This window comes from Passer montanus, unplaced genomic scaffold, assembly GCF_014805655.1.
Source record: "Passer montanus isolate IOZ18808 unplaced genomic scaffold, ASM1480565v1 scaffold28, whole genome shotgun sequence".
Classification (NCBI taxonomy): domain Eukaryota; kingdom Metazoa; phylum Chordata; class Aves; order Passeriformes; family Passeridae; genus Passer; species Passer montanus.
In genome coordinates, this window is record NW_024367483.1 from 8924 (window position 1) to 153102 (window position 144179).

The window sequence follows — 144179 nt, forward strand, 5'->3', positions numbered from 1 at the left end:
TATCATTTTTCCCCTTACTGAGTTGTGTCAGATTTTGCCTCAGAATTGTTCCTTATTTGTCCCATACAAATTACCTCAGGTTTCTCCTTCTAAAATATTCATTTAGTCTCCTGCATGTTGCTTGAGGTTCCACCTTTAAAATTTTCTTTCTGGCCTTCAAAAATTACCTGAGGTTTTTTATCACAAAATTTTCTCTGTCTATCCTTCCCACATTACCTGAGAGTTTTCCTGCCTTTTCCCAAAACCAACTATTCCCCCTAGAGATCCCCTCACATTTTCCCACCAAAAACATCCATTATATGTCCTGCATTGATTCCCACTATCCAGTGGAAATAAAACTCCTCAACTTTATCCCCAAAATGTTGATTCCCTGTCCTACAGGTGATGCCAGGAAATCCCATTCTTCCCCTCTGAAGTTCTGGCTGTCCCCTCTGAGTTACATCAGCATTTCCTCTCACAGTCCTGTAATAGTGCAGGCCATTCCATTTTTTACCATAAATGCCCTATTCTTGGTTTTCCAATTGTCCACAACCTTTTCTCCCCAGTGTGACATTTCTTATAGTTCTTTCATTCCCACCCCCCAGGTTAACAATCCCTGTTTCACAAATCCATTTCAGCTGTGCATCACAGTTTTACTTTTCCTCCTACCACCTGTCTTCCTCATTATCCTCTCCTATTTTTTCCTCTTAGCAATCAAGTAACCTTATTCCAGCTTGCTCTGTGATTCCCTATGAACATCCCCACAGACACCCAAAGATTTACTTTCCCCTTCATGAAAATAAAGCATCCCTGGATGCTTTCTGGACAAACTCAGTTTGGGAACAGGCGAGCCCAGAACTATAACCACAGTGTTCTGCAATTCCAGGACTGAAGAAGTTAGGAAGTCAACATCTTCAGGACATTTAATGACTAAATTCATTACAAATCCACTACAAATGTGCAATTTTTTTTTGTTTGGGTTTTTTTTGTGTGTGGCTTTGGTTTTTTGGGTTTTTATTATCTACTTTGTTATTTCATAGCTTTTAGATGAGAAATTTCAAGAGATGGAAGGTATTTATGTGAGATAAGTAGATAAAACTAACACTGAATTAATTTGAATGTCCCAGAGAAATCCATAGGTTTCAAATTTCAAAGTTGATTGCAGACAATGCACTGTTCATCAGAAGCACTAGGGGCATTTATTGAAATCAGAATGTATTTTGAAATTGTTTTAATAAAACAGTGTAAAATGTGTGTGTGGTTTTGTTTTTTGGGTTTTTATTATCTACTTCGTTATTTCATAGCTTTTAGATGAGAAATTTCAAGAGATGGAAGGTATTTATGTGAGATAAGTAGATAAAACTAACACTGAATTAATTTGAATGTCCCAGAGAAATCCATAGGTTTCAAATTTCAAAGTTGATTGCAGACAATGCACTGTTCATCAGAAGCACTAGGGGCATTTATTGAAATCAGAATGTATTTTGAAATTGTTTTAATAAAACAGTGTAAAATTAAAGCCAAAGCACAAGACATCAATAGGAGTAACAGTGTGTTGTTACTCATTATTAGTATGTAGGCATGGCCACACATTTTCTATGGACAGTAAATTCATCGAAAACTTCATATTTTAATGAATTCAGGTTACACTGAGAAGCATTTTAAGTCCTATTATGGACAATATTTTTTCAAGGGAGGATTCCATTATAAAATATCAAAATACATAAGAATTGCAAAAGGAAATGTTCCTTTAGGTTTCATAGTTTTGGACTATTGTTTTACAAATTATCAACTCTTTAAGGGAGGAAAAAACAAAAAGAGAGAACCCCAAGAAATATCACGTACAATAGACTGACAAGTAGTGTTAAGACTGAAAATATGTTGGGGACTTTTTTGGCTTCTGTTTTTAGCCCTTTTAGATGAAGGACCAAAACATTATTATTCCAGTTGAACACAGAGTTTTATTTTTCAGTTCAGTAAATAGTCAGAAACATCCATTTCCCTGCTTTGTGCTTGGGAGGAATCAACACACGAGAGGAAGGTAGGGAGAAACTGAAGGTGATGCCATGGATGAAATAAGTGAAGCAGAGGGAGACAAAGAGGCTTATCAAAGGTGACAAACCAGATGACAAATGTGAATATTTTTGAACTCTCTGCTAACATCAGGATAACTCATAATCATTTCCTTTCAGACCTTTCTGATAATTTTGCTCTTTCATTAATTCCTTTTTACTCAGGTAATAGGGAATCACTTTGTTTGATGATTTTTTAAAGATCCAAGAAGGCTAAATATCCAATAAGGCAATTTTATTTCACAAATAATATTGCATTCACTAGTGTAATTGAATTGTAGTGTTTTCTGCAGTAGTCCATGTCCCCAGCAATGGGGTATGCAACATCCTAATTCAGAGGCAATTTTGGCAAAATGAATTTGTCCTTTCCCAGAGCTAAGTATCAGTCAGTGGAAAATCATCAGATGATTTATTTTGAGAGAATATTTAATAACCCAAGAGAGAAGAACCCTGATCACGGACTTCCTCTGGAGTAAAATTCCCCATGCTCGGGGTTTTGCAATAGCTGATATCCTCCTTTGATTGTAGGTGCAGCCTCAGGGAAGGAAATTATTCTCAAATTGTCTTCCTCCTTATGAAAAGCTTCCCTTCTTCATGATGAGATGCAGACTCCAAACCGAGGTGTCAAGGATGTCTTCTGCGTAAAAGGCAGAACTCTCTGATGCAGCATCAGAAAAGTCTTGCAAATAACTTAATCAGCTGTTCTTTTACCTGCATTACTTAAAACTAATTAAACATGTAACATAAAAGTGGCCTTTAATTTGCTGGCATTCAGGAGATGTTTTAGGGCAAAGCAAATTGTCTGCTTAGTCCAGTTTACAGCAGGTTACTGCAGCAGGCACTGACTCAAACCCTTACAAAGTGCACTGCCCCATAACATCCCAAAACAAGCACTGAGAGGTCCCACAAAACCCCTTCCATTTCTATTTCTGTGCATCCCAATGGTTTAGAGAGAAATTAATATGTGCTTTCCCCTCAGTGTTAGGGCCCTCTATTCATTTGCAAAATGAAAAGCTCTCTAAGCTTTTAATGTAGGTCAGACTCAGCTCTTCACGGTGTATTCAACCAAGATGCAGCTATTAGGCTTCCCTTTAAAACATTCTCATTTCCCAAGCCAAGAGCCCTGGCTCAGCATTGTAATTATAAACTGCAAGTTCCAAAATTAGCAAGTGGTAAAGGTGAAAAAGGATGGAAGCACAACACACCCATGATTCATTATTTGTTGAGTGAGGTCCAACACTGGATGGGAAAACTAACAAGCACTTTGTGCTTTGAGCTGACTCAACAAAATAAAAATTTTCATTGGATGCACAGCGAGCAGAGCTCCCACTCCAACGGCAAAGATGCTCCTCTTGCATCAGTGTGGAACTCCTGTGGCTTCAGCAGATGAGGGACTTCTGCCAGATCTCTGCAGGGAGAGAGATTGCAAGTGCAGGCATCAGGTGTTTAGGCAACTCAAGTGTCTGGCAGAGACCAAAGCAACAATTTCACAGAAACAATAAAACTTCTGTATGTTGGAAACTGAAATATTGTAGTATTTTTTCACTTAAGACAGCAGCTTTTTCATGGCAGAAGGGTTCAGGCAAAATATTACAATATATCCTGGGGAAAACTGATGGATGTGATGGAGGCCTTTTCCTAATCCACAAGTGAGATTTCCTAATCTGAAGACCTTTCTTCTCCCACAGTAAACAGGCATTGTTAAAACAACAGGGGAAATACATTAATTTCATGTTTTCCTTTCTTGCTGCTTAACTGCATTCCTTTGCTTTTATGATGAACAATAATTCCCCCTCACACACACCCCCTGCTTCAGCCAGTGAGTTTCCACATTACTATCGTAGGGCTTGAGTGTTATTTAGCATGGAAATAGCATCAGATTACCCAGCTTAAAATAATATTTTGCCAGGGTTCAGTAATTGTAGTCAAAGGATGCTTTATTTGTATTTCAGGTAGCAAAGTACTAATTTTTCCTCTTTATACTTGAGGGGAATTTTAAAACCCTGGGTTCAGAACAAGCTAAGTCTTTGTGTTCCTTGGGAGATCTGAAGTGTGTTTAAAAAAAAAACCAACAAAAAACCCACAACAACCCAACATTAAAAATCTTCAAGGGTCCAAGTCATACCTGTTCTGTCAGAGCTGGGGCTCAGCACAGAGAGCAGGAGGCAGCCCATAAAGGAGCCATTGTGTGGGGAGCAGCAGGACACAATCCTGCATTTATGGAGGACTGACTGTTCTCTCCGTTTTTTAATCAAGCTTTGTCTCAGAGCACTACGGTCAAATATCCCAGCGGCACCTTTGCCTTTCAAGTGCATCCTTCACTTGATTGTCAACATAATCCATCCTTCTGTAAAGACACTCCAGGCTTTGTTTTATTAATGAGATCACCTTCTTTCCTCTCCACTCACCACCCTCACTGCCTTGACCTGAGCTGCTTTTTCAAGCCACCAGACTGGCTTCCAGTGCCATCTATACATTTCCTTTTTCTCAGCATAAGAACAATGACTAAATAGAGCTACGTTTTTTAAAAGTTTAACTTTTGTGTCCTTCCAAATTATCAGTTTCTGGAGGCATCTCGGAGCTTAAAAAGAAAAAGGGAGGTGTAATTGCTGTTTTGCTTCTCTCTAAGCATTCTTTTTCATAAGCAAATTTGGGAGGAAAAAAACGTGATGAGAAAGACCTGCCTTCCACAGGTGCTGAGTGTTAACGTGCTCATTACCACGACTTTTTAAACTGGATTCTTTGAAGCTGATTTTCAATCTCTCTGCAGCAAATATTCTGTGATATATATTGTTTGATCATGGTACCCAGCAACTACCGGGATGCTTTTGAAACTACCAGTTTTCATAAAGAACTAACAGTCCCCGTTCAGTTAATGCAGTTCTGCTTATTCTGTCTTGAACTACAGACAGAAAAAGCAAAATTTCAGCAAAATTTTAGAGGGTTGTGCCATGGTTTGGGAATAGTATTCTCCAATTTAATTCTTCAAGTTAAACCACTCCCTCTTCCCTGTGGTAGGATGGAGAGAAGAACTGGAGGCACAAAAGGTAAAACTCTCAGCATTTTGTCTTCAGCTTTGAACTTAAATTATGTTAAACATGTTGCTTTTCGTTTCAGCATCAAGAAACCTTAATTAAAAGAACAATTTAAATTATATTGTGAAGATACAAAATAGCTATGTGTAATTTCTTAACACGGCTGGGTTTAATTGATATTTTTCATGAAGTTTGCAATGGAAGCATGAAATAATTCCAAAGAGTTCCTCTGCAGTGTGTTTATCATGGGCCAGCCTCCCTTTCTCATAAACAGGCTGTGCCTGGAAACTGGAATTACTCACTTAACACAGCTTTGTTTAAAAGCTTTCCCTTGGCACCCCCATCCCCCCTGAACCTTCCAGCAGGGAGAACGGTTCAAGGATGTTTTGGCCCCATTTCACTCAAGAATATGCCTAATTTCACCATAGTCAGCAAAATACTTAGGCACATGCTGTGCTTTATCTTTTATTTTCTTTTTAAAGTGGCCTCTTTAACTTTGTTAGCCCTTAATTCCCTTTTCAGAAAGTAGAGGGATTTGCAAGCGGTTTTATATCCCTTAGAGTTCTGTTAAAACAGTAATAAGGTTTTTATTTGTGTGAATCAGTCCTGAAAGTGGAAAAAAAAACCCAACCAAATCAAACAGCATAAATACACTTTTTTTTTTCCTGAGGAGAAAGATTTGCAGGAGATAACAACTTTTTCTAGAGCAGCTGGCATAGTGGGACTACAAAAAAACACGGACAAGCTTTCCAGCCTGCAAACACTTCTTCAGTTCCAAAACCAGAGTCCTGAAAAGCACAAGGAGTTTTTCAGTTGAGTCTTACTGAGTCAGGCATCGAGACAGATCCTGCAATATCTCAGGAGCCTCAGGGTGTTCCATGGACCTGGAGGTTTTGTGTGAAGTTCTTCTCTCCCATTACTGGAGCAGGTTCTGCAGTTCTTTTTATTTTCTTTTTTTCCCCTTTCCCCTTTCTCTTTTACTAGAACTACAGCTCTTATGCCTTCCCTTGAACATTTTATAATAATTTTACAAAGCTGTGCTTTGGGCCTCATTCCTCTTTGCTCCCCTTGAAAAAATGAGTCATAAATGGGAAATACAAGCACCTGGTTTCCCTGAGAGAACACAAATTTTAGGTAGCTGCTGCTAATTTCACATGTCCTAAAGTGCAACCCTTAACAGATTCAGCTAAAGTAAATCAAGGTGCAAACAGACAGTAGGAAATGGCCTTGTTTTGACAGGAACAGGAATGACCTGAAGTGTGTTTGTTCCTGAATAAAGCAAAGGCAGCTATTGATTGAGTCCAGCTCACTGGGATGATTCAAATTAAGCACCAGATTTAGGTCTTGCTGCTCAGATCTCAGTCACAGAAACTTTTCTGAGAGCTTGCATGCAAAGCTGCTTGTATCACTTTCAAGTGTGCACTCAGGGCAGCTTTTCTGCTGACACAGCTCAGAAATAGTTCAAAGACACAAATAAAAGATGTCAAAATTGTGTTTGAAAGACACAAATAGAAGCTGTCAATTGTTTGTTTGTTTCTTTCCAAGAGGGCAAACGGGGACAATAAAAGCCTGGGATACGGGTTGGAGAGAGGAGTTGGGAGAAAAAGGCAATGAGAGGAAAGTTCAGAAGAAAATAAATTTGTAACCCTAAAGGAGATATTCTTCAGAGAAACTTTCCTAAAAACAGGAAAGTTCAGATAAGAAATTTGTAACCCTAAAGGAGATATTCTTCAGAGCTGAAATAGATGCAGGACTCCTAAAACTCAGCAGGCCTTTACTGCCTGTATACATTTATGAAACCCAGTGAGAAATGGCACAGCTCATTTCCCTCAAGCTCTGGCCTTGCATCTCTGCTGAGCAGTAAAGAAAAAACACCAGAGATTCCTACTCCCAGTCTGGAGCTGCTAAATAATTAGAACATCCTTAGCCAGCATGCCCTCAAGAAGCTTATCAAAAGTCATAGAAAGAACCTGTCTTATATTTCTGACTGTAAAGATGTTTATTTAAATAGATACCATCATTCAGGATTTTTTTTTCCAATGGGGGTGAGAAACATAATCAAGCACACTATAAATGGCATATTCTTTTTACATACACTTGCAGTGGTTCCATGATCTGCTGTTCAAAGTTCTCCAAATTTCAAAAAGGCTACAGGCTCTAGATCTCGAAGACCAGCCTCTGTAAGAAAGTTTTGAAACATTAAATATTTTCAAATATATTATCTGCTTTTTCCACTTACATTTTTGCATTCATAGACTACAAATATCAAGGAAGTCTTGCAACTTTTCCCTGTTTCTGCCAAAGTTTCTGTGTGTGGGTCTGACACCTAAAATTAGGTGAAGGAAAGAAGATGCAATCTCTTTTCCCTCCTTGTCAGGAAGTTTCCCTTCTCAGGAAAGTAAGAGCTATTTTCGTTCTAGAAATGATTGACTTATCCCCTTCAAGTGGCAAGTATCAACTGGAAACAATTACCTTTGCAAAGAGGAAGTTTTTAATTTCAGGATGAGTGAGCACCATCTGTAATTCTGTGCCTTCAGGCAGCCTTAGCTAAAAAGTTCAGTAAGTTAAAGCCAGGAAAAGGGAAGAGGGGGGAAAAAAAACCAAACCAAGACCAAAAAAACCCAAAACTGTAATTATTTCCAGCGAAACGAGTCTTTTAGCCCTTTGTTTGCATGCCTTAGCTAAAAAGTTCAATAAGTTAAAGCCAGGAAAAGGGAAGAGGAGGAAAAAAAACCAAACCAAGACAAAAAAACCCCAAAACTGTAATTATTTCCAGCGAAACGAGTCTTTTAGCCCTTTGTTTGCACACAGATATGCTTGTGGAATGGTTGTAAGTTGTGCTCTTTTTTTTAGTGTTTGCTGAGTTTGTTTGAAGTGTCAGTGCTACAGCATTGTGAGTGAGGATGAAGTCCAGATGTCATCATCTTGAAGTCCAGGGCAGATGATGCATGATCCTCAACACTGTTTATAAACAGAGGGCAAACACAGAGCCAGCACAACAGCCTTGCATACTAGAAACATTAAAAAAATACAACAGATATTGCTTCATTCAGAAGAGAGTTCTAGAAATTCCATTTAAAAAATATCATTTTACATAATAAAAAAATCCCCAAATATTCACACAGAAATACTTGCCCCTCACACAAAGGAAATGTTTCTTTTTTGATCTTCATACAAAGCATTTCAGCAACTGGCAAACTGCAAAACCTATCACTTCAGTTAGAACAAACAACTGAAAATGGGCTCTTATCTGAATCTTATCCTAACTCCAGAATATAAACATATTGTTGGTCTGCAAAGAGGGCCTGGCAATATCACAGAGCCTCATTTTCTGAGATGGTTTTCAATCCCACTGTTTAGGAGAGGACTGGAATTACCATTTTCATACACAAAGCATGGTTTTGAAGTGTTTTAACCCTTCACATTGCCAGAGTTAAAACAATTTTTATCTTCTTTTTAAATAGATGCAAAGAAATTAGCTGAATTGTATGCACTAAGGCTAAGGGGTTTGTTAATATTTTATATTATTGTGTTATACCTTACAATTGCCAATCTTATTCAGTCCTTATTTACACCTTAGAATTGCTGATTTTATTCAGCCATCAGTTAATTTTTTCCCCATCTATTGTTTGCTTGCATTTTCTAAGAACTTTTAAAATTTCTGGATGTCTTATAAACCCCGTCCACCCTCTACTTTCTCCAAATGCAATTCTTAGCTAAGGAACAGCATAAAATTGGTTCACATCAAGATTTTGATGCTAGATCCAAGCATTCTTTATCTGATCATGCATGAAATTCAGTGGGTTTGGATTTTTTTGTTGGGTTTTTTTGGGTTTTGGGTGTTTTTAGTTTGTTGTGGTGTTGTTCCTGTTGAACTGATCATATTATCTCACTCCCAAGGGTTTTCTAGCACAGCCACAAAGTAGAGTTCCCAGCCCTCAGACATTCAAGGGTGGGGAAGGTGAAACAAGAGGCAAATACAGAAGTGATGTGACCCAAGGGCTGCACATCCACATTCTTTCCTGGGGAAGGGGAAGACCTTGATCCACAATTAGGTACAGAGACCTTGTAACTTGGCAAAGAAAACAAGGCCAGAAAAGATTAAGAGATAGGCGGGATTTGTCTGTTCCTTTTGTTTGCATGCCACAGTGGGGCATGATATATTCCATTTTCTGCCACTCTTCCCTGTTCTTTGTCTCATCCTCATCTCATTACCCTTGAACTTAATGGTGTTCATCCCATAACAGCAGTGCCTCTAAAGGAACACCTCTGCACATTAGGACACGATTTGCTCTTTTGCTGATGGTGAAAACCCCTTAAGAGAAGCAGAAGAAGCTTCCTAAAACAAATATGGAAAGATTAATGTGCCTGAATGAAAGGAAACATTCTGAAATTTTCAGAAGCTTACTTCACATTTTAATCAGCTTGGGGTGTACAGTAGCTTACTGGTCATTGAAATCATGCAAGAAAGACATAAAAATATTTTTTTTAAGTTATATCCTGCTTGTTTTCAGTGAGAGCTGCTTTCTAAACTTCCAAGTAAGCTGTGAAAGAGTATGATATTACCATCTGGATAATGCCTTGGGATTCAGCTCTTTAACTCCCTCTGTCTCCACAGCAGCTCTCCCAAAACCCCAGCCTTTGGGTCCTTCCCAAAGGCCCCTTCCCCTGTTCCCAGGAATGGCTGCGGTGGTACAGAATAAACTCCTGGTCCTGGCCATGAGCCCTTGTGCCTATTGTAAAAATTAAACCTCTCCTGGCTGGAACCAGGACTCCCTGTTTTATAATTTTGCATTGTCACACCACCCCAAGATGGGTTTGGGACAGTCCTTCCAGGCTCTCTGCCTCCCTCTGAGCCACTTTGTCACTGTGCCTTTCCTCACCCATGAAAAGGGGAGATAATAAATTGCAAAAATTTACTGGGCTGAGATTAGGACAGAGAAATTACCAGTTACCATCACAGGCAAAACTACCTGGGAAAAATTAAATTTATTGCCAAATAAAATTCATTTGGACAGAGAGAAATCAAGACAAATTGAAATAGCAGCTTCTACCCACTGCATACCCGCAGCTCCTTCAGGGATGTTCAGCTGCTCCACCAGGGTCTTCAGGCAGCTGAGGCAAAGCTTTCACTGTATGAAAGCAGTGCTTGAGCTCAGCAGTGTTTTAATGCTTTTATCAGAAGCATCTGAGAACAAACTGCAACATGAACACAACCCTGTTAACACCACTCTTCTCACCTCCCAGTCAAAGTGCAGGGAGAACAACAAAACCAGGGAACTTTCACTGGTTTAAAGACTCTCAGCATGCCTGGTTCACATGAATTCCTTTTTAAGAACCGAGTACCAGCTGAGACAGAAGATCTGACACTTCAGTCTGACCCAGCATTAAGCTCTTACGTAAGTTTTATTTCTGTTTACACTATTTTCCTCTCCTCCTCCTCTGCATCACTCATCCATATCGTCCTGCAATTCAGTTTGGTTTCAAGTTATGTAAAATGTTTTTATCACTCACTGCTATGAGCTACCATCTGAGTGTGCAATCCTGTTCCAGGCCACAGAGTCCCCGGAGAACACAAACTCTCCAGGAGAAATGGGATTTCTTTGATGTCACTGCACCGGGAGGAGGAAAGTGGCCAAGGCATCCTTTGAAACCATCCCATTCAACCAGGATGCTTCATTTCCAAGTGTCCTATTTGCAGCCAACTCACAAGGACATGAGGCACTTCTGAAGTCCTGGGTATTTTCTTTTTAAGTACACCACATTTATTCAAACCAGACAAAAGTTTTTTTCTTATTGGTAAGTGCTGAAACAATTAGAAAACTTGCTACATTTAAGGATGCAATTAACACTCAGCAGACAATCCAAATTCCATGGAAATTTTAGTAGGAATAAGGACATTAATAATCCTCTCACAGAATTCTAAAATCAGTGAATTTATTGCATGCCCTGAGTAGCTAAGATTCCAGGAAGCACAAGTTACAACACAAACATTAACTGAGAGTAAAGATGAAGACGTTAGACTGAAAGTTCAAAAATCTGTTCTCTATGTTTTTCTTTTTAAAGGATTAATTTGACAAGATCAGCTTTAACTCAACAATCTTAAAGACAGCATTACAGATCATGAACTCCAGAATCCCCTCACAGAAGTTAGTCTGGGGATTTTATTCAGGAACAGAAAACATCTATTCAACACCTCCATTTACCTGTTGCTAAAGTACAACCTCCTCCCCAGTGTGACAGCACAAAAAGCAGGAAAGGACCTGGCTCTGAGTGAGCCCTGCTCAGCAATAACAAAAACATTTCTATACCATCAACGCTGTGCTCAGCACAAATCCAAAATGCAGCCCTACACCAGCCACTGGGAAGAAAATTACCTCAGCCAAAACAAGCACACATGCAAAAAAGCTTCAGAAGATGAATAATACACGTACATAAACAGATGCATATATATACACACACACACACACACATATGTGGGATTTGTTGGCTTTTTTAAATGTTTTAACCTTAAAAAAGGCTTTTTTTTTTTTTTTTTTTTTGCATATGACAAGGGCTTGAAAAGGCTGGTCTGATTCATGCCTCCTAAGAAAGAGCTGTTGATATGATGAGGTCTGAGTGCCTCCTGGAGAGCTGGCAGAGGTGCAGAGATCCAGCCAGGGATGCAGTGAGCTGTGCTGCTCCAGCCCTGCTGTCCTGGCAGAGGATGCTTTCCTGCCCATTGTCCTGCTGGGAAGGAGCTGCTGCTCTCCCAGTTCCTGCTGGCCTCCCAGCTGGACACCAGCTCCAACCCAGCCTGGCCAAACCAAGTGAGATCCAGCCTCCCAACACGTTTTACAAAGTCAAAACTGAGGAAGAGACCAAGTTTCCGCATTTCAACCTGGGCAGTACACAGCTATTTCAGTAAAGCCTGGGCTCATTTGTGATGCAAATCCTCCACTTTGTGCTTTCAGTTGCACCCTTTAGAGTGGAGGGGAATCAGCCTTCAGCAAAGGAGAGCAGGGGCCAGAAATAACTGCAGTAGGCACAGTGAGAGCTACCTGGAGTAACAACTTCAAGAGAAATGAACTGTACAATTACAGGAGAGAAGAAATCGCTAAACTGGGAGGTGTTGACTCCCTCCAAGGCAGAGACACCTTGCAGAGAGACCCAGACAAATGAGAGGGCTGGGAATCACCAACTGTGACTTTAGGAAAAGTTTCTTCCCTGACAGGGTGGTTGAGCACTGGGACAGGCTCCCCAGGAAATGGTCACAGCACCAGTGGGACAGAGCTCAAGAAGTGTTTGGACACTGCATCCCAGGGATGCACAGGGTGGGATTGTTGGGGTGTCTGTACAGGGCCAGGAACTGGATTCAATGATCCTTATGGGTTTCTTCCCACTCAGTATATTCTATGTTTCTATAATTCCATGATTCTCAGTTTTGGGAGCAGCCTCCTTGAAACTGAACCAGGAGGATTTCTTGTTGCTGAATGGAGTTCTGCATCATGAGATTGTTGTTACTGAGTGTTTACATATTTGCCTATCCAAAATAGAGGGCACTGCCCTTGGCACTGCCCAGGGTTTGCCCTGATACTCTTTGCCTGGAGCAGGATGTACGTGCACACCTCTTGCAGAGAGCCCACGTGCCCAGGAGCAGCTCCCACCTGGCACAAAAGCAGAATGTTTAATCTGGGATCTTGCTTCACCCACCAACTTGCCATATTGACAGGAATTATCTTGTTAGAGGGCCAGGCAACAAAACCATAAATCTTGTCTTGCAGAGAGAACTCCATTCCTGAGGAAGGCTGTGTGACCTCTCTTTCTGCCATGAAGGATCCCATGTTTGGGCAAAACATCTGCTTGGAATGGCTGCCTGCATGTCAGAGTCCTTTCCCCACCCTATTTCTTGAACATTTTGACAGGCTATTATTTTTTGTCTCATCCTATAGGATTTTATGGTGGGAAGGGGTTGGCAGGGATGGGGGGAAGAGGTGGTTGTATGATTTTGTTTGAAATCTCAGAGCAGCTTTAATGCTGATGAATTTAACAAGAAAACTGTATGACAGCAAATATAACACAACATTTTTCCCCCCATGTTATATAAGTAACATAATACACATTTCTAACCTGCTAATCCATGTCTGACTGCCATTCCCAGGTCTGAACAAGCAGAACACAGAACTGTGGAATTCCAAAGTGCCTGATGTTTAAGAACAACCTGCATATGGCCTTTTGCACTCTAATTTTTCACAAGAAAAGGCATTTTCTTCTCAGCTGATAAAGATGTTTCTGCAAACACAGAACTATTTGCCCATCTTTTAATCCAGTAAAACCCAGTAGCAGGTAATTACCTTGTTGTTGTGTATGCACATCAGCTACTATAAATTATAATATTTATAAACACTCAATGTTTTGCTTTACTCTCTCAAATTGGAGTGATGAAAAACCAATGATCACTGCACACACAAGTAGATCACCTAATAAGTCTGGAAATAGCAGGAAATTTATGACTTCAGTTTCTCCTGTGCTTTTTGTGTTTTTACTCCCATTTAAAAACTCTCTGTTTTCAATAGTTACCACTCACCTCATATTTGCCATTGCAGATGAGAGGAAACTACAATTCCATCATCATCCATTAGCCAAACTGCCTTTCTCCCTTGCAATGATTCTTAACACATTGTTCAGAAAGAAAATACTACCAAAGATATTCTCTAAAGCATGGTTCAACGTTGAAAAATACCACTTTTTAAAATATTAACATTATTAAAGCATGGCTGAGCGAGGTCTGGTTTCCCAGGCAAGCTCCAATTTTGCACCACCTCATTTAAATCCACATAGGCCAAGAGATGCCAGTGGGAAAGAGACCAAGCACAAGAGTGGGACTTTATGAATTCTGATCTGTGATTGAAGCTGTTATTTCACTTAAGTTTTCAAAATACTTGGTCACAATGCATAAAACAAATCTGGCATTTAAAGTGCAGAGCCTTCCACATTGGGCAGATCTCCTGAGGCTGACATAAGAATACATTATTTCAAAGCCAGCTTCTGTTTCAAGCCTCTTTTCCTTCCCTATTTCAATTCATTATTTGTATGTATTTTAATGTAATATTTAATTTTTAATTGTGGAGACTCTACTGGTTACTGCAATATGAGTTTCATTGTCAATACTGAATTAATTCTATAAAATGTGAGGAAAAATATTGGGAAAAATGAAAAGCTGCTGGTAAAATGGATGAAGCAAGCTAAATATCCACAGAAGACAGATTTCACCTTTATCTCCACGGCTGTGATAACAATACTGGCTATAAATCTCACTTATGAGGTTATTAATAAGGGATATAATTTGTTTGAGCAAATTAATTAGGAGCAAGTGAACTGATGAGGTGAATGATGAACCTCTAAAACTAAGCTACAGATCAATGACACAATAACCACTTGAATTGCTGCTGCTCTCTGTGTGACAAAGAGCAGCTGACCCTGCCAAGGATCACAAAAATAGATTGGTATCATTTTAAACAATGCCAAATGCTGCAACTTGGAGCATGATGGATGGAAGGTGCTCCAATTGCAAAGAAGGAAGTTACAGAGCATTCTTTGCTCAAGGATGAAACACAGAATTCTGTGAGAAGACTTCCCATAAAGAAATTATAGGAGAATTATATGGGGAAGGAGAACAGAGCAGTTCTGGGCCTCTCTACCTGGAGGACCTGGGTCTGTCACTTAGGCACTAATTCAGGCTCCCCAGTGGCTCTCCAGAGCTTCTCCAAGTTATGGAATCACAGGTGGCAATGGTCAGTGTCCTACATCCCTCCATCAATAATCAGTGTCCTCTATCCCCCCATCAACTGCATCTTTTGCACACTTTGTATTTTCACCTGCACAGGTCAGGGTTTCAGGAAACAGGTAGCAGTCAGTAGGAACCTGTCTATAGAAACATCACTATTACTCCTTTAGCTCAATCTAATAAATGATTTCTTTGTAACTGCTCAGGAGGAAATGAAAAAAGTGTGTAAGACTTTGCTTTAGATAAAGGGGAGATAATTTAGATATTAAGTATATAGGGAAAATAAAACAGCAGCAAACAGCTGGAGGGAGGAAGGTGAAGGACCAGTATCAAGAGTGCCAGCTGTGGGCACCCACTGCAAAAATATTTAGACAAAAACTAGAGACTACCTCTCAATTCCTCCAACCTGGTTAAAAATTTTCCTTTTGCCACTGACACATGAGACAGTCCTACAAATTATTGCTATTTCGATTTCCACTGTGTCATTTCTATGGCTGAATATTCAGCCATATCAAATAATGAATCAGTCATGGTCATATTGACGCGATCAAGTTCAAGCACATCTCTCTTTTCAAACATGTTCTTTGTGTGGTGGCATTTTGAGACTGATAATCAATAAAAATTATACCAATATATAAATATAACAGCAAAGCTTCTTCCTTTTTCATCCACACTTCCTTCTGATAATTCAGTGCCTATTTCAGGATGAATTTCTATCATATAATGCCATTGATTTTCAATATTCTGAATTTTGACCATGTGGAAATTTTCCCTTGAGGTAGTTCAAGATATTTGTAGTCACGGGGTGGAATGCTGTTATGGATTAAAAGGTGATTAAGTTGTATGAAGAACAGAGGATAAAATGCTCTCTCCTCTGCAACACAGTTTAAAAGTATTAAAGTTCCTTATCAGGGCTTTTAAGAGTATATTTTATATACAGCATTTTGCAATACTGAAATAGCTGAGGCAAATGTAAAATTTAGTGAATTTTCATGAGTCTATGATTACTTGTAAAGAAGTAAAGGGAATTAAATATAATCAAAGAATGATGAAAACATTTTTGAAACGCCAAAATAAAACTCAAGTAAGATTTGATGTCTCCCATAATAAAAGGTAGGGGGTAATTGGATTTTGTAAGGAAAGCAACTTTCTCTGAACCTGAGAATCCTTTGGTTATAAGGATATTTCCAACAGCACTGAAGGAAAATGACAGCATAAAAATGAGCCAACAAATATATTCTAAGTATCAATTGTCAGTGCAAAAAGTATCAGGTGTCACTGTCATAACAATATCATAACAGATTACATTTATAATTGTGCTACAGGAGAAGACACAAATTCACTGGAAATATGAACTACACGTACCAAATGACAATAACCTAAAAAATTAGACTAAATTATTAGCAAGACACTGGCAGAAATCTTGAACTGTGGATAAATAGTCTCATATCTTTTTAGCCAATCCCAAATTTAGAGGTTTGGGATTTAACACCAGAACAAAAATTGCTAAAATTTCAATTATTAGTATTATGGACAGGAGATGTTCTGAATTATTGCAATTTGACAAAGCCAGGCACCTGCTTATGTCGCCAATAAATATATTTCATCACTATGGTTGCAAAAACAAATAGTGACTAGCAAAATGTGGTTAAGTGAAATGAAATGATTGAGAAATGGAATGACACAGGGTCTGAATTGCATTAGCCTGCAGAGTGCTTGAGCAAAAGTGGATTTAACTGGATGAACTGGTGGAGTTTGCTGTCTTAACTGCTATAGGATGATCTATTTTCTTCTAATTTAAATTGCAGGACCTGGGAGCAATTCCTACTTCCGTGTTCAGGTCCTTCAGTCCTTACTGCCACATCAGAGTGAGATCTGTTCTGAATCATCCCCCTCCTGTAACTTCATTTCCATTGAAAGAAAACCTGAACATGTGTGCATGAACTGAACCACAGATTTATGAAATTCATCTGTCCTTCTTTCTGCCCTTCCATTGCTCTTCATTTTCCTCCAGTAAGTCCTTTAACACTTCAAGAAAATAACTTACAGTCAACTATAAGTTATTCTATAATTAAAACTGACACACAGAAAGGCAACTTGTTTGGAAGTTGAATGTTTGGACACAGCGGAATATAATCAAATTTTTTTCTAATTTTTTTATAGATCCCCTAAATTTTTCCATTGATGGAAAGGACACTGTGCAATAAATCTGGTCTACTGACAATAGACTCCTGTTCCCTATTCACTGGTGGGCTACAGGTGGAACAAAATCTCATTTTTGCCTAGCAGGTTCCAGAGTAATTTACAATTAACTGAGGAGCACACTGGACCTCCAGTGCTTGACAGGAATTTCGCCATCGCCTGCAGTTTTATGGAGAGTCAGATGTTTTCTTTTGGGGGCAAATCACGCAGTAGGAGTGAAGGAAAGTTAAGTTTGAATAATGTGTGTGTTTTGAGTCTGATCCAAAGCACACTGATTGTCAGAGGGAGCATTTGCCCACATATTCCTCTGCTAGCAAAGATAACTTTTACAAGAAGCAATCATTTTAATGACTCAGAGTATAAATGGATAGCATGAGGTCATAAAGGTATTTCCTTTCCCTCCCCTGCAAATCTATGGCTCTTGCATGGCACAGCAGTTCGTACTGAGAGCCAGACAAGCTGCTCACTGCCATCCTCCATCACCTGCAGTGGCAGCATTCAGTTTTATGTGAGAAAAGGTCTATTTAGTATTAGTAGATGTGTAGTGAATTCAGCACTGATCCTGAGGCCAGGAAACATCTCAGCAGTGACACAACTTCACAGGAGAGGTGATGGGTTCTCTGTCTTGTAGTGACATCACACTCAGGCTGGATTTCACTGTGCACCCAGACTGATGTAAATGTGCACTTAAATTACAGGCAATGAAGTATGGTATTTTAAAAAACCAACTTCTGATTTAAGATATGATTTAGAATTTAGAAACATCTTGCTGAAAATAAACCCAGAGTCTCTGCTCTCTGCAAAATGATATATTTCAACACTGGTGTGATTAATTTTTAAAATCAAGTTAAAGAAAAAGTGGAGTATACTGAAAAAAATGTTCTTTCTGACTCTGTGCCTGTGTTAGTAGAAGATGAGAGAAGGAAAAGTTACGTAATTCCTTAGGACACGTAACTGAGCCTTTCCCAGCTCAGGGGTACCTGGATGCTGTGGATCTCAGTTTCCTCAGAGCATGTCAGTGTCCCAACCAAATTCCATCACTGTGCAGTAATGAATGGACAGGTTTTCAGCCTGTAGTATGAGATCACAGGTTTCTCCTAACTTAAAAATTGCCATAAATTACCCAGGAGCACCACGGCTGTTTGTTTTTTCAGCCGATGTGTTCATCCCTAAAGAATGTCTAAGAGCTATAAATAACCCTTAACCACCTCATGATTGAACTGGTGGAACCAGAGCCAGCAGTCAGAAGCCAAATGCTTTCACTATACACCATAAGTATTCTTCTCAGTAAAATAAACTCCACATATTTCAGGACTTAAGGCACAGAGGCTCAAAAAATCCAATGTGAGGACAGCCTGCTTTGGTAAATAATCACATTTTGGAAAAAAACAGGATAAATTTCATGATGGGCAAAAGTGTGTTAACCTTCACAGGCATTTTGTGTAAGCAGAGGAGTGACACCATTGGGTGTCAGAGGGATCTAGACTTGAATTTCCTCAGGGGATGGAGCCACTGTCATTTTTGGCCTTTGCTGTCCCACCAAAAAATGGGAGCAATCCCTGCATTCCCAGAGCTCACTGGAGTAGCAGCTTGCAGCAGCAGTTATTGAACAGGTTTAGTTGAGCTTGGAAAACCCACAAATCTCATCTGTTTGAGGTCAGAGGAGCTGATTTGGACAACAGTGACACAGAGCCCACTTTAGGAGCTCATCCAGGAGCTCCAGGCCCAACAAATGCAAATAACAAATTTCATCAAGTGCAAGGAACAAAAAGAATTCATGCTCATAAACACAGAGCTTCAGGATGATCTAGGAGTATATATTAGCAATTTAAAGAATCCAAGGCCCCAAATTAGAACTTTACTCCCATTTATCAGTGAATTACTTCACTGGGAGTTCTACAAATGCTCAAGAAAGCAGGGCCTGAACTGAAGAGTTTACAACCTGAATTAAAACCAGCAGCAGAACAGAGGCAGCCAGGAAAACCAGGGAAGGAGAGATATAAGTTATTTACATAAATCAGCTCTGGAATGAGTTAGCAAAAACCTAAAAGCAGAAATATTTTGCACTCCTTGAAAATAACAGACATAACCAGGTCCAAGTGAAAGCAGAACTGACCTTTGTTCAGCACTTTGAGATCTAACTGTGGGATCTAGATTATGGAGCTTTTTCTGCACAAGAAATGAGAATCAGCATCCACAATCAATACAAAAAACATCCCTCAGAAAAAACCCAAACACTACCAGGCTCCACCCACCCACAAGAGGTCTTTAGTTTTTTTTAAGACAGATAAAACCAGCTTGTTATTACCTTCAAAAGTTGAGTTACACTTTGTGGACAGTTCTATACAGCAGCAGACTTCTGAAGAAGGGACATCTCTCCCAGCAGAGCTGTGAAATGGGATTTGATGGTTTCTATTGGTTACTTTTTCTTGGGATAAGCGAATATAGGATGATGTTCAATTTTATTATTTCATAGCTTCTAATATAATTTTTAAGTAGAATAACTAATTGATAACTGCATATTTTTGTTATCTAATTTTCTATTTCTTTTAGGGGGGTCACGTAAATATGATTCTTTCTCTAAAAATTAAAAGAAGTCCTTTGTTAAAAGAAGTCTGGCATTGTCACAGATCCTACATTCACTCAGGAAGTATAAATATAATGGATACATTTTTAAGAAGAATTTTTAATTTTCTAGGCCAGTTTTTTTTTTTTCCTTTTGCTTAAAAAGGGGAATTACAAAAAATTTTCATAAATTTTTCTTACAGATAAAAAATTCTTCCTTGTGAGGGTCGGCAGGCCCTGGCACAGGGTGCCCAGAGTCTGCCCCTGGATCCCTGGAAGTGTCCCAGGCCAGGCTGGACAGGGCTTGGAGCCACCTGGGCTAGTGGAAGGTGTCCCTGCCCACGGCAGGGGTGGGATGGGATGATCCTTAAAGTCACTTCCAACCCAGTTCATTCTGGGAGTCTCTAAAACAACCTGAACCATGACATGATGACCACTGGGTCATAACCCAAGGGTTGCACACATCAAGTGAAGCTTTACAAACACACAGCCAAACAGAGAGCACACATATAACCCAAATTTACAGGGGCTGCACTTTTCCATAGAAATACACCATGTACCAAGATAAGCTGAGAGTTCTGTTTTCTTGTAAAAAATGTGTTGGAAACAGCTTTTTTTGGGACCAACCGTCATGGAAAAAGGATTCAACTGAGGTGTTGCAGTTTGAATTTTGTTGCATTTCTTTTTTTGGCTTTCTGGAAGGAGGGAACAGGTTTAAATAAACATTTTGATTTGGGTTGTGCAGGGTTTTAGAAAGCTGCACTGTGTGGACACTGACGTATTTGGACTTTACGTAAAGATACTTTGCCATTTTTGAAGCCAGATCTAACCTTTGTATCAACAAATCGTTCACAAAAACTTCAGTCTGAGCCTCAAGGTAAGAAAACATATACTTAAAGGGATTCTTTGTATTTGATTTTAAAAATACTCTCATTTACAAGCAGATTTTGAATGCCTGCCACCAACTTTGAAAATAATCTTTCCATTTATTTAGAATGTTCTTAAAGATGGGTCTCTTCTAGCAATCTATAATGATCATATAGTACAGAAAATAATGGACAATCACGTGCATTATAAGGTCTGAGAAAATCCACAAGAGGATTTACAGTTAAGGGTAGACTTAATCTCCTTCAGAAGGACTTCAGGGCACTAAGACTGTATTTTACGTAAAAATCAAATTTACAGCTCATGCAAACGAGCTAAACAAGTGAATAGAATGTATTCAGTCACATGAGTTTACTTCAAGCTGACTTTTTGGATGCATGTCAAGTGATTCCTATGGAAGGATTGATGAGGAAGTGACTGTCACCCACTGCTGAGGCCACAGCTCAAATCCTGTGTCGTTCTGGGCCCTGCACTACAAGAAGGACATGGAGGGGCTGGAGGGGGCCCAGGGAAGGGAAGGGGGCTGGGAAGGGGCTGGAGCCCCAGGAGAGGCTGAGGGAGCTGGGAAGGGGCTCAGCCTGGAGAAAAGGAGGCTCAGGGGGGACCTTGTGGCTCTGCACAGCTCCTGACAGGAGGGGACAGCCAGGCGGGAATAGGGACAGGAGGAGAGGGAACGCCCTCAGGCTGTGCCAGGACAGGCTCAGGTTGGACACCAGGAGGAATTTCTCCATGGAAAGGGTGGTCAGGCCTTGAAGGGTCTCCCAGGGAGGTTTGGAGTCCCCATCCCTGGAGGTGTCCAAGGAAGCCCTGGATGTGGCACTCAGTGCACTGGGCTGGGGACAAGGGATGATTGGTCAAAAGGTCTCTCGAAATATATTCTGGGAATATAAGCAATCCTCTCAAAATCAAAGTGACAGATCTGATCTATCAAAGTGTATCCTTATTATTTAGTTGTTTAATATTTTCAAATGACTCACAATCACAAAGGTTGATGACTAAAGTAGCATTAACAACACAGCATCTGTATCCTGCCCCTGTGATCAGTAGATTTTAAACAGACATCAGCAAAGGCCTGATATTCACCTGCTTTTCTCACGTGTGCTGTGCACTGCTTTACCTGGAAAACCTGGAATTGGAAAAAGCTGCCAGGAAGGCAAGAATGAAAGGACACACATCTGAAAAAATGCTCCCAAAGCTGGGAACATAAATATGTTAATATTCCCTTCGTCTAACGTCAGATGTGGTTTCACAGCTTCAATTCTGGATCCCATTTGTTTGTGGAAAAAATGGATGATTTCATTATTCCCAGATTTATGAAACTTCTATTACCCCAAGGCAGTGGCAGGCCTGCATTTGAGACTCTTGTCATCAACTATCAATTATTCTACAATTTATGAGATGCTTTTCTGTAGATACTCATCCAAAACCTAGAAAAGTCCATGGAAAAAAAATCCCATTAAATTAAAAAAACTTCTCTTGATTGGACTCTTGTCCAGGATATTCTGTAATACGAAGTGGAAATTCCCATTAAATTAAAAAAAACTTCTCTTGATTGGACTCTTGTCCAGGATATTCTGTAATACGAAGTGGTCAAAAACTCACACTTCTGTAAAACCAGAAAAATCTTCCCTGTGAGGGTGGGCAGGCCCTGGCACAGGGTGCCCAGAGCAGCTGTGGCTGCCCGTGGATCCCTGGCAGTGCCCAAGGCCAGGCTGGACAGGGCTTGGAGCCACCTGGGACAGTGGAAGGTGTCCCTGCCCATGGCAGGGGTGGCACTGGATGGCTCCAATACACAGCCCTTTCCATCAGAAAGTCTCTTCCACCACAGAAAGCCTTGACTGACCAGAATATTCCTGAGAACCCTGGGGAAAACCTGGGATCAGCACAGTTGGTCAGAGCATGGCGCTAATAAATATTCCTGAGAACCACAAACACTGGGGAAAACCTGGGATCAGCACAGTTGGTCAGAGCATGGCGCTAATAACACCAAGGTCATGGGTTCCATCCTCTGATGGCACATCTATTAAAAAGTTGCATTTGATAATCCTTGTGGATCCTTTGTCATTCAGAATATTCTGTGAAATCTGTGGAAAATGTATCAAGAGCTGGACTTTTTGAAGTAAAAGTGAATTTTCACAGGAAAACCTGAACACATTGGATTTGTCACATAGGAAATACAACTGAAGTGTCTCACAGGGAGTCCACACTGGGTTCCTGATTTCCCACTGCTTTTGGGGTTGGTATTCTGCAGCAGCAGAAGTTTGCATTCCAACAGAATCCTTAGAAAACAGTTCCTAGAAAGGCTGACCTAAAGTGCCATGCAGATTTAAAAGAATCACAAGAAACTCCGGTAGCAAACACCAACAAAACTGGAATAGTGGTGGTCATTGTAAAGTCACTGTGGACTTCTGTAATTTTATAATTTGAGGGATAAACCTGTGTAACAATTAGGTTTTTTCCTGTATTATACTAAAGAAGCAGTTGAATCTCACTCTTAGTGCTGATAGCACAGCTACTGAAGATGATGTACACTGTAATTAACTCAAGTGCATTTTGGATTAAATATGCTTTCCGGATTCCGTTTTATTTTGCCTTAATTCCCTTTTTTTACAGGGTAAACAGCCTGAAGACTGTATTTCCCAGATATTCCTAAAACCATTGGGAGCATTAATGTTTTGAGAACTAATATACTCTTTAGGTTTTAGACTGAATTTGGCAGAGATTTCTGAACTGTGTGTAAGAGCACTCTGGTCTTGTATGAGCTGAGTGTCTCTAATGAGCTGGATATTCCCTGGTTTTAGTATTTCCAATGAGCCAAATCCTCAATTTACTACAAAAATCTATTAAGGGGCAAATTTATAAATACTGGTGAAGGCGATTTTCACCTTGTTCTTCTCCCCACAGTTACAGAAAATTTGATAAATTCAGAGGTACTTGGGTGAGAGAAGAGTTTGGAGAGTGACTGAATTAAAACCATTTTATACAGGCAATCTATCCATCTATTCTGAGTGCAGGTCTAGCTTTTTTTCTCCGCAGTTTTGCACAGTGAAAGGTCACCTGCAATTACAAGTTCTCATAAAAACTACCAGGAATCTCAAGGCAATTATCTTGTCACTGGTGCAAAAAAAACCCACCCTAAAACACACCAGTCCTTTTTAGTCAATCCTCTTAACAGTGACCTCACTGCTGAAGAAAATGAGAACATAATACCCTTTTTTCCTCAAGAAACCTTGCTTTTACATGAACTTCCCTGATCAGAGGAATTCTGTTCTGTGCCACCCCTCACTTGTGCACTCCAAGGGTGATCTCCCACCTTGACTTCCCCAAGCCTTGTGGAGCTTTCCAAGTGTAAACCCAAACCCACCCTGCTCTCCCCAATTTACAGTAAATCTTTGCATGAAGTGACCTTTTCCCAGAAAGCTTGATGACAAACGGTGTTATTTACACCCTGGTCATTTTGGGCAGTGTTCCTTTAGACTGAAACCATTTTCCTCCATAAGTGAGGATGTCACTGCATGAAACCACAGTGACATCAATCATCTGCAAGGCAAAGGATGTGGACAGGCCAGAGCATTCCAAATCCTCTCCCAGAAAAAGTGGAGTTTCTTCTCATTTGTCCTTCAAGAAGTTCTATTGTATGGCAAACACCACCACAGAGGTGTGGAAACTTGTGCTTCAAACCCATAGGGGAAAAAAAAAAAGCCTAAAAAGAAACAGAAAATCACTATCAATTTACAAAATGAGACCTGAAGTTCTCTCATGTGATTATGATTTCTGCTGTTGGCAATCATCCTGTGAGTGGTTAATAAAAAGCAGTTCTTTTTTTTTTCCTTTTTTTTTTTTTTTGGCAGCCTTATTTAGTGCTCTGTTTATGCCCTGATATGACAGTTCATAGAGTACAAGTTAAGGAAATATATTTAAAATGCAGCTGTGGATTTCCTCAGTATTCCACCTTCCAGCAGAGCAGGAATCCAGACCTTTAGCAGATGTAAACAACAGCAAGTGGCTGCACACATTTCTGACAGGCTGTCACATACTCTCAAGACCTAAACATTGTCTGGGGGCTCCTTTCTGCATTTTAAAAGAATCCCTGAGCTCAGAACACAGCAACCCACAAAAAGAAGAAGAAGAAAAAAAAAAAAGGATGCATGAATTGCAGACAGGACACAGTTTTTAATGAAAAACCCCAGGCAAATTCCATCTTCTACCTCAGTTTTCAGTCAATAAACTGATGTTTAAAGGGTGAGCAAGAAGCAGTGAGGATCCATCACACACATGAGCTCATGCTTCAAGCCCAGGTAAACACCCTGCACTCAGCCTGGGACCATCTGTCAGGGCTCAGGATCTGCTGGTGGGTTTGGGTTTTAAGGCAGGGTTTGTGAGAGTGAGCAGAGCAGTGAACACCTTCAGGGGGCTCTGCTTCTTCATCTGTGGAAGAAAAATTCCTGCCATTGTCAAAGAAAACGTGCACTGAGAGGATATCAGTAAGAAATGTCCAATTTCTTGGCATCTCTTTTGATGGGTTTGCTTTGGCAGGGCAGGATGGCACTCAAGGAACTTAAATCCCTTTGAAGAAAAATGTATTTTTAGAATAAACAGAGCTGGGTGCAACACTTGCCCAGATGAGTTTGCAAGGTTAATACTGCTCCACATATGTTTAAAGTTTCATATTTCCAGACTACAAAGCAGTATGGGAGCATGACTAAGTGGTATCACCCTATTTTACTAATAAAGATAAAACTCCACAGTGATTACTGACACAAAACTAACAGAAACTCTTTAGCAATATTTTTTTTTATGAGAAAGTGTGTGATGATCAAAAGATGCTGCAATATTAGTGAAGAAGGATGAAGGAATGGACCAAGATTTTTACTCTTATTATTATTACTATTTTCACTCTGATTTAAACATGCTGATCTGTGTTTTGTCCTGAACAAATAAACTGTACTGGAGGGCACCCCTCTCTGAGCCTGCACTGGGATCAGCACCTACAATTTAGGACAGGATTTCAATGGCAGCAGGGTGAGACAACTGCTGGTATTCTAGGGGCAGGAGCCTTAAACTCTACCTACTTATTCCTAACACTGACTTTGATGAGTATCAGCCACAATGAAGTAGAAAGCAAACCTGCTTTTGGGGTGTTTATTAGTTCCACTCAGCAATTAATAATTTTCATATCTAGATGGAGAATTCTAGCACTGGTGGTTTCTCCCAGCTCCATCTTTGTGGAAAAAAGTGGGGGAGACATGGGCTAATTCATTTATGGAATTAATGGCAACGCTTCCTGAATGGGTTTTCATAAGGAAGTTGAGAGTTGAAGCTGATGAATCTCATTTTAGTTGATAGGAATAAAGAGGACTCAAGTTTACTGGCTTAAAGAGAGAGAGTCTAGTGGACTTCCAGCTATACAACAATACAGAAGTACAACAATAACTAGAGGACATTTAAAATAATACAGGCTTTTAAGCTTTTGAAAGAAGAAAGAACACATGCAATGAGCTGTTCAGGCCCCATGATATCACTGCTGTAGAATCAAGCACTATTCAAATAAATTTAATTTTAAATGCAGCAATGTAATTGCTCATCTCTGCTGAAAAAGGCACTTTGAATGAGATAATATAGATTGCTGTTAGATCTGAAAACATGCAGACATTGTTACTCAGCTTTTAAATGAGCATGAATGACTGCCCAGAGGAGTTAATGTACAAAGAAGAGGGTCAAAAATGAGAAGTGTCAGCTAAAATGTGAATTTAAGGTATTCTATGAACTCCCACACAGCTGACCAGCTCTGGATGTCATCTTGCCTTCTCCTTTTATTATTTTCCAGCCTGATGAGTTGATCCATAAGTGAACTCCAAGAAAAAAACACTTTTCAACAGGGCATCATTAATTTATTTCCTGATGGCTCCTGTGTGGCTCCCACATATGCTCTGTGACATGCTCAGTTACGCTGAGCTGAGGCCAGAGTGCTGATATTGCTCTGTGCTTTGGTTACTTGGTTGGTTTTCTCCCATAAATGACCATAAATAAATGTAACATGTTCTGAAGTCACTCTGGTGTTCAGGTACCTGAATGCCACCTGTAACACCACAAAGAACTCATTGGCTCAGCTCCCCACGAAACCAACAGGAGCAGCCTGAGGGTGGATACAATTGTTTGAGTAACAAAGCAAATAGGTGGGTTTAGCATCTTAATGCCAAGCACTGGAAAGAATGTTTCAATTGCCTGCCACTGAGAAAATTAGAGCTACAACTGACATGGTCAATGTACCTAATGTACCCAAGCTTCTTATCCAGCACTTGGAGAAATTCAGTGAAAACCTTTCCCATTGTCTCTCCACCTGCAGGACTCACAAAAGAGTCCAGCTGGGCACTGGATCCCTTCAGATCTCTCCAAAAAACCTCATCAGGGAGAAGCAGCAGCCCCATTATTGATGAGAAGGCTGTGGAAACGGTTCCAAGAGCCAAATTTCAGGTGGCATGGCAAGGCTACATTCACCAAATCAGGCTTTAAGCAGACATTACCCACATTACACATAAACTGACCTGGGCGACTTGCATGCATAACATCCTTTTTCCAGGAGCAATCATGTAACCCATAAAGAAAGGGCCATTCTGTAACTGTAAAAAAAGGCCCACTATTCTGCAAAGAAAAGAATAAGAGGATTAAAAAGGTAAAAAAAAAATAAAGATAAAAGCCCAAGAAAATAACCCTTCTGTGTGGAATACTTGCCTGGGTGTTGTGATCTGCAGCTCATTCAGAGGATTTGCCCTCAGAGGCAAGCCTGCATTACTGGCCAAATACTCCCTTAAAGAGGGTTATTTCAGCTGAAATAAATAATTGTACACATTGGCACCAAATGAGCTTCAATTAAACCCTTAAAATGCAAAATACTCCAGCAGGTAATTATTATAGATAATAATTTGCATCTCATTCTTGACACACATAATAGCAAATTTCAGTGGCCATGGCAGAGTTCAGGGCAAAGACTGCTGCTAGGAGACAGCTCTTCCTTCTTTCCTTCTCCAAGCCTACAAGATTATTTCTTTATCCTTTCTCCCTCCTCAACTGCAATTAGAGAAGCAGGAGCTTCATATCACAGTGGTTGAAGTAAACTACCACTAATCTTTTAATTGAAAGTAAATGATGGAGAGATAGCAAATAAGCAAGGGAAGCTGGAAAACACAGCTTCCCCATGTCCCTGTCACTCCACACCTCATCAGCAAGCAGAGAAGTATTAACTGCAGAGTCCCTAATCTGTTCCATGAAGGCAGCACGCTGAACCCCTGAAGAGAGCTTTACAGCTTGACCCACACCACTGCCAAAAACTTTCTTCACTGACAGGGTGGGAGAGGTTGAGGAATGTCTCAGAAAGGCCTGGAGTGCTCTGGAGTGAGAGGCAGAGCCCAGGCAGGCAGAAAGTCACTTCTCCCTGTCCCTGCCATCCTACACCAGCTCCAGCCCAAGCCTGGTGGGCATTTTCTGCCAAAAACTCTCCCAGGAGGTCACTTTGGACCAGAACCAGTGGCAGGGTGCTCTCAGGGGCAGAGCCATATTTCAAAGAGAGTTTATCTTGGAAATTATCAGATTGCTTCCTAGGAGATAGATTTTCTTTGTTCTAAAGTGATTTTTCACGTGTATATACATTTACCCATATACTTATGTTTCATTCTATTTCAAACTGCATTTAAATCATCACTTCTATTAAAGAACAAAGTGTTATTTGAAGTAATTTTATTTGGGTTGCAGTTTAGTATTCCCCAAATTGGATGGCATAATTTAAAATATTCAATTATACAGGGGGAGGCTGCAGGTGCTATTTTGTTGTTTTGTTTAACATGCACTTTTAAAACTCATGCCATTTTTGACTCTCTTGAAGCTAGCTGGCGGTATTTCTGATCTCTTAAATTACTTCTATGTTTGTTCTCATTCCTTTTTACATTCACTAATCCCTTAGATTTAATTAAATTTTTGTTTAGTCTCAAACCAGCCAAAGACAGTAGTTTTTTCTATGCTGTTTGCTTTTGGGAAACATGACATGTGCCACCAACACAAGAGTTTTAATTTTATGAAATAAAACACTGAAATTGCAAGTATTAAACATTTGAAATAAAGGCATAAATCATAAGGCCAGAAGTGACCACTGTAGGAGGCTGATCTCCTGTACAGCACATATCAAAGGTCATTCCCAAATTAATTACTGTCTATTATAAAATATTAAGACTTTGATAGAAAATTCTGATAGTGAAAACGTCACCACAACTCATATGAGGGTAGTCCAGAGATGGATTATCTTGATTGTGAAAAACCACCATTCACTGCTAACTCGTTTTTTGCTACATTTTACCTCAGTCTAAAATGGAGAATAAAAGTTATCATTCCTGGAGGTCTAGAACAGCTTGAGGTGATTCCTTCTCTGGAAACAAGGGGTTCTTCCTAAAAAAAAAAAAAAGATATAATTTAACAGGATTCTCCATTCCAGCTTGGCAGGAACTGGACCAGGTCCAGCAAATACCCTCCTGATAATCATCCTAAAGCTCCCAGGTGGGATTCCTATTCAAATTTCCCAAAAAATACAATTCTGAGATGTCTGACCCTTCCTTTATTTCACTTTCACTCCTTTCTGAAGTCATGGTGGTTAAAATGGTGAGGCAATGTACAAAAATATTGAAGTATTACATTGTTATTGAGCAACTTTGAAATTAATCATGTCTTACTTAGATGAAGAAACATTTGCCTGAAGTACCTATTTTTTACAAAAATATTAGATTTCTGGTCTGCAAATTCAATATATGTGCTGGTTCTCTGCCACTGCACAAATCTAATTTGGGATGTGATCTGTTTATGTCTAATAAAATCAAGTTTGTAAAAGCAGAGTGGCTCCAGCTTATCTGTTCTCATTAATGCTGAGAGACATCCAGTTCATAGGCTTTGATCTGAACTATTTAAGAGCATGTTACACACGGAACACTCTCAGTACTAGATACTGTTAAAACAGAGAAGTATTTCATGTTCCAACCACTACAAATGACAACAGACCAGTTAAGAGTCTTTTGTTCCATTGCTGAAATAAAAACTTCTTTAAAAAATCTTCAAGCATCACTGTTTCAAAAGAACTGAAATTCTTATAATTAAAACAAGTGGTGTGGTTCACTAGCACACTTAAGGAGGTACCCATTGAAGACTTAAGCTTTAGAGTAAAACAAAAATGCTATTTTTTATTTCATTGACAATACAATGAAAATAATGGTAATTCTTGATTTTAGCTGCCCAGAGATTTTGCCTTCGACCTCCAGAGCTGCTGTAACATGAATGACAATGGTGGGAACTTTACAGCTCTTTTCCACCAGGAGTAGGGGCAGGAGCTGGGCAGGGAAGAAATGGGAATTCAGCAGTACTCAGCTGTTATTTCCCCCTAATTTGTACACACAGGCTGGGTACACCTACAAATCACAGTATTAAGAGGTTTTTGACACAGATTCAGCTAAATAAACCTTTGCTCCTTGCTCCACACCATAACTGCGTAGCATGGTAAGTCTCAAATACTGGGAATTTTACCATCCGCTCTGGAAAGAGAAAGAACCTAGAGGGGAAATTCAGTGTTCAATTTTGTATATGCAAAAGAAAACTTCTGGCACAAATCTTGTTTTGTTTTATTTGTACTCTGAACAGGAGTTCAATGTGTATTTTATTTATATGGCCCTGGAGTCTGCTGCAGATTTTTTTTTATTCTAAGAAATGACCATCAAAATAGGTTATTTTAAAGTAAGTATTTACATGGTTTAATTTTTCAAATTTGCCTTTAAGTCTGAATAGAGTTTGAGCAAAGGCACAGTACCTCCTGAACATGGCAGCATTATGGAGCAGAAAACCACAGTCATTTGACTATTTAACTTATTTCAGTGGTCAGAGGACTCTGCAGCCTAAAGAGGTAGGCCCAAACTGACTGAAACTCTCATTTTTTTGACAGCAGTTCATTTTTGCAGTGCTATACAATTAATGTGCCTATTACATAAGCCCAAATATTTGTGATACCTGCCCAGCTCCCAGGGGCCACTTGTTTCCTGACAGATGTCCAAAACTCTTCAGGTTTCTTCCAATGCTCTTACACCTTCAACATACTGAACAAAATTCAACATAAAACAAATGTGACATGTAAATAGAGGAGCTATTATGTGCATACACAGAATTAACCATTCTATTCAATTAAATTATTTTCAGCTGTCACTAAATTTTCAGCTCATGTCTCAGGTGAGATATTCACATCTTTTGAGTTCATTCAGACAAGAATCCAGAGCAGAATTTTTCCCCACTGGTGAAAGGAGGACGAGCCTTGAAAATACAGGGTTTTTTAAATGGTGTGGAATGGTGCCCTCATACATTTGTAAGGGCGTTTTCCTACAGATGACTTTGCACGAGGACAGCACCTTTCAGGACTGGAACCTCCAGTTCACATATTGGCTAAAGCAGAAGAAATGTGAATGGAGTAAAATATAACAGCTTTGTACCTCATGATTATGTTGGGAATAGTGGTTTTGCTTGAAAAGAAAAAAAAAGATAAATTATTTTTCTTTGATTTATTTAGTTTCTTTATAGTATGAATTAATTCAAATAGAATAGTAACATGATTGAGGAAAAACTTACTTATCTGAGCTGCTTTTGTTAATTATTCTACACTCCTGGTGTGTGTGAGTTGTATTCTCAAATTTGTCTTGGCCACCTTAAGTAAGGAACACCCACAGAGCCTGAGAGCCACTCATGTATATTTAATTACAGAAAATCACTTTGCAGTCTTTTACTGACACCCAGTGGTCAGAGAGAGAGGGTCTGTGAGAAGCACGAGAAAAGACAGAGCAGCCAAACATTGCCTGGAGACATCTCAGAGGAGGGCATTCATCTCACAGGAGAAACAGCTGTTTGATTGACTGGATAAAAGCACACATGAAACTTAAACTGGGGCTTGCAAAATCACCAGGTCAAGCTCTGTGCTTAGCTCCACTTGGGAAATATCTGGTGAACTCAATAAGAAGCACATCCAAAGGAAGGATCTGGTCCTACAAGAAAATGAGGGGTTTTTCAGGCTTGCTCCTTCTTTTCCTGGCCCACAACACCAGACATGAACAACCCCTCTACTGGAAAGGACACCAGAAACACAGAAAAGAAAAACAAAACAAAGAGACAACTTCTTACAGCGTGATTGTTGCTCAGGATTTCTGAGTAAACTTTGTTTATGTATTGCAGAACCACATTTCCATTAAAATGAAAGCTTTCTCTGGCCTTTTCCTGCACAGTAAACCGAGCTAGCTGATCAGCTAAGGCTCTGTCTTGTGCAAGCACTGCAGCTGTCTTTGATATTAACCAGAGCTGGATGCTAACAGGCAAATCAGACTAACTCTGATTCCCAGCTCAATTCCAAGCCTCTGATAAACAAGGAGCTGAAAAATTCCCTCTGCAGGCTGTTCCCTCAGCCATGGCCAGGCACAGGGGGCACTGGCTCTTCCTCTCAGCAGAGGCACCTGGCAGGCAGGACTGGGAGCAGGTAACCAGCCAAATGGGGGAGGAATGGACAGGGAATAAAACAATCCTCCCTGAAATCCCTGCTGTCTGCATGAAGGTACCACCACACAAAATGCAGAGATCCTTAGGGAACTACACCATAATTATGTTTTCTGCACAGTGGTGATGGCATCAGTGAGGTCATGGCTGCCACTCACAGCTCTGCCAGACTGCAAAGAGAAAGTGTGGATGTCATTTCCATGCCAAAACACATCTGCAGTGAAACACTCTGGCAAAAGGATAACTGGGAAAGCCTCCTGGCAGCACAGAAGACTGGAATAACAGGTGTGGACAAAGCATGTTGTTGAGAAAGTACAGATAAATAATTTTTCAAAAATCAAATTGAAAACCCCCAGAAACAAACTTTATTGTAAAACCTACCTGGAAGCTGGGGACCAGCACACAGTTACAGCATCAGATGACCCACTAATGGCAAGCTGCTTTTTAATTTTATTTTTATTTTTTAATGAACCGTAGACCAGCAAAAACTGCTTTGCACTTCCCACATGATGTCCTCAGGCACAGGAACACACCAATTTTCTCTGGACAGGGAAGTAACAAAAACACTAATTTATAAAGCAAATAGTGCAAACACTTTGCTCCCTTTTTAATGCATTATATTACTTAAACTTACCTATTACTTAAACTTCATGTGTCTTTCCAGAATAAAAATCAGGAAATTAGCTTTCCTTGAACTCCAAATGGGAAATGCTGTACGTGCTGAAAACCTACTATTGCATCAGAAATGGAAATAAAAGTCCTCCCAATGACATCAAACACAATTCCCATGGAAAATCTCTGCTGAGATGTCTCTCCCTGCCATTCTTGCCAAACTACAGCATACAGATTAGTGGAAAGGCTGAGAAAATTGGGATTATTCAGCCTGGAGAAGGCTTCAGGGTGACCTCCAGCAGCCTTTCAGTACCTGAAGGGAATCTACAAAAAAGATGGAAAGGGACTATTCACAAGGGCCTGAGTGACAGGACAAGGGGGAATGGTTTTAAAATGAAAGTGGGCAGGTCTAGATTAGATATTGTGAAGAAATTCCTGCCTGTGAGGGTGGGCAGGCCCTGGCACAGGGTGCCCAGAGCAGCTGTGGCTGCCCCTGGATCCCTGGCAGTGTCCAAGGCCAGGCTGGATGAGGCTTGGAGCAGCCTGGGACAGTGGAAGGTGTCCCTGCCTGTGGCATGGATTAAATGGAGATGAGCTTTAAGCTCCTTTCCAACCCAAACCATCCTGTGACAGTGTGAGTCTATGAAAAGAATGACCAATTAACTGATATAAAATTTGATTTCCCATTTATACTTTTTCTTCAGCATTTGATGTATTTTAGGCCTCAGAACCTCTGTTACAGTTTCACAGGCTCGCAAGAAATCAGAGATGACATTTTACAGCAAACTTTCCTCCAAAGGTATTAATGAACTTAAAGAATTCTACCCATTAATTTTTTTCTTCCTTTGCTCCTGCTCATCTTACAATCAGGAATATTAAATATTTTTCTTGTGTTTCTGAAAAATTCAGGTTTTCCAATTCAGTGTCAAAACACAGAGAAACCTTTTCCACCCCCAAAATGAAGCCCTTCTTACTTCAGTCTTGCTCATTTGCTTGTCCTGCCCTTTCTAAAAGACTGAAGAAATAACTGAGTGATGCAGTTTGGCTGCTGTTCAGCTGAACTCAGGGACTCAGAGAAAGTGCAATTGTTCCCAAATGAAAGGAAGAGAAAGTACTTCTAGATTATACAAATAATCATCATTAGTTGTTGTTTCCTGTCAGCTGCTGGATGCAAAGGCTTCTTTCCTCAGGAAGATGAATGAAATTGTGGAAGAATGAGGTACTCTGACAGTCCTAACAATCCAAATTCAATAATCTAAAATTATTTTGTTCTCATCTTCAAGAAAGTGCAAGTGTTCCCAAATGAAAGGAAGAGAAAGTACTTCTAGATTATACAAATAATCATCATTAGTTGTTGTTTCCTGTCAGCTGCTGGATGCAAAGGCTTCTTTCCTCAGGAAGATGAATGAAATTGTGGAAGAATGAGGCATTCTGACAGTTCTAACAAGCCAAATTTAATCTAAAATGATTTTGTTCTCATCTTCAAGAAAGTGAGGCCGTAAGAGAGGTGCTGCTGTCCTATAGAATAAGTCACAACATCATAACTCCTCCCTATTTCTGTGTGGAGAAAAATCTTCATCTGCAGTCTCAGAGCTGTGACTGAGGACCTGAGCTGGAACTACAATTTCACTCACCTGCTTGTGAGATTTGCACCCACAACCACAGAAGCTGTAGATGTGCAAAATCACTGAAGGAGAACTCCACACAGAGCCACGAGCTGTAAGAGAAAGCACAGACATATTCTGGCAAGCCGAGTGTTCTGGTTTGCTAAGTAGGCCATGTTTAAAAAGGTTATTTTGCATATTTGCAGAGGGCAAGTAGATATAAGCTAATAAGCCCCAAAGTCTGAAGAAAAGCAAGACTGACCACACCAATCTGGAAGCTGGCCAAAGCCCTAAATGTTGTGCTGCTCTCTTGAGTCTGTAACCATCTGACCTTTACGAATGCTGGGGCAGCACAACCTTAGCAAGTCCATGGAGCTCTGCCAGTTCCTAACAGATCTGGCCCTCAGATTACATTTATTTTCTCACAACCACTGCAAAATTCAAGAACTCTCCATGTAATTTGCTAAGGTGGGGGGGAGGAAAAAAAATCAGCATTCAAATGGTCAGAGCATCAAACCACAGTGTGAACTTTCCAGAGGGAAATCCAACAAGACGTGCTGGCTAAATCTTGGCTCTGCATGAGGTCACACCAGAATGACTTGTGACAGAATTTTAAGTCCAATCATTCTTAAGGAATGCTCACAGGTTCCTGTGAATATTCCTGTGAACACTCCCGTGAAAATTCCTGTGAATTCCAGCGTGGTTTTTTAGCCAACAAGATGAAGTGTTTAAATTTACCTCATCCCGGGGATACAGGACAGTAACATGTTTAATGTTTGCCTCACCCTACACACAGCTGAGTAGCTCCTAAGTGTTGCCTTTGCTTTTCCCATTTACACTGTGCTAGGAATCTGAGGGTGCTTGGAGGAAAACCTGCCCCTCTGCCATGCTCCTGTTTTGGCCAGGAGCAGGAGACCACCAAGAAAAGAGATGGGGTGCTGCAGGAAACAAGCTTGGTGACTGTAGCTTGGCTCCCTCTCACTTTACTGTGCCTCTCACACAAACCAGGCTCCATTCCAGTCCCATTTCGTGTTCCACTGCAAACTGTGCTGCAAAACAGGCTTCCAAATCCCAGTGTAGGTTTTATAAATCATGATAAGGCTGTGGAGTTAATTTTTATTTACATAACATTTCAGGCTATCTACATAAACATTTGTGTGGAGGAACACACACTTCAGCTGCCCAGCACATGAAATGCTGCAAAAAAATTTTGGGCCACAGGATGCCAAAGTCAATGCAATAATCAGTGAGCTTGGTAGTTTGTTTCTGAGAGCTTTTATTATTCCAGTGTATGCTGTTAAGTGGGTGTTAGATGCTTCAGCTGCCACTCCTGAGCTTCCAAAAAGAAGCAGTGAATTCCTGACACCATTTAAATTCAGCAAATTGAAATTCAATTTTGGTGATGGAAGGAGACAGTCCCTTGCATAGGGAGCACCTGAGACATAATCCTTGTTGTGTTAGCCTTTATCACAGAATCTGAAATAACTGCAGCTCACAGTCTACAGCACTCAAAATCTCAGCAGTAAGTAAGAGAATAATGTAAGTAAGAAGAATAATGGAGCAAAAAGATAAGCCAGGTTACAAACTATAGGTACTCAGGGAGTCACCAAGCAAATTCTGCTGGAGTTATAGGAACATTTAAATGTTGGAAGAGCCACTAAATTTTAACAGAGATACATGGGTATAGCATTTGGGAGAAGCTGGGAATATTTCTTTCACCCTGGTTGAAAGCCAGTTACCAGTGGAATTCCAGCAGGAATTTGTCCTGGGATCTGTAGTTTCATAGAATCATCAAAGCTGGAAAACTCACCACTACTCAAAATATGTGGGTCTTCCATAACAGTGATTGAAACACCTCCAAACTCCAAAGTTAACTCACAAAGTCTCCAAGTATTCAGGTATTTTAGCATAAATTAGAGGCAAGTCTGTCTAAAACCTAAGTAATTATTTATGTGTGTAAATGCTGTATTTGTGTGTAGGCAGCATTTGCAGAGCTAGAATTTAATCAGTTATCAATGTTTTCCTTCCAACTGCAAAAATACAAGTTTTTCAAAGGGAGTGATTAATCACTGCTGTGGGAGGAAAGATGCAGAGATGATCAGACATTTCCTGCACACTAAAATAGTGTGATTCTCTTCACATGAAACAAACATGGCAGGTCTCCATAGAAAACACGTCTTACATGAAAGCATTAATTCAATGTGCTGGCCAATAGGTTTTTTCATTATTAAATGGGAAAAAAGGCCCTTTTGCCCCCCACATAGTTTCAATACACCAAAGAGAAGCCAGACATGGGCTTGGAGGACTCTTTTATCTGCTGAGAGATCAATAACAATAATTAGAAACTTGAAGGTACTGCAGGGTTTTTAGTAGCACAAGTGAAACAAATGTTTCACAGCAACAGAAGAATCACAGATGTGGCCTGTAATGAAACAGAAATTGCAGGATTTAGAATGTAGCAGATGATCACAGAACTTTCACTGCTGACGTTATCATTAAATAACTCTGATAAAACAGATTTCAAAAACCTGCTCAAAACAGTGCCCATGGTAAAGGATGTAATCCAGTGAACTATTATCAGCTTTTTTCCACCACCTGTTAGAGGGCCAGTGCACCATGAAGATAAACAAGCAGAGAACCCAGAGATTGTTACACCCAGAAAGGTGTTGTGAAAAGGAGGACACATTTTAAGAGAAAGGCAGAAAGTCTGGCCCAATAAACGAGGATGACAGTGAGGTACATCAGCCCTCCCAAGGTTTGGTGAGCAGAAATGACTTGGGACAAAACTTTAACCTGAGCCATAAGAAATTACTGCACTTAAGGTCAGTGTGTGTTCATGTATGGAAGAATCTTGCCCTAAACTCAATTTCAGGTAAGTATGGAAGGTGTTAAGGGTCTTAAACAGAGATCTGAGAAAATTCTGGTTTCCTAAAAGCTGAGGAAAAGAGGCCAAGGGAAGAGTTTACCAATGCCACTTCTGAGGCAAGTGCTCACTAATTTTCCTTTTATGAGACAAAAAATGTTGGAGGAAACCCTAAATGGGACCAGTACTTCCTACTGCCCACTAAATTTTTGTCCAAAAGTGAAAAGAAAGTCATAGACCTTGAGGACAGCTCTTTCTACCTTTCCTATTTCTGTTATTTGAAATACACAACACACAAATATTCAAAAACTATTCCTTTACTCCTTATTAGCTACTTGATTATTTCTTAAATCTATTTGTATCTTTTTTGTCACTTGGGGGTTTTGCACATGATGAAGCAGAGCATGGGGTTTTCTGCATAACAGTCAGCAGTAGTTAACAGTCATTACACTATGAAAAAATACACATGAACGCAGTTCAGATGCCTAGATATATTTTTTCTCAATAATTGTTTTTCAATTTTACATTATCTTAATGCAAGATTATGCTTTATTGAGAAACTGAAACATATCAGGTGTCACATAAATCTGAAGTGAGAATCAACAAAACAGAAGACTTAACACAAGGTTGCAGTTAATTTAAGATTGCTGTTCATTGCCAATTTTCCCCATTTATTGTGCTTTCTCTTCCAAATGTTCCCTGGGTTTTTTTTTTCATTCCCTTTAGAGTAATTTCTGTGTTCGTCCTTGCCAGAACACTCGAAATTCTGTCTACAGGCCAATATTTTTTGTTCTTCTGGGTCTCTCCTTCTTTGCTTCGAGGCTTCTCTCATAGTTTTGGGCTATATTAGCATGAATTTAAGAGCTGCACACCCTCTGTGGACAATCTGTTCAGGGCTCAGGCAGTGCCCAGGGAAGAAGTTCTGCCTCCTGTGCAGGGGGAATTCCCGGGCATCAGTTACTGCCTGTTCCTCTGGTGCCATCACTGGTGCTTTGTTGAGAGAAACTCGACAGTGATTTCTATGTAGATATTTTGGTTTAGTGTTAATAATTCTTTGATAAATTTAATAGCAACTGCCATTGCAGCAAGCTTTGTGTTAAAGAGTAAACCACACTCAGGCATCACCCTGCTACACAAAACCCCAGTCCCTGGTCAGCCATATGGCAGAGCCTCCATACAAAAATCCTCCAGACCCCACAGAAGTTGCCAACTACAGAGCACCTGCAGCTTGTGTCGGGGGACTGACATAATAGGCAGGTCCCATCACAATATTTTCAGTGAATTTTGTTTCTTGCTGAAATTTAGTGCATTTTAGGCCACAGCTCCATTTTCAGGCTCAGGTACAACAGCTCTAAAGCACACAGCTATGAACATCACCATCTGCACAAACATATATAAGCATAGAAAAGCCAGTCCTTTCCCATCACTCCAAGACTCCACACCCTATTTTTGTACTGATTTTTTCTGCAACATTCTCCATACTTTTTGCACCAGAATAATCACCAGTGACTCTTTGAAAAGGGACAAACCTACCCCAGTGCCCTGCATCTTACTCTGAGAGGAGAAGGACTCCTGTCTCAGGCCCAGAGCAGGCAGCACACCAGCACTCACTACAGGGAGCAGGATAAAGGTTTCCACTATGAACACCATAAAAATCTAGGGCTCAAAGGATCATATCAAGGTCACTCCATCCAAACAAAACACCCAGTTGTGAAAATACTACTCACACATGGCCTGAAACACCCCTTGGATGCACTAAGGCCCAACAGACTGGACTTAACTGCAGGTACTAAAATTTACATGTTGGATTTTATGAATAAATTACAAGAAATAACATAAAAATAAAACCTGATTGTACAAAACCTTACTCATTGCAAAGCATAAAAGAAATAAGCCTTAACTTCACACAGGTGTTGACTGCAGTAGAAGGGCAGAATATATTTTCTATTTCTTATAATCTGTTATAAACATTTCAGTTGTTTCCAAACATTGCATAAGGAGGGCTGTTAATGTAACATTTTCCAAGGGAAAAAGGTTCATAAGTAGTTTTCAGGAACCTCAGGTAAAGCTGCCCATGTCCATGATTCCAGCAATATCTGAAGAGCCAACAAAAGGGTCTATTTCAGGAAAGGTACACATGTTCTCCAGAGTACTGAAACACTTCCAGCATGTTGGAAATGCCCATGACAGATAAGCGATTTCAATCCATTTGTTGAAAGCCTTTGGAAAAGACAGAGAATAGAGTTGTTAAAGGAAAGTTCACACCTCTTTCAGCACAGTGCCTTGGACAATGCAGCTATTTAGGAAAACCGGCTTGTATTTTCTTGTCCAGTGCTTGTTCCATTTGATCAACAGTGGATCAGGTGCAGCAAACATCTCATTTTACACCTGTGCTGCACAGAAACTTTGGCCTTGGAACACCTGTTAGAGCTGTTTCAAGATCTTTTCCCTGGCCACCAGCTCTCTCAGCTGTTAGTAATTAGAAAAAACAAAGCAGAACTACCACATGGACACGGGCCCTGGGACAGGGGGAGTGCCAAAGAAAGCAGCACAAGTTTTACAAGGATGCATGTCATACATACTTTTTTCCCTTGGGAGCACATCCTCAGGACACCAGGCTGGATGCCAACTGCTCCAAGTGTCAAGCAAACAGGATTTGCTACAGGTTCTTCTAAGCTTTGATCACCTATTTCTGTAAAATAACTGAGTTTGTAAATATGGTTACAGAGACATTCTGTGGGAAAAGTAGTGTTACAAATTTTGATCGAGTGGGAAATGCTGGTTTCAAAAGTTTTTTCAAATCACAGACTTGCGTTAGCAATTATTTATTTACCATTGTAAGCTGTGTCATCTAGCTGGCCTTTATTTGTTCTTGTAAAATACTTTAGAGAGCATTTTTAGATTATGAAATTAATGCATCTGTAGAGGATTATCTATTTCAGTAATGTCATCTGTGTGCAACCACAAGATTTACCGACTAGAGCAGATTTTCTCTGGCAACATTTGGCCTTTCTTGCTAAGATTCAATCCAATTAGAACTGATTTCAATGGAAAAATATGATCATAATAGGAAAAGAGCCAATTAGTTATAAACCCACTACAGATAAGGGTTGAAAATTCATGATGAGATAAGAAATTCTGTTCCTTAGCAAATAAGGATGGCAAAACTGTATAGAATGCATATATTAATACAGGATGGAGGTGTATATAAATCCTGTTCTGTCTGATGAGTGATGGAAGAGATGGGAGTGGTACCACTGCCTTTAGCACCCGGGAAAATGTGATTTTCTGAAAGACCCAGTATTGTCAAGAAGCTGGGATTAATCTCAGAATAAGGTGTCATGATTTTTGGTACCAGTTTTCAAGGTCCTGTTCAGATCTGTAAAGATTTTAACAACTCCTTGTTTTGGCTACTGTCACAGAGGGGGAATGGAGAGCAGAAAAAAACCCCAAAGGCAACTTGACTTAACAAGGGGGAGTTAAACTGCTGCATAGAGAAGGACTCAAAATTTGATAACCTTATCACTTGTGCAGCAAATCCCACCACATCCACAGTGCCACTGAATGCCATTCTAAAACAAGCTCAGGGAAAAGATGAAAGAGCTGACATATCCCCAAAGATTTAGCAGGTCCAGAGACAGAAACCAGCCTTCTACATGAGAATAATATAAACAAAGCAGGTTATCTGTTTGCAATGGTTCTCTGATGGAAGGCAACAATTCCACCCAGCTGGCACTACATTAAAATGAGTTTAATCATCCTAATGGTGGAGCTGCATGCATTAGGAAAGAGAAAATCTATAATGATACTTTTAGAAGGGCACTTATTGTCCCTTTCTTAAGCAAAAAAGACTCTGCTTAATTAATTATTTTTTTTAAGCACATGAAAAAAAGAAAAAGTTGTCCAATAGAGAATGGGAACTATGAACAATTCTATGTTATGGAAAGAAAGGACAGAAGAGAGAAGATAAAAAATTTTATTTCGGTACAGTCTGAGGTTTTGGTTTAATGTTAAAATTGTTTGGGGTTTTCTACCTAGAAATCAAGTTGTGCTTTGTTTGATCTCTACTTCTAAACAAGTAGGAAAGTATTCTATGAAAACTCCACCCTAAATATTTTGAGGCAGAGTTCACATTATGAATTTTAGGGTCAAATGACCTTGTCTTTACCAGTTGCTTTGCTTTTGTTATCTGAAAAAAAATTACAGATCCAGTCAGATTACTCATAACTGTTTCAAATGAGAGGACTGTGGGAAATGTCCCCATTTCTTGTGGCTTTTTGCTCCCAGAAGCCACACAACCATGGTCATACAGGTAGAGACAGAGTAGGAAAGGACAGAAGAGAGATCTCAGTGATGGGCCTGATGTTCTGTGTCTTGTGGGTCAAGAGGAACAGAAGACTCAGGCTCTACCAAAAGAATTGAGAAATGGGGTGATTTCCACAGCTTTCCCCAAAATTGCAGCAATTCTGTGCATTTCACAGCCACAATAAAAGCAGAAAGGCAAAGACCTACACTGCTGGCTGGCTCAGCTGAGTGCTGCTCCTTCCCACCTCTTTCCCCCTCTCCTATCTCATCCTAGAAATTGGTTTTGCTCTCTGCTTTCTCCTGGCTGGTGGCCACTGTGAAGGCCCCACATCTGGGGCAGTGTCTCACATGGCTTCTCTTGCTTTCCTCAGCAAAACAGAAACACTGAGACCAACAAGGCTGGGGACCACCCTGCCTGAGATCTTCTCCTGCAAGTGTTTATTTCTTGGTTTTCTTTTTGCTTTAGTGCAATCCTGAATTCAGAAGCTTCTGCCTTCACGAGGGATGCTCAAAGTCCAGAAACCTCCACTGGTTCATTGAACCAAAGCCACTCCACAGTCACTTGGAGTTTTAAAAGCAGTTTATTACATTTATAATAAATCTTTGTTATTACTGCAGATTAGCTCTCACTGCACAAAGATAATAAATAAAAACATCTGAGGAGCAGATGATTCCCTTCAGCCCTGGTATATAAGGCAAGAACTCAATACTGGCAATTGCACAGACCTCAACTTTGTCCCTCTCTGCTTGGCTGCAGGACTTTTTGAAAATCATAAAGAAATTAAAAACCTGCCAAAGTGAGTTCAGAACCTCATGTTTTCTACACCAGATTTACTGTCCCAGCACAAGCCTGCTCTGAATTCCAGCTCTGGGGACAACAAAAAAGCCCTAATGGTCTGGATAAATGGATATGAGAAGGGACCAGGGAGGTTACAAATAATCTTCCCCTCAGCCAGCTGCACAGCCAGCCCTCCCTTGGGACTCTGCAGGTGTTTGACTGAGCCCTAGATTTGGGAGGGTTGCTTGGTTTGTTTGTTTCCTTCTAAAACTGCAAAAACTTTAACACTTATCAGCAATTTTGGAAGACAGGCTAATTTTGGATGGATGGATGAATTTTGTCAACCATTTGAGGTCATAGCTCTTAATTTCCATGCAATAACTGGACTCTCTGAAATGAACTTCATAACAATATCCAAGCAAGCATTTGTTCTTTATTTCTTAATCTTTGTCACTGTATCCTACAGTCCTGCTTCTATTATTTACTGGTGTTCACAGTAAACTGAACAAATTATTAATGGAGTTGTTTTATGGAGTTTACAGTTGGACTAAACGGTCTTAAAGGTCTTTTCCAACAACATAAATGATGTTATGATTTCTATCCCACATAGCATTTTCTCTTAAACACAGTAACATTCTGAGCCAGGATCCAGGCCCCACTGATGACTGGGTGATATAAGTTGAGTATAAGTTGAGTATGCTATCATTAAATTATGTTGTTTACTATTCCTTTGTAATAAAACCAGCTACATTTCTTGCCTGATGAAAATGGATGGAACACACAACCTTTTACATAGCTCTTAACATTTATCTTTTCAGTCTGGCTCTAATACTTAGGGGCCTGAGTGGTGAGGTAGAGCTTACCCCTTGTCCTATCCTAAAACTTCCCTCTCAGCTCTCTTGTAGGCTCCTTTCAGGTATTGGAAAATCCTGTAAGATTTCTCCAGGGTGAATAATCCCAACTCTCTCAACCTGTCTTCACAGAAGACATCTTCCTTCAGAGAGTTTCTGTGCTTCTGTTCAGAATAATGGTTAATTTTTACTCAAATTGTTTGAATAATTCACCAAGGGAAAGAGAAAGCAAGAAAAAGACCAATCCTTTGCAAACGCACAACAGCTGCACCGGTGCATGTTGGGACCCAGGCAGAACAGACTGGGAGCTGTCATCACCCCTCAGAGCCACATTCCTTCCCCAGCTCATGTGGCCCACACCTGGGACACGCTTAGGAGGCTCCCAGCTTCAAAGCAAATGCTTCTACCTTTGTTCCTGCCTGCAAGTCTTTTTAATTTCAGCATTCTCCCTCCTTGTCATCACTCTGCTCTTTCACTAGGAGTGTCTCTGAGCAAATACCAAGACATGTTGAAGGTGTTTTCTTTGTTTTCTTATTTATTTGTTTGGGTTTTACTATATAGGAATTAACTGGAGGTGTTTTGTTTGTGAGGTTGGATTTTTTCCTAGACAAAAGAAACAACAGGAACTAGAGTAAAAGTTAGATAAAATTCACATTAGACAATGTTGAATAGGCGAAAGTTTCAGAACTCTTGGCAATCTCTGGGCATTTGTTCCATTGCAGGATGACATTACATTGCAAATTTTTCTTTAGGATGATGTGAAAATAGTAACAAATAATTGCACCAAGAATGTATGGCATGAAGTGGAAACAGATTTTATATCTTTACCATTAAATTCCCTATCCAAGTGTGAGTAAGGACAAAACTGAGTCAAATATGATTCAGTTATCCTTGATTTTTATTATTTCATTAAATATGTATGAACATGAGTAAACTCCCATCAAGCATGACATTGATGCAATACTAAAACTAATAAAAGACTTTGCCCCTTTTTATCCTGATTAGTCTCTACATACTTTTCTCACTAATGCACCATCAGAGCTGCAGAACTTCTCATGAGCTGCTGAATCACCAGCAGCTGAATTATCTCCCAGCAGCATAAATCTATTTTTCCTTTTTGGATAAAACAAATTATGCAAAAATCTGAGATATGTCCTTGCATTAGGAGAACTTTGCAGTGACAACACAAAAATAACTAAATCATCAAGAGATGGGGTTAAAGAAGATTGAGGAAAGTCTGGTCCTGGCAGTGCTGGTCTGCAGTGTACCCATCCAAAAAGTGCTGCCATTTGGGGTGGACAAAGTGTACTGCAAGATTTGTTTATATTTGAGGCAAACATGTCCTGGACCGCATGGAAAGCTGCAAGGCTGACGTACAGAGATTATCCCTGCTGATAAAAGAAGCACTCAGGAACATCACTAATTATCCAAAGGAACAGAAAGGAGGATCAGCACAGCTGAGGGGGAAATTCCAGCTGGAAAACTTGGCAGTGCTTTGCTTTTAGTTTTACTGTACTACAACCTAGTGCTGCTACAAATAAATGTCAGTTTTTGCTTTTTGGTCAGAAACAAGGAAAAAAAATTGTTTGGAAAATGCTCCTGATTGCTAAGGAGGTATCTAGACTTCAGATGAAATATACAATTAGCTTTAAAATAGAGATCCTGAAATAAAAACAATAAAAAAATGTAACCCAAGATTTGAAATGGAAGTTGTCCACTATTTATCAATTAAAAAGTTTAAAAAACAAGTAGAAAAGAAAAAGGAAATAAGTAGAGATATCTACAATTAAGGTGCACTTTAAACCTATGATTAACATTTTTGCAATTCAGTATCTTTCAAGTGCCATGGGAAAACTTAAAAACTGAATGGCAGGAGAGGCAAAAAAAATAAAAGAAAAGAAAAGACAAACAAAACTCATAATGGGAAGAAAGGGAAAACAAAAACTATGAAGTGAATAGAAGCAGTAAAGAAAATCCTGTCTGCTCCTTTTGGCCAGGACAGAATGTGGGGTGTTCCAATGGGAACATTAAACTGGAGAATACCATTCCTAAACCTTAACAATCCCTCTATAGTATGTTAAAATATTGCCCTGGAGCTCAGGGAGGGGAAAAATGAGAATTAATCCATAATTGACAATACTGATGCTGTTTATGTAAAACTCAGGGTCAGGCTATAATCCACAAGGTCACTTTAATAGACTACATCATTGCTTTTAGTGTAATATAAATTAATATTGCAGCAGGTATCACAGGCATGATGGGCTGCTCTGTTTACACCCTGTTGCTGGTTAACAGTGAGCACTGAAGCAAGACCAAAGAATGAAAAGCCCTTGCAGTCCTTCTGCTACAGCCGAGACCAAGAGCCAAGGTAGGAATGCCACAGGAGGACTGCTCAGGTTAAACAGGACTGAGGTCAAGAACCTACAGTATATTGAGTTTTTCACCTGGTACCTGAGAGAACACAGGACTGGTGTAGCCACAGAAACTGTGAGTGCTGCTTAAGCCAGCAGATATCAGGCAGCTGAATTCCTAACATGAACACCATGAAAAATGTCCTACAACATCACAGACTTCTAGTCACGGGCCTCAACTGGATCCCCACTGACTTGCATGCTCTGTCTCAGTCCAGCAATGGGCAAATGCTCAGGGACCCAAGTTATTAAAAGCTTGAACTGGGCTCAATTAGGCAGATTTTATACCTATGCAATGTATGAGAGGACACAAAATAATCAATGATGCATCTCCGCCTGATTCTGCCCAGCCACCCACATCACACCTTTAGAATCCCAGACTTAGGTCAGAGCTTTGCCTCTCCTCTTGTAAACAATTTTTACACCTGACCAAATGAAAACAGGTGTTGTACTCTAAAAAGGTGGAACTCAGTTCAAGTATAAACACACACATCTGGCATCTAACTATCCATTTCTAGTACCTGACTGCCAAAATTACTGTACTTGAACCCCCAGTGTTCAACTTTGCCCTCAGAGTGTTTCTCTCTGCTTACACAATGAAGTGGCCAAGAAATCTGTTCCTGATTTTTGTCTCTGTCCAGCCCACATCTGAAACACATTCCCTCTACCTAGGTAGATGCTGTTAAATAGAAATACAAGAGAAGACAATGCATTCTCTACAGCTGCCTGTCTGATGAGAATACCATCCAAAAATGACAAAGATGCTACATATTTATGTACACACGAGCAGGAAGAAGATGTATAGGTTATCTTTGCATTTAGTAGCACTAAATTGCACTAGCAGCAAGCTTTGTTTGCAACCAGACATGGATCTGGATGGTTCACATCCCTAGAGTCCTCTTCTGAATCTCCATACCCCATTCTTTGTTCCCCAGATAGGTAAACCCCTCACTTTAAACACTTTATTTCTGTATCTTACTTGCTAAATTCAGTAATAACAAACCTGTGCAACAGTTATTTTGAAGTTAGTAATCAGGTTCATAGCAGTTTGAGTTTTCCACAGAAGTGTTCCTTGAATGTCTTTATTATGAAAAAGGAGAAGGGCAGTGCTTTGGATTAAATGAGCCAGATCTTCAGCTATGGAAGGATTATTTTGTTTCACTCCAGTGGGACAATGCTGTTTGAAAGCCAATTCCCCTGACCTAGAGGATCTTCCCTGATTTCATCTCTCCAGTTGGACTTTTCCAGCTTGTAATTAAATATTCACTGAGTACCAGGGAAACAAAGAATAAAGAAAAAGGGGAAAAAATAAGCCCTTTGTAGAGGTTCCAGTCCCCTGGTCCAAGGAATATTTAATTATTTAGGCAAAGTGGAAATGCTTTTCTGGAGAGGCTGAGAGAGTTCTCCCATGGTGGTTATGGACATAAGAGAGGTAAAAAAAGAGAAAATGGACATAGGAAATCCAAGGGATCTCTATGGGGAAAAGAGGTGCCTGCTTAGCTCTTTCAAACAACATAAACAGTCATACTCACCACGCGAGTTTACAAGGAAAGCTGCAGTTCAATAGCAAATAAATTGCCTTTAACCACATGGTTAATATTCCTTTAAAATTGTTGGTTTATCCTATCATTCAGGTAGTTATCAAGAAGGGAAAGGAACGTGAAATTCATCAGATTTAAGACGGGATGGATGTGGGACATTTGCTGTGACGGTTTGTGCCAAATTATGCTGCACAAACTTTCCTAATCTTTAACAAAGATATGGAAACCCGAGGGGGAGGTACCCTAAAAAGAAGGTGGTATTTCTGGCACAGGGATATCGAAAGCAGCAGTGGATGAGCAGTGCTGCACACACTGTACACCTTTCCCAGAACAGGGGCTGGCTCCAGCTGCCAGCTCAGAGGCACAGGGAGGCTCTGCTGGGAGCAGAGGCCCAGGGCATCCTGCAGCAGCCCTGCCCATGGCTCCATGTGCAGAACACCTTCCCGTGCCTTCCCAGAGCTGGGCTCCCTCACTTCCAAGAACCCGGGGGCCTCTTCAAACAAGGCTGAAAGGAGAGAGGCTTTCGAGTCAGCTGGCAGCATCTCTGCATTTCTGAGCGAGCTGGATACAGAGGAGGAGAGCTCAGTTTGTGCTGTGTGCCTGACCCCTCTCAGCCAAGTTCAGAGCAGTGTGAGCTATCAAATGTGACAGGCTCCTGGCAAGCAGCCCCAGGCTTTTGGCTGGAATCTCTTCCAGGCCCAGCTGGGTTTAATTAAACTATGCAACAGTTCTTGCAATAACTAGTTCCTACCTCATTCTTCAGAAATTGCTTAGTGTTCAAATGTAAATACCTTCAGTTCATACCTTGCTCACCCTTCCCCCACTTTGGATAAACTGACACCGACAAATCCAAGATTTTTAGAACGAGCCCTTAAAAGCTGAATCAGGAAGGAGTATGGCACGTGCAGGCCTGCATTCTTGTCTCCTGGTTTGCCATCGTGAAATCCATCCTGCTCATCCAATGCCCTAAATATCAATAAAAACCCCACCATACATTTAATTCTCTAGAGTTTAAGGTAAATGGAGGAGTTGTCCATAATTGATTGGCAGACTTGTCCAGCCAAACTGTTATCAAAGCCTGCCTAGAAAATTTGGAGTAATTGTCCAAAAAAGCCTCAGTTGTGCTATAACTCAAGTGTTTGCAGGACCAGGTAATGGCCACATTACAGCAACGAGCATTTAAAATCAAGATCAGCTTTTCCAAACTATTCTACTACTGTACAGAGATTTGCTGTGAGCAACATGAATAATCCATCCCAACCTTTGAAAGATGCAAAACAGTGTAACTGGAACAAACACATGAATCTTTTTCAATGTGAATGAAAACGAGAATTATTTTCCACTCAATTATTAAAAAAACCCCAAAAAACAAACAACTAATTTTAATAATCCAGTAATCTCCAGATCTCTCCCGAGAGGAGCCTGTGTTCAAACTATGAATTACCATAATGACTTTCTATGAAGCCAGAAGGTATTTGCACTCTTTTAAAGTCCCTGATCATCCTCTCATTTACAGAGGAACACAGCTCTCTACCCAAAGAAATATAATACTTTCTTTTTCATTTTAATGAACTTCACGTAGTTTTGCTTGCTAGATTTCCAAACCCTAATGTAACACTTGTTCTGCTAAGCATTTGAAAGTAGTTGGATCATTCAGCTGCTTAAAGGCCCTCGTGAATGGAAGCCAAGATTTTTATGATCCTGCAAAATGTCCAGTACTACCCTGGAATACTGTGCTGTTTTGTCATTGCATTCCTTAGGTAATGACTCTCCCCACCAAGAATTCTCCCCTTTTTTGAGGAGCTGGAATAACCTCCCTGGCCTGAGCTCTCTCCACCACATTGTGCTAACCTGACAATCCTCCTGAGGAGCCTGCAGGGCTTCTTCAAGCAGTCACATTTTAAACACTGTTCCATTTTGCAAGCAGAATTTCTGCAAAAAATGTCTTGCTTTAAATAGTCAGTATGGATAGCAGAAAGGTTGGAATGCCACTTAACTTCAGAAATAACTCCTCAGAGAATGGCTGAAGGCACAAAGCTGGTCAGTGAAGTCCCTCTCTAAAAACATCAATAAACATGACATTGCAAGGTCCTAAAGTTACTAGTTTTACATCACCTTGGAAAAAATGCTCATTTCTCTAGAATTTTTTATAGTTGCCTGTAGGGACTGGTGCAACAAGAAAGTTTATGGGTTAAAATCTAGAAAAACTTCTGCTCAGAGGAAGACACAGAATTTGAGCCCAATCTCCAATATCAGCACATTTTAGTGATACTGTTCCACCTATCATAGCCTGTCTGCTGGTCCAAGTATTTCTTTTAAAAACAAGTTAAAAAAAAATCACATTCCTTTGTAAAGTAAATTCCTATTCCAGTAAACTTTCCACTGTAGGACATGCCTTGCAAAGTCACAGTTACCCTTCTAAGGGGAAACCTCTGCAGTGACTTTGGGGACAATCTTCTGACTAGAAAACCTGACAGCAGCCAGGGAAGTCAGCCCTGTATTTGTCACCAGAGAGAGAATAACCCTGGAAAGTGCCCCCAGATGTGGCTGTGCACACCAACCACCTCTGCAGCACCATGGGGGACCTCCCTGCTGGGCTGAGCTGAGTGTCCCCTGAGGAGGGCAGGTACATCAGGAAAGGAGAATTCCAAAAGTGTGGAGGGCATGGAAAGGCTTTCAGGGTTGGGGAAAGAGTGAGAATGGCGGAGTTCAGGAAACAGAGCAAGACAAACAAGTGGACACACATGTGACAGGGGGAAAACAAAACCACATGGGCTTTGAGCACTGAAACACAGATCTGAGATAGCCAAAACAGACTGCTTAGCTGTCTAAATCATTTAATGAGTTATTATTAGGGTACAGCCAGGAACCACAGAGAGGGAAGGGATTAGATTCTGCTATAAATTACCAGATATCAGACGGTGTAACACACTCAGATTTTCAAAAACCTGGGAGTGTGTGGGGAAGGGGGACGAGGGACAAGGGTAGGAGGATGTGAGAGGAATCAATTCAGGAATGCAGAAATATGCTACAAGTCATCTGCAGTTCACATCCAAGACAGATGGACAAATGGAAAAGGCTAAAACTCATCTGCAGCTCACATTCAAGACAGATGGACAAATGGAAAAGGCTGAACCAGAGTGGTAATACCTTATCAAGGTGAGAAGAGAGAAATTCAAGGATGGCCCAAGCTACACCTGCTGGAAGAGGCTTTTGGGAGATGGGGTGAGGCAGGAGAGGCAGAAACTGCAGGGGAAAAACAGACAGAGAACAATGAAAGGAGCAGGAATCTCTCAAACCACAGCAGAGCTTCCTCAGACCAAAGCCAAAGCAGAAAATCTCTCAAGCCACTGGGCAATGTCAAGCCAAAGCTGGGCTTTACCTAAGGGAGGGATAGACAAGGAGGCTGGAAATTAGGGAAGCTAGGGAACATTGCATATCTCTGGAAAAAAAGCTTAAAAATATTATCTAATTAATGCCATCTGTATGCATCTATGTTCTACATTAAATCTTCTAATAAAAGACCCATGTTTCACCCTCAATAAAAGCAGTGTCAGTAATCTCAGAGGCTGTTTTTATATATTTGCTTATAAAATATTGTTTACAAAAGCAAGAGTTTATTTGATTCTAATATTTATGCTCTTTAAGGTGGAAAATACAAGTCCAGACCAACAGTGTTTTATTTTAAACAGGAACCAGCCAACACAATGCCAAAATACCTTCCTGAATAGCTAAGTGTAGGGTAACTTAAAACATCAGAAACAGTCTGGTGGAAGGAGGCAGGTTCCATATGCATGAAAGGTGTGTTCTGAAATTTCCTCCAAGCCTGTGAAGTGTAAGCTGTACTGGAAAAAAAAAAAAGATTACGAAACCAAACCAAAAATACATCCATGTTTTAGATTAATTTATTTTAAAAATAGATTTGCTTATGTATAATATCTTGAGTGTTCAGGAAAGGACTACGAGAGAGAAGTCGTCCATAATTAAAACAAAACAATCATTCTGCTGCACACATATCCTCCCTTTAAGAGGACAGGTGATAACTTCTAAAAAATCCTTTGGGAAAGGCTTAGGCACCAGTGGTGAGAGCAGTGCACAAATGAGGGTAGAAGAAAAGATGCATAAATTGGGTAGGAATGAAGGGTTTGTTACTGCAGCTTTCAGCAATTTAAAGAATATTAAACATAAAAACTTGTAACAGGAAACATATAAGACACTCCTGCTGCATCCCAGAAGGGAACACTCAGCAGATTAAGAAGAGACTTAAGGTGAAGCCCTGTGACAGCCTAAAAACCCTCAGACAGTCTCAGTTCCTCTGCCTTCCCCACAGATTGTTTCATACATTCTCTGTAAAATTCAATCCGACAGCAATTTATATTAATTATTAATGCCCTGGTGCTCCAGATAAATAATTTCATAAGAAAGTTCATAAAGAACTGTATCAGAATAAATCAGTTATTCTGGTATGTAAGATGTCTGAATGTTAGTAAATAAGCCAGACTTTAAAACATATTCCAGTATTTGTCAGCTGGAGTGCAAGTGTGAAGCTTTTTCTCCCTCAAGTCCTGAGCTGCAAATTCATCTTGACATCTATGGTGACAAAATGAAAGGAGTTCTGTTTAAATCTCTGTTTCTCAGTACACAATATAACTCTGTCCAGTGGTTTCTCATCCAGAGTAGGTGGACTCCCAGCAGCATTGCAAGAGAGAAAAATATAACACTGACCATATAAAGATGTGAATGTTCTAGATTTAAAAATGTGATTTTTTTGCTAAACTTCATCATGGGAGTTGTGCACTTTCTTCTAGCTGATGAAAATAAATTAAAACTGACACCATTTTACTCTATGAGTTTTATTGCAGAGATGCTCTTTTATTATTGATATTATTACCTATGGATGTTGTTTCACTAGTCTCTAGTATGCTTCTCTTTCTCATTACAAAAACACAATAATATTCCTGCTCTGATGGCCTCCTGGAATCCCTGAACATTTCCAGAACACAAACCTGGCTATCAGAACATAGCCACGAAGTGCTCTTTAGTGAGCAATAAAATATCCCAGCATCAGCACTGGATCCAAGCTTTTAAACACAATTTTAGGATCAAATAGCTGCAAGGTACGAGATATTTTCAAAGAGTGGCTCTTTCTGTGAACAGCTACTGGAGATACATCTGGAAATACGGAAACACAGGTACCTCCACAAACAGATGAGTAGAAATAAGTTGAAGACTTTGTGAAACCCAAAGCAAAGCCCTGTCAAAGCCATCAACAGCACTAAACAAATATCTTCCTTTAGTTAACACCTAATTTTGTACTTCATTTTTTCAAAGTTCTACACTGGAAATGAGTACTTACTCCTGGGAAGGCACGGAATTGTATTATTGTCCTTAAAACACTCAAATCTCTTTTTTTTAACTTGATGAGTTTATTTCAGTTCTACTCCTTCAGAAAGTGAAGCTGAGCAGTGCAAGGTATTTTCCAAGCTGCATCTTTAGCAAGTTTGTCAATCAAAGCACTAACTCTCAAATTAACTCTGAATTTCATGTCTTCCTGTTGCTGTTGGACACACCAAATTACCCCTAAATCCACCAGGAAGAATTGTATTATTGTCCTTAAAACACTGAGATCTCTTTTTTTAACTTGATGAGTTTATTTCAGTTCTACTCCTTCAGAAAGTGAAGCTGAGCAGTGCAAGGTATTTTCCAAGCTGCATCTTTAGCAAGTTTGTCAATCAAAGCACTAACTCTCAAATTAACTCTGAATTTCATGTCTTCCTGTTGCTGTTGGACACACCAAATTACCCCTAAATCCACCAGGATGCTAAAAAACCATGGAGAGATATATGCAAAAGTAAAGAACCTTTCTCCTTGGCTGAAATATTTCACTTTGGAATTCCCCAAAAGGTGTTTTTTACATGAATCTCAAATACACAATTCTAAATTGTTTTCAAAAAGATACTTCTGTCCCTCTCCACAGAGAGGGTCCCCAGCAGAGTGAATTAAATTTACTGCATTAAAACAGGAGTGGAATTACCTAAACAATAAAATTACAACTGAATTAGCAGCACTGAGATGACAATGACACTTGGACAGTTTCACACTAAGAAATACAAGATCTTGATGGGTTTATTTTCAAATTAAATGATATCATAACTTCCGAGGTGTGAAAGTTTCCTGCCCTTTTTCACTTTAATAAACTGAAGATTTTAATAGAGATCTTTTAGCAACACATGCTGTACTCTGAGGGTGTGAATATTTCCTGACTAGCCAAGTTTACATACAGCTCACACAAGAAACTCATAGATTTCTTTAACCTGACAGGGAAGTTTAGCTAAAAGTGAGTAATATTAATAAAAAAATATCTTTGGGACATCTGTTCTACACAGAAAAGGGTCATACTTCAGGGAGAAAAAAATAGGCTTTAATTCTTCATTTAAGATGAGTCATTCTGCAAAGATCTTAATTATCTACAATTCCCAAAAATGTCCTGGCCATCTCACACTCTGGAATGGCAACCCATTTCTTTTAGTAGCCATAATATAAAATGAAAACCTAATTTTAGGTTGCATTGAGAGCACTGTGAGAGTGATCATCTTGGTATCAAAAGGAAAGCATTAGGAAAGATAAATGTATGAAAAAAAAGGAGCAGATTATATATATTTGTAATTTAAGAAAAAGCAGCCTTAGGCTCTGTTGGGGGCCTCACCTGCAGCTGAGGGTTTGGCTCTGTGTAGGTACAGACACCATCAGTGTCTTTTCTGCTGTACCACAAATGAAAAAGGAACAAATAACAATCCAAGAAAAAGTCCTGAAAAACTCAAGTTGGGAAGGGTGGATGAGGAGAGGCAAAATTAAAAATGTGTCATTCTAATAATTTTCTTTTTTTCTTATTGCCTGAGGTGTTTTAGATGCATAACCTATTTTCTCATAGCGCTATTTCCCAGCAGCACTAGACTTCAATATTTTACAGAGTAATCAAGCTGGGATCTCTGAGTTATCAACCAAATGCCAGCTGAAACAAATCCATCAGCTATAAAATATGTTTTGTGTTTAGCTGGGCAAACTAAGTGGAAAATAAAAAAGAAAATATAATTCAGTTTGCAATCATATCTGCAAGGCTCCTGTGATATCTCTGATAGGGTTAGACTCACCACCACGTGCTTAGAAAAAAAGGCATTTGCCTGAAGTCTCTTTGCAAAATAGAATAGAAAAACTTGAGCAGAGCAGAGTGGCTTCTGTTGCTGCCCTATCAATCCAACATTACCCATCTGTTTCATCCCACAGCTTTCTCTTGGGCCACCAAGCAATCACTCAGGTTTAATTTCTCAGTGAGGTTTCAAAGATGGTTGAACCACCTTTGCTGTCCCTTAAGATGGTGTGGGTGTGGTTTAATTTTCATATTTTGGTGCTGACAGCAACTGGAGTCTCCCAAGGGTGGGAGACTGGTGCTCCAATAAAGGACAGACAGAACACTTCACAACTGTGTCCCCCCTCACATCCTCTTCCTCTTTCTGGCCCAATCCTGAGGGAGCCACCTTGGAGCCCAAGAAGGAGGGCAGGGCTCAAAACAGTGATGTTGGAGTGGAGGAAGTGGCATTTTGGTATTGTACTACAGAACATTAAATCCCACTAAAACCCCACTAAAGGTGTTCAAATAATTTATTATAGCTGGTTCTACAGCCTAGTCCTTCTTATGTAGCAGTTCTCCTGCTACCTTTCCAGAAGGAAAATGAGCCTTATTTGAAAAGGGAGTGATTTCAGATGTACCAGGGAAGGACTGGCTTTTCAAACACCTTAAAGGCAGCTGTGCAGTCCAAGCAGAGGCTTTGGCAGAAGCCTGATGCAGTGGTAATACTTCCCAATCCAGACTTTTTTTCTTTAATGGAAAATGATGGAAAGTCCTGCTTTAACAGGATTCAGACGCTGGCTCTTGGAAACAGGATTTGGTAACCAAAATAAAAAATATCTCAGAAACTTTAATGGTCTCCTTCACTAAAGCCTGGCCAAGTACTTGCATTTAATAATTGAAGCTATCAGTTTACTTTTACATAGTGGATCTAAACCCTCTCTCCAAAACAGACACAAAATCCCCTTGGCTGCACTATCTGTAGCCAGAATTTGGGGCAATATATTTGTAAAAATGAGATATAGTGATGGTAACTCGAATAATTTTATTGTTATTTGTCATAATGGTTAGACAATGAGGTGACAGCTGATAATCCCCAGATACTGGTGCCAGTGTGGTGTTTATAAATGTTTATAGATGTGAATTTAACCACCATGACCTCAGGTAGCTGCTGGAGTCCCCTGAAAGAGCTGCATGGAAAGACTCTGTATCAATCCCCAGCTGCTCCCTGAGCCTCCTGAGAGATGAGCTAGAACTTCACCTTAGACCAAACACATCCTACCAGATAAACTCACATTCTGGCCCAGGAGAGTTTGCATCTTGATCCCCAGTCTTTCAGAGAACATCTCTACTGCTGTGCTATAAAATGAAAAATATTTGAATTTTCTAGCTGAAGGCAAATACGTAAATTTTTGTTAGAACAGCTGTTTCCTATTAGTTCTAGAGAGAAACATTAAAACTCAGCCATGTGTTGCACTGACAGCAAACTGGCTCAGTGGGTTCTGTGAAAGGGTCTGGGTGAGAAGCAGGATGATGGACCTCACCTCCAGGAAGTTCTTGGGTAGGTAAAGTGGAGAAGAATACATAATGAGAAAAGAATCACCCTGGAGGAGTGTGGAAATCCCTAGGCTGTCTTTATTCCACAAAAAGGCATTCTGTGCTTCTGGGACACTCATTTTCTGTACAGCCTGGGAGGGTGATTTACTCACTGGAGCACCACAAAATCCAATGTGCAGTTTTGTGCTAAGTGTGTGGTAAATCCATGATGGATGCTCTGGGAGCCACAATTGCTACTGCTCAGTAACTTGTGGTGTTGGTACAATATGAGATAATAGCAGGGGGCAAAGAGCTGCCTCACGAGGAGGCTCTGCTGAAAATACAGCTTCGTGTTTCAGCCCAGGCCCTTGTCACTCTGTCAACTCCAGATCAATCCTTTTCCAGTTCTACAAAGGCAAAGTAGGGCTGTGAAATACTGAAAATGGGAAAAATTAAGCCTTGCCCAAAAAGCCATCATGAGCCATGCAAAATTCTTACATCAGAATTTCAATCAGGGTTTCCAGGACATATCTGAGAATTGTGAAGTTTAAGAGTGCCGCAAGGAGGATGTATGTGTTTTCTTCACAATGAGTATAGTTCATGTTCTGTCACCAAAGAACTGGGACTAGATTAACCAGCTAATGAGGAATTACAAAAAGAGAAAGAAAATAAGCATGGAAAAATAAAAGAATCAGCAAAAAAACAATGGGGATCAGATATTTATCCATTGTAAACCAACACTGACCTGAAGATTTCTATGAAGTTACATCACCTCACCCTCACCAATCCACTCTGTTTAACCACTTTCATTTGGGAAGGTTACATTTGTAAAAACCTGATGCATTAATCTGCTAATTAATCTGTAATTGTCTTAAAGGTTTTCTTGTTCCTATTAGTAACTTCACTTTTAACAAAGGAAATAATGGGGTTATCTTTGCTGAACCACAGAAGTGGAAGTTATGCAATAGAATGGTTCCACTTTAGGCCAGCAAGGACTTGGAAATAAGTATCCATCACTAAAGTTAACACCAGATTTTCAGAAGGAGCTCTCGTGTAAAAAAGAAGGGAATTTCCACCCTGTAAAGGATTACATCACTTTGACACTCCTTACTGCAGTGGAACAGCAAAAGCTCATTCCCCACCCCTTTCTCCATCCCATTTTTCTCTGTGTTCAATGTAAACAGAAATTCTTTCAAATATTTTGACCATTAAAAAAAAGCAAGGATTTTTCCACAAGTTCAATGTGGAACTGCATCTTTTTGAAGTGGTATGACCCTTCCCTGGCTGAACCCTCCTGTCAGGCAGTTCTGGAGAGGGAGAAGGTCCCCCTGAGCCTCTTTTTCTCCAGACTGAGCCCCCCCAGCTCCCTCAGCCTTGCAATGACCATAAAATAGGGGGATACTTCGTGGAATACAAAGATTAAAGCAGCTTTTCTTTTTTTTGGCTGGATTTATTGTCAAAAGACTGTTAAAAGGAATGATTAGTAGGAACAAATTGGAATGAATAAGAAGTCTCCACTTGTTAAACAAGAGCCAAGGAATAGTTTGGATTGCATATTCCAATGCTGTGGGGAAAAATGAAGAATATGGTACAAAGTAATTACTTGGCTTTGGAGGAATGGAGCTAATTGGGAGACAGAGCAGGAGAAAAAGTGATTCAGGGGATAGAGTGAGCATGAAAAATACCTATGCATGGAAGGACATGGAAGCAGAGGGCAAAAGGGAGGAGAAAGAGCAGGCCAGGCATTTTGTTATGGAAGATTATCAGGTTAGTCAAGCATGACATCCCTGTGTGAATTCATGCTGACCATTCATGACTTTCCTGTCTTTCCTGCGCCTGCAAACAACTTCCAGGATGAATAACACCATTACCCTTCCAGGGACTGAGGTGATGCTGTTGTTCCCTAGGTCCTCATTGCCCTCAGTGAAGACAGGAGTGACATTGGTTCTGCTCCAGTTCCTCCAGGCACCAATAATTCAAATTCAGTCATGCAAAGACTGCCAAGTGCAGTTTCATGATGACATCAGTGAGGTCCCCCAGCACTTATGGGTACATCCTGTCAGGGCCCATGGACTTCCTGCGCCTGCAAACGACTTCCAGGATGAATTACTCCATTACCCTTCCAGGGACTGAGCTGATGCTGTTCCCCAGGTCCTCCTTGCCCTCAGTGAAGACAGGAGTGACATTGGTTCTGCTCCAGTTCCTCCAGGCACCAATAATTCAAATTCAGTCATGCAAAGACTGCCAAGTGCAGTTTCATGATGACATCAGTGAGGTCCCCCAGCACTTATGGGTACATCCTGTCAGGGCCCATGGATTTACATTTGTCCAGCTTCCTGATGTGCTCCCTGACCTGGTCATCTTCCACCAAAGGTAAATTTTCCTTCCTACAAATTATCCCCTGATCTTTATCAAGGTTTGGGATTGATGAATTCCAATCTTGGTAGTAAAAACTGGTGTGAAGAAGGAATTCAGCACCTCAGCCTTCTCCAGTCCTGTGTCAGCATGTTCCATATCTCACTCAGGATTAATGATGCAGGGGCACCTTTCTAAGGAGATAACTTGAAAACATGTTTCAGTTGTGGGATAGAGTAGTAAGTACCCACATTTTATTGTTCTGAGTGCATGATCTATAAAACCTTAAAAGACAACAAATCCCAAATACTGTTTCAAAAAAGAGGTAAATGAAAAATCTACTCTCATTCTTGCATGGGGCAGTCAGCTTTTCATTCCAAACCAGAACAGATGGATAAACACTTTTTTGTGCCTGAATTTTTTTTTGGACAATTTTAACACAGAAACCCCTTGTAGGACCACATCTCTCAAGGGAACTGTACTTTGGGTGAATTATACCCAGAGTTTTAGCAGCCTGCAAGTCCAATGTGCTCCTTAGTTCAACACGTATGTGTGATCTTGGCACAGCTTCACTGTGAAAATTGTGCTAAGATTTGAGGACATACGTGAAGCAGAGCTGGGCAAGATAAGCAGAGTGAAAGCCTAGACAGAGGGCAGTTGTTGAAATCCTGATAAGTTAGCACCTAGCAGAGTCCAGAGGAGAAATGCTGGCATGAAAAGGTGTCAAAACTCACAAGGAAAAAGAAAAAAAAAAGAGCAGAGGATGATATAGATGGAATAGTCTCTACTATTTTTCCCACTCCTCAGGGGCAAATATTAGAGACTTTTATTATTAGCTATCACACAGTACAGCAGGTGATGCAAATTGATATCAGACTGAGCCACTTCCAGTCCAAGCACTCAATGCAAAACATTCAGCTGTTTTTCACTTTTTCCGCTGGAGAACAGAAAAAAAAAAAAAAAAAAAGGGATGTTCCCTAGTTTGAAAACTTAATTTTTCCGCTGGAGAACAGGAAGAAAAAAAAAAAAAAGAAATTTTCACACATAAAAGGACAATGCCAGAGATGCTAGATGCTCAGTGAGGAAAAATGTATGGAAAACATCAGATTTTCTCTAGTTTCAGGGTAGTGAGGCCATTGCACAGGGTGCCCAGAGAAGCTGTGGCTGCCCCTGGATCCCTGAAGTGTCCAAGGCCAGGCTGGACAGGCTTGGAGCCACCTGGGGCAGGGGAAGGTGTCCCTGCCCACGGCAGGGGGTGGAACTAAAAATCTTTAAGGTCCCTTTCAATCCACACCACTCTATGATTCTATGACTCCATGACCCAATTAAATAAATTTATTTGCCTGCCTGAAACCAAGCTGGTCCTTCACCCACACAAGAATGAGGCTGCAGCAGCTTCAGCTTCCCCATCACCAAGCCAGCTTTTCCTGGCTTCCCTCATGTAAAAGGCCAGCCTGGCAAAATCCTGGTGCAGACAGAGCCACAACCAGCCTTCCCCAGCACTGTGGCCTGCTGCCAGCAGGGATTTTTCCTGCCTGGAGCTCCCTGACATAACTGGACGAGGCAGCCTTGTGCAAAGTGCAAAAAAAGAGGTTTTGTGAAGCTGAAATGAATGGTCACAGCAATTGAAAAAAACACTTCATTGCTGAGACTGGTGTAAGGCGTTTTATGAGTCATTACCTCAGAAAGATTTTATTGGGTTTCTGGGAAATGAGGAACTGGGGGCTCATCTGTCAGGATTTCAGAGCTGCAGGTGAAATGCTGCCTTTGATAAGTGGGTTCCTGAAAGTCCTAACTGGAGGAGGACACAACAAAACATAACTTCCCCAAGTAGTAGATTACCCTTTATTTTGGTAAAGCAGTGCCCCAGGGAGATCTGAATGTTCTTTCACTTTCTGTGAATGAATTACATGGTTCATGGTAATGTTCATAATGTTAGTTAAACATTTTACTAAATGCAGCTTCCTGATCCTGTGCTCATGAACAAAAGCCACTTGTTTTAATAAGTATTGAAGATACATCAGTAACTTTTTCTTCTTCTCTCAGGCTGAGTAATTTTAAATGTCAAACATTTCCTCATTAAAACTCTTTCATAATCTTAAAAGAAGGGGTGAAGAGGGCAGAAGATTAAAATCTTGTTGCACAAAGTGTGCTGCAATCTCACTTTATTGATACTTTTAGTACAGTCTGGGATGACTCAGTCCTGCACAGGACACTGAGCTGTGGTCACAGCAGACACTAGAGAAGGAAGAAAAAGCCCCATTCTCTGAGACAGTGCTCTACTGATACAACAACGACTCTCTGGAGAATTCCTCGTCCATGAGCTATGACAGCTCAATTTCAATTGAATTTCTATTTTCAGAATTTTGAAGAGAAATTGCTTCCTATACCATTCAGCAAAATGATGGAAGTTGTCATTTCCTTGATCTCCCAGGACAAGGGGGCAAAGCATCATCCTTTGCACTCCAGCCCATGAGGCAGCTCTGTGGAGGCTGAGTTTGATCAGTGCTGAGGCAACTGAACAAAATTATTAGCTAAGTGTTCTTAGCTAATAATAACAAGTTCTGCTGCTCTACAGATGTGCACTGCCAAAGGCTAAACTCAAAAGAATTTCCTTGAGAATTGCAAAAGACATTTCAGTGCATCAGGTCTTCTCCCTGTCAAATCTGCAGGTCCTCCTCCAAACCCCAGAGGTATTGGAGTGATCCTTGAACATTGGTGGAACAGCCCCAGTTTTTCTGACCTACAAAATAGTTAAGCCTTTGCCTTCAAAAGACTCAGCCTAAGGCAGAGAACAATCATGGAAAGTTTCAGCCCATTTCAACCCATTAATGTTTGGCAAAGCCATAACCAGCTTAAAACACAGGCCTGTAATTAGAGCGGGTCGGAACATTCTCAGCTAAATGAAATTTCATTGAAATAAGCTGCTTCATCCAAGCCAAAACAACATTTTTCAGAGACATATCTGCTTCCACAAGGTTTTTGCGGGGAGAGCTGAGAGGGAAAGTGTGCTCACACACTATAGCCTGAACATGAGGTCACTGGTTTGGGGTGTATGAGCATGCAGTAGAGGCCCTGGCTCAGAGGGCAGCAGTAAAGAGACTACAAAATACCCAAATGCCAGAGCATCTCCCTAGGGCTATGTTAGCCACAAAAAAATTCCTTATGAGATACATGCCATGATTATGATGTTCAAGAGATTTTATGTCTTCAAGCACACACACAAAGTCCTATTTTTGAACATTATAGCTGACGTAAAAGGGAGCTGATGAACAGGAAAGTTATTCACTATTTAAACTTTAAAGGTTTCATCAGTAAGTGCAGTTCTTGGAAAGATCAATAAATATTTGTTTGAAAAATAACAGGCCATAAAAAGGGGGAAGAAAACTTTAATATTATCAGGTGGAAAATATTTCCTTTTTCATTCTTATGGTTTTCACATTTTATATGTGCAAATAAAGCAGGGAACAGTAGGAGGAAATAGTATGTTTGCAATTAAAATGTATTTCATACTGTGGTAGGTCCTCCCAACCATTACAGTGAGGTTTGAGGCCTACAAGTCTTGTCCTAATAAAGGACAGAACATAATTTTTCATTCCTGAAGGTTTAAACAGGAATTCCTTGCACTGCTGAGTTGAGCTGATGCAAACCTTTGCTTTCATGCACTATTACCTGTCTTCAGCTTGTGCAATTATTTTACTTCCCAAACATCAGGTTTGGTGAACACCTGCTTTTTTGGAAGATTATCCAAAGGCTTTTGACATAAATGTTGGCCTTATGGCAATCACTGCTCTGTTATTGCACATCAGCAGAATGGAGCCGTGTGACACAGAAGACTGGGATCATATTTAGCTAATTCAATGTAAAGAATAATTCAAGCACATATTTTTCTAAAAATTCATTTTCTCACTTAAAAGCTCTGAGTTTTCTATATTCTTCTTTCATTCTTAGCATGCAGTTCTCAAAAACATTTAAATTCTGTTATTAGTGCAATATATTTAAAAACAGAAAACAAAATCAAAGATGTAACTTCAAAGACACAAAGAGATGAAGTACTGAAAACCTGGGACTCCCTTCTCAAACCCCTCAGACTTGTGGCAAAGTTTTCTTCCCTGAACACCAAAATTCTGAATTCAAGGAATCAGGATCACTGCACCTGAGGATTGAGTCTTCCGAAAGGAAGTGAAAATTTTTCTTCAGTAACATTTATGGAAATAAAATTCAATGCTTATCAACTGTAGACTTCATCTTTCAGTTAAACTTTTATTGGAAAAACTCTGGAAGTTACTGAGGTCACACCTCAAAACGCAGCAGCTGTGTGTTAACAGTCAGATTTTGCTAGCTAGGAGGAATAGCATAGTAAATACTTGGTCAATATTTAAGTTAACCTATCAAGAATAACTGCCTTAATTTAAATGATGGGCCACTCCAGTTCTCCTCATGGGATGCAAATTAAAATGTGTGAGGTGAAAACCAGAGCAATGCTCAGATTCTAGAAAATAAATCATTCATTTAATATTAAGGTCAATAGTTTTACATGCTTTCTGCTGGCCTCAAAGCATATTTTATTTTTTCTTTTTTTTAAAGCCAGGTACCCTCACAAAATTAAAACATTGTAAAGACAAATTCAATATCCTAAAAGCTCTGTGAAACCACAAACTTTCCAGAAAGAAAAAAAGCAGCCTGCAAATTTTAACGTGCTGAACCAGATTGGTGTGGTTTGCTTTCCATTACTGGCTGGAATTTCTCACAAGCAGTGAGGACAACGGACATAACCCAAATCCTGGTGTCAAGCTAATGATTTCCTTGGATTTTGTGGTGATTCCACTATCTCCAGCTGTACCTTAATGCAGCCATCCAAACAGGCATCCCTGCTGCTGGTGTTTTCCTGGCTTTCAAGTACTTCCCTTTGCAATGGTAATGGTAAATTTTAGCACAGACTATTGCCATTTAATAAATGTATTAATTATAATATATGAATAAATTTTAAAGTATGTGAACGTCTACATAGTGACTAGAAGCATGAAACTTATGTAAGTTCTACATATCAAACTTATAATATTTCAACAATCCAAAGAGTTCTCACATGTTCCTGAAAAAAATCTGAATTTACCGACTTAAATTTTCTACCAGACTCTTCTGACTTTGTATAACACATGTTCTTTTATCTATGTGCTCAGTATGTGAAAGGAGGTGAAAACTCCTTTCACATACTGAGCACATACATAAAAGAACATGTGTTATTTATTAACAGCAGAAAGCATTTATTAAAATCTAACCTGGCTTTTGCAAATAAGATGACTTCATGCACATGCACAGGAAAGAGCTGCACATGATAAGTTGTTATTTCAGGGCTGTTTTGAAAACATTAAAAAGGGGGCTAAAACTATTTTAGATGCCACTTTTAATTAATCTAATTTCCAGATGGAATTTGACCAGTCACAAAGGAAAGCATAATCTTTGAGAAAACCCTAAGCCCCACTCATTTAAAACTCTTTATGGCACAGTAATGCTTCTAGTTCAGTATTTTATGAACTGCAGAGGTGTCAAAAGCTTTTTATGGTTTGCATTGAACATTTTGAAGGTCGGTCTCAATTCTCACTGTAAAATGTCAATACTGTCTGGAGCAAAACCAGCAAAATATCTCTTACTACCTGATCTTAATCTTCCAGTCTGTTCTGCCAAATGCTAAGAGGAGAATTTAAGAGTAATTCACAGTAGTCACAAACACTCAAGTCACTTCATCTTCCACTGCAAACTTACCTAAAGTGAGATGTTGTATCATATTTTCCCTACATTAATATCCTGATCAGATCACCATCAGACTATTTCTAACTTGGCTATTTGAAATTTTTCCATTGTATTCACCACCTCCCTCACCTAAATGATGGGTAGAGTAGGGATTTTCCTGAGGGTTATAAGGGAAAGCTGAACTCAGTAGAACCTTCCATGCTCCAAAATATTGTGGAAAGCATAAATGCAAGTGCTTGAGCACAGTCAATGGATAAACCAGCAAGAATATTAAGGGTGTAAGAATGGGGTTAAAAACACAGCATGGACCACAACAACTTGATGCACACATGGACCTGATTTGGACACGGGAAGAACAGGGTGTGATCAGACACCTGAAGAGCAGCTGCATTCACTGGGGTGAGTAAGAATGGGGTTAAAAACACAGCATTTAACAGGACCAGAACAACCTGAGGCACACATGGACCTGACTTGGACATGGGAAGAACAGGGTGTGATCAGACACCTGAAGAGCAGCTGCATTCACTCCCTGCATAGCTCATTTTCATCTCTTCATGTGCTGTTGACAATCAATGTCTCCTCTCTTCAGGATGGAGCTCCTGAAGGTGTTGTGTCACAAATGGCTCAGTGCAACCCCACTGAATATCTCTGAAAACTTCCAGGCTATAGAACGGCCCTTTTTGTTCTCCAGACCATGAATTTTCAGTGAGCACATCTATTTTTCCCCTCCACCTATTTCATGGTTGGCAGAAAATCTCAGAAAGAAGAGGAAAGGGTTTTTAGAGATGAGCACAGGATCAGTCTGGAGTCCATAACTGCAATTAAAGTCAGATATGGAAGAAAATAGACTACACAGGAGCTGGCTGCTTTCAATGCAAATGGCCCAGGCTTTTGACACTGCCTATAAAAAATCTACCATTAACTGCCATCAGTATATTAAAAGGTTTCATTTATTTATGACAAGCCAGCACTGAACAATCCTTATTTTATCCTAACAAAAAAATTAACAAGGCCCTGATTCCAAGAAAAAAGCCAAATATTTATATCAGCTCTTGCTTTTCACTGCAAAAAGGCACAGTCAGTACACTTTACTCTTCCTCTCAGTTTTCCTTTGCACACTTCATCACAGAAGCCATTCTGCACTCCCACTGCCTTTATTTTGTTTGCAAGTATTTTCTCAAACCACCCCCCAGTACACAAAAGTCACTGATCTGTAAAATCACCTGTGCACTGTAGAGAAACCAGGGAGCATTTCTCCAGCAAACATCCTGATGAGGGAACTTTTAGGCTAAAACTGCAAAATATTCTTTTAATTTAGCACAGCACTTCATAGGCGGTGCATGGAAATATTGTTAAATGCAACTTTTTACTGGTTGAAATGCAGTAAAATCAAGTGACACAGCAACTCCTCATGGCAGAGAGTTGGAACGGGATAATCTTTAAGGCCCCTTTCAACACAAACCATTCTATGATTCTATGATATCTTATTGTTAGGAAAATAAGGATAAGAGATATTAAACTTTACAGGTCTCTTTCTGGAAATCATTAGCTTTTCCTCTGATTAAATTCAACTGAATTGCAAATCAACATTTTAAATTAGTTGAAAGTCTTTATTACTCAGTATTATGAGTCATTTCCAGAATATTGTCGAATTAGTAATATGTTATAAGATCATGATGATATTATTTCACAGTTCAGAAGTTCTCCTCTAAAGACATGAAAGTTCTTGAAAATGATAAAACAAATTTGAAAATACTTAGGTATCAAATTATTAACCAATGAATGTTTCAGAGAAGTGCTGGAAGTGCAAGCTGTGCAAAGAAAGGGAATTTAATAAACAAAGTGCAGATTAAAACCAAGGGTCTGCAGGAAATAGTCTCTAAGACATTACTCAGTGTCTTGAAAAAAATTCTATTCTGGCTCCTGAGATTGAACACTGCATTAAAAATGTGTTCTTCTATGTCTAGTCTGCAGTAAAAGGGAGTTTGGAGCCCTCAGGCTGAGCTTCCTGCTGGTACAAGCAGAACAGCTGGATTTTCTTCACCAATATTTGCTTCCATGTATTATTCTGTGAAATTCTTCAGATTTTCTAAAAAGAGCTGACAGATACCCAGGGTTTTCATCACACAGGAAATTCCATTACTGAAACACTTTGTCCTGATATCAAATCAGGACAAAAACTCAAAGTATCCCTTTGGGCTTTTTCACACAGGAAAAACATTCCCAGCTCTGTTTTTAAAAATGCCAACTGTTTGGAGTTGGTTTAATGAAGAATGTTAACATTTTATGACAAACTCTCATGGGGTGAAAAAAAATCAATTTTCATTTCCCACATCTCCATTTTGACTTCCATGTACAAATTTGGTTCCTACAGTGCTGCAGAACTACTTTTCCTTGGTGACTGGACACTGAGCATGATGGATTTTGCTAAGGTGTTTGCTGTACTGCAATAATTATCCTTGCTTTTATTAACAACCCAATAGAACTGGCTACAGAATTCATGAAAACAGACACAAAATAGTTCAACAGATTTTGTTCTAAATACATATATTAACTGCTGCTTATATCTCAGCCCAAAATATGCATTAGCTCTCTAAGTACCAGTACTGCTTCCAAAATAATGGCATTTATTTTAATTTAGGCAAGGTTTGACCAATGAATCCACAAAATACTTCATTAATGATGACTTACAGATGTACTGTGCTTCTGAAATGGACTCTTCCTTTGCACCTCTCACCTGTAATTTTATGATTCTCCTGTAACTCTGCACATATCTTGCACATGAAACAAAATATATAAATAACCCTTTCTGAATACAGTGTTGTGAATAGTTTACACTCCCAGAGTTTCAGTAACTTAAATTATAATATGTGTCAAAATTTACTCTGCAGTCACTAGAGCTGTGTTAGGCACAGATAGATGTGCAGTAACTGGTGTTTTTCCATTTAGCTGGGGAAAGTTTCATCTTGGAGAAGTGTAATTATTTCATATATTAATTTCACTTCTTGCCTTTCTAACTCTGTTGAGTTTAACAGTTTTCTAGATCATTACAAAAAATGTTATTCTTAACACAATGTATATTTTGGGTATAAAAATCATAGCATAAAAAGACCACAAAAATAATCTGATTTCCAATATTAAAAACCTTCCTGCTTAAACCTAATCCCTGTTAACAACTATCAGGATTTTTACAAAAATCCTGTTACCAAGAGGGGAATATCCCATTTGATTTTTATAGGATCAGATGCATGCTCATTGCATTTGTCTGCTTTTCAGAATTAATTACGGTCTTAAACACTTTCCATGAAAATATTGAAAGTGAAAGGCAAAGTGAGAAGTTATTCCTGTGCAATGTCATGTCTGCTGTGATAGGCAGAGGCGTTTGGAGAGGTGATTTACTTTGGCCTTAAAATTTTATCCTGCCTCATTTTGCAGTCAGTGCTGTTAATCACAGAATCATGGAATGGTTTGGCTTGGAAGGGACCTTCAGATCAGGCAGTGTCACCCCTGCCATGGTGCGAGGAGCTGATTTGGTTTTGTTTTGTCTCAGCAATGGTTGCCAGAGGCACATGGAGAAGGTTTGCACACATGGGGAAGGGTTTGCACATGTGCCAGCTGCAGGAGGCAACTCGAAGCTGCCTTTTCTCGGGGAGGACTTGGCCTGGTGACAGCTCCCATGGGACAGGGGACACTGAGCTGTCCCCAGGGACTGCTCCCATCGGATGGCAAAGGCTGAGCCTGGCCCATGTCCCCTGCGAGCAGGGCCGGCTTTGGGAGGAGCGGGCAGACAAAGGAACTGCGCCACAAGCCCGAGGGCATTTTGGACATTATGCTTTTGCCTCTTGCGGGGCTTTTAGCCCGAGCCTTTTTTGACACTGTGCTTTTGAAGCTTGGCGATTCGAAACTTGGCTTTTCAAAACTTGCTTTTGAGTCGGGGATTTTGGAGTCTCACGCTTTTTACCCTGGGGATTATGCTTATGCCTCTTGTGGGGCTTTTAGCTCGGGCCTTTTTTGACACTGTGCTTTTGAGGCTTGGCGATTCGAAACTTTCTTTTCAAAACTTGCTTTTGAGTCGGGGATTTTGGAGTCTCACGCTTTTTACCCTGGGCCCAGCTTACCTTTCGGCTCCGCTGCCTCGCCGGCTCTCGCTCGCCCTCCCGTCTGTCCCTGACCAGCGCCCTGCCGGCTTCTCTGCCTCCCTGCCTGAGCCACCTGTCCAACCCTGCCCACGGCCGTCACCCTGTCGGGGCTCCTGAGCCTCCTGCCCGATCCCCCTGACCTCGTGTCCGGTGCTGTCCCCACTGTCCCCAGGCCGGCAGCGCAGGCCCACGGCCACAGCCCCGCCTCGGGGCCGCGGGCGGCACCGCCCGAGCTCCGCCGGGAACGCCCTCGGGGTCGCTGTGTCCGCTCTCTCTCCCTCGCCTTCTGGAGTAGGGTAAATCCTTCTCTAAATCCTGCTTATTTCGGTCTTTTTTTTTTTTTTTTTTTTTTTTCCCATTACCAATAAACGGTTCTCAGATACCATATTCGCCTCATTTGACTTAATTTCGTTCCTCACCATCTAGCTTTAAAAGAGCTCTTCACAGCTCCCTACAGTGGAACAGGACACATGGGTAGGGACATCTTCCACTACCCCAGGTTGCTCCAAGCCCTGTCCAGCCTGGTCTTGGACACTTCCAGGGATGGGGTGGCTTCTCCGTGTACCCTGTGCCTCATCTCTTCACAGTCAAGAATTTCTTCCCAATATCTAATTTAAGCCCACCCTCAGTTTGGGTACCCTGTGCCTCATCTCCCTCACAGTCAAGAATTTCTTCCCAATATCTAATTTAAGCCCACCCTCAGTTTGAAGCCATTCTCCCTTGTCCCATCACTCCAGTTCCTGATGCAGAGTCCCTCTCCAGCTTCCCTGGAGCCTCTGGAGACACTGGAAGGTGCTGTGAGGGCTCCACACAATTTTCTCATCTCCAGACTGAACAGCCCAAATTTTCTCAGCCTGTCTCCATAGGAAGGATGCTCCAGTCCCTTTGTCACCTTTGTGGCCCTACAGAATCCTCACACAGCTCCACTGTCCCACGGTACAGGAACCTTGAGCATGCAAAGACCATTTCTGCCTTGAACAGAGCAACTGGACATGAGATATTTCCTGAGGCCCACTGTCCCACTTGAGCATGGAAGGACCATTTCTGCCTTGAACAGAGCAACTGGACATGAGGTATTTCCTGAGATGTCACCTTCAGAAAAACAGAAAACAGCACAGTGGGCCAGTCAGGATACAACTCGCTAATCACTAGTGGGAATAATCATTCCATCATGTGCTTTGGAATCAGAATATTTCCTGAGATGTCACCTTCAAAAAAGCAGAAAACAACACAGTGGGCCAGTCAGGATACAACTCCCTGTAAACAATCCCTAGTGGAATAATCATTCCATCATGTGCTTTGGAATCAGATTTCTGTGGAACTGTTTCTCACCTGATCTCCTCAATTAGCCCAGCACAGGAGCACTCTCATCTTGCTTGGGGGAGGTCTTCCAGATAAAGGCCTGTTGCCAACAAGAGCTGATTATTAATCTTTGCTAGCAGGATTTTGAATGACTATGAGAATATGCAATTGGGACTAACAGAGCAAAAATACTTTGTTTTATCTTTTGGTTGTTCTTTGCTCTCATATACTTAAATAATTCAAAACGTAAGTTCCTCCCCTTGTTTCTGACTGCAAATGACATCTGTTCCTCATGAATTCACTGAGTGCATGCATGATATTTGCTGTTCCTGTATCCTTTCCTTTGAAACATAACTAAAGATGAGCTTTTATTCTGAGACTAAACAAAAGTTTTGTTCACTGAGCAAACAGGTCTGCATTGGGCAAGATTTGAAGTCAGTCTGGGCAAAATCTCTGGGGTTTTTAACTGAGAACGTTTATCTGAACAGAACAAGAGGAATAGGAAGATGTTTTACTGACTCATCAGCTCCAGTTCATCCAAGAACAAGGTAAAGCTGCTTTCATTCCATGTTTTCCACAGCATTCTTTATATGTTACTCCAGTTATCAAGCTTTCCAAGCCAAAGACTGAGAAAGAAAACAAAATATGTAGTCACAAAGCACAGCTATTTCCCCCTCCCCCTAAACCAGTGTTCAGAAGTGGCTTATTCAGAGCTCAAAGAGGCTGTAATCAATAAAAATGACAAAACTGCAAGGGCCAGGGCAGGAACAATTTTCTAGCTCTCATGTCACCCAGGCCAGGGTGGTCTCTTGTTGTCAGCTGAAGGTCTTGGATCTCTGGAATTCAAACCACCCCTGTGGGCAGTGACAGCAGTGCCTGCCCCACAGGAAAAAGGGACACAACTGTGTCTTTTTTCCCCCAGAATACCCAGAAGAATTTGAGTGTCTTGCCTTGCATTCATGGGAGATCTGCAGCTCATGATACTGCCCACTGCTCTCTCTCTTCCCCAAACCAGCAATATATGGAATTTTAGCTGGCAAGCAGAGACTTTGCAAGTCTAGGCTCTTTTCCCCCCCTTTTAATTTTTTTTTCCCAGAAAAGAAGAGACAGAAGTGCATTTTACAAAAAACTCTCTAGTTCTTCAGAAACCATTTATCCCAATGCCAATTAAATAGATCTCACCAGGTTTCTTTGTTCTCTTCTCACTTTCTCCATGGTGTCCATTATCTACAATTTTACATAACATAGTTTTTGTTACCACACTGCTCTGAGTTGGTTCATACTGGCACCAGTGTTCATGAACCACCCATTAATATCTCATCTGGGCACACTGGTTTGTTTTTGGAGTCCCACAGGCAAGAAATGCCTAAGAGTTATTAAGTACTATTTCCAGAGCAGATGAAAAGTGTAATTTTGTCTGCAGCCACCTGCCAACTTAGAATTGTCAAAATTGCAACCAGCTTTTGATTTTTAAAAGCCCACATTTTAATGATAGTCTCTTGCAATCTCTGTTTTCCTTTACAATTATTTAAAAGCCAATTTTCCACCATTCATTCTTCACTTGGCACTCTCTCTTCCAATGGCTGGCACAGAAAATTGAGGTCTTGTCATATAATTTCATTCCATGGGGCACTCCCAGCTTTATGTTTCATAGATTTATCTCTTCATTTTGTTTGCTTTTAAGTTGTTACAGGGAAGAAGCATTGTTGAAAAGAGGCAATATCCTAGAACAATTTTGCAATCCACTCAAGATCTTTATGTTACTGAAATAGTAGCACAATATTCCTCTGGGTCAAATTTCAGTGGAATTAACAGCAAATCTGAAAATAAAAGCAGGGCTTCAAGAAACAGCTGAGCTATAAGAGCAGAGTTGCTCTGACATTTCATTATCCAAGTCTGCAACTTTTATGACATGAAAAAACAATATAGCCTCATTCTGCCTTCTAAATCAGTCTGGTGGTGTAACGGAGTGCCCAGCCTTACTCATTTCAAGCTCATTAATTATATGATATCTAGTGACTAACTGCTACTTCTGGACTGGCTTAAATTTTCTAATATTCATCAAGGATGTCCCAAATGCAACTGATTTTATTTACTTTCTTCCCTGGTACTTCAAAATTGTGGAGAGGGTGTAACTCCATTGTGTCTCTGTCAAGGAAAATGTAATTTACATGACTCTGACATATAGAACCCAGTTTTTTTGGATGCCATTGAGGATCTGGAATCTTGGATATATATGACTTTTGTAGTCCTGGAAAATAGCTATTGCTTGCCCCTGTAATTGCAGTCATAACCACTGTGTTTTCTTCCTTGAGTCTCTTTGCTCTGTTGGCATGATTATTCTTCCCAAAATAACTTCTTCTACAGTATTTTTGCTATAATCACAGCACCCTTCTCCTGGCAAAAGCTTAAGCGGGCCACATGCACTGAAATTGGGTTTCTGTCTTTTCAGAGAGGAACTCCCTGCTTCATCAAGTCCAAGGGAGCTCAAGATTGTGATCCACCAGCAGTGCCTTTATAAAACACTGTGCAGAATAATTATTATATCTATTATTGCCCTCCAAGGTGCAATTTGACCATGCAATATAAAAAACCCATATTTCCAGGAATTCCTCTTCCAGCTGTGCATGTTCTACATAGCCTCAGATGACTCTGGGAAAGGGATGAAAAGTAAGAAAATAGAGACATTTTGCATAAGTGTTTTCACATCCTTCTGAAATGTCTGAGCATTTAATCCAGGTACCTTGAAACCAATAAATACCTACTTGGGAGACACGTGAGGGGAACTTTGCCTTTAGTTTTTTGAGGATCGCACTGGTGGTGGATCACAAGTATCCTCCTGGATGTGAACTTTAAATGGGAGTTTCAGCTCACAAAGCATCAGGAACAATATTGCAGCAGCACTGCTGCTTCCTGATGGCTGGATGCAGCATCCTGCAGACACTCCCCAGCCACTCAGCCTGCCTGTACCTGGTATTTGGCCCTTGGAGAAGTAGAGACTGCTCTTTTGAGCAGATATTTCCATGTCTGGCAGGGACTGAGGTTCTTTTTTCATCTTGTTTTTCGCCGAGATGCGCGAGGAACAGGGTGTGATTCTGGAGCTGTCATTTTGCCTTAAAATGTGTCTCAAGCAGCAGAAAACGTGGAAGCAGCAGCTTCCCATCCATCATTTGCTACCCAGACTGAATCCTTGCTGGCAGCCTCATGATCTACAGGGATTCCTACGGAAATGGAAACCTCTGATGACACCAAAAGCTCATTGTGGGAGTGAGAGACACCTGGGCCCTCACTGGAGTGCTTTGGAAAGGTTTATAACACGACAATGCTGGCAAAGCCTCTTTGATGTGTCCTTGTTTCACTGACTCTGAGACCTTTTGAGAATTATTTGCAAAGTGTTTTAAGTACCACAGAACAGCAAACTTTCAGACATCTGGAAGGCTGCAGTTCTGCTGCTCACACTTTCCACTGGGATAACCTAGCTTGGGGAAATCTGCCTTGAGGACTGATTTGCAAAGAAAATAAATTTAAGGCTTCTTTCACTACTAAAAATATGATAGCTAAAACCTTTCTTATTTTATCATGGTCTGTTTATGGAGTGTTTGCAGGGAAGCAGGTGTGTCTGCTTTATAAAATGTTAATAGAAGTATTCTCTGGGTGATGTGTCACTAAAGTCCACACAAAAAAAACTGACCCGCAGAAATGTCACCAGTCTGTGACACTCAGCTCAGCTCCTGTGAACTATGAAACAATACTTTCAGATCAGTATTTTCTGCCACACAAACTCCTGCTTGTTCAAAAGAGCAGATTTTCTGCTAAAAGACTATTTTAACTGGCCTCTTTATTAAGCCAAAGTTACAAAGTTAAAAGATCAAAGACACAGAAAGGATTGGCAAGGGACAACTTGTAACATTTGCAGACAAAATGAAGCTTATTATCTTTCAGCAACCCATCAACAGCATGGTTTAAATGTCTAACCACAGTTTCCCCAAAGTGTCTGGAAGGAATACGAGTCTCCTGGGGTCGAACATCAGAAGTGGTTCCACACAAAACTCAGGGCAAGGGACAAAAGGCTCGACCTAAAAATGAATTGTCTGCTACCAGGAGGCTCTGTGCCTGCATGGCTGCTCTTGTGTCCTCATATTTCAGCATATTCTGCAGTATTGTTCTGAGAATGTTTTTTCCTGCAGGGAGATTATGTTGCTTAGAAATGATCAAAATTATTATAGGATGGGGGAAAAAAAAGACAATATTTCCATTATTCTTCAGTGCACAATTCAGAAGACTTCAAATTAGAAAGCTATTATATTTATGAAGCTATTATATTTACCTTTAAATAAAGTTAAGAAAAAGAATTTTCTGCAAATAGCAAATATTTTAGGCAAAATCAAAGCTATCCTTAAATCCTTTTCAAAAACATAGCTGCTTTAAAGAAAATGAGCAGATTTTGCTAATTAAATTTTTCAGAGCCAAATCCCCTAGACAGACTTTTAAGATAGCTCTCATGATGCACTTCATGATGTCAGAATGCTAACCTTATGTTTGGAATTATTTTATCTTAGAAAAAGCTGTAGCCACAAGATAAGAAAAAAACCCCACACTCCTGGAAAAGAACAAAAGAATCTTACATATATACATTTCCTTTCTTTTCTTTCTGGAAGCAGCAGTAGCTGATAGTAATTTTTTTCAGGACTTTTGCAGGGATCTCCAGTTATTATTTTTTACCATGGCTTTCAGATTACACTGCTTTCATACTTTTCCTACCTGTCAAAGGGTGAGCCTCTTTAATTTGTAACCCTTTGTGTAGCTTATCTCCTGACACTGAACTCACAGAAGTGCCTGCTCCTGATTTCCTCTGCAGTATCTCCCCTTTGTTTGCATCTGTAAATGGTTCCAGGAGAAAACAGGGTAAATCTACCCTGCTTTAAGTGAAACATATAAACAGATTATATGAGAAACAAGAAGGATGGAGAGACTATTTACTATGGCCTGAAGTGACAGGACAGGGGGGAATGGCTTCAAATTGACAAAAGTTGAGCCAGAAATGCCACAAAAAAAGCCTCGGGTGGCTGAGTCACTGCTGTTGGGCATGAACACTGGCACAGAGTTGTGCCAGCATCTAATATATGACAAAATATTTAGCAATATTCTCTGGCCACTTCTGCCTTGACAGCCTAGAAAATTCAAGCCAGAAATACAAAAGATGTAGCTGAGCAAGGGAGTGTGGCTGAAGCACAAACCCCAGCATCAGCCAACAAAACAGACCTGGAGATAGATTGCAGCCAGAGCTTCTAAGAGGAAAAGTATTCCCCTCTGTGGAAATTTTAAGAGGAATTCCAGGAAAGGGAGAAGCTGGTCATGAGAGAAAAGCTGGCCCAGCTGGGCAGCTGCATGATACACACAGGAGCCTCAGGTCAGGTTAGTGGGGTGGAAATGTAGGAGGAAGCACTAATTCAGTGCTAATTAGGGCTCTCCTGCACTTTGTTACCTCCCACACGTGATTATGTGGAACAAATATACATTGTAATTGTCATTGACCCCTGAGAAAACATAAGACTCTCCCAGTTGTACAAAAGGGACTCAGACAAATAAATTCACAGGTGATACAGTTCTGTAAAAGAGCAAGCCCCACACTGAATAGTTACTCTAATTAACCTCTCTGTTTTAATGTGGGCATTTCTCATAACATTAGATAAGCAAACCTTCACTTTTCATTGCTGAAATGTGGGTATCATAGAGGAAGGTATGGACAAGTTTACCTTGCATTAATCTGCCACTTATTAACCACCACGGGCCATGCTCTGAGCCCATCTGGAAAAGTCCTGGGCAGCTGATGGCCACACTTGGCATAATCATACTACAGCTGGCAATCAAACCAATTAATTTTAAAAAATGGCTCACAAGTGTCTTTATGATTACAGTAATACATCTTCCAACTTCGACTCTGCATTCTGCTAAAAAATAAATAATACTGCAGCTCCCATCTGGTTTGGCATGGAAACATCTGGCAAAGTGCTGTTATTTCATAGACACTACCCCCTCACCCTTATCTGCGTCCACTTAATCTACTGCTTTTTACATTCCATTTACATTTCTTATAATTTTGATGGCAGTTTGACAGATATGATAGCTTGGTTATTAAATAAAAAATACAACAAGACTTGTCCCAAACACAGTGAATTCCAGTTTTATCACATGCAGAGCTGTCAGTTCGGTTTGGTGCACTTATCTCTGGTGTTGGTTGAAGTCAAACACTGAACATTTAATTAACCAAAAGGACTGTGGTAATGCACTTTTTTGTCATATAACAATTTCCCATACTTTAATAGTTGGCTTGCATTTTGTGCAACTTTGCACTTTTAGAAATAGAAATGAAGTGATTGGTTTTGAGAGAGACACAGAATGGTAACTGAGGTTGATTGCTGAAGATGGGCAAGACATTTTTACTGAGGCTGTAATAGGCAGAAGCACCCAAGGCAGAGTTCTGACCCAAAGAGAAGCCTTCCCCTGTTTCTGTTACTTATTTTTATAAAGCTGTGTCAGTGATCTGCTGCTCTGTTGGATGGAGGATGAGGAGATGGAGTGCAGGAGGAGGGGTTGCTTCTAAGGTTTGCCCCTCCAGAGCTCTGCATGTCTTCAGCACTGAGAAAAAATGGATTCCAGGTATAATCTTAAACATGAGTCTAGGGAGCACTGAATCATGGAATCACAGAATGGTTTGGATTCAAAAAGACCTTAAAGATCTTCCAACCCCTCTGCCACGGGCCACTTCCCACTAGACCAGGCTGATCCAAGCCCCATCCAGCCTGTCCCTGAACACTTCCAGATATGTGACATCCCTGATAGTAAGGAATCTGTTCGTGGGATCCTCTTCCAGCATCCCATGACTGGTGGCTATCCAGAGAGGAGCATCCCTGTCCCAGCCCTGCTCAGAGGCCAGCACAAAGGGACATGGATGCCCTCCCCACTCCCAGGTCCATTCCCTCTCTCTCAGACATTTCCAACACGTCCCCTGCCTGACATGTCCAGCCACCAGCACAGCCAGGGGTGCAATGGCCCCGTTCCCAGAGGAAATCTGATCTCCCCCAGGATATGCAGCCAGGCAGGACTGGCTTCCTGTCCAAAATCCTGTAGCCCAGAGCTGTGAGTGAGCGCTCAAGCTGGAACTAGTCCTTGGTGTGTGTGGTGTAAATCAACAGGGGATGGTCTACAACAATCTGTAGCACACAATTTATGCTTTCACGGGCTTTTATCTTCCTAGGTCCCTAAGGTAATGGAGTAATTGCAGATAATTATTGCAGAGATTATTATCTAATTCATACTGGGAATCTACCTGATAGATATTATTCATTTAGCCAACAAGCACGGCTAAATTTAATTCCTATCTGGTCTCAGTTCAGATTTCAAAATAAAATAGTGGTTCCACAATTCTTTGTGCTACTGGCAATGTACTGAGAAAATTGATGTGGATAAAATGCCTGTGCTTAGCAAAATTATGAACATGCTTTATTTAACTTGCTTTCCAAATTAACATTAAAACTTAATGAATATATTCACACTGAGGTTTTAGAATTAGCAAGGATGAAACTATATTTCATTTTTGACTCCTACAGACAGAAATAATATTATATTTATCTATGTCTTTTCTATTTCTGTCACAGGCATTCAGATAATTTTGGACACTTTCCTTACAATCTGTCTTTTTACTTTTTTTTCTCAAAAAGTATTTATTTTGTGAAAGACGTTTTTATCTAGAAGTGAAGCCAAAATTTATGTTACAACAGCCATTTTGACTCAATTTCTAAGATGATTGATTGGTTTGGCTTTTGAACCAATGAATTTACTAAACGTAAACAATAATTTAATCTATTTTTACAGCTGTCTAATTATTTATGTGAGAAATATTTTGGATGACTCAGAAATGTTTGCTTAGAACTCTTAGGATGTGCTTGGCTTTTCTTTTTCTGATTACAATTGTTTAATTGCAAAATAATTCTTTCCTTTCATGGGTATAAAGGCTACCCAAAATTTTCAATTTTCCTTTCACATCTCAACTATGAAATTATGTTGACCTTTCCTTTCCTTTCCTTTCCTTTCCTTTCCTTTCCTTTCCTTTCCTTTCCTTTCCTTTCCTTTCCTTTCCTTTCCTTTCCTTTCCTTATATCCTGATTCAAATTATAATTTTGATTTAAACGACCAAGATTCCTGAAACAACTGGGAAGCAATTCCTAGTGGTCATTTTTGCAGCACTAACGTGTATTTGGGAGTACTACTGGAAGAACATTATTATTTACCCATTTTATCAATTAATAAATTAAATATTTATTAAATAGTTACATAGGCTATGACCTAGAAAAGCCAGCTCAGTCTCTGCTCTCTTTGTCGCACAAGTAGCACAGCAGGACAGCACTTGTCAGCCTTTACCCACTGAGTAGAACATGGAGCTTTGCTGTCCCAGTTTACAAAATGCCAAACAAAACCTCAGTTGGAGTGGATTAAGAAGTCAACACACTCTGCTGAGATGCAGTGGTTCACTAAACCCAACATTTCCTGGCTCTTCACTGCACCGAGCTCGTCTTCCTGACGCACACGAACACGTGTGAGCCCACCCTCCTTCCCAGCCTCATCTCTTCACCACAGTCAGCAAAATCCAGCCCAAACTGTGGCTCCTTGGCACCTTTCCAGCTCCTTGGGGAATGTGTCGTGCTAGTGCAAGCTCCCTGTCATCTAGAAAAAGGAGCTCCAGCCCCAGAGGCTGCAAGTTTCAGCAAGCAGTGCTCAATTTTGGGCTCTGTAAGGCCCAAAATTTACTGAACCTGTTCCTCTCAATAAACAAGCATTCTGCAGGAGTGCAGGCCTTGCTCCTGCATTGATTTATTTTTCTCTTTTCCCATGAATTTTCTTAGGGTATGTGCCTCCTCACCTTTGTATTTGTAGGAAGTGGGGCCAATTTCACATCCAAAGTTCAGTGAGCAAAACCTGCAAACCACATTGGTTTCTAAGAGTTTTAACAGAGAAGTTCTCTTCCCCTCAAGAGAAGAGAAGGATTCCCTTCTCTTCCCCTCTTGCATACTCAAGGCTGTGCTCCCTTTCTACCCATGTCCATGCACTGAGGCATTGCCTTTAAAACCTATAGATAATCTATATAATATGTGTACTGTGAAAACCTTCCATAAATGACATCCTCCATTATGAAGAGAGAGAGCTTTAGGGTGGCTGAAGTGTTTAAAAAATATCTCGTCTCTTAGCTCCTTTTGTTGTCACTAGACAATAAAATACAATCGTGTATTGCCTCTACTTTTGAAGAAGCTTTTCTGTCTCCAATAACTGTACCTTCCCTTTCCCTCTTTACTACTGAAATATTGAAAGGGTTTGTTTTTCTTTCCATTTTAGAATAAACCGTGAATCTTCTAAATGCCTCACATCTGGTTTTTGAAGAAAGATGTGTTCTAGTGGCAGGTCATGAGCATAGGAGCAGATCCAAAGGAACAATGATGCCTCTCTCCTCGTCTGCCACTTTACATTTCAAAATTATGCATGATCAGAATCCCAAAATCAAAGTGCATCAGGCAAGAAAAGGGAGTGCCAAATCCAGTGTAAAAACAACAGCGTGATGCACCCAAATTGCAACTCTCTATAGCACTGTGAGTTGTAGAGGCAGATTAATGAAGATTTGGGGTCAAGGGGAAAGCACACTTGTATTTTCCAAGGTTCACTTAGATGTTTTAAAATGTGAAATGCAGTGACTTTTCATGTTTCACTCACTTCTATCTTTAACCTGACCTGATCATTTTTTCCAAGCTGACTTGCTTCCAAAAATACCTGAGGTAATCTGGGCAAGTGCAAAAAGCTCCAGTCCCTCAGCACCCATAAATTCAAAGAGCAGATGAAAGGCCTTACACACGATTTCAGCTGAAGAGCTCAAAAGATTTCAGGGACTCCCAGCTGGGTGGTGACAATACAGCCAGATTAGTCCTGTGAACATATGACCTCCTCATTTCAGCAGTGAAGTGGGAAAATGCTCAGCTTTTACCAGCTGCAATGGTAATTTATTGTCTTATCAATATCTGAGTTCCTGAAGTGCACAGTGCATGTGTGGGTGTGTCCATACATGTCTAATTTGATAAATCTCTCTCTATAAATATATATATATACATAACATACAGAAAAAATATACTTTGTATATATATACACACAAATCTGTTGAAAATTTAAGTTAAAAAAAAAAACGTTTTCTAGTCCTAGGTGACACCACTGATGAAGAACAGTCTAACACAGATTGTATTGCACTGTATATAGGACAATGTTTTATAACTACTAGACCTGCTCTGGTTAAAATTTAGAGCCAGAAACAACCACTGGTTTTATTTTACACTGTTTTGCTTTTGATTGTAGGGATCTCTTTGGGACAGGAATGGTGCCATCTTCTATGTCTGATTTCAGTATAAACATCCCTGAGCACAAGGCCAGATTTTAAACAAATGCAGGGCTTGAGCATTCCATGGAAAGCAGGAGTTTGTAGCTGAGCTTTGCACACAGCCAGGCAGTGGTACGAAAATTGAGCATTCCCTCTCCTAATGGGTCCAGAGCCCTGGTTTTAAAAGGCCAAAGTTTGATAAATGATCAGGTAACAACTCTTCTTTCTTCAGGTGCAAATGAAATCCAACATCTTATTCCACATGAAACAGGCAAAGGATGAGCACAAAGTTTCTGATTTCCATGGCCTACCCAACAAGTACTAACTTATTAATTACTGCACCTCATCAACTTGCAGCTGCCAAGTGGCACTGACTTTGGGAGTACAGGCTGTAATTTCAGTTGAAATTATTGCTGAAACCGTGGAGACTTTTGGGGGTTTTCCCCTTTTTTCTCTTTTACAGACAAGAGCTCTCCACAACTTCATCTGTCAAGGGCTAGCACATCAGGAAAATAAGATGGAAACAATGTGGAATATAATGTAGCTACAAGGGTTTCCAGATGTCTTCCTTCACAAGTTCAAAGCATTTTAAGTGTGTTTTCTCAGATGCTGTGTACAGATAAATCAGTGTACTGAACTATGATGATAAATTGTTTATTGAGTGGTACTACTTTTTTTAAATGCAACAACAACACAAACTTGTAAGATATTCATTCCTGCAGCAAGGTGCATGAGCAACTGCCCATGCAAGTGCATCATAAAGCACAGGATTTGGAAAAAAGCTTTTTTTGGGGAGGGTGTTCATGTTCATAGCACACTCTGTGCCAAAATACTTCAGTTTTTCTTATATAAAAGCTCTTGAAGAAGGCTGTGCTTTGCTAAGAGGACATTTAAGGGAAGTGCAATTGATCAGAGTTTGTCCCTTGTGTTGATGATTTTTTCAATGACTTAAAGACAGAAAAGCACTGAAACCAACATGAATCTTTCCCATGATCTACTTTGTAATAAATCAAAATTTTTTCACTTTCAATGTATAAATAGTTACAGTTTTCTATTTGAATTATGGATTATAGAAAGCACTTAAACCAACTGGCTTTCTAGTTGAGACCTAAATTCCAGTTTTAATCACCCAGAGTTGAAAACATAATGCTTCACACAAACATCTGGTGACAGTGACGGGAAAGAAACAAGGAGGAAATGAAAAAGCACATGAGACAGAGTTAATGGGAAACCTCCTGAATCACATTTCTTCTAAAATTTAATTTTGCTTTGCACTGAGAGAACCCAAGAGGTATTCTTGAGCTGTAAACAATTGTGATTCCAATGCAGCGAAGATGTCCTGGATTTGCTGGTTGTTTTCACCAGAAAGTCACATTGACAGAGCAGTTTCAAGCATTCTTACAACCCTGTTGTGAAATTCCTGCCACACTTCACACGTAAGCATCACATTTACCTCTTTCACTCCAGTGGCAATGTGTTACCTCCTTTTCCTTTTCCACTAGATCACCCTCAGGAATCCCCAGTGAAAGGAAAATATTGTATTCAGTGCTTTAGGTTTTGTTGATCAAGGCAAATGACAGTCTGACCCTTAAGATGATATAAAAATTCTAGATATAAGACACATTTACAGCTTTTTTGGGCAGTAGGTGAATTCCTTACAATGAATTTGGTTTTGCGTGTATAAAATTCTCCTTTTTTTATGCTAAAGTGCCACCAGCACACTGAAAAACAACAGATGATTACATTTTGGCAGGAAATCAGAGAATCAGGACCAGTATGTGCTTTGTAGCCTCAAAGGAGTGTTCATGGGATTGAAACCTGAAACTCTCTGCATTTCAGAATAATGTTGCAGCAAACAAAAACTATTCCTTTAAAGCAGTGACAAAGAGTCAGAGACAAAAAATGACTAATACAAAATTAACCCCAAAAAAAGTCAAGAGTCAACATCAGCAATTTCATTAGCAGCGATTTTAATTATTAGCTGTTTTTAGAAAAACTGGAGGCCCCAAATCAGAATTTGGAGTTTTGCTGGTTATTATACAGAGAAGGCTCAGTCTGGTGTGGTGACAGAGGACAGGAAAAGCAGTAGCTTGCCCCTCTTTTATAAATGGGAATTGGTCCACAAGGAGACCAATTGCAATGTGGGAAAAACAGATTGCCCAGAGAAATTGGGGATGCCCCATCCCTGGAAGTGTCCAAGGCCAGGCTTTAGCAAGTGGGGTAGCGAAGTTTGTCCCTACCCATGGCAGGGGAGGGACTGGATGAGCTTTACTTAACTTAAAAGCACCTTCCACTACTGTAAAGAAATTAATATCAATTTATGGCTTGGTGTTCACAAAGGACGTACTTGGAAGAAACTATTTTTCTCTACTGCATATTTCTTCCCTGTAAAAAACCCAAACTTCTATTGTCTTTTTCGTTTATCTAAAGCTATTTAAAAAATATCTTTCCTCTTACTTATGAAAAAAAATGTTATTGTTGGCCTGAACTGTTTTTGGTAAGATACATGCTCACATCATCATGAAATATATGACTGGTAAATTATATGTTAGTGGAAGAAGATATGGTGCTGAAGTATAAAATTTAACTCCTTGATTGTTGCAAGCAATAATCAGATTATACTATTTTAAATTAAAGGAGTTTAGGATCACTGATTAAGTTTTTACTATTACATTGACATTAGGGCCACATTCCTTTTTCAATCCTTTGTTTCATCCCCAGAAAAATCGCAGAGAAAAGTATTATCAGGAAGTGTTTGTTTATAAGACGCTGACAGCATTTCTGTTGCTAATCATCCTAATTTCACTGACAAAGGGTATTCCTAAACTGGATCCTGCTGTCAACTAAAACACACACCAGGGGAAGCACAATATCAACCAACAAAGAGAAAGGAAACAGCTCAACACAGCTTTTTGTCTCTCTCTAAGACACTGTTACCCACTTTCGGAACCACTGTACATCACCAGAAACACACATTTTGTTACACTGACTTACACAGCCTATCATTCTTTCTAGTCTAGGTTTGTTCATGCAAAGCTGCCAGAAATTTAACAAAACATGTATTCATTTGAACTTTGTGTTCCTCCAGCCTTTGTTGGACAAAAACCCACAGCCAATACTACATGTTCCAGCTGCAGGGATTTTTATCCTCCAAATATATGGGAGGATGACTAAAGGGTTAGCACAGACTGAACAAAGGGGATTTTGGATTCTCTGCATTTAATAAAACGAGACAGCACTGATAATTTATGGCAGCTCTGAATTGTAAGCGCAACATATTGCAAGGTGAGGCTATCAAAAAGTACCAGCCACTTCCCACATCCACTCCCCTCCTTATTTCCAACAGATTCAGGTCTTTCTGTATCCTCATTCCCTTCACACCTTCAACTTGCTGGCCCTCAGATCACAACAGTCCTTCAGCACATCCTGAGTATCAGTCAGCAATATTAATCATTAGTTCATGAGCCCATCAGGACAAAATATCTGCTTAAACATGTGCTTAAGTCTCACTTATTAATGAAATAAAGGCAGGCTTGAGAATACACATAGGTGCTTTCTGAAGTAAAGGTCTGAGATTGTCACCTCAGGGAGAGGAAGAGTTTTCCTTCTTCCGTTCAAGTTAAATGAATGATGAGAAAAAGGAATTCAGAGAAAAAGGACTTCAAGGTATGGACAGGAGCTCTCTGAAAGATTTGGTTTATTTGGAAAACAATGAAATTAATGTGATGCACGAGGTGTCACTGCACCATAGTGGTGTCTGCAGAAAAATATTGAAGACCTGTGAAGTTCCAGTAGCTATTTAAGGTTTTTTACATTTTTTATGTTATGCATTTTGCTTCTATGCAATAACATCTGCACGAGGTTTTTATTGCACCTCCAGTTTATTGCACATCATTACTTTTAACACACTTACTCCCTGGAGAGGTCTGGGACTTTGTGGGCAGTGCAGCTACTCCTCCATGCCTAGAACACTCTCTGGCAGAGTGGCTGGCAAATAATCTCTATTTAAATGAGAAAAATGACAAATGGAAGGAGAGCCACAAAAGCAGGAGGGAGATGGATGTTGTAAATGTGCAGTAAAAAGCTGGGATAGCTCTAGGTGATTCTTGTACTTCCTAAGCTAATGGATAAGCAGCTGACTGGAAAGAACTGGGCATAATGAGCGGAACAAACGACCACAGTTTCCAAATCTCCTCCTGCTGCCGGGCTGCCAGCAGCAGCACTGCTTTCTTCAGTTCAGAAAGACCTGGGAGCTGCACTTTCCTTCCCACTCTGCACTCCTGTTCCTTCAGGAACAGCACCAAGGAGATATTCTACAGCCAGGACGGAGATTCCCTGGGTTTGGTGACTCACAATGACCACTGAATTATCACTTTGGACTCTGTGCAAGCATTTAGCACAGGGACAATGTCAGACAGTGTTTCAAGGACATTTAAGTGTCACTCAGGCTCTGTGGCCTTCCCATTAGAAATGGGATGATCTGGCCACTGCCAATTTATTAATTTAACTGCTCTCAGTCAAAAATGAGCCACCTTTTTCCTACCTGACTTTCCTCTTGTCTTATGATCTAGCAAACTTTACAGCTGAGCCATGACAGGCAGGAAGAAGAACAAATTCTCCAAGTTATGCTCCAGGGATTACTGCTTAAAGTTTGTCCTTTCCAGCCTGATCCTATTCTGACACAAGAGCTTTCACTCCAAAGACACCTGGTTGCAATGTGATGCCACATTCAGCAATGCAGGGTAAAACAGAAAGCAAAAGAGTTCTTCAGAGCCTAAGAACAAAATCCTGCTCGCACACTGCAAACCAGGGAAGCTGCAAAGAGAGAAGATTTTAATGAACTTTGAATATCTGACTCCTTCCAGCATTATGGAAACAAAGTTGTCATTCCCTCTACAGTCCCTATCACAGCCAAGTCTATCCAGCACTGGAAAAAACTCTCTGGAATGGTACAAAATGAAAGCAATTATATTTCCAGTTGTCACAATATTTTCTCAAAATTTTCTTCCTGACAAGCGAAAGAGATTTCTTTCATACAGAACTGCTTCCAAAAAGGCAGAGAAGCCAATGCTATTAATTCAAATCGTAGTAGAGGTAAATTTAATGTTAAAAGTAGTTCCCACACTCTAAAAGTGGTCAGGTTTATTGGTTGGCTTATTTATTTCTGTTTGTTTTGTTTTAAAGCTAATTATAACATGATATAGATGATTATATCCCAAATAGTGATTGGAACACCGTTTCCTTGGACTAACAGCTGTGTATTGCTTAACGCTGCTCTGATCACAAGGCACTGACCTGGGCCTGCTCACACAATTTTCAGGAACTCCAACTTCTCAGCAATTCTGGTGAAACGTTTTCTGACTCAGATAATTCTGCTTTTTATCACAATGCAAGACTTAAAAAATTAAACCCCTACAAGCCCAGAAGAGCTCTCCAAACTGGGGGAGGGTCTGCAGTAAATGGATATTGCTTAAAAGAACTGAGGGTAAATTGCTGTGAGTGTGGCTCTCTGCAGGAAACCCTACAAGTTCCATGACTGCTGGTGATGCAGCAGAGGCCTGAGGCCTTTTGTCACGGTCCCCTTCAGCCACATCTGCAGCCTCCCTGCCTTCCACAGCCAGAAATCCAGATTGCTTCCCACAAGTGCCTTGTGCACCAGCAGAGTTTTGGATGGATGTTCCAGTCACACAGTCCTGTGGGGAGAGCCACACTTCAAACTGCTCACAAGCCACACAGAAACCACAGGTTGCCACTGGTTTAAAAAAATTATTCTTTATAAAGTTATAACACTCACAGGGAATGTGATTCCTTCAGGGAATTGCTTGGAAGGATAGCAGTGTGTAATGAGAGCACAATGAGAACCACCTGTTTCACACTTCCTCTGTGCCTCTAGGTGGGAGATCTCTGAGCACACAGTTAAAACCTATCACAACAGGACAATGGGAATCTGTACATGTTTTTGTAAAAGTACAATTTCTTTCTGGTTGTTTTCATGTCGTGTGTTTCACATATGCCCTGGCCAAGGTAGTATTTAATAAATGAGACACAAATTGTGACACACAGTAACTCCATCCCTTTCCTGGGCAGCCTGTAAGAATTTGGGTGATAACACCAAGCAAGAACTGAACAAAGCAGAGAATGACAACTCATTAGTCCAAGCAATAGGGTTAATTTATTATGCTGCCCTGAGCTGTTAACAGCTGAAGGAAGCTAAACAAGGATGAACAGGAATAACACGCTGTGCAATACAGCATTAACTACTTCAGCCTGTTCCAGTCAAACAGAATTTTAAACTATGTTTTATGCTTCCCTAAGCTGCCAAATCTTTTTCATCCCTGAGTACAAAGGCATATTGAATTGCCAGTATACACCTGCAGAAGTCCAGAAACCCACAAGTCTATCCAAGATTTCATCTCTACCATGAAAATACATCAGTCTTTCTCGATAGATTGAAAACCAAAACAAAACAGAAAAGGAGGGCACTCCCCTGATGTGCAGTCTCAAATATACTGAAACAACAGCCAGGAAAATGAGTGCAACACCTTGTTTTGCAGGTTTATCTTCCATATACTTTTGTGTCCTAATTGACTTTTTCCAGTTTTCTGCTTTCTGCAAATAAATGAATCAATTATTGCCAGTGACTGTAGCTTGACATGCAAAAAATGTAATATTTTCACCCCTAGGATTTAATCCTAATGATGAACATAATGTATTTGAATCTCTGTATGATTTTCAACTCGTGGAGCTTCCCTGGAATGACCCATAAATCAAGAAGACATATGTGCATTTCATATACCAAGTATACATCAACAATAAATGCAGCTTTCAGTAAAGAAATGTAGACATTTAAATGGGTAATTGCTAGTAGTATCGTATAATTTTTCAGTGAGGTAAGTAAATGCCTGCATCAAAAACCTTGAAAAAACAGACAAAACAGACAGAAAGGCAGAGAATCAGCCTAGAATAGGAGAGGGCATAAATGTAAATAATTCACCCATAACTTCAGATGAATTATATCCATGCAATTATGTCCAGAATCTGCTGTTATGATTTTCTAAATATATTTTCATTTTTAAGAAAAACTGAGAAAACAGCTCTGAAAATGTCCTAAGTCTTAAGTAAAAAGTATTTTAAATGGATAGACCTCAGTGGAGAAAAGGTAAAGACAAGTGACAAGTGAGACAGTTGAATATTCTCAAGGATTTTGATCAGCAAAGTGTTTTGTACTTGAGCTGGTTGAAAAGCCAGGGGGACTGGTAGGTGTTGTCTGGTCAGTGGCTGTTGTTATTGTGGAGCTTGCCCAGGGAGCTGTGGCCCACACCGTGGAATTCCAGCTTAGCTGGGATTTGCTGCTTGCTCTGGTTGCTCCTGTTAGTCTGAAGTGCCTCTTTCTTGGCCCTCTGCGTGTCCCCCTCTGGAGGAGCCCATCACTCCTCATGTTGCACTCCAGATGTTGCTGGTGCGCAGCCGTCCAGGCCCTTTGGCAGCATCTCCAGAGGTGACTCATTTCCCACAGCAGATAATTATCTTCCAATGGGATGGGCTGACCTGGCACTGGCACATGATTCCCTGAAGGGCCTGGAGCATCTCTGTGCCCAGGAAGGACTGAGGGAGCTGGGGCTGCTCAGCCTGGAGAGGAGCCCAGCTGAGAGGGGCCCTCAGCCCCGGGTGTCCCTGGGTGCAGGGAGGGCTCAGAGCAGGGCCAGGCTCTGCTCTGGGAGCCAGCAGTGGCACCAGAGCCACAGGTAGGGACTGAGTCCAGCAATTCCCCTGCACAGGAGGCACAGCTTCTGCCCAGCCCTGAGCAGAGCGCAGAGAGGCTGTGGGATCTCCCTGGGGACATTCCAGAACATCCGGACACACTCCTGTGCCCTGGGATGACCCTGCCTGAGCAGGTGCTGCACTGTGCTCCCTTCCAGCCTGGCCCATTCTGGGATTCTGTGATTGGTGAATTTCTTTCCCTTCACTATGTTGATATTGATGTGTTATATGTTACAGAAATAATTTTTCAGGGCTTTTTTTGGTGCCTTTACAAAATGCTGATATCAGGACTGCTGGAGGAGGTCACTCTCTAAGACACATTTCAGAGGTGGTATTAACACATGAGTTCTAAATTTCATTAGAGAGAGCTCCTTAAGCTTCCCACATTTCTCTTCTAGATGTCAAATCCAAGGTACCTTTTAAACACAAAATGGAAGTTTTTGTTCTTCTTCCAGCTCTCAATGCTTTCAAAGGTCGACCACCTGCTGTGGGACATTTGCTTTCATTTAGTAGCTTAAATTTACTCTACCTGCTTATTTTTGTTACAGAAATAATTTTTCAGGGCTTTTTAGGTGCCTTCACAAAATGCCAATATCAGGATTGCTGGAGGAGGTCACTCTCTAAGACAAACACATGAACTCATATTAACACATGAGTTCTAAACTTCATTAGAGAGAGCTCCTTAAGCTTCCCACATTTCTCTTCTAGATGTCAAATCCAAGGTACCTCTTAAACACAAAATGGAAGTTTTTGTTCTTCTTCCAGCTCTCAATGCTTTCAAAGGTCGACCACCTGCTGTGGGACATTTGCTTTCATTTAGTAGCTTAAATTTACTCTACCTGCTTATTTTTATTTTTTTAATTTTTTTTTTCAAAGCAATAAAGTCCAAAAATTTTTGCAAATTGTCTAAAACCCCCCTAGGGAACATATTTCTGGAACTCTTCCTTTCTTTCTCCTGCAATTTTCTTGATTCCCATTAAGGGAATTATATAATTGTTTTCATTAGGATCATTAAGGTGAAACCACTGAGATGATCACCAAAAGAGCAGATATTTTAAAATAGAAATTATACAAACCCAAAATAATAATGATGAAAAAATTCTAAAATTTATGGCACTGCATGTATAAATGCAAATTTTACTATCTCCAGAACTATTGCCATATCAAAAACCAACCAATCACCCCATGGTTTTTTTTCATTTGAATGAAAAAAGATTTTGTGATTTGTGGATTCTGCCAATTCTCTTCTGTCAAGAAGCGGAGTTATTCTGTTCTTTCTTTCATCTTCCTGGTTGCTGTACAACCTCTGCCCTCACATATTTCACCTTCTCTTTCTCTTCACTGACAAGTCCAAAGAATTTCTAAGGTCTGCTAGACATGAACTTTGCAAATTCAAAGAATATGTACTTCCAACACCATAACACAATGAACATCTGCATGACTATTTTCTGATTAATGCATGATAAAGAATTCAATTAAATCTTAACAGAGATATTTACAGAATATAAAAATCAATAGGTAAATTTAGGTATGCCAAAAGAATGAAAGGAATAATGAGGTTATGGAATAATTTTCCTCAATGCTAGGAACTTCTAGGCATTATTTCAAACTTCCCTGCTGTTTGAAGAAGTCACTTGCTAATACATATATGTCCTTTTATGGCTGAATCCTTTTTATGACCTTTGCTATGATTTCAGGCTTCATTCTGTTTGCCTTCCAAAAAAAAGAAAGTGTGTTTTCAAAGGAAGCATTATTACTAATAGAAATAGGTTTCCATGTTTTTCTGGGAAATAGTTGTCTTTCCTTCACAACATGATTTTATTTTTCTTTCCCTTTCTCACAATCCTTGAGGACATAAAGTGCTTATGACCCATTTTACAGCTAAAGCATTTTTCCGTGCTCTGTTAGTAAGCCATGAGCTATAGGTAAATTAGATGGCAATTGAACTGGAAGAGCTGTTTTTCCTACAGTATAAAGGGATTCTGTATCTGTTGTATGCATTTAAACCTATGTGGGACAGTTTTTTTCTTCTCTGAACTTCCCAACCAGCAGCTTATTTCAAGAGAGATCACTCAGCAACGCAGCTACAGGACTGAATGAAAAATCCAGTCCCAATCATTTCTGAAGAGCAATTTAGGTCTCTTTAGAGTCTCTTTAGGTCTCTCAGGTCTATTTAGACTGAAAATGCCAATTAGCAAGAAAATGCCCTGATGATGCATGACAGATTGAAAGCAGAGCAATCCTAGTGAGACATCCATGTAAGCACACACATGCAAAGCTGAGAGAATTCATAAAACTGGTTTATAATTTGATTTTGAAATTCCAGCACCACTAGAACACCTTGGAAAAGAAGCTCTGAGCATAAGAATCCTGTGGAAACCATGAAAAACTTGAGGTAGAAGCAGAGCCAGATGCTGTTAGAGAGCTGGGGATTTTGCCTTATCTCGAGAAGCAAGGTGGCTTTGTACAGTGTTAACACAAGCAAGCAAAACCTTAGAGGAGTGAAAAAGCTCACACCTCCAGCCCTGGAGTTGGGCTGGGTGCCACAGATCTATTAATAGAGTTCTCAGAGCCCAGCAAGGGTCTCTGCGCTGTCTAGGGCACTGCTCCCAGAGCTGACAAGGTCAGCTCAAATTCCCGTGTGAATTCAGCAACTGCAAGCGCAAGGGCCACATTCCTCCAGGCACATCTGAGGTACCCTGGCATGAGAAAGTGATAAAAGAGCCACAAAACCCATCTTATCTCCTTCAAACCTGAAAACAACCTTTGAAAGCTCTTTTTTTTTCCTTCATGTTCTTGTGTTCCCTTTCATTTGACCCTCAGCCAAATCACTCCATAATCTCCACAGCTCCTATGAGGGGTAAGTGGATTTACGTCACTGTTTTCCCCAGAGGAAATCAGATCCCAGCAGGTTGCTCACACGCTTTCTAGAGCTGATGATCAGGTCACAGACAACAAAAAACCCTTCAGATTTTATTCAGATTTCCCTCTTTCCTCCTTGAAAATCTCTACTAAGTTTACAGTGTTTTCTTTCGGTAATAGCGAACATCTGTGACAGTGGAGGAGCCAAAATAAACCTAGTCAAGGAAATTCTATGTAGTTATGCTAAACAAGTTTTATTCACAGGTTTAAGTTTCATACTAAAAGAGGTACAGTGTCTTCCCACCCTGGCTTCATGTGTGATTATACCCATTACTGAAAGTAATGTATACAATACCAAAGGATTGCCATGTTCTTAAGATGATTTTTCAGTCCTGTGCTCCTGGAATAAAAAGCAGTTGTGCAGCTTTCAAGTCATAACAAGGGGCTCAATGGTTATTGTGTGAAATGTTTTCCTTTATCACCGTGATGAAAACCAGCCCGTGCTGGGAGGGAACCCACTCTAAGCAATTCAGGCATCAACCATTATCTAGGGCAAGTGTTGACCTGGCCTCAGACAAAATCCTTATTGTTCCCTTTGTTGTTCCCCTCCTCTCCCCTCCCTATGTTTAGTTAGGATATGCAAATTGCACATGGAAAGAAAAATCCCAGGTAATGCACTCCTTTTCCAGCTTCAACAGCTGGAGTTGGCACCAAGTCCTCCTGAGGTGATGTTGTGCTTAAGCCTTTTTCATCTTGCTGCTTTTGCAATGCAATGTGGATTTAAGAAGGGATCAGTGGTTTGTACACCTCTGTATTTTCTTCAGAAGTATTAACACACTTTCCTTTTTTAATGCTTTTAAATGCTTCAAGTGCTTTTTGCCCATGACAACCACTTCAGATTTTTAATACAACCCCAAAAAACTTATTTCTCATGTACACTGTTGCAATATCCAAGCAAAAGACTTCCAGACATTTCTGTGGACATTGTAACAACAGTGAGTGCAGAACCTAAACAAACCATTTATTATTATTCCTATTTATTGCCAATAAATCTGCTTAAGGCTATCTTGTTATAACAAAAAGTTAGCAAAACAAACAACAATATAAGGCAGCAAAGGTCTCCTATAGTATCACCTTTCTAATTGCTTTTCAGAAATGATTCACCATGAAAATCTCATAAATGCTTGAAATCTCACCCCCTGATAAATGTAACCTTTCCATGCACTCTCTCATCTAGACAGAGCTCTTTCCTCTTGCTTTGCCCTCAGTTTTTGCCAATATTTTGCTCGCCAAGGAAGTCTGTTATCAAATATGATTTAGACAAGAGGGGGGTTTGTGTGCTTTTCCTCCTTACTTTTAAAGAGCTCTTCTTTTAATCCTAGAGTTCAATGTATCCACAGTGACTTCTTGCCTCTGATGTGAGGTCTTTGGGAGTTAGCAATGAGAGACAAACCAGAGCAAAGCAGAGGAGTCCATGCATTAAAAAAATGTGGGATTTTATCTAACTGATGCCAATCCACAAAAAGGAAGAACTGTTTTTTAAAGATCCCAGAGGAAAAGACAGAGAAGCCATTTTATTTTTAAATGCTATAGAGAGTGTTGCTTCTAATTGCTCTCAAATCCTGTGGGAGTACTGGAACAAAATAGTTGTTTTGAAATATATATACTAGCAAGTTTATGTGCTAATCTACACTAATGTTAAGAGATTGCTCAGAGAAATTTATGGGAAGATATAGGAAAAGACACTTTCTGCCCTAGAGAACGTAAAATACATATTGAAAAGAGAAATTAGGAAACTTGAATTTATGGATAAGAATCTAGAGCAAGCATCCCAAATTACTCAACTTCTAACAGCTACCCTACCATGAATAGTCTTGAGGTGTTTTGATTTATACAAGTAATATAAAGGGGTTACTCCCAAAGATGGTTTTATTTTGGTTTTGTGTGTGTTTTTGGTGGGGTTTTTTTTTATGGATTACTTTCTCCTCTTAAAGAAAAAAAATCTTGGGACTAACTGAGAAAGCTCCCCTGGCACAAAGTCCGCAGTGAGTGCTCACTAAAGTTAATAAAAATGTGATTACACATGATGGAAACAAAGCTGAGTCCTCTGACTCTGTTTTCAGCACTGGTAAGTTTTCAAATGAACAAATTAAAAGGTATCATTCTACCCTGTGCTCACAGGAAAACTTGTGTGGATTATGCAAACCATACAATCCACATGTTCCAGAATATCGGCCAATGTGCTCTAAATGGAGGGAGACAACATCTCTCTTTGAAGAAAGGAGAAAATGAGGACTTTAAAGCCTCTTAAGATGAATGCTGAGATCAGGAAGAGAAAGCAAGCATGCTTCCCACCCCCAGAGCTGGCTACTGATGGGCAATTAGGTGCAAGGAAGAGCTGCATCATTATTCATAATGACCAAACCCTGCTTTTTAAAATTGTTTTTCAGTTCGCATCCACAAAAGTAAAGATCTTTGTAATATGAGAGACAAAGTGTCCTATCTGCTGCCATGCAATTTGACTGAATCAGTTCTAGGGATCTGCAATGAAACAACAGAAATAAATGTAACCCTCCCATCTTAAATTTTACCTTTAATGTATGAAGTGATTGATTCAACTAAAATAGTTAATTTTTATGGTTAGCTCAGTTCACCATTAAAAGAAAACCTAATTAAAACCAGGCTGACTTCTCAGTTAGTTCCTATCCAGAAAAGGATTTAACATAGGAAGATACTCCACATATTTCTTATCAAGGCTTTTGTCCTAAAGTCCAACCCAATAAAATCAATAAAAACATTTTATATTCATCTTAATTTTACCTAGCAGGAGTCTAATGGCAAATGGAATAATCTTCTACAGGGATGTATAGAAGTTCCACATATTTGACATTTGCCTTCCTTGAATGTCATGTTTTCTAGACCTCCAGTACTGAAAGAAACAATACTTTTCTGCATCAGAGAGAGCAACTAATATATATATATAACAAAACTTCACGAAGGAAGTCCTGCAAAGTTGTCCCAGCCACATTTCCCAAAGGAGCTCCTTCATCTAGGAACTCTTAGTTTGTGATTTTGAGAATTAAATATCAAAGCAAATATCAGCTTGCAAGGTGCTCTGGTATTACTCTGTGGGGACTCCAGCAAATTTCAGGGAAAGGGGGAATGTTTCCCAACACATCCATGAGGTTCTCACAGTGTTCCAGCAGGATGTACAGGCTGTAAATGCTAATATTTTATAGTGGAACAGGAGATGATACAATTTCAGGGGACTGGAAATGAAATAGGTTTCATGAAATATGCCAAATGCCACATGGGGTGCATCCCTGAGGTTCATGGAATTCTGTGGTTTTCCTTACAGTTTGCTTTTCAATAAGGTTAAATTAAAACCATGGCTCCTCTGAGGAAATTTGGCATTACAAGACATATAATCAAAGTTATATTATGTTCTTTAAACTCTCTGTAGAGGGTAGGATTTTAATTTTTCACAATGGGCTCGATGTTCATTAGCAGGGCACTGGGTATTTTTCTTGGGCAGTTCTTTTGAATTAGAATGTGTGTGGAGATTTTTACTAGAAAATTAGAGAAGTGTTTGAATAATGGTGCTTCAAATGTGCTGAAGTCATTGCATGGCCCCACACACTCACCCAAGAGCAGCCTGACCCTGTGGTTACAGCATTAGTTTGGGGATCTTGGAATTTTTTTGTAAACTTCTTGTGCAGATGGCAAGAAACCATTTATGCTCTGGGCTCTCCTTCCCACCAGAAGTAATATGTCCTTCTCCCACCTGTTCCATTTTGATTATCCACATGCTTCCAAAGAATTATAGTCTAAAATTTTAGGATTCCTTGGTAGCCAGTGCTGTTTGGACCTACAGAAATATCCCTGTGCTGGACTGCAAAGCAAGATTAATTTTCAGGGCCATTTTCAAGGGGAGTAACTAAGATAGGAACCAATCTTCAGGCCAAATCTTCAGTTTTGCAGTAAAAATATGCCAATAAAAATAATTAATTTGGTGAAAGTTAGTGGAATTTAAGCAGCAGCCCAGGAGCAGCAATTCACTCCTAGGTGTTAAGAGCCACAGAAAGGTAGAACAGATCTGATCTAGGGTTAAATGACAAGATAAGTTCTTAAAGATTGGTTTTCATTTTCGTATGCTGTGGAGTTCCCTGCTGCTGAAAGGCAATAACAGTTGAAGTGATGAAATATTACAGGAAAAGCCACTCTTTCAGTATGTCTGGCCTGAGCAAAACCAAAAAGGACCAGAAGAGTCAACATTTATTTTTCTTCCAGATTAGTGACTCTGCAAATCCAGCACATGAGATGTGTGTAAGCATCAGGGTCCAAGTTCTGAGAAGTGCTAAGCACACACAAATCTCCCCTGAGTTAATGGGAGTTACAGGTGTTCCCAGCAATGGCAAGACCTAGGGTATCAGCACAAGGATTGTAGGCTCAGGATTTTGTCCAAGTCAGATTGAACCTTTAAATTCCTCTCAACAATCTTGTTGCTATGTTAAACTCAAACTTTTCCTGTGCTTTTGTCCCCTTTCGTTAGGAAATTCTGTTCCTTAGCAACACAACTGGTGATTCAGGGAGCAAATTATCCCCTTTTCCACATTTCAGTGCTCTGGAAAGCACTGCAAGCTCAGCACTGAGCTTTGCCACAACACCTCCTAAAGCCTGTGGAAACACTGCCACTGACTTCCAGAGGGTCACATGAAGTCATTGGGCTGGCAGATTTGTATGGTCTAGATCCTGAGCTGCTGAAAATTCACATCCACAACCTCAGCAGAATCTGCCAGCCAGGAGCACCGTTCTCATTGCCTCCACACACTACAGGTTAAGGACAACCCCTTGGCTGTTAATCATAAATGATTTTCAGAAAAAAGCACCTTTGCATTGAGCCTCTATATCTCTGTGAGCAATAAAGAACTCTGCTCTGCTCTCCCTCTTTCCAATCCTTCAGATCTGTAAGACTTCAATCCCTGCAAGATTTAGTTCTCCTAATTCAAAAGAAGGGTTTCATTGGTGGTTCATGGAGACTGTTCTGCTTCAGATAGAAAAAAACCAAAGTGAAATGTGCATTTCCACAGCCAGTGTCAATTTACCAAATTATTCCATGATGGTACAATAGATTTGGAAGTTACTTATACTCACTGAGACAACCAGACAACAGCTTGATGATGAGTGGCAGACCTCTCCTAAACAACTGATCATGTGTTCCCTGCCCACAATATTTTGGCTTTTTCTTTGTGACAACTGAACCTCAAAAAAATTCACCAATATAGATCAGATTGTGCAAGCATCCATACCCTGAAGGACGTGGTTTTGTGTGTTTTATTTGATTGTTTTTGCTGCATGGCTGAACAGTCTTGGTGAAGGATTTGGCCTAGGAGAAGAATAATGTTTTTCATAATTTCCCAGTGGTTGCTCATTTCTAACGTGTTAGCACAGGAAGGACAGCAATACTGCAAGAAATATAATCTTGGCAGCATTTTCAGCACATGCCAACTAATTAGGAATTTCTCAAACACAGCAAATAATATATTGAATAAAAACTAATGGTGCATCATATTCGAATAATCTGATCATGCTATATTGACTTGAAGTTTGCATTTCCACTTTTACATTTGTTGTGATTCAGGCTTTTATAACAAAAGGCCTGAGATTTCTCTGTGCTTTGTAAAACACTGTGTCCAGTGATGAGCAGGATACCTGGTTTTCACTATTCATAGGTGGATTGCTTTCCATTGTGATAGAGTTAGAACAGTATATGTAAATAAAATAGAAATATTTAAATATAAATTAATGATGCAGAATGTGACGAAGGCCCCAAAGTAAAGCAGTGAAAAGGAGCATGCACAAATTGAATTTCATAATCTTTAGAAAATATTCTGAGGAGCAGCTACTGGGTCATTTGGGGGCTTTTTGTGCGTTTTTTAAAAATTTTTTTGTTTCCTGCTTATGAAGGAAACTTTTAATTCAAATTTCTTAACTCTGATGGGACAAGAAGACATTTAAAACAAGCGTTTTCTAAGTGGTCCCAGCTCTTTAAATTAGCCAGGCTAAATGAAAATATACATATTAAGATGTAAACTGTAGTTCTAGTGCTGTTCAATTTAAGTATTCACAAAAACAACAAGAGAGTGTATGTATCACTTCAGTTTTAAGGAATTTAATAGAACTTAGGAACATAACTGAAAAAATTGGCAATCTAGGGTGAAAATCCCACTCATCACCATCCAAATTATATTGGTCATTCAAATGTCAAAATTTATGTTGGTACATAAGCCAAGCTTAGAAGTCAAGATTAGAAACGTTTTCATGTTAATGTGAGGACAGACTGGGTAACCAGAGCAGATTTAGAAAACCCAGCTGGAACAACATGCTCTTAAACACAATAGTATTAAAATAAAACAAATAGAAACTATGGCAAGGTATAGTTACTGATTTTGCTGAGAAAGGAAGTATGCATACATGAATGTCATATAAAAATTAAATATGTTTTCTTTGATCTGTTAACAAAAAAACTAAACAAGCTGGTGGATATTCTCCAAATAACTTCTCATTACTAGAATAATTTTTGATGACTGAATTCCTTCCCAAAAAGAACAAAGATGGGTCCTCTGGGAGAGGAGACCTGAAAGCCAGAAATAAGCACTGTCCACGCATCCTATTGTTAGATGGTGCCTCATGTTAGCAGTTCTGTAGGTCTGAAGACAAAGACCATTTCCCTCAAATGACTTCACATGGACAGCAACAGGACTGTGACGTAAGCAGGCTAAATACTGTCCTCCTTGGTTTGGGAATTCGGATTGACTTTTCTACACTTCTGGACTACTGTTCTTACTTCTTCATTTAAAATTTCAAGAAACCCAATTAAGCCTTTGTGTTGTATCCATCATCAGTCAGAAACGAGTGCAATTCACTGGTCTCGACATATTTTAGAGCTGAGAGCTCTAAGAAAGCACTTGAACAATAAACAGAAAAGAAAGTTAATGTCTACAGATCATGGAATCTTAACAGTAAATGGCGGGTTCCACATATTTATTTCCCTCTCCTCATCTCAGTCTCCACCAAGAGGACAGGTGAGCTCCATAGACAGGAATTTCATGGGCCAGAAAATGGCAAGGGAAGTGGCCACCTTCTCCTGGAACTTCAAATTCACTGCCCAGGTTTGATACTTCAGAGTTCACCTGAGGAAGTCTCCATCCTGGAGAGTTGATCATTCAGTGCACATAGCTCACTAAGACCCTTGGCAGAGAAAAATATTCCAAAACACTTTCAGTAGATGGATGCTGTCACTTTACAGTCTGGAGTGCCAAACAATATATTTAAAAATACTTTGTATGCAACTAATTATCTGTCAGGAATGTAAGGTTAAGGAAAAAGGTGTTGGAGTGCAATAATGACTACAGAAAAGGCAGCATTTATTTAAATACGAAAAATGAACCCACCAAAGGTTCACTTCTGCAAGTGTGGTTCTAGAAGTCTTAAACTTACCCCTAATTAAAAAAAAATGCTGTACATAACTCCAATTGGAAACTCTCTTATTATAAACAGGGGAAAAATTACGTAATATGTTCTACACAAAAAGATGAAAACTAAAATAACAGATGTGTATAAAAAGAATACTTCCATAACCTGTGTCTTCCTTCAAACATTTCCTATCTGCTGCCACTTTTAGGAATGCTTTGACAATTGTGGAAACCTTATTTGATGAAAAGGCAATGAAACTGAGAAGGAAACTGTCTCTATAAAAATTCTCATTTTACTCAAAACTTAAGTTAAAATTTTAAATAAAAGCCATACTTTTTCCTATTTAAAAAAATGCTGAGAATTTTGGTAAAAATAATGAGAATTTATAATTTAGCCTCATTTTTTCTAATCAAGTCAAAATCATAAATTATCCATCACGTGAAGAAAATGTTCCATTTGACTCAAAATGACACTTGAGTTCTAAATCCATTGTGATTCACAGCTGTAAAAAATATTTCCAAAAACTATCATAGTGACCTTAATAATGCCACTACCATTAAAAAAAATCTTTAAAGCTTTGCAAGTCGTATTAAAGATGACTAAAGTCTTTAAAAACTCTCTGAAGTCCTGCAAACTTCCAGCTTTTGTTCAGTACAATATTTCCCAGTCTTTTTTTTGTTAATTTACAATACAACAGCAACAACAAAAATAACAACAAAGCCAAATCCTTGAGGTCTTTGCTTTTTCCTACTTAGGATGATTCTTGTTTTGTCTTCTTATCCCAGCAGAGTTAACAAACTGAAATAAAAAGTTTGCTTCATAAAGAATGGAAAGTTGATTGACATTTATCAGATATTTTTATTCAGGCAAAAAGAGGTTAATTTTTCTAGAACCTATCCCAAAAGCAGGCATCATCCATTTTCTTTGGACCAAGATATGATCGTGATCAAAAGCCTGGGGCATGGTGGGAAAGAAGCCAATCTTTACATAAATGAGCTTGAAATACCATCTCAACCACAAAATCAGCATTATTAAATCCTGGGGAAGTATCAAGCTGGACAACTAAAAATCGCATTCAGATTAATTAAACCAATCTTGTTCAAGTTTCTCTTATGTTCATGCTTTAAAGTTTATAATTAGCTGGAAACAGAAAATAAGAGCATTTTCTGTTTTTCTTCAGTGACTTTCTCATGAACCTTAAATTGCCAGAATAACTATGCTCAAGACAACAAAAAAATGAGGTCTGTGGTCATCTCGAGATCATGTGCAGCCTTTTAATGTGGCTAAATCTGTATCCCCTTGCTGCTTGTGTCTAAATTTAGCACATTGTTTTGGTGTTAAAAATAAGTTGCTTTGTTGCTCATGTACTCAGCGCGATGGCGACACGGTGTCTGTTCTCCTGCTCATAAAGTGTCGTGTCTTCTAGCAACCAGCACATTTGGGGAGAAAATAAACCTGAGGTAACTATTTCCAGTGATTGGCAGCAAGCACTCTGTGCTTGTTTATTTCCACGTTGGGGAGAGTATTCCCTCTGCTCCCTGTACAAAGGGATTCCTCAGAAGCGATACAACTCCAGCACTGGATAACGTGCCACTGGAAGTACAATGTACAATTGGAGAGCGCTGCCAGGATCTCAGCTGCTGTCACTCTCCAGGGCCAGGGGAATGATGCCAATATGCAGTTTTTAGGGATGTGGTCCCAGGGTGTAAGATGCTAGAGGATAAAATAAGATCTGGTATTGTTGATTTTTTTTCCTGGATGTATAATAAACAGCAACTTCTCCAGAAGTTCTCATCCATTTCTCCCTAGAAATATGGAAGTAGCGTATTGCTCACAACACTACACTGGAAGTTAGTCTCTCATTTACTTAGAAATATTTTCAGAGTGGCAGCAGAATCCTACGCCAGAGTTCAAAAATTGAAATGCCTAGAGCTGTGATTACAACAGGTAGCTTTACACAAGGTTTGATTTCCTGCTCTTGTAAAATAATGTCACAAATACCCTGTGATCCTAAACCAAAAATGAAAAAGAATATTCTTAACAAGGAAAAATAATCTCCCTTCAGCTTTTACTGCACAAAAATGACAAATGTTTACATTATATTAGCCTGGAGACAGAGCTTTTGGTAATAAAATTAGATGGTAAATCAGAAACTTAATGCAATAATAGGGAAGATGTCCTTTGTTTTTCACAATCCATTCTACCCCCACTGCAGCACTCACTACAAAAAATAGATGACAGCAAGTCCAAGCCCACTAATCCAACATTGAATAACATTTGTCTGCAAATCAGGAACACTTTGCTATAACTGATGCTGAGAAAAAGCAAACCTTTCTTGAAGTTTCCAGCACAGACCTTTCAGATTTGTTGCCATCCCAAGGTAACTTTGCCTGACAAAACAGCCATTTTGCTCTAGATTATGTAGACAGTTTTAATTTAAACACAGTGTCACCAGCAGATATTAAACCAGTGAATCTGCCTCTACTTAGCGTGTGTAAAAGGAAAATTATGTGGAAAACATCCAGGAGCTGTAAACTTCTAAACTTTTTTTCCTTTTATTACCAATCATTAATCTGGGAGATGTCACCCAACAAGTTGTTTACTTAGCTCTTGATCTTAGTGAAGTGTCATAATTTTATAGATGATTTTTAATTTCTTTTTGAGTAGTGTTTATAGAGTTGCTGAAGTAAATGCTTTTATGGCTTTCAGGCCTAAGAAATCTTTGCCCTGCAAGTAATTGTATTTGTGTAAAAACAGCTGCAGGACTGGAGACTTGAAGATTTTGCCTGTATTCTTTCCCAAGAAAGCTAGCCCCAAAACAAATCAGTTTATCTCTAGAGAAATGTGTGCTTATTGATCAGGTTTTTCTGCCTAATCCTAATACTCAAGTACTTGAGATTACCCTTTAAGACATGGAACAGAAAAAAAAGATTCTATGAAATACAAGAAATCCTGTGTTAAATATAGCTATGCACAAAGAAATGCATACAGATATCATGGACACTTATGTTAAAAAATAGTTTGCTAGTGCAATCTATGAAAAATGTCACCTAATATTGCAGTAAGTGGGTGCAATATGCAGGCTAAAATGGGAATATCATTGATCCATTAGAAGATCTTGTTTAGAAAAGCAGCAGAGCTGGGAATAAATGCTGCAAATTTTGGTTTCAGCCTTTGGTGCTGTGTTGTGGCAGGGCCAGGCTCACTCTGTGCCAGGGCCTACTTGGAAAGGAAAGATGGTGACAACCACAAAGCACTTGGATTTTCCAACCTGAGCCAGGGCCTTCTGCCAGGGCACTGCAGAGGAAGGAAGGGGGAGGAAGCTGGAGGAGGAATGAGGATATTTACACAGAATCAGAGAATATCCTGATCTGGAAGGGATCCACAAAGATCATCTGATCCAGCTCCTGGCCCTGAACAGGGCACCCTGGGAATCCCACCCTGAGCCTGGGAGCATTGTCCAAGCCATTCTTGCACATGGCAAATGTTCTCTTCGTGGAACCACTTTTGGAGCTCTGGATAGTGAAACCTTGAGACAGAGAGAGCTGCTGCCACATCACGGGGGAAAAAAATGCCTACATTTTATAGGAGAGGGAAATCCACACCTGGGTAACAGCCAGTCTTCCTGCAGGACAGAGGTGCCTCAGCAGTGCCCAAATCCAGAAGCTGCAGCTGCATGAACTCATCAGTTTCCCCATCTAACCCCAATTTAGTACCAATTTTTAAATTCACACTAAGGTGAAGCCATGCTGCAGTCTTTGCCTGTTCATTGTGTGGGTGCACAAGCAGGAGTACATTCTCCCCACAGCCAGCCAGCATTACATTACTGTCCTAAAGCTTTTTCAGCTTCATGAAAAGGAAGAAATGCAATCTCTTCTTTTGGAGCAGGAAGCCAGCTCCTCACTGGTTGTTTTTCACAAGAAGAATCCCTGACAATCGTGCAGAGCAAGCAATTCCTAATCAAGTAAATCCTTTGGAGACGGGCAGATCTATAAGCATCACCACGCATGCCCTGCTTCTCTGCTCATTTGTTTTCCTCCATCCCCATATAAAGGCTTGTTCTGCCTCTTTGCCACCACAGGTTGCTCTGTTTTTCCATGGTAAGAACAAAGGGGATGTGCACAGGGAAGGAGGGTTGGCCACTGTTGGGATAAGGAAAGAATAAATGGTTTCTTTTCTCGGAATCTACAAACCTTACTTTAATAAGTTTCCCACAAATCCAAAGTTTACTCAAAATGCACAAACTGACCAGCAGCGACTCTTCTAAGCAGATTTGGTTGTCCTTATTTGGTGGGAACTGTGACTGCCCCTCAGTTTAGTCCCTAACATGTCCCTCTGCCCTTGATGCAGGGAACAGCCTCTTCCATAGCTCTAATGATACATTTCCTGCTTACTGCTTTAGTCTGCCTGTCCTTGCTGTGGGTTTTTCTTGGCAAAACACTTAAGAAATGTATAAATCTCCTTTATACACAAATATTGTGGGAGTTTTATAGCCTTACTAGGCCAAATTTATCTCAGGTCTAGTTCTTTGTGTTCACACAATAAAAGGTTACTGGTACTCGACCAATTTGCGTGATGAAACGTGAATTACTGGGTCAGAGGACACTGTGTCTACAAAGATGTACAAAGTAATTCTGAAAGCTGCAGTACAGAGCTTAATTTGATAATGACTGGGGAGGATAATGTTCCTAATGAATTTAGGCCAATCTGGGAGTTCTCTTTGACATAAATACTCCCACAAAGCATTGAAAGGAACATGATGTGGCTCTAAACATGGTGTGGGACCACACTGAGGAGACAAAGCAGACAAAGCAAAAAGAACAGCTCTCCTTAACATCCAGAGGGAATTCAGAATGCCCAAAAGCTGGTGCCACAGGCCTAAATGAGGAAAAGAGGGTGAAAAGCTGGAAGAAAATCATCCATCACCCTCTTCTCCCCACAGACTGGGTACAATTATTAATATATAGTACATCACAACACATGCCAGGAAAAAAAAAAAGAAAAGCCAGACAAAGCTGCTTCATCTACTGCCACTACAACAGAACGGAGAAATTAAAAAAGATTTACAGCTTAATAAATGGAAAAGTTTTAGAACAGCAAAAGCTAAATTTGGTGCCATCTTCCAAACTGAAGGTTATTACTATGAATTACTAACTAGGAATTAATAATTACTGCTAGACAATAATGAGGAATTACTAACCTGTGGTGTTACAGTGAGGCCTATGCAGCACTCTGTGATCTACAAAGAGCATAGAATCATAGAAACAAAGAATATTTAGGTTAGACTAGACCTTTTAAACATTGCCTAGTTAAATATCTTTGCTATGAACAAGAACATATTCAACTAGACCAGGCTGCTAAAAACCCCATCCAACCTGGCCTTGGACACTTCCAGGATGGGTCAGTCACAGTACATCTGGGAAACCCGTGCAACAGTTTTCTTTTCCTTCACAGGGAAGAATTTCATCTACATGTGTAAGCTAAATTTCCCCTTTTTCAGTTTGAACTCCTTTGGCTGTCACTACAGTTCTGATGAAGAGCCTCTCCAGCTTCCCTACAGCTCCTTCAGACACTGGAAGGTGCTGTGAGGTCTCCACACAACCTTCTCACCTCCAGATTGAACTGCCACAGCTTTCTTGTCTTGTCTTTATAGCTAGGATGGCCACAGGAAAATAAACAAATGAGGCTTGGCTGTTAAGGTACTGCCCTTTGGAGCCAAGTCCCTATTGCCACAAACTCTGTCTGTATAAAGATCTCACTGGAATTTACTGAGATTTCTTACTGACCTGGGGATATGCCTGATTTGGGTGGTTTTTCTGCTAGATCAGAGCTCTTGTGTTACTTTACACTTAGTTGTGAGTGTGTAGGAGTCCACCTTTCATAATCCAGCTTATTAAATGATATTTTAGCCTATGCAATATTCCAAAGTGCTCTTTTCAGCAGGAAATACTTTATAAGGCCCACATCCTGCCATCAGCCTAGGCACTGATCTCCCACTTGAAAACAGTGGAGAGGTCTGTGTAAAATATCACTGTCAGGATATGGGTAATCACTGATCTTTTTCTGGCTTGCAGTAGGAGTAGAAATATGCTGTTTTTCTCATATTTAGCAGTTATTTGGTCTGAACTCATTATTTACCTGTATGTTATTAAGGGTATTTGAAAAGGCTTGTTTTCTTCAAATCCCTAAAGGGGAAGAGATCCACGCCAAGTTCTACCCACACTTAATTATATATTTCTACAGCAGAACTGTTTTAAAAAAAAGTCCCTTGTTTCAATCCAGGGATGGAGAAAAATCTGTCTCTTTGCCAATTCCAGGGATCTGAAAAAAAATTAAAAATTTTGCTAACTTGAAATCTAAAAAATGTTGCTATCAAAATTCTGTGTTCATTTCCCAACTTCTTCCAAGAGGTGAGAATAAAGTATTGTTTCCTTAGATCTGAGCCTCTAGTAATAAATAAATTGTAATGGAAACGTTGACAAGACAAGATATGAGGTTAACAAGGCTTTTATGGAAATATATTTATCTAAAGGCACTCTTAGGTTATCCCTGTCCACTGTTGGTTTGTGTAAAAACATTTTGTGTAAAAGCAACTGGAGAGGCCCAAAAAGAATGATCAGTATCTATTTACAATATGTGATCTACATTAAAAAAAAATAAATAAATTCACATACCACTTACAGTCAGAAAGGGTAAAAGAGCAGAGAGAGGGAAAATCTCCCAAGCCTCAACTTCAAGTCTATAGCACAAAATTATTTGCTTAATTATCTAATTATCACTGCTTATTATTATGAACTTAACAGCGTGGAAGGGAATGTGTGGACCTGGAGGAGTGGAGAGACTTCTGTTCCTTTTCTCTAGCCATATGCTTTACTTGAGAATATCACCTTCCATTTTTAAGTTACCAAACTTCAGAATTACAGAAAACCTTTAGAAGTATGTCTTCACTAGAAAGAAGGAAGAATTGAAGGCATCCCCATGTTTAAAAACTGATTTTTACTAGAGGAAAGTAGATGGAGTAGCTGACAGATGTTTGCGGGGCTGAGGTTAACAGTGCAGGATGTACTCTCAGCTGTCTCCATCTGCAAAATCACCCTTCTGAAAGCAGACTACACAAAGGAGAAAGTGAAATTTGAAGGAAACCTTACTCTTATATTCGAGAAAAGAATAAGAGAATAATTTAGAAGGCAAAATCACCAAGTGAAACCATCACATAGAAACAGTTGTACCTTCTATTCTATCTTTCCCCGACAGGACACCCTGTCCTAAAGCTGGCACTAAATCATTTTGTGAACCAGGTTGGCAAAAGCTGTGCAGCTCATGCAAAAATAACAAACCAAAAAACCACCAAACAAACAAACCCCAAAACAAAACAAACAAAAAAACCCAAACCAAACCAAAACCAAAAAAAAACCAAACAAAAAACCAAACAAACCTTAAAATCAAAACACCTCAAACAAACAAACCTATCTATACCTATATCTATCTATATCTCTATCTTTTAGGCATAACCAGACAAGAGAACCAGTTTCCTGCTGCATATGGACTTTTACTCAAGCAAAAAAACCCAGACACAAACCCCCTTATGTGTGGTTTACCTTACAGTCACCTTACTGAGAAACATAGACTAAAACCTGTGGAAAACAGGGAAGAAGAGATGGAAGTGCTTACATCACATCATCAGCTTGTGCCCCATAGTAGAGTCCAAATACTGAATTAATTTATCTTCCTGTATACCTTCTCCTGCCTTTTCAGGTGATTCAGGGAACAGAAATGGCTCACTCAAGGTAGGAAGAGGAAGCAGGGGATGTGAGACAGGTCCATCTTTCAGTGGTTCTGTTCATCTAACCTGATTGAAATGCCACTTCTCCCACCATGCAGGAACCATTCTCCTAAACCCCACGGGCTGTATAAGTTTGAATCTGTGCCTTTCCTATGTAACCTTGCATAGCCCAAATTTAAGCGATTAAATGAACATTTGAGGTAAGGAAATGTGGCCAGTTTGAACTCCTCTCACCTTGCAACACTGCTAGAAAAGACATTTTTTAAATGAGAACAGGGACAAACACCAGGTTTACTGTATTGAGGTTGCAACTGGTGTTTGCCCAGAAAACAAATAATATTGTTCTTTCCCATTTACTGTAGGAGATATTGCAAGTCTCACAGATTTGAGATAAGGGCCATGTTCTCTTTATTAATTTTCCAGGCTCCCTTCCCAAAACTCTTATGGTTTTCAGAAAGAACTTTGACCCCATTCACCTCTGGCTCAATTCTGAGCCTTGTAGTCCTACCACTCCCCCTGAAATAATCTGCAAAACCATGACCACCTTCCTTTATCCATTGAATTGAGAGAGAACAATCCCAGCCTGCTATGTGAACTCCCAGGTTTTGCTTTGGTGTTTTGAATTAAGTGTTTTTCAAATCCAAGTCACTAAATACCAACTTTTCAGCTGATTAAATTTTACAATGCTAAAAACCAACCAACCAAAAAACAACCAAACCCCAAAAACACTGAAGTTACTGTTGGCACACAAGTATCACCATGACATATTTGTGGTATAAGTAATACACAAAAAGTAACCAACACAGTTATTTGGAGTAAACAAACCAGTTAAATAATGCTAGAACTTCCAGGGACCTCCAAATGAACCTAAAATGTCATTTATGTCTGCAAGTTGTTCTGAAGCACCAGGCCTAACAAAGCTCACTTTCTTCCTGGTTTATGTTTTATGCTGGATTGGCTTCAATGAAGGGAAATTTTTGACCCATCCCTGCTTCCCTGAGCTCTTTCCCCACAGCTCAACATTCAATATTTAGGGGGTGTGTGTGTGGACTTGTCAGTGCTTGAGTGAAGAATTTAAACTAACATCAGGAGTGGAAAATGCAGGCCCAGCCTTCTCTTGTGCTGGTACAAACATCCATGGCAAAACACAATGAAAATGGTTTCAAATTCACCTTTTTTTTTTTTTTTTCCCTCATTGTTTGGTGGGTTATAGTGTTTTGAAGAGAAGAAAAAGTGAGCCAAACTGTGACTTGGACATAGAAAATAAGTAAACCTAGAGTTAATCAGATTTAAGCAAAACCTGATTTAAATAGATGGCAATCACTATGAAATACATCAATTTTCTTGTTTCCTTTCAGAAGTATTTGGAGCACGTGAAAATAGCAGGCGTGCGAGATTAGAGATAAACCTGCAGTCACACACATTAGGCTGAAGGCCATTTTCCAGTCTTAAGAAAAATATATTTAATCATTAAAATAAACTTGCCAGGGCATTACATGCACATAATTACAATTAGCACAAGATCTAAAATGTCATGGTTGGATTTGTGTAAGATGCAAAGGCCGGAGCAATAGTGGGGAGATTTGTCCTCTCCAGCAGGTCACCAGCAGGATTTTTTTGGTGAGAATTTAAATGGCTTGTTGCCTGTACAGAATACTGTAGATGCCTTTTAAAATTTCTCATGCACCATTGTCACCTTTCAAAATCAATAACTTCATAATAAAAATTGATAAGTTCCATAATAAAAAGGGAGGACAAACTATTATTATTATTGTTGTTGTCATAACCGACAATTTCTTTTCGTGACCTGAATCATCATCCTGCTTTATCTAGCAAAATTCAGAATAGAAAACATGAAATCATCCTGTGTGTACGTCCATTAATAATCAGAAAGAAGCACTTTCCAGTAGATGGAAATTATGGAAGCTTTTTTCTCCTGGCAGGCAATAGATAGGAAAAACTTCACTGAGCCAAAGCAAAAATGTCAAACTGTTGTTATCAGAATAATAAAAATGTTATGGAAAGATGTTTTTTATTGATTTATGATGAGGAATGGGATTTTTTGAGGTTTTTTTTTTGTTGCTTTAGAAATTACAGTGTCAGGAAAGGATCTCCACATGAGTCCATGAATCTCCCTTTCTTCTTCTACAATTTTCAACTTTTTCATTTGATGTAGCTTAAAGAAAGTCCTCCAACACGACTTGGAAAATAATGTCAGGAAAGGATCTCCACATGATCCACATGAGTTCATGAATCTCCCTTTCTTTTTCTTCTACAACTTTCAACTTTTTCATTTGATGGAGCTTAAAGAAAGTCCTCCAACACGACTTGGAAAATTCAGTGCCTGAAATTCTCTGAATTCATGGCTGTCAGTAAATTCTCTGGGAAGACTTGAGCTTGGCTTTAATCTATATGCCAATCAGGTTCCTTGGCCTCAGCACAGAATTTAATTGGATTCACTCTCAGGACAGAATAACCTTTCCACTCACAGCTCTGAAAATTCCTCCATCCTTCATACACAGTTTTGCATTCATATATTTTTGTGTCTTTATTGAAACAAGTTGCTTGTGTATGTGGCAACACCAGAATTAGGACCACTCATTGCCAACCTTGTGGATGAACTTTCCCCAGGAGTATTTTGTCTCTGTAATCCAATTTCCCTATCCATAACACACCTTTTCAGGATTCTTTAAGACCTCTAACTTCAAACATACCTTATCTCATTCTTCCAGCAAATTTAGTTCTCTGCAGCACACAAAGCTTCCTCCAGCTGTTCAAGTTTCCACACTGATGTGAAGAATCATGCATTTCTCTTTCCAAATTTGAGATTCATTCTGGAGAGCTTTATTTGGTCAATCCCAGCACAAATTTGGAAGGGAAAAAAGGACAAGTTATGACCAGGGCTGTGTTCCATACCTTTCAAGCACCAGCTCGACAATGGTTTTATGATATTGAATAGTGAGCAATATTGCAGATTTTACAACATATTTTTCATAAAAACAAAATCAAAGGAGCTCCCCTTTCCTCTAGCCCTTATTTCAGTGCATTAAATATCTAATTCTTTGAAGATCTCTAGCTTGAAGTACAACTTTTGCTTTCCAAGTTGTCTGGAATTCTCATTTTTTGAAGGATGGAGTTGCAGGTAAAGCCATTGCAGTGTGAAAATATTATGTTGTGTACCTTAGACTACACTCGTTCTGGGTTTTTAGGATGACCATAAAAATAGCAATTTGTCTAATTATTCAGTTCTATGAGTAAAACATCACAAATTCTGCCTGTTTGGCAGCATTAAGTGTAATTCAATACTCAGCCTCATGGCAAAGTAACATTAGGTGTGCAACATCTTGACAGAAGTGATGAATTTGGGAGGATTAATTGAGAAAATGCATTAGTTTTATATTGAAATGTGATAAGTTTATCAACTTTGATTCTTAGTTAGTCAGAAAATAATTGTATTTACATATGGCTGGATTCATCCAGTAAGCTGGGAATGCTTCAATGTACTTGGCAAGAAGGGAAGCTTTTGGCAAAGAAAGATTGCATCTGCATTTGTAGATCTTATGGGGAAAAGTTGTGTCATCAGGGCAATGTAATGTGACACATTTCAATGTCTCATTAGCACCAATACAAACACATGCAGGGCAAAGTTACTATTTTTCAGTTTAGGATTTTACAACTCTCTTTTTAAAATTCCTTTTTCTTTTCAAATAAGTGTTGATTCAAATCCATTTGTCATGTATCTCAAATCACTTTGTGACTTGGTTTCCAAGAGAGACATGTTAATAATCACACACACAGGGCTGGTACTCAAGACCTGACTGCTCACACACCCCCTAAAACAGGTTATATGGAATATAATTGTTTCTTATAGATCCTGTAGAAATTAAGCACTACATCCCTCCAAGTGTGCAAGGCCAGGCTGGACAGGGCTTGGAGCACCCAGCGATAATGGAAGGTCCCTGCAGGGGTGTTGGAACAAGGTGACCTTTAAGGTGCCTTCCAACCCAAACCATTCTATGATTGCAATTTTTTCTTTCCAGAAGAGTACATTATTCACACAGACAACATTAAAATTTAAGGAGTGGGTTAAAATTAATATTAGGGAACATAGGATATAAAAAAGCTTTTTCATGTGGAAGTCTCCAGTGCTTGTAACAAGGTTCTCTGCCAAGATGTCCATGTGTGAACCACATGAGTAAGGATAAACACATGGGACAAAGGGCTGTGTCACATTAATTTCAAGTGTTTTTTCTGGTCCCTAGTGATATTTTTAAAAATAGCTTTAACTATAATTCATTTAGAGTAATTGTGAAGATATCTACTGCAAACACTAGTAAAATGTAAAAGAATTTAGGAAATAGGTAACATGATACAGTCATTTGAGTGGGAAAGAGAATGGGAAATAATCACAGAGTTACAAGACCACTATACACAAGCATCTATGGATATACTCAAATATTCTCATGAATAGATTTTAAAGTAGTTTCTCCCTTCCTGCTTCCCACAAAACTTTCCTTTTGTGGAGATCCCCAGCAGTAACAATCCCGCAGTCTCTCAGGGAAATCCATTGCAACACTTAAGCACTTTCATTAAAGAAAGAAAGTATTTGTAGCTGGTAATTTGTTTTGATTGGGTGATCCAACAGGTGCACTTATCTGTTCTCAAAAAGTCCTTCTCTAATATAGACTAACAGCAGCATAGGACCCAAAAAATTGCCATTTGAGTGAGATTTACTGATTTAGTCTATATTTAGGCTCAAGGTCACAATATTGCGTTGCCTGCCTCTCCATATTTTACACTGGGTGTGCAGTGGGCACAACACATAACATAGCCAAGGAAAAAAAGGCTGAATATTAGGATAAAGAGGTTGGACCTAAATGATACTAAAGGTCCCTTCCAACCCAGGCCACGTTCAAAATGAATACTAATTAACAGTAACTAGGTAATACCACAGGGCATCCCTCACAATTGTATTGACAAGCCAATGCTGGAGCTCAGCCTGTGAGGTGCTGGAGGATTTTTCACCTTTATTTGAGTAGCATGAACAAAGTGCTTGCCATTTCCCCACTCACCCAGAATGCATAAAACTTTAACAACTATAAATTCTTGCTTCCCACCCACACAGAGATCCCTCTCTGATTTCAGATGGATCTTCAGGGACAGTCATCATTTGTGCTCAGTGTCAACAAATGAACCTTTTCACCTCCTTCAGTTGTGATTTCCCCTCCCCAAAGCAAAGTCCTCCCCCAAACAGCCACTGATTATCTCCATGCCCTTCCCAGGAGGTGAGTGGGTTGATGGCTTCCCCTCTGCTTCCGTTTCTCCTTGCTGTGCTTTGCCTTGCAGGACCCTCAGCTGCTTTTCCCATCTTCCAAAGGGCCACCAAGAATTCTCCTTTGTGCCTTGTCCTCAGACTATCTTGACAATCCAGTGCTGCCTGTGAGGTGCTGGAGGATTTTTCACCTTTATTTGAGTAGCATGAACAAAGTGCTTGCCATTTCCCCACTCACCCAGAATGCATAAAACTTTAACAACTATAAATTCTTGCTTCCCACCCACACAGAGATCCCTCTCTGATTTCAGATGGATCTTCAGGGAGAGTCATCATTTGTGCTCAGTGTCAACAAATGAACCTTTTCATCTCCTTCAGTTGTGATTTCCCCTCCCCAAAGCAAAGTCCTCCCCCAAACAGCCACTGATTATCTCCATGCCCTTCCCAGGAGGTGAGTGGGTTGATGGCTTCCCCTCTGCTTCCGTTTCTCCTTGCTGTGCTTTGCCTTGCAGGACCCTCAGCTGCTTTTCCCATCTTCCAAAGGGCCACCAAGAATTCTCCTTTGTGCCTTGTCCTCAGACTGCCAGAAAACTGGGATTCTGTCCTTGCCCTCTTACCCTCAGGGGATGCAAAAGAAGAAGGCTGATGGAGACATCTGGCAAAGATCTGCCCACCTTACTGCTGCTCAAAACACCATTGGCTCCAGTTTTCATAAAGTGTATTTTAAAAGCAGCAATTTATTTCATTCAAATTGACTCATTTGTTTCCCACAGGGGAAAAAAATAAAAAGAGAAAGGAAAAGGAAGAAAGGATAATAGCTCAGCTTTATCCTGACTAAAGTGAAATGAAATAGTATTTTTGCTGTGATTTCAGTGTGTTACACTTTCAGCATCTCAAGAATTGAACGTCACATCAAACCCTAAGGAAAGACAAAAAAACCCCAAAAAAACCCAAAAAAAAAAAACCAGAAAAAACCCCAAAGAACATCACTTAAAAATAGCAGACATGCACTGCAAAATGAGGCTGGAATCCAAATCCCATTATCTGCTATTTTTCAGACAGAAATTCTGTCTCCAATATATTTTTTAGTGGTTTAATCAAAGTGTATTTTAAAAGCAGCAATTTATTTCATTCAAATGGACTAATTTGTTTCCCACAGGGGAAAAAAATAAAAAGAGAAAGGAAAAGGAAGAAAGGATAATAGCTCAGCTTTATCCTGACTAAAGTGAAATGAAATGGTATTTTTGCTGTGATTTCAGTGTTACACTTTCAGCATCTCAAGAATTGAACGTCACATCAAACCGAAAGACAAAAAAACCCCAAAAAAACAAAAAACAAAAAACAAACAAACAAAAAAAACCCAAAAAAAAACACCAGAAAAAAACCCAAAGTACATCACTTAAAAATAGCAGACATGCACTGCAAAATGAGGCTGGAATCCAAATCCCATTATCTGCTATTTTTCAGACAGAAATTCTGTCTCCAATATATTTTTTAGTGGTTTAATCTTTGTTCTAGAAGTCTTGAGCTAATCACTACATGCTGAGTAGGTCATCTTTATGAAAACTTATAGATAGAAGAGCTGGGAACCCTTTTTGGCGTCAATACATCAACAATTCAAGGGACCCTATAAGACTGGACTCAGTGTCACTCCTTATAAATTAGAATTCCTAAGATTTCCTTCAGCCCTTCACTATGCATGCTCAGTATCTCAGCTTGATGTTTCTTTATTCAATGCTCCAAAATGACCACAGTGCAGGTGCTGGAACTCATGGGTATATTATGGGACACTGTGGAGTCCAGACAAGAAGCACTGCAGGTCATTCTGCCCTGATTAAGAGATCATAAACATCCCCAGCTGGGATGCACTAAGGACACAAACTTTCTCTTAAATGAGAGGATTTTTTGATGTAAATGAACACAGTGAATCTGTTCTAGAACATCTGAGGTAATTTCTGCACAGAAAGTGTTTAGGGGATATCTTCTCCTTCTAGCAGAGCTCCTGTAAAGAAAAACTCATCCTAATTTCCCTTTTCAAGTTTACTATTATCTCTAAAATAGATTTCAAAGTTCATGCAAGATCACTGAAGAGCAGACACAGTTCCTGACATTTCCAGTGAAGGATGCTTCAGAACAGAGAAGGGATCGTTACGTCTTTTTTTGGTACATGATAAAAAATGGAAAAAAAACCCCACTTAAAAAATACTCTCTTGGTTATGCAAGACTCTGATTCTTGGCCAGCTTTGGATCATAATCCCTATTATTTCAAAATATTTTGCTGGAAATTCTGCTGGAATATTACTAAACAAATGGCTGCACTGTTGGACTGCAACTTCCCTGCTTCTGAGTGCAGAAGCACTCTACCACATCAGGGACCAGGTTTTATCAGAGTATTCACCAGTATTTTTACAAAAACACTGAAAGGAAAAAAGGTACTACTGTAAACAGAAAAAAATACAAAACCAAACAGGTTTAAGTTTAAGGATTCTGTATTGTGTAGACAGTTGAATGAAGTTTTCCACAAAGTCTTTTCAAATCCTAACTGGTTTTCCTATCTGAATTCTGTTGAGAAGCTTAATATAAAACAACTTGGCAGTGAAACCAAAACAGACTAAGGTTCAGTTCTGCAAAATTCTCTCTCCTGTGAGATCATCAGACATGACTGTAGCAGAGAGCAGCACGTTAATCTGGAATGACAGGAAATTTCAAGTGTTTGCCATATAAAACCCAGTAAAGCACCTTTAATGAGATAATTCATGGTGTTAGGACCACTTCAAAGTACAGTCTTGGTGAATAAAAATCCTTATCCAACACAAATGCACACAGCACACAGCATTGTTATAACATTGCTGTCCACAGGCTTCAGTGAGAAGAAGGATTGCACTCCATTCAAGACAGGACTTATGCAGGGTCATTTGGCCTATCAAATTTGTCTAAAGTGGTTGAAAAATTTAAATTATATTATGTGCTATTACTTTTTAAACAGCCACTCTTTAACACTGAAATTAAAACTTGTTTCTGTATATTCAAAATCTGCCATTTACCATCAGCCAAGCAAATGCTACTTGGCCATCAGAAGGGTCAGTATCATCAAAAGAAATGTTTTCTTGTGAGAAACCTTTGTCTTCCTTTTCAAATTACATATTTTTACCTGATTGCTTCCTCATGAACAACTGCAGTCAAGTTGGTTGCAAACAGCACAAATATCCCAGAAGTGAATCATAACCCACAGAAAAAAGCAAACAAACATGCAACTGAAAACAAAGTTGTTTCTTGCTTTGTTTTTTTTCCACTCTCAGAAGATGGAAGCATTGTGGCACAAACACATGCCATTGGTTCCATCAGGTGCACAGAGCCTAACAGTAATTTCATCTAAGACATATTTACTGCACAAAGGGCCTAAACTGAGTGCAGCACTGGGGATAAGAATTATCATGCCCACTTCAGGTCAAATCTTAGCTCCTCAAATCGCTGTTATCTGAGGATACTATCCCCACATGCTCAATGCACTAATTTGCTTTAAGGGCCCAAAAAGCAGTGGCACAGAGTGCCCAGAAAAGCTGTGGCTGCCCCTGGATCCCTGGCAGTGTCCCAGGCCAGGTTGGATGGTGCTTGGAGCAACCTGGGATAGTGGAAGGTGTCCCTGCCATGGCAGGGGTTGCACTGGATGAACTTTAAGTCCCTTCCAACCCAAGCCATTCCATGGGCCAATGAACACACAGATATTGAATCATCTAAAAAAATGTTCATGTATAAGTGCCCCCCACAGCCATGTTCACCGTGGATAAAAACTTTGAGTTTCAGGAAACATCCATGCATGAGCAGCACACATTCAGATTTCCAGCTCAGCTGCTCCAGACAGTGCTGCTGTAACACAGAAGATGATCTTGGCTGTGCAGGAAGATTTTTCTTCTGTGCATAAGGACTGTATGTGCCTGAGTCTAAAAATGCACGTAATGCTCCTGATAAAGTCAGCATGCTGGGCTCCCTTCCAAATGAGTTGTTTAAAACACACGGTATTGATGGATTGAGGATGCATGAACTGAGAACTATTTGGACTCCAACACATCTAATAATTTCTTGCTTGTAACAGCATGTCTAAAGCAAAACTTTTGACATCACTGAGTGTGCATTCTAGAATGTGGCTGTGCAATGAAATCTGATAACAAAACATGAAGACAGATCTGAAAAAAAAATTACTGATGTTTGTGCTCTGAAATTGAAAAAAATGTGTTTCAGAGAAAGGCATTCTGGCTGATGAGCCGGTGCACACTTCCAATCCAAGAACAGTACTGAAACTGGAGCTAAACCACAATAAAGATTTTATAAGAAAGCAAATCCACATGACTGTTGATGTGGACTTTGCAAAACATTAGGAAAAAACCCCTGCTGTCGAAAGTTGTGCTGCTAAGTTGTGCTGCTTCTTACATCTCTTGCAAGCAAGAGTTGCAGGAGATTTGATGATTGATGTCTATTCAGACTCTTCATGTTTTAGCCCTTTTCCTAAGTGCTTAAAAATACCTGCTCTACAAGTTTCAACATAGAATCTGAATAGCCAACTATATTTGCATTTCTTTGTGAGCCAAAAGTGCAAATCTTTGAAATAAAGAAATGCCCAGTGATTCCTAACTAAAGCCCTAAACTCTCTGGGCTCATTATCTGATCCTGGTATCAATCAATTTTTATCAATTAATTTTGCTTGTGGAATATTTTTATAGTTGATAATGTGAAGAACCTCAGGTGAACTTTTCAGTCTCAGGAGGAAGACACAAGGCTGTTCTTGTAAATTAAGTTGTGCTTGCAAAATAGCCAAATTGGACATAACATTGGATTACGGGGACTGAGGGAACATTGGAAAAAAAAGGAAATTCCAGTGTCTCCTCTTTTTTTGTTAGTGAAAAAAGGGTATCTTTTCTGAAAAGAAACGTTTTATCTAAAAGCCACTTGTCAAATTAAGTACCTTTTCTGACATTATTTTTTTACCCTGTTTTCATGTTCTTTTTCACAGCAGTCCTCTCAATGCCTTCATTCCCTAGTCTGTACAGACATTTTTCTCTATTTTCATGGAATCACAATCTGCTGAGTGGGAAGGGACCCATAGGTCATCGAGTCCAACTCCTGGCCCTGCACAGGACACCCCAAGAGTCACACCCTGTGCCCTAGAGCCTTGTCCAAACATGTTTTGTGTTCTGTCAGGCTGATGGTTCCCTGAGGAGTGTGTTCAGTGCCTGACCTCCCTCTGGGGGAAGAACCTTTTCCTGACACCCAGCCTAAAGCTTCCCTGGCACAGCTCCAGCCCCTCCCTGTCACAGGGTGCAGTCACTGTCACAGAGAGCAGACATCAGTGCTTGTCCCTCATGAAGGTGTTGAAGGCCACAACAAGGTCTCCCCTCAGTCTCCTCCAGGCTGAACAGGCCAAGTGCTCTCAGCTGCTCCTCACAATCCTTCCCCTCCAGACCCTCACACATTTTGCTTGCCCTGTTCTAAAACATCACTCTACCATGGCAGTTGTGCTTTAGTTTGAAGGAATCCCTGTTCCCTTACTGACCTTCCTGCAGCCATAAGTGGGTTGCAGCAATCCTCAATATATGTCATGGAATCATGGAATGGCTTGGTTTGGGAGAGACCTTAAAGCTCATCCAGTGCCACCCCCTGCCTTGGTCAGAGACACCTTCCACTAGCCCAAATTGCTCCAAGCCTCATGGTCTTGGACACTTCCAGGGATCCAGAGGCAGCCACAGCTTCTCTGGGCACCCTGTGCCAGGGCCTGCCCACCCTCACAGGCACAAATTTTTTCCTAATATCCAATCTAAACCTGCTGGACACACTTCTGTGAAGCTTGAAATCTTCCCTGAGTGATTATCCCGAAAAGTCAAACTTGGCTAAACTGTTTCTCCAATTAAATTGACTTTGTTTTTGACACATTTGGCTGCAGCAAGGCCTCGTCCTGTTACTGGCCATGACCTGGTACAGGGCTGACAGGGTTCATGGAGCTGAACATCTGCCTGGAGATTGGAGGAGGTGCTAATCCAGCTCTCCATGCCTGGTGTTGTGTGCTCTCTCCCAGTTTGTACAGTATGTACACAAAGCACAGTTGGCTTCAGGTAGGGTTTGTGCTCCACAGCTGCATTTTCCCTGGCTTCATGTTTTTCCAGAACGTGTTCCATATGCTTTAGCAGTGAGTTTATTCCAACTGCCCTCTTCTGGTGTGTCAGGGGCACGCATTACAGACACATATGGAGAGAAACATCCCCAGCAGGGCAAGATGAAGAGAAGAGAAAACCAGAAAAATTAAAAAAAAAAAAAATCAAAAAAATCTGCAATGAACCCAATATTAGCTAGTACTGAAATTTTAATTCAGAGTATCCTTCTCACCAGGGAAAAAAAGTTGAACAAATAGGTTCAAATAAAATGCAAAGATCAGGATTTAAGTGTCTCATCCTTCTCAAACAGGAAAGCAAAAGCCAAAATTTGGAAGCTGGGTGAAGTAAGTTGTATTTCATGTAAACATTTGCAGTGCCAAAATCAGGTTATTGGCAAAAGATCCAGGAGAAATATGATTATGTTGCTGTCTTTACTGAAATTGCAATCTCAGTCAATTAGAAAAAATAAAATACATAATAGGGCACTCTAGCTGTAAAATAGTCAGGGGTCAGTACCATACAACATCATTCCATCATTTTAATATAAAAGTTACACTGAAGTCACACATGAAGTCTTTTTGCCAGAAAATGTGGTAGGGGGGAGAAGAGGGGAAAGAATACTCCAATCTCATTTAATTTTGTTTTTTAATGTCTGATTAAAAAGATACTGCAACTGGTGTTTTATAGAAAATAAAAAATAATGCGTTTCTTAATTAAAGAAAAACAGGGTTCTGGGAGGAAAACTGTGGAACCACACTCTAGATTTTCTCAACACCAAACAAATTTTTTCTCAAAAACTGGAAACGGTCTCTTGTATTCCCCATGGAAACTTAGCTCAGGGTAAGGAATTCCTGATACTTTAAAGACCACTAATATTTTTATTAAACAACAGTCAAGACTCTCTGCTTTAAACACATCCCAAAGGCATACCCCCCTCAAAGTAAACAAAATTGCAAGATAAGGCGCTGACAGTTGACAAGTTAGCAATGGTGCATCCTCTCTTAATTCTGAATTGTGTTACAGCTGTATCTGGTGATATCGTGTTTTTAGAGAGGGAAGGCATTGGGAGCCACCTGTGATGATCAAGAACACTCAAAATGGACTTTTCTCACTGAAGTGTCAGCATAGGAAAAGAGGAATTGTCACAGAAATACAAGCTCTGAACTATTGCAGGAAAAAGGGACTGGACATGTCAGGATCCAGCTGTGGATCCTGACATGAGAGGCATTCCCAAATTTCCATGCTCAGGCTCTGATCTCCTCCCTGCCCCTATCACAGTGAGAAAGAGTTGCTCACCAAGTCCACTGCCTGAGGAGGAAACCTGAGCAAGCAAGCTGGGAGGAAGCTGTAGCACACAGTGGCCAGGCTCCTGGAGCTTTAGCCCAAGGGAACAAGTCACAGGGTGGGAAATGAATCATGCCGCTGATTTCTTGAAAGGAAAAGAAGAATCGTGAGGGAAGGCAGAAAACACATTCAAGCAGCTTTTCTGCCTTCGCCAAAAATAAAATCCTAGATGGAAAGTAGTGTTTATAGGGAAACAAGAGTCACAGGATTTGGGTAAGCCTTAGAAATCTTGGAGAAACTATCTTAGCATTGGAAAGTCCAGTGATAGGAGTTCTCCTACAGAGGCCTCAGGACAGTTCATCTTCAATTTGTCCAACTGGGAAAATTGGAATTTATTACTGTTAGCAAGCTCCCAATAGTCCTGTACTTCACATCACAAAGATTATTGTACTACCTTGCTAGCTAGGTTTTCCTATAAGAAAATGATTAGAATACTTGAAAAAGCTAACAAATTTATAAAATATTTCTCATTATCCCTTTGTCTTATGATCTCATTCCCATTATCTGGTTTTGTCTGGGATAGAGCCAATTTCCTTCCCAAGCATTGGTTTGGGCCAGTGTTTTGTATTGGTGCTGAATTTGTTGCTTTGTTTTCCTTCAGTACACAGCTTTTGCTTTGCCTGTTAAGATCTTTCCTCCCTGAACTATCCTTACATAGGGATAAGAGATTCAGGGGTTGGCTGAGGTTCAAAGGGATCTCTGGAGTCATTCTTTCTGCGTAGAGCCAATTTCCTTTCCAAGCATTGGTGTGGGCCAGTGTTTTGTATTGGTGCTGAAGTGCTGAATTTGTTGCTTTGTTTTCCTTGAGTACACAGCTTTTGCTTTGCCTGTTAAGCTCTTTCCTCCCTGAACTAGCCTTACATAGGGATAAGAGAGTCAGGGGTTGGCTGAGGTTCAAAGGGATCTCTGGAGTCATTCTTTCTGCCCTGCTCAAGCAGAGTCACCTAAAGCAGGCTGCCCATGATCACAACCAGACCACATCCAGCTTTTTAATATAAGGAAGGAGACTCCACAGTGTCCTTCAGTAATCTGTACCAGTGCTGGGTCAACCTCACAATAAAATGTTTTCTGGTTTCCTCCCTGTATAGAACCCAAGAGAAAATTGCTGTATGCTTGGACTCTATTAGAAATTCACAAGGCACACTAGAGATAAATGTATTTCTATTAACCATGTGATAGATGCAGGTCTGATTTAAAAGGAAAATTCTGGGTGTTTTTAATTGAGTTTTCAGAGATCATAACTGTCCCTCAGTGCCTTGGAAAAAATCCACACAGTATTCATTTAGAGAGAAATTCTTCACTGTGAGCGTGGTAATACCCTGACACAGGTTGCCCAGAGAAGCTGTGGATCCCTGGCAGTGTCCAAGACCAGGCTGGACAGGGCTTGGAGCAACCTGGGATAGTGGAAGATGTCCCTGCCCATGGCAGGGGGTGGAATAGATTTCTAAGGTCCCTTCCAACACAAACCATTGTGGAACTCTATTCTAGGATTCCTACAACAGGAAGGACTTGAATCCCAGAAACTACAGAGACTTCAGCATGGTTTTGCTCAAATGAAGAGAGAAGGTTATCAGAGAAGGGTAAGTCCTAGAAGGCATCAGAGCAGCCCTGAAACATCAGCCTGACATACCTAATCTCAGTTTCTGCTGAAAATAAACTGTGTTGCTTCAATTAACCTCCAAATGGAAAGTTGGAAACTGGGGAGTTTCAACAAATGTCAAAATATTCCATGGTAAGGGAAAAAGGAGAACTAAAATAAAGCCAGACCAAACAATGTATGACCAATTTGATCACTTGACGCCATCAGAGATTAAACCATTCCAAAACTGAGATCTGCACAAGAAAGTTTTGCCTTTTAAACCTACTGCAATGACTGTAAAAAACTGATCAAGTCTTATTTATGGAAAACTCAGTGACAAACAGAATATCAATTTTCCAGTCAGGCCACAGGTTTAATTTCCTAATAATTTATACCAGAGCCAGGTACAGAAACATCATTTCAGTCACAGGATTAGAGTCTAACTTTAACAACATGAAGTCACTGTCTCATGGTAGTAGTCACAGTGGATGACTGAGCTCTAGAACACATTTGACATTTAGGCCTGATTTTACAGTCTTATTTTTACAAAAATAACCTGTACTCAGATAAATTTTCCTATTTTATCTATGTCTGACCATTACTTGCAGCTGACGTCTATGTTTACATGTGTGTGCTACCACAAGACAATAAAGCCTTGAAAAAACCCTACAGCAGAAATTGTCATTACACACACAAAACAGAAGTTCCCCAGATTGTATAGAATCAGTTAATCTTATGTTTTAACCTAAGGGAGTTATGATTCCCCTCACATTTTTCCAATGAACATTCAGAGGAACCACACTTGCCATGGAAATCAGACTCGGAAGCCTGGTTGCTGTCCCTGTTTCCACATCCTTCTGACATCACCATCCCAGGCACATCTCTTTGTGCTCCAGCAAGAGAACTTCTGTTCTCTGCAGGACAGGGATGGTTCACCTCCCAGCCTCTTGTCAGAGAACATCCCCTCCAGAATGCTGCAATAAAATCTAATCAACACATACAGCAACTCCCCCACTGTGTCCTCTTTCAAAGCAACCAATTCAGCCTCCATCCATCCTGAGACTTTGATCTTGCATTGACTTCCTACCCGCTTGGCATCTCTCAGCTCCTTTTGAACTTCTCCTTTTGTTAGTTTAGGCAGATGTGCAGCTTCCCAGTGCTTGGTGCTGGGATCAGGGTCCAAAACTATCACTGAACACCAGTCTCCAGCTGGAGAATCCCCTCACACGTGGGGGAGTTGCCTACCCCCAAGCTATCAACCAGATCTTTTTTCTACTCCCAACTGTGCCAAAATCTTGTGCTTTTGCTTGAGTTCTCCTTTTCCACCACTGCTTTCCTTGAAAGTTTGGAAACAAACACTGGAGGGTGCCAAGACTGCCTGAGCCCCATCACTTGGGGATTAGGCATGCCAGGCCCACTGCAGAACTCAGGGTTTTTTTCAGGGTCATCTTGCTCAATGGAATCACTTTTCTGGATCAAGAACTCTGTGAGGTGGATGCTCATCCACTAATGCCTGAACTGAGACAACCAATTCTTCCCTGTTCAGCTGTGATAAAATCATGCAAGACTGAAATCCTTGTGTCAGTGGGGTAAGGTTCACCCATCCCCTTTGCAAAATCACTGCTCCTCCTGAGTGTTATAAATCCCAAGAAAGTGACTTATCAGGGGCCTAATCCTGAAGATTATTAATGTAGATATAAAATAGGAGCAATGCTGTTCTTAGCTGTTAGGTAAGCAGGAAAGAAGAAAATACAATTCTCCTTCTGTTCCAGACAACCCCTTCATAAACATAATATTTTAATTCTATGACTATTTGGGCTATCTGAATTTTCATTACTGATAGCATCCTGCTCTTCAGATCCTCAGAGTGCTGGCATTGTCCCTGTTTTCCACCAAAGTGTTTAGGAAGTGCAATGCTGCCATCTAGCATCCAGGGAAAATGATGGAAACCTCCTTTTACCCAAAGTCCCAGGCTAGTTTTACAGGGTTTTTGGTGATCAGAGGTTGTCATGAGGATTCCACCAGCCTGGAAACACCAAGAGAAATAGACACATGCACATACACTGCATATATATACATATACACATGTATATGTAGTATATATACTATAATATGTAAGTTTATATGCTGTACAGACAAGACATCTGGATTTATGGTCCCATTTCATTTTGCCTCAGTTCAGATGTATATAATATACCATTTATGGGTGAACAACCTGTCTAGACTCCTCAGTGGAGAAAAATAAGCATCATTTCAGATGTCTGCATTAGGGTGAGGTGAATCATGACCCAGAGGTGTTTATTCATTTCCCGAGTTATAAAGGAATCCTGGACAACCATCTTCAGCATGGAATTCTGCAGCGTTGATGTTGAGATGGGAGTAAATTAATCCTGGGGTTTAGATTATTAAATCCAAGGAGACTGTGAGCTCACATGTCCAATGCTTGTTTAACACAACTCAGAAGCATTCCTCAAGCACTACCTGATTTAAGTTTGATATCTTCTTTTCTGCAGAACAGTTTTTTTCCAGAATGGCACCTGGCCTGGATTCAAAGACCTCAGTCAATAGACATCTCAGCTTTTCTGAACAATTTGTTCCAGTGGTTTGTGACCATCCCCAAAATGATGTAACATGGTAAATAAACATGTTATCAGTTCTGGTTTTACTTCAGATTGTCTTTGATTCGGGAAAATATATGGGATAATGAAAAAGCATGTAAAAATGTACAGATTGCATAGCAGTTAAGTGCTTAATTACAATTTAATTAATTAGCATTAATTAGCAATTAATTAGCATAACTTTCTTACAGAGTTCTTTTATGGAACTTCTGTCATTCACCAACAGCAGGCTCAGGCAGCAGCAGCCCAATTGCTTTTTGCTTTTGGCAGTGAAAGAGTAGAAATGAAATGTATAAATGCAATATTCATTAATTATTCACTCGCTGGGAAATTTTTCTTCATTGTGTTTGTGGTGGGTTTTTCTTTGGGGATATTTTCCTTGGTTACAGAGTTCATTATAAGCAAAGCTACATTAGTAAATATAAAAATCCCAAGCCTGCTCTAAAAACATATAAATAGTGCCACAAAACTAAATTGCTTTTATCTTCTTGTGACTTAATGTTAGTGTATTTACACAGAACTTGAAAACTGATAAAAATCAAATTTTTTTGTGGTTGTTGAAAAACATGGAGCTTCATTTGTAATTAGGACATATACCCTAAACCCTTACTATAACCATTTGCAAGCATCTTCCAGATATTTATGACCAATGTGATCCAAACTTACTAAACACTCCACATTTTACAAAAAAACCCCACTTTGTTTTCCTTAGGTATAACTAATTTTGTGTGACCTCAGATCTTGCTCATCCAATTATCTCTTTGTGGTTGACTTGAAAATATTTATTGAGATTCACTAACATGAGAAATAAATGTCAAATTCTGTCAAAATGTTTAAAAGCCAATGTTCAGCAACCTCATGTTCCGCCTGCCTTAGGAACAGTCTACTCAAGGCACGTGGTGACATCTACAGTTGCTGTTAAATTGGTCTTTCAAGTGATGAATTCAAGTCATAAATTCATGTCTGGAGTCAATGGCAGGCTTAAAAACTGCCACTCAATTAGGATCCCCTGCAGATGAGCGGGAAGAAATACTCCTGTTAGTATCCTTATCAAAGAAAACAAAATATAAAGAAATAATCCTTTCCTCTCTCTTGCCCCCAAACCCCAATATTGATAGAATTGTGATGGAACAGTGGAAATGTGATTCATTCTGGGTATAAATCCATAAAGGAGACTGGATGTTGTTTGGGATGAGTTACTGCACTGAGTACAAGTTATTTTGGCATCTGTATCAATTTATCATGATTAGCACACATATAGAAATCTATCAGAAGCTGAAATGAGGTAGAACTGCCACAGAAATCACCTCAGCCCCCAAAATGTAACACACAGATATTACTTCTCTTCTGGGAGAAGCCAATGAATTAAACAGGGAGAGAAAATGAGTGTGAGGAAGGAGAAAGTGAAAGCATTTAATTAAAACCAAAAAATTCCATATCAAGAGAAACAGTCTCAGTTATCAGGCTGCTAATTTCATCACTCATTCAGCCTTTCTGGATGCTTTTCCAAAATTCTAGAGGAGATTCCTTGCTTTTCTTTTTGGCAGAGACCTTTTGATATGAAGGGGTGGACTGGCTCCCTGATTTATGTGAGGAAGACAGAAACATGAAGAAGACTTTATCCCTAAGGCACTCCAGAAGTCTCCTACGCTTTCTGGGAATGGGCAACCACACACCCCTGTTGTAGGTGGTCAATCTGTTAATATGGAAGACTAATTTACTTTTTATAAAGTTAAAAATAAACCTCAACTTCAGTAATAAGGAAGAGAGCAGAGAGAGGAGAAGAGAGCTTTCTGTTTGCTTGCTGTTAATACAAGCTCATATTAACAGGCCACGTAAGGTGAAATAATGAGCAGCCTCAGGTTGTATGAGCCATCTGGGAAAGTCACAGACATCTTTTTAATCTGGCTTAGTTTCACCTTCACAGAAACCATGATGCATGCAGGGGTGGCTTTAAACTACCCTTAAAACACCCTAGTTCATCTTCCCAGCATAATGCAGAGTAGATTTAGGCCCACTGCAATTCATCCTTCCTTTCTAGTAAAGCCATGCTCAGCCAGCCACAAAATAACTTAAAAAATGTTCATAAAAATAGAAATTGCTTAATATAACATAGGTTTTCATTTAAAATGTTGCCCTTCAAACACTGGGAGCAAAAAAGTGGAGAAATTTAAAGCAGTGTTTCCAGCTAGATATGGAACTTTTTCTAGTCACAAAAAGCACAGCAATTTAATATTAACAGGTAACAGGTCAAGAAAAAAGTTGAAGGAACTTGGCAAAGACCTAATTATATCTTTTAAGAGAATCACACACACACAAAAATATAATTTAACAGTCTAGATACTTGTAGCTAAAGTTAATTTGGAACATGTTTATTCACTTAAAATTAAGCACAGGCTTAGAGTTTTGTTAATGGAAGTCTTAATATGGATTTCTCTCCATCCTAAGCCTATCTAAAGTGATTAAATGACAATTCTTGGCTCAACAAGTTGCTCCCTGATGAGACACTCACTTTAGCAAAATGCATCCTAAATCCTTTACTGTAGTGTAATATGGTTTCATATAATCCCATACATATTGATTCTCTAAGTTAGCACTGGATGTTGCCTGAAAATGAGAATTCTAGACACCGATTCCAAATCCATTAGAAATAAAAAATTATATAGATACACACACTCCACTTTCTATGCTATATTACCAACATGTGGGGTTGATGCAGGAGTATTTTCATATATCCTCTGTTTTAGACATCCACCACAAGATATATATAAGAATATATTTGGGGTTTTTTATTATTAATCAACAAATAAGGTCAAAAAGTAGGAATTAGATAAGGAGCTTTTGAAGAACTTTATGCACATTTTGTATACATTAAAGCTACAGTTTGAACTTTGCCTGCAGGCCTTTTGCTGCTAATGAAATAAGAATGTTCTGCCTCACTTGTTTGGGTCAATGCAGAATCTGAACAACCACAAGAGAGCAATAGCAAGTGAGAAGAAGGCATTGCACGTAGCTCTCCAACATGCCAAAGAGTCTGGAGTCCTGCCTGCAGATCCCTTACTGTTATTGATAGGGATATGGCTAATTTAAGGTAAAGTGTTCCAAAGTAAAATTCCATTACTGAAAATTCACTGGCTCTTAAAGACTTTGAATGACTGCCAACAATCTGCAGAAATTGTCCTGAGGTGCAGTAGCTTCCAATGAAAACCTAATTTTTCTTTTACTTAAAGGATATTCTCATATTTCTGACTCCCTCTATGCTTTCTGCCTTGATTAATTAATGTAGCTCAGCTCTGAGGTTATTTGATTTCTGAACTGAGACATGCATTCAAATACCTGGCTGAACTGAAGCCCAGGTTTCAACATGTGTGAAGCATAAAGGAATGCTAAATTAGTACGAATTGTTAACAGAACAGGAAGTGTTCATGTATCAAATGTTCTATAAATAGCACAGTAAATAGGAAACTAATAAAAAACCAAAACAAAAACCAGCTGTGGTGGCAAATGAGCTTCCACATAGCTCGAGATCCCCCAGAGCATGGAAATATGGAGTGGTAAACCATACAGTGCAAATAACACACAGCCATTGCAGCCATTCCACAGATATCTTTGTCTTGCTTTACTTCTCACCAACACCATTTATTCCTGAGTTCTGACACAAGAATTAATCAAAAATTAGAGACAAGTGAAACATAGTAATAGGCAGTGAAATCAGTGAAGCAACAGGGAAAATTTGAGACTTCTTTTCAGCTCAAAAGGCCAAACTACAAAAAAAAATTAAATTACTTTCTGATGCTAACTGGAATGAAAGGTACTTTGAAAATTCTCATGACTTACATTTCAGCTACACAATGCTTTTGGAATTAAATCTACAAGTACTGACTGATCTGAATCTGCTCCTGAGTCAGACCTCTTGAAGGACAAGTGTGTTTATTTTTAAAATTAGATTCTTTATTCTATATTTTAAGACTTAATTAAGAGGCTTTATTTAAGATATATAATGATGGGAAGGCCCATAAAAATCAAAATATCAGTTGGGTCAGCACATCAAAAATTGCTGCATACCTTAAAAGCTACTGGAGGCCCCAAGTCTGAAAATGTGGGCTATTATAGTAATAAAACACAGAATTTGCCAGTTTGGCAGGAAATGCTTTGGTTTGTTTAAGTAAACATATTTATAATGGAGCAATTACAACAAGAAAAATAAACCCTTTAAAAACCATAAATCAGAAACTGTTCTCTTGTACAAAAGCAATCCCTTAAGTAGGGCTTTTGCTACCAATGTCAAAGAATTTTCACTGGCATAGGCTAGAAAACACAAAAGACCAATTTTTGCTTGTGCAGAAGTCCAGTACATGTCATGAATTTTACAGCTTATTCATAAAAATTGAGATATCCCTCTTAATAAGAGAAAAAGCTTGAGGAAGTGACCCAAAAAATCCAGAGATAAAGCTATAAGCAATTGTGGGATTTATCACTCAAAGTCAGCAATTCTGTCTCTATTGGTCTGTTGCTATCACCAGGTATGTATCCTGATTAAAAGAAGGAAATAGAACAAAATATTTACTCCCTTATCTTTTTAATTATGCATATATACTTTTATTAATGGTCTTCAGTTCCTGCTCTCTTAGATATGAATAATTCTGAGACAAATGTGAAACCAGGTTTCCCAAAAAGCAACCCATAAAGATTAAAAGCTAATAGAAATTTAGACATTTTTTTCCCTAAAAATATACAGGATTGAACCATTCCCATACATCCTGTCACAGGATGCCTTCCTTTTTAGCCACTCATGCCATTCCTGCTGGGCCTAAATAGATATTTCCAAAGGTGGCATTGATTAAGTACTCATGGAAAGCAGTTTCTGGTGCAAAATGTCCCAGCTGTGATCATCACATCATCCATCTTTGATATGTTTTCAATCTTTGTAGTACTTTATATGTCATAATAATAGTGATAGACATTGTCACTCCTCCACTAAAACACAGTCAACCCCCAAGGTAAACCACACAGGTGGGTTTAAGTCTGAAATCCAAGGGAATGTCTTCTCTTGTCCTAGAAACACAAAGCAATTCTTCTGTGGGATGTCTAAAGGATGCTGCCCTGTCAGAGCATGCAGACAGCAGAGCTGCAAAGTGACAAGACAACAACAACCCCTGTCCTGTGGAATCTGGGATTAGGCAAGATCTGAAAACATTTTTTAAAAAAACCTTGTCAGCTTCCCTTTTTCATGTGGCCCCTTTCAGCTATGTACATATGGTTAAAATTTTCCTGAACAGCAATTTTTAAAACCTTTCCTGATGTGGGCACCCTGTGAATAATGCGCTGTTCAACCAATTCTCTTTTTCTTTGCCTGTTGCCACATGACCTCTCAAACCTTTTTGAGTAGGATTGTAACTCCATGTTCTTGATCTAAGAGATAAATATGAGTTGCAGAAAAGAGGGGAGGTTATTTTCTCACATGTCTTTTGTAGATCATGATTTGTTTCACAGATACCTGTGCTATACCTTTCCTGATGCTCAGGATTTTGAGCCTCTGTCTCAGTCTACTCTTTTATTTTATGAAAATCATGAGGAAATAGTTTTTGTGTATAATATACCTTCTTTCACAAAGACTCACAACAACCTCCTCTGAAATCTTCTCCAAAAAAAGCCTATATAAAGTACCCAGGTTAGTGTTTTTAGTCATAACACCCAATCTGAAGTCAATTAAGAGTGAATTATTTCATACTGTATTCAACAAGAAGAAACATGCTTTAAGTGGAATACCTTAGGAGTTTAAGCTGTTCTCCTTTGTTTTACAAAGCATAACTGGAAAACTGACAAATTTTTTTTCCCCCACAAAATATTTGAAAAATGATGGAAATCAAGACTTTGCATCAAAGTACTTCCTCAGCCTCAACCTAAAGCCTAATCAGCTGGTATAAAGTATGTTTGTGTTGGCTGAATTCATTGTCTATTGAGGAGGCAAAAATGTGCATACAAAAGTAGGAAGAGGTGGAAATACCACAGAGTACCAGTGCCTTTGTGGGAAAGTGAGAAGCTGTGAAGTGATATGCAAGTTCAAAGACTAATTATGTAATCATTCACTGAAAGGTCAAAGTCAGCAAAGTACAGAGATAAGCCTTAAAATACTCACTAATATAAAAAGGGGGCACAAATTTCAGGAAGAAAAAAACATTCAGATACTTTCTGCCCTTTAAATGTGAGCTTTCCGAGAATACACATCATGGTTCTGTGGGCTGAGATCCAAGAAGCAAAGTGGAGAGATCTCCTCTTACCTGCCTGCAGGACTTCCTTCTCCACATGGTGAAGTCACAGAGCCACAGAATTCCAGGATGGGTCAGGCTGGAAGGGAGCACAGAGGGTCACTGGTGCCACCTCCCTGCTCAGGCAGGGTCATCCCAGGGCACAATAGTGTGTTGACATGGTCTTGAACATCCCCAGGGATGAGACCCCAGAGCTTCTCTGGTCTCTGCTCAGAGCTGGGCAGAAGTTCTGCCTCCTGTGCCGGGGAATTGCTGGGCTCAGTCCCTGCCTGTTCCTCTGGTGCTACTGCTGGGCCCTGGAGCACAGCCTGCTCTGTCCCTTCCTGCACCCAGGGACACCCAGGGCTGGGGGGCCCTCTCCAGACTGAGCAGCCCCAGCTCCCTCAGCCTTTCCTGGGCATGGGGATGCTCCAGGCCCTTCCTCAGCCTCCACAGGCCCTGCTCCAGGAGCTCCCTGTCCCTGCTGAGGATCCAGAGCCAGACATAAGCACTCCATAGGATCCCTTCCTGACCTGCTGGAAATGCTCTTCTCAGTGCACCTCAGGGTCCCATTGCCCGCTTGCTCCAAGAGCACTGCGGGCTCAGGGACAGCTCATTGTCCCCCAGGTCCTTGTACTGCTCCTACAGCCTGTGCTAGGCCTGTGCTTATTCTTACCCAGGCACAGGATTCTGCATTTGTCTGTCACAGCTGAGACAGCCACAACACACAGGGTGTCACCACACAATTTTGCAGAGCTTCAACCCATACAGAGTAACACCTTACCATTTCAGAAAGCTTCAAGCATCAACCCCTCTTGCTCTTCAGCCCAACCTTTTATACCCCTCATGTTCCTGCATTGCCCTCCTGTGTGCCCTCTCTTCCCTTTGGTGGACCTGGGCACTCCATGGCTCATGCTTTTCACCTGCTTCTCACAGCTGTGCCCATTGGGGATGAGGCTGGGCCCACTCCCAATTACCAAAAACTGTCTGCCTCCATTTGTCTTTGTTCAATTTCAGGAATTCCTGTGTGTCCATCCAGCCTGTCAGGTCTCTCAGGGCTATCAGCCCCTGCTCTGTCCTCAGTGATTTCTGAGGAGGCTTTTGTGCCTCAGCCAACAGGGCCCAGCGCTGAGCCCTGGGGACACCGTCAGTGACAGGCCTGCAGCTAGGCCTGGTTTTGTGCTTAGAGCTGGTTTTAGTACAGCTCAGCTGTGGCTGGGTTTAAGTGTATTGTTTGATCTGGGACTGTGTGGACGCTGCCTCTAAACCTTGGTGCAGATGTCAGGCCTTGTGGACTCACGACCTCAGTTTATGCAGGGCAGACACCGGCCTGCTCATATCCCACAGAAAGGGTCTCCATAGCTGGAAATATTGTGAAGAAAATAATGTGATGTGACCTCTCCTGTCATCCTCATGGAGTTCCTGATTCCCCCTGCAAGAGGTAGGAACAGTCATGTTGCTGTTGTGTTTAAGACACAAATTTCATTGCTGGCTTTTACCTTCCTTGGTTTGGTGCATGCAGGGTATAAGTCCAGGCAGAGGTCCAGACATCCATGGACAGTGCAGGTTCTGGAATGAGTGTGGAGACTTTGTGAGCGTGAGAAAATCTTGCCTGTTTTGACATATGACATTTTTTGAAACAGTAAGGAACAGTAAGTGTTTGATCTTCCTGAGGAATGGTAGCCTCTTCTTCCCTTGTCTTCCTGACTGATGCAGCGAAAAGGAACAGAGAAGACAAAAATGTTCTGTCTTTAATACAGGCATACTTTTGTACTGATGGAAATTATTGCCTTACTTGTTCTTCATTCAGTGCAAGGACTGGTGAAATTATAGTGCTTGAGCAGTGTGAGATAGGAAGGTAGGACAGACACAGGCCAGAAATTCTCATTTATGGAAACCCATTGCTGACAACTCTTGACAGCACTGGCTGAGTTTCCTCCTAGGGCTAGTACTAGAGTTCAGAATTTACATTTTTGCTTATATTACTATACTATTACTTGTTTTGCAGACCACTGCACATGCTGGTCAGCTTAAAACTGAAATACAGCCCCTGCCTTGGCAAGGGCAATGTTATCTGTGAAAATCACTCTGATACTTCACTTATGTGACTTCCTGGGGCTTGTGGGTGTTAGATTTGGATTTCAGATGCTTAATTCCCTGTTGGGTTTGCATGGCTGAATCTGCAGAAAAGGTTACAGCTTACACAGTGCCCTGTGTGTATTTGCCAGTTCCACAAAGCACAAGGTAACTTGATTAAGGCAGGCACTTTTGACTTCCTGATGGTTTTTCAGTCTGGCACTTCAGAATTTTTATAAATGTTTTACAGAGGAAATATGGGATCTTTTTGTCTGCTGTGGACATTGTTATGACAAATGGAAATACAAGAGAAAAGGGTTTTTTAATGTTAGGTGCCTAATATCATCAAAAGTAAAACAAAGACATTTTTAAAATAGCATCACTAAGGATTGAACTTTTACTTTCTATAAGACTGCTATTTTAGTAGACATTTGTTTTTAGAATTTTAATGACAAATACCAGTGTCTTTCACTGAATCATTCATTTCACCAAACAAAAGGCAATGCAAAAGGACCCTCACACACTCAACAAGCTTGGACTTGTTTTCAGGACTGTGCTCTGCATCTAAATTTTTTTCCTATGTATTAATTTATTACTTCTCAATAATGTTCAATCATGAGATCTATTAAAATTCTATTGAACAGTGGGAAACAAACTGCCGTATGTGGGAAAGAGAACATTAAACTGAGCCCAAATTATTTGAGGCAATCATACTACCCAGCCACCTACATTCTGCAGGAACACAGACACAGCTTTGTAGTGCTGTAAATTTCTAGCGTGAAAAATCTGCTCATTGAAAAAAAATTCTGCTGGTCTATGGATTTGTACATAGTAGGCAAATTCACAATTTCTCTTCTGATAACCAGCACCCCTCTAGTTTTAGTCTTCCCACCTGTGAGGGCGGGAAGAGCCCTTTGCTGAAAAATTAAGCAAACATAGGCTTATATGGAAATATTTACTACAAAATGAAGATGAAAGTCTTTGATGACTCTGGCACATGACATGTGTCACTGTCAGGAGAGGAATCTTCTTGTTTGCCAGAAAGAAGTGATCCTATTTGTGCATTTAAAGGAAACTTCCCCACAAAACCTGATATCTGTGATACAAAGGGTATCACAGCCCATGGTTTAGCTTTAAGAGAGTTGAACTACCTTAAGTTTTTATAAGCACAGCAAGCCCAAACCTTGAGCTATTTATGTCAGTTCGACCTTGCCAGTCATTACTCCCTGTGATAACTCTATCTGAATTCCTCAAGGAACCATTTGGTGGCTGCTGTCAACATAAACATCTATAGATGACTTTGCTTTCACCACATTCCAACAATTCTCAGCTTTTCCCATGACCCCATTTCCACTTGCACTTCCAAGATCATGACCTCCACTTTGGAAATAGCATTTGCTCCAAGATATACTCTGCCAACCAATGCACAACCCAACATAAAAATGAGCTCTGTGTTGAGCACGACCAGGAAGAACGGCTCTGAAATAACAGTTACAGCTCCAAAACCTTCCCTTATGGGGAAATGACCTGTGAAAAATCCAAGCTCTGTTCTGTCAGCTTTCTCAACAGCCCATACATTATGCCATGAAGTTATGGGCTGATATCCCTTATGGGACATCCCCAAGTCTGAGCCTGCTACTCTGTGATGATGAACTCAAGACCAGCTGTCTACATCAGAAGGTATGACAAAAATTGGTGGTGAAAGTTAGCTGGTGTTCTTCTCATTTCCTCAAGTAACATATGCAACAGTATTGCTGGTTTTAATTAAATTCAGCCCATGAGGTAATGTTATTTCCCTAAGAAGTATGATTTATCATGTCCATCATAACTCTGAGCACTTCAAGTGAAGTTGTTATACCATAAAGCTTTTTATTTTTCACTGCAGTAAATCTTCCCTATATTTGCAAAGTATAGAAACAAACTCTTTTTTTGTGATTTTAAAAATTACAAGTTTTCAAAACACTGTCTGAGCCATTCAAACCCAGAAGGTAACAGGGAGCTGAGTGACAGACCTTTGTTTTCCAGTATGGCACTCAGAAATTTGCTCTGAGGAGGCCCAAGTACTCCCCAGCTCTAGTTATTCTCATTAAAACTGGAGTAGTTCCATTCATGCCAGCTCAACAGAAATCAAAACCTGGCTTGAAGCCTTGGATCTTCATATTTCAGCTGCTCAGAGCAGAAGAGGCCCTTGGAAATTAGTTCTCTCAGCATGTGGTCTGGATGGGGTAATTCTACCTCCAAAGCAATAAAAGACAAGAAAATGGCTGCTTTGAGCTGAAGTCAATGAGCTGGCATTGTAACCAAAGCCATGGACAGGGACAATTTTCACTATCCCAGGTTGCTGCAAGCCCTGTCCAGCCTGGCCTTGAACACTTCCAGGGATCCAGGGGCAGCCACAGCTTCTCTGGGCACCCTGTGCCAAGAACTCAACCTCACAGTAAAAAATTTCCTCCTAATACCTCATCTAAATTGCACATCAATAAGTGATGACCCCAGTGCTAGAGAAGCCCTTGACCTACAGCATGAACAGAAGGGAGAATGAGCATTTGAGCCAAGCCAGCAAAACCAGCTACTATGGCAGGCAGCCTTCATTTTCTCAAAGGATCTTTTTCCAGTTTTGAGATGGACAAAGTGCCATTAAAATAACAGTTACTGGCCTACTCTTCCCTGCAGACCTGGGAGATACATCTACAGAAAATTCAGGCAAAAAGTGATAAAGCACACAGCTGCTTGCAGCTGTCCCAGCCTGGATTGGAAGGGCTACATAAATCAGGACTCACTACAGAAAGGATGCACAGTCTGTCTGAGCAGGCATCTGGCAACAACACAACCAAGTTTTTACAAGCAGCTTTGTAAGTCATTGTCTTCAGGAATTACTAGGTCCTGTGAGTAGTAGTGAAGTTATTTGCAACCAAAACAGCACAATCTTCTGAAATGGGAAGGGAGGGAACTATCCGTGAACTTAGAGAAAAATTTCTCCAGAAGTCATGAGCTATCAACACCAGCAGGGGATTAAAATGTTCAGTGGGCCAGACATGGAGACTTTTCCTTCTCCACATGCTATTAGTGAGGGCAGGGAAACTCAGAAGCCAATTTAGTCAGCATTTCCCTTTAAAATGTACCCAAAAAGTAGTTTTCAGGTAGGACAAGCTTTTTATGTGTCTGTCACTGGGCCCCGCATGCTATTGGTGAGGGCAGGGAAACTCTGAAGTCAATTTAGTCAGTATTTCCTTTTAAAATTTACCCCAAAAGTAGTTTTCAGGTAGGACAAGCTTTTTATGTGTCTTGTCACTGGGCCCAGAGACCTCAATGACTAGATTTGAGCTCAAGTAAACACTCCCTGTTATTAAAATGATGGCCTTAGTTTAGAAAACCATGAGAGCGCCAAGAATTAGCATCTTTTGCTTAAATCAGAAAAGAATTTGTCTCTATACACCCAGAAAAGATCTCTTGGGAAAGATTTCCAGCTCTCCAGGTGAATTTCTGGACTCCTAAATAGGAGCCACTGAGTTCAGATTGTCAGGGGTCATAGATGGTGACAGACAGGATGTAGGTGGGTTCTTGAGTTGGTGAGCTCAGCTGAGCACTCTGGAGCTTTTCCTTCTTCCCTCCTGCTCTTCTGAGGAGCCCTGGAGAAAAGGGGAATCCAAAAAGTGGCACAGAATCACATCAGTTTTCCACAGGGAAGGAAATCCAGTCACCACAGCAGGGAGAGCACTGAGGACACTCAGCTTTCTCTCTCTGTCCTGATTGCTGTTGAAGAGTCTCAATTTTAGAATTTTTTATGTTTTCATCCCATTTTCTTGTTTCATTGGCAGTGTTACACCAACTTCTAGTTCTGATGGTAAAAAAAAAAGAAAATAATCAAATCTCCTCCCATACCTCATTTCTAATAATGCATAGACTTCACAGAGACCCAAACCTGTATTAGCTTTTTGATGGCTTATATTAAATTAAATTTAACTTTAAATTTCCTGCCTTTCCAGTATTTTGTACCAGACAAAACTTCAGCTAAAATACCTTGTGTTTTATATATATAAATATATATGTATGCAATGTATAGAATAAAAATATGAAGTTTACAGAAACTCCTTGCAAGTTCTCATGTTAAAAGGAAAAAATAGAAAAATTAGAGCAGATACTTTATAATTAGCAACAACTGATGGTTCTTCTTAGCCAGATGAATTAACATGGGAAAAATCTAGATAATGTCAGTTTATTACATCTCCTTTCAATTGTTATTCCCCCAAACTTCCTAAGAAATCACAAATATCCTCTGAAGTTAACTGGAATCTTTTTTTGGTACGTTTCTTAACAGCGTGCCTATTTCTATAAACAACAACAAAATTGTTGACTGGAAAAGCTTAAAAGACACAGAAATGTCAGATATTAGAATATATATGTAATTATTGAGACCAGAAGCTTATTGGATAGCATTGGATAGAGAGGTGATCTTCACGAGATGTAATTTACCACATACTGTTATGTGACCATCAGTGTTTTTTAACAGAAATGCTGCTCTGGGTGCTCAGGCAGACCTAGACACAAAATGTGGCTGGTTTTAGGGTGTTGAAAGTGGGCAAATAAAACTGGAGGCTTCTATAGGCACCAGCACTTCTGCTCACATTCTAGACTCACAAAACCTCTGTCACCAGCTGTGACCTCTGGGCACAGGGCTCTGCACCCACCAACATCACCCAGGGATGTTGTGTAAAGGCAGAGAGCTAAGGATGACATAAGTTAGAAACATAGCTTAACAAAGTGGTTCTGCAGGAGAGTTAACTCAGGTTTTCCTACTTCCTTGGCAATATCTGGAGGCTGTAATGTTAACTGCTTGGACATCTGCATCCCTAGAACAATTTATTCCTTTAGTAACCAGCGTAAACAGTTGTGTGCTGCTAGGAACCAGAATATATCACTACTCAACAAAGGCAACTGAATGCAAGGAAAGAACTCAATCTACTCTTAAATTTAATAATCTTGATTTTAATGCCTGGGAGAGAACTACTATTTTTTTCTTACTTTCTTTACATGAAACTGAGAAGGACATTTTTAAGGTCAGGCATTTCCTGAGCTTTGCCCACGGTGGGTGTTTAGAGGTCTATGATATGCACACTTCCCCAGTGCTCCTATTTTTTATTGTTCTTAACCCCAAGCACAGCACCTGATAAAGGTTAAACCCTGCAGGCTGTAGCATGGTGCCAGCAGTGACACAGAGCCCACACCCCAGATGTCATATCCCCCTCAGAGGACACGGAGGAAGGAAGGAAAGGAAGGTGCCAAACTGCCTACATGATTCTGTTTCAATTAGCAAGATGCTTTGCCAGCTGTGTGGAACTGGAACAAGCAAAGCATGAGGAATGTGCTTTGCCTGTAACTCTGAGCCACTCTCTAATTGCTGTGACAAGTGAATAAAGCTGAATGAACTGAAGAGTTTTTTTTTCCAGCTAAGAAAGAGAAAAGAGAACACTAATTAAAATATCTAAACATTTAGAAGTCCTCCTGCTTCATGCTGTAAAAGTAACTACATATATCATTAATTAATTTGTGTGCTCTGTGTGTCATGTTCTGGTGCTAAGTAGTATTCCCATAGGAAAGGTGGGGATGGGATAGAGAAATTATTCTAAGAGTTACCCTCTCTTAATTCCTGGCCACTCATCTTCTGAAAGGCACCTCTGATTCATAAGGGAAATGTTGGGATGCTGGAAAAAAAACCCCATCAGTTCTGATACCATGATTTCTTGTTTGTACCAGCAGCAATGTCCCCCAGATGCCAAGGGATGAGGGATTCTGGGTTGGAAAAATGCAACAGGCCTGTTTTGCCAGGGAAATGTGTGGCCAGTTTTTCAGGAATTAATACACTAGGGACTCTTGTAAACCTTTTGTAATTTTTTCACTCATATGAAGGCGGGCTCATCTTGGCTGGGCAGCTGTGCCTTGCTAGGGAAGTGCAACTCAAATATTCCATAGCACTACCAAAAAATGGAAAAACAGTAATGGTTTTCTCATTTATTGTATTTGTGTGCTGCTTTCTATTTTATTCACCTGTGTCCTCTGAAGTACATTTTGTGCTACACAGCCTGGAGAATGTAATAACAGGGGGGCTATGCCATCAGCTGAGGCACGCTGGGGACACAGCGCTTCTCTGACCTTAACAACACAGTGCCATGTTGACAAATTGCCACTAAAAATAAAACAGTGATTAAATCTGAGGACATGATTCACTTTATTCTGTTTAAAGGCAAACCATTGTTGGTGGAGAAGGGGTTGAATAAAACTCAGTGATCAGTCCTTTACTGTTCATATGCTACTCACACAAAATAGTGGAAAGAACAAGCCCAGGGGAGATGTGTGATGGGAACCACCAAAAATAATTTGTTGGGAGTATTGCATGACTGCAGACCCCATCCTGGCTGTGTTTGTTCCAGTCTGAAGCCACAGTAACTCCTTTGTGATTTATGGGCTAACAGCAGCAGTTGAGTGTTCCCATCACTGGTCCAAGTGCCAGGATCATACATAAAGACTCTTTAATGGCTCAGGTCTCACTTGCTAAGCTTCACTACCCTGAACTATAGAATAATGGAAACCTAAAACCAAACAGTAACAGGGGAAGGCTTGGCCATGAACTTCTCAAAGCAATTTTAAGGAAAACACATTAAAAGCACCGCTACTTCAGAGATCAGCTGTTCAATGGTTTTTTTCCCAATCTGTGAAAGTGGATATTTTCCTTGTAAGCAGGATTCATTTTCCATAACCAATTTTTTTTAGTGCCACCTGTTCTGGAGAAGCATCTGACATTTTTAAATGAAATCAAGGCTGCCAAGACACATTTGAGTTTACTATAAATTTGTTCCTGACAGATTTTTCAGAGGCCTCAGGCCAAAGTAGCCCTGAGTTCTCTGCAATGTTATTTAAAATTAGCAAACACTATCTGAAATGTGCAACCTTTATTTCACAGTATTTATTCACATACATACTTGAGCTCTTATGTACACATCGGGTCAAGTAGAAGATAGACATAATAATAATTCATTTCTAGTTTAAGCATCTTTTACCCCACTAAATAGCTTAATAAGGTCTCATTTTGACAAGAATTAGGCCTGAGATTTTTAAACTTTTTTAATATACTCAGTGTAATTAAGTGTGAAAAAATACACATTCCCTAATTGATTTGATTTATTGTCTGTTCTCAAAGCTATTTACAGTTCTATCCTTTTGTTGCTACTTTAGTCACCATACTTATCCACTTCATTCTTCGAGTCACTTCTGTGACCTCACAGAAGTCTGATTTCACTTGTATCTCTAAGGGAAAGCAAATATTTTCAGAGCTAGATCTCTATTTTACTCCTTTAGCTCTTTATCCTTTCATTTTTAGTTTTAATTTTTTTTTGCTACCATGCTTTATCTGATAGTAATGCCCAGCAGCAAACTACACTGCCTTGGAAAAAGCTTTCCATAGGAGTGTGGAGCAATGCCAGTATAGGGAGAGAGTAAAACCCATGGTGAGATAGTCCTGAAGGAAACAGGCAGAATTCCTTTGTTCTCTGAAGATGAATCCACTAACAAAGAAAAGTTTAATTGGCATTCACATATTTTAGGGAAAATAGAAATTATACATAGTGCTGGCTGATTGAGCTGTTAAATTCTTCCAGAATAATACACATGAGATCTTCTACATCACAGCACAGCAATACTCTGCTGAGAGGTTTTAAAAGCACTTGCAAACCACGGGAAAGCAAGGATGGCAGTAACACAAACCATGAGCTGCCAATGCAAGTTTCTGTGGGGTCTCCTGTGGTGCCAAGGAACTGTCATCAGTGCACCAGGCCTGACTGGGGACATGTCACAGCTGATACCTCTGTGGTTCATGCTGTATGTGGGCCAGAAATTATTTTTCCAGACTTATCAGTGAAAAATAAAGATGAGCTGAAGAAAAAGCTTCTGCCTGTCCACCTTCCTCCTCCACATTGTGCCTGTTTTTCTTCTACAGTCATGAGGGTGGCTGGGACAAAGACAAGCTGGTGGCTACAGCAGACAATAACCCTTGGAGAGACCTCCCTTCCTAATTTCTCCTGCCATCTTCAGGCACGTCCTTCTGTCCATTTCCATCTCATCCTTTCTGGTCTGTGTCCTTTCTGCTCATAAAAACACAGACTGAGTGCAGCAGTTAATGGGCCTGTGGGAGAGGGACAGACAGGGACGCCCAAACCCATCACTGTCATCTCATCTTTGAAATATTTATTCTCACATTGCTGTGTCTTTTCCACAGCCTAATGGACTGCACTGAAAGTCAAAAAGTAAATGCCAGGTGGCCTGTAGATAAAGATAAGATTTCCTCTCATATGGCTATTTAAAAACTCTTATAGTGCTATTAAAGGGGCTTAAAAAGGGGGAGGGGGAATTAAGAATTTTTTATGCACAGCATTATTGTAATAGAATTGATCAAAAGAGATGTTGATCATATGTGCAACTTCCATGGAGGAGACTGTACAGGAGACTGTATTTGAAAAAAGAGCTGGCTATAGGCAAATGAGCAACAGGAAAGAAAACCGTAAACTGATTATTTTAAGATGTAAGATTTGCAGGATCATGTGGGATCTGCAGGGACTGGGGAACAGAATTTTACAGGGCTTGCAGAAGAGCTGTCCCTCCTTGGAAGGTGTCACCTTGGTGCTCACAGCCCTGAGGGATGGGTGAGTGTGAGTGAGATCTGGCCACATTTTCATTTTATCCTGAGCTGTCAGGCTGACATGAGACAGCTGAAAAAGAAGTTGAGAGATCTGAAAGATAAAGGGAACAGTAGTGATGTGAGAAACAAAAAGAAGAGCCAGTAAGCAAGAATTTTCTAACTTCTATCTTACCTTCTCTGTCCACGCAATAAAGCAACACCACTATAGAGAAAAGGGTTAAAAGTGACAGTAATTCTCCTTTCATGCCAGACTGTAAGCATCCACTTCCCTTGGAAACAAACCAGGAAAACAAGATAGAAATACTCTAAGCCACTGTCTATACAATGACCTGTTCATGAGCTAAGAGGGCCTGAAATTTGATGAAACTTCGTCAGAGTAAAGATTACATGCTAATGCTTAATTTAAAGTACGTTATTCATTTATTTGTGTTGGTTTCATTTCATTTGTTTTGCTTTGTTTTTTTACAAATGTGTACAGATATTATTTCGTGACTCTTTCCTTGTGTACACATGCTTGCCAGAGAAACATATCAGCTCTAAGAAGGAAAGAGCAACTTAAGAACTATTTAATTTGTAAATTTAAGGTAATTACAGTTTAAATTTAAAATTTAAATTTATTAATTTAAGTTAATTACAGCTTAGCTTAACATACAGGTGGCAGTTCAAATGGAAAGACCCCTGTGAGTTCACTGGAATATCAAAGGTCAGCAACACTTAAATACAAATCTATGTCTTTCCCTCAGCTCCTTCTCTGATATCAGCAGTACTACAGATAATAGAGGGTACTGAAAAATTATGCTCAGTAACAACTGCTTCATAACTATCCCAGGTTAGTGTGTCCTCCCTTGGAAAGGTTTAAAGGACTGAGAAAACTCTGTGGGACTTCAGTCCCTGACATGAGAGAGACTCAGCTCAGCTGTCACAAGAACTACAAGTCATGGCTTTGAAACCAGAGCAGTCAAGCAGAGACCAAAAAACCCAGAGGTTTACTCTTTCAACAGACTAAACCTTGCCCTGAGTAACACTGAAATGATGTCTCCAATGAAATTAAATACTTTACAATTTAGCCTGAGGGTTTTATTTGCTCTTTACAGGAAGTCCAGGGACCACAGTGTTAGTCAGAGAAGAATTAATGACCATTTCTTATTAAACACAGAGAGCTTTAAGTATAAGTGGAAAAAACCAAGTTTACTGCTGTTCCTCTAAAAAGGACACATACTTAAAAGGAAAAAATAGGACTCCAATGGTATGCAATAAAAGCAACTTACAGAGAACAACAAATATACCAGGGCGCTGCTTGGTCAGTGGTGTTTTCATTCCCCTGCCTATGTTCTGCCATGCTCACTAATAAATGAGGTGAAACAAATCAATGTATGAGTGCATTACAGGGGTGTCCATAATACTCTGTTGAAAACAGAGTTTATGTACATGTTTTAAAACAATATCCGTGCAAAGATATTGCAGCACAAATTGGTGTACTACAGTTCTCTTCCCTGAGGCCAAACTTGTTTTACCTTCTAAGTTGCTGCCCTTCAGCCAGAATGAGTGGGCATGGCAATTATGCAAAATGACAGCACTTTTTTTACTGTTTCCCTGGTTCTGCATGGCTCAGGATTCTGATCACCCTCTGCAGGCACCCTGAACTCTGCTTCAGCGTCTCAACCTCACTCATTACAGGGAGCTTGAGTCTCTCAATCATGTGTGTAACTTTTGAAAAGGCACTCTTATTTTGTTGGTGACACAGGTGAAGATCAAAGGCTTGACAAGTTCATATTGAAGCAGTAATATTTGGCTATCACCAGCAGCATTTGCAGATTTCTTGCTTCCTGATGAGATCAGTAAACTCAGCAAATAATCTTATTTTATTTTTAGTTCACTCTCACTGCCCTATTCAGCAGGTTTAAAGGGAAGGTAGTTTGATTCATTCTGACTTCACCCAGTCAATGGAATATAGGCCACTACACATCTCATCCTGCAGTACACATCCAGAATAGGTCAAGGAAATCCTAAAATATCCTCGTGTTCTCCTCTGACAGTTAAATGAGCCTGGGATTCCTGGTTAGGATGTTGACTTTACTTGATAAACAGCCAAGGTCAAATGAGATGAATCTTGACCCTTCTGGGACCAGGAAAAAATAATTTCCTGAGTTCTGTGCATAGATTTCAATTTTTCTGATTTCTGAAGTCACATTTAGACTTTACTAATTCTACCACTCACAACTTATAGTCACAGAAATCTCAAGGTGTGCATTATGAAAGCTTAAAAATTTACAGTACCAACTGCAACAAACTTCTTAAACGCAAAACATTCTTTTTTTTCTCTTATGAGAGAAGAACAATTCACGAAATTTCTTACCACATAATACAATCTATCAGGGACCACTGCCCCATCCCCAAAACTGACATGAGATGGTATAAAATAACCTCCAGGTGATGGTCATGCCCCTCCAGACTGCTGGAAAAATCAAGCCTGTTTCTCTACCACTTGTTGGAGTACCCTGTTAAAATCCAGCTTTGCAAAATTCTTGCTGCCCACCATTTTTTTCCCTTTTTCTTTCTTTTTTCCTTTTTTTTTAAGCTAATTTTCATAAATTAAACATATTTTTTTTTTCCCTTTTTATTTATTTTTTCCCTTTTTTTTTTTTTTTAAGCTAATTTTCATAAATTAAACATAAGGAAGAGAAGAAAGGAAAACACCTGGATCAACACAACCCAATGGGCAAACCGAAAGGAGACAATTTAACCACATTTTCCAGGAAGCCTTGCTGAGCCAGGAAGAATATTGACACATTAATTTCTATTATAACAGAGCCCTGGATATGAAAATAGTGACTCAGAGTCATTTGAACATGGGGATTATCACTCAGTTTTCCCATGAGAACAAGCTGTCCTGCTGCCTAACTTCCACTCTGGTTGAACAGAAGTCAAAGTTCCTTATCTTTCTTTTAAAATCCTAGCCCACAGTCACAGATTTATCAGTAAATAGTGACTTATGAACATATTATCCCAGTTATTTGTAAGCAGAACTTCTCAGAATATTAAATAAAAGAGTTTTATTCAAAGTTAGATGTTATGGCCTTCCTGAGTTAGTTTGTGCCTCCCTGTGAAAGCTGACTTGGAGACAGTTCCCAAAATTTACTAGGTTCTGATATTTGTAGTGTAATAAGTCTTCATGTTAGAAAAAAAAAGGTTAAGTAACTGATGCTCACATAGTTTAGATACATAGAAAATGACAGCAATACTTTGATCTCAAACTGTGATGAAATCCCAGCTATCACATGTGCTCACAGCAGCTATTGGAGTACAGAAGTTATCAATCATCCACTTTTCATCGCTAAAAATTTGAATTTTGCTTCATATGCTTGCCTAGAAAAAGAGAATATTTCATAAACAGGTACCACACACTTGGATAACAACAGAACTGCACAAGCAGATTGCATCAACACTCCTAAAAAATGAGATTTGCTCCTTACACTTAATACATAAAATTTACCACTCTTCTTTCAGTGGCAGCATGGAAACAATATATAAGGTTTGGGGCTTTTTTCCCCTTGGGAAAGGAAGTTAGATATATTGGTGTAAAGTGTATTTGTTTAATTAAGTAATGATTTATTTCTCTATCTATTAAAGAGCTGCTAAGGAGCATCCATGTGAGCAGCAGGCTGAATTCTCCATGCAAAGGAGCAGCTCTTTTTCCAATTCCCTGTCAAACCAGCACACAGGTCCAGGCTTTTTCCAGCTGAACACCCTCAGAACCAAGAGTATTTTCTCTCTGTGCTCTGGAGCCCAGTGGAATCACATTTCAGAGTCAGAAGAGTGGGATTTCCTCTGCTCAAAAGTGGAGCCTGCAAACCATTACAGCTTTGTCACTGACCATGTTTGGGCTGAGTCAGAGGCACATGCCTGGGCAAATCCAAGCAATTCACTGCTAGCACTCTTACAATGTGGATTTTATGCCTGCTAGCACAGAAAAACACGTTTTCACCATATGGAATGAAATGCCCATGTACAGATCACATTACAGAAAGGACAAAAGGCTGGCATCACACCAGCACGGCCTCAGTGAGCACTGGCAGATATTTGGTTACCAAGGACCAGCCTCTTGATGCTCCAGAGATGGTGCTACTCCTAGTTCAAGCTAAGAGAATGGACTTAAAGGCAAATAGCAACACAAGGACAAAGTCATTATAGATCTTTTTCTCTTCAGTCTTTATTAATTTTCCACCAGGAAGAATTTTTTCTGAGGCACTTCCAGCACCTTCTTCTCTTATCCCCATGTGCTGAGGGCACACCTGGAGGGCTGTCTCCAGTTTTGGGTTCTGCACTGCAAGAAGGACATGAAGGGTTGGAGGGTGTCCAGGGCAGGGAATGGAGCTGGGAATGGGCTGGAGAACTGCTGAGGGAGCTGGGAAGGGGCTGAGCCTGGAGAAAAGGAGGCTCAGGGGGGACCTCGTGGCTCTGCACAGCTCCTGACAGGAGGGGACAGCCGGGGGTGTCGGGCTGTGCTCCAGGGAACAGGGACAGGAGGAGAGGGAACGGCCTCAGGCTGTGGCTGAATTTACTATTTTGCCATTTTTATTTCTGTGTGATCTTATTAGCCCCTAAGTTTGTTTCTGTCTCAGGCATGTATCCACTGTTTGAAAATCCAAAGCTCTGACACGTGTACTCGATTCACTGGCA

General features: G+C 40.0%; 2 long non-coding RNA genes across 2 annotated transcripts; both read right to left on the reverse strand.

Moving 5' to 3' along the window:
- Positions 1-2068: 2068 nt before the first annotated feature.
- Positions 2069-27149, reverse strand: LOC120504060. Its single transcript, XR_005627913.1, has 4 exons — positions 27050-27149; positions 19363-19442; positions 7182-7264; positions 2069-3459 (listed from the first exon to the last, which is right to left on the reverse strand). It is a non-coding gene; the product is annotated as an uncharacterized LOC120504060 (long non-coding RNA).
- An 87-nt stretch (positions 27150-27236) lies between these two features.
- On the reverse strand, positions 27237-68072 carry LOC120504059. The gene is made up of 6 exons (XR_005627912.1): positions 67912-68072; positions 34307-34389; positions 32442-32602; positions 30540-30625; positions 28852-28940; positions 27237-27331 (listed from the first exon to the last, which is right to left on the reverse strand). It is a non-coding gene; the product is annotated as an uncharacterized LOC120504059 (long non-coding RNA).
- Positions 68073-144179: the final 76107 nt, after the last annotated feature.